Source organism: Amblyomma americanum, chromosome 10 (assembly GCF_052857255.1).
Source record: "Amblyomma americanum isolate KBUSLIRL-KWMA chromosome 10, ASM5285725v1, whole genome shotgun sequence".
In the NCBI taxonomy this organism is placed as follows: domain Eukaryota; kingdom Metazoa; phylum Arthropoda; class Arachnida; order Ixodida; family Ixodidae; genus Amblyomma; species Amblyomma americanum.
This window is the reverse complement of record NC_135506.1, coordinates 35,563,732-35,706,512: the sequence shown is the minus strand read 5'-3', so window position 1 is coordinate 35,706,512 and position 142,781 is coordinate 35,563,732. Positions and strand designations below refer to the sequence as shown.

The 142,781-nt window shown below is 46.3% G+C and overlaps 4 protein-coding genes and 1 pseudogene across 18 annotated transcripts; 4 read left to right on the top strand and 1 right to left on the bottom strand.

The window, feature by feature from the left end:
- Positions 1 to 29,754: 29,754 nt before the first annotated feature.
- On the bottom strand, positions 29,755 to 41,304 carry CSN5 (COP9 signalosome subunit 5). Its single transcript, XM_077639456.1, has 6 exons — positions 41,057 to 41,304; positions 40,597 to 40,705; positions 39,532 to 39,786; positions 38,698 to 38,763; positions 32,842 to 33,039; positions 29,755 to 30,208 (listed from the first exon to the last, which is right to left on the bottom strand). The coding sequence occupies exons 1-6, from the start codon at positions 41,299 to 41,301 to the stop codon at positions 29,957 to 29,959; spliced, it is 1,125 nt and encodes a 374-aa protein (XP_077495582.1). The 5' UTR covers positions 41,302 to 41,304; the 3' UTR covers positions 29,755 to 29,956.
- A 133-nt stretch (positions 41,305 to 41,437) lies between these two features.
- LOC144106610 (cytochrome c oxidase subunit 5B, mitochondrial-like) lies at positions 41,438 to 46,457 on the top strand. Its single transcript, XM_077639457.1, has 4 exons — positions 41,438 to 41,590; positions 42,321 to 42,394; positions 44,961 to 45,060; positions 46,194 to 46,457. Exons 1-4 carry the CDS (start codon positions 41,494 to 41,496, stop codon positions 46,298 to 46,300), a joined length of 378 nt encoding a protein of 125 aa, XP_077495583.1. The 5' UTR covers positions 41,438 to 41,493; the 3' UTR covers positions 46,301 to 46,457.
- Positions 46,458 to 46,609: 152 nt separating this feature from the next.
- On the top strand, positions 46,610 to 104,846 carry Sec71 (ADP ribosylation factor guanine nucleotide exchange factor Sec71). Its single transcript, XM_077639455.1, has 28 exons — positions 46,610 to 47,202; positions 52,413 to 52,449; positions 56,266 to 56,518; positions 61,697 to 62,115; positions 63,934 to 64,060; positions 66,252 to 66,532; positions 69,522 to 69,834; positions 70,019 to 70,369; positions 72,918 to 73,163; positions 74,660 to 74,694; positions 75,449 to 75,619; positions 76,610 to 76,694; positions 77,522 to 77,681; positions 77,967 to 78,118; positions 78,972 to 79,100; positions 79,534 to 79,846; positions 80,309 to 80,475; positions 81,570 to 81,923; positions 83,041 to 83,202; positions 85,395 to 85,615; positions 86,229 to 86,382; positions 89,682 to 89,817; positions 91,750 to 91,888; positions 94,845 to 94,927; positions 96,889 to 97,022; positions 98,495 to 98,770; positions 101,935 to 102,153; positions 103,578 to 104,846. The coding sequence occupies exons 1-28, from the start codon at positions 47,079 to 47,081 to the stop codon at positions 103,710 to 103,712; spliced, it is 5,376 nt and encodes a 1,791-aa protein (XP_077495581.1). The 5' UTR covers positions 46,610 to 47,078; the 3' UTR covers positions 103,713 to 104,846.
- On the top strand, positions 48,284 to 49,229 carry LOC144106609 (NEDD8-conjugating enzyme UBE2F pseudogene; annotated as a pseudogene). The gene has a single exon (XR_013309060.1). The product of XR_013309060.1 is annotated as an NEDD8-conjugating enzyme UBE2F pseudogene (transcript).
- A 1,763-nt stretch (positions 104,847 to 106,609) lies between the features above and the next one.
- On the top strand, positions 106,610 to 137,638 carry l(2)k01209 (uridine-cytidine kinase-like lethal (2) k01209). Of its 14 annotated transcripts, XM_077640567.1 has the most exons (12): positions 107,514 to 107,695; positions 108,211 to 108,237; positions 108,720 to 108,758; positions 108,862 to 109,180; positions 112,554 to 112,796; positions 115,629 to 115,818; positions 117,602 to 117,663; positions 118,904 to 118,984; positions 122,756 to 122,989; positions 125,970 to 126,164; positions 127,663 to 127,894; positions 131,903 to 134,094. In XM_077640567.1, the coding sequence occupies exons 1-12, from the start codon at positions 107,652 to 107,654 to the stop codon at positions 131,950 to 131,952; spliced, it is 1,716 nt and encodes a 571-aa protein (XP_077496693.1). In that variant the 5' UTR covers positions 107,514 to 107,651; the 3' UTR covers positions 131,953 to 134,094. The 14 variants fall into 14 exon arrangements, with proteins under 14 accessions (XP_077496691.1, XP_077496689.1, XP_077496688.1 ...); XM_077640562.1 differs by lacking the exons at positions 107,514 to 107,695; positions 108,211 to 108,237 and adding an exon at positions 106,618 to 106,972; XM_077640569.1 differs by lacking the exon at positions 108,211 to 108,237 and having other exon boundaries at positions 107,500 to 107,695.
- Positions 137,639 to 142,781: the final 5,143 nt, after the last annotated feature.

Below are 142,781 nucleotides of genomic sequence, written 5' to 3'. Positions count from 1 at the left end.
ACATACAGGACCGGCGGGGCTAATAGCGCGGTGACAGTAAAACTCAAAAACAAAACAGAAATCGCTGCTAGACAATAAAGAGGAGCTTTTCGTTTCCACAAGCACCGTATTATACAAGGTTCTGCAAGTTTAAACAGCCACAACATGCAGCCGAAAGCTCTGTCGACAACAACGACTGGTTTCAGGTATTTTTGAGAATGCCGTCGTTTGTTTGTTATTTTTCTACTTCGCTTTGCTGTTGTCTGCTCTTTTCGAGAGCAAAGCGATGTGACTCAACGTGCAAGATGTGCTGTTCACTGATGATGTGCGTCCATATGTTATTTACTACAAACTGATGCCGCTGACACTGGCGCTTGCCTACATAAGTGCGGTGTTGGACCACTGAGCCTAGAGGCGTGATTAAAAACAAACCTTAAGCGCAGTGCAGCGGAATGCCGCTACCGCATTCGAGAGGCTTCGAAGGAGAAAAAGAAGCCACCAGGAAACCGGGAAACCATGATGCTGCCGCAATGCATGTATAAATGAACATCCAACAAATACATGTTTCCCCTTCTTTACGCTGCGTCCGCAACGTCGAGAACCCTGGCACACTTCCTGAAAAAGCCGTAAATTAAAAACGGGAGAAACAAAAAAAAAAACGACCGAGAATGTGTAAACAGAAGAAAAAAAGGAGGGGGGGGGGTTGGAAAGCTCGTTCAGCGAGTCAGTACTTTGGGTTTGTTCGAGGCTAGTTTCGGATTTCGCTGCGTGCCAGTTTCGTAACTGTGAGGAATTCGCGCCATGGCGAAACTGCTCACAGGAGCCAAGCAGACACGTGGACACGCACATATACCAAGGGATAAAACGGCCCCGTGACAATATATTAGCGGGCAGGTGATGGGAACCGGGCTCACTGTAAATCGTGACAAAGGTGTCGCCGAGCCCCCAAAAGCGACTGAAAGGGAAAAAAAATAAAAGGAGACGATAAAGAAATCCAAGAGAGCGGAATACACTACGCAGCTACAAACAGGCGAAAGAATAAATTGAAGCAGCGTCGAGGCCTCGTGATAGAACGCCGTATATTTGTTCGTTTTGCCAGCCACGAGTCACCCTTGGGGAGTTGGGCAAAAACGAAGTAATAAAGGCAGCAAACAAGGGCGATTGTGCAACGAGATCGGGGATTATTTGTTACCGAGACCGGGGGGTTTAAAATCGCACCTCAGTCGCGCCTGAGGGCTGTGCACTCGTCTCACTTGTCCATCGTTTTTTTCCTCGTGGGTGTGAGGCCCACCCAGTTGCGTAAAACGAAGAAAACAGTTCGGTAACCGACCTCGGCGCGCTTCAATGTCGATGACGTTCGGTAACGGGTCAGCAGGGTTATGGCTCTTTCAACTCTCCATTTCGGTGGAGATTTGTTTTGTGTCATTTGCAAAAGCGGGTAGGCGTCGGTTGAAGCTGCCATTGTTGTCACCTAGATGAGGCGAGAAAGCTAGCTGTATGTTGACGTTGTTGTTCTGTGCCTCGTTGATCCAGTGAGTGAGTGTTGTGTAAATGAGTTAGTCAGTGAATGTGTGAGTTAGTGAGTGAGTGGAGTGCGAGTTAGTGAGTGAGCGGTGAGTGAATGACAGTGTGAGTTACTGAGTAGTGTGTGAGTGAATGAGTGTGGGAGTTAGTGAGTGAGTAAGTCAGTGAGTGAGTGGTGTGTGAGTTAGTTAATGTGTGAGAGAGTGAGTTATTGAATGCGTGAGTGAGTGAGTGTTGTGTAAATGAGTTAGTGTATGTGTGAGTTAGTGAGTGAGCGGTGAGTGAATGAGAGTGTGAGTTACTGAGTAGTGTGTGAGTGAATGAGTGTGGGAGTTAGTGAGTGAGTAAGTCAGTGAGTGAGTGGTGTGTGAGTTAGTTAATGTGTGAGAGAGTGAGTTATTGAATGCGTGAGTGAGTGAGTGTTGTGTAAATGAGTTAGTGTATGTGTGAGTTAGTGAGTGAGCGGTGAGTGAATGAGAGTGTGGGTTACTGAGTAGTATGTGAGTGAATGAATGTGGGAGTTAGTGAGTGAGTAAGTCAGTGAGTGAGTGGTGTGTGAGTTAGTTAATGTGTGAGAGAGTGAGTTATTGAATGTGTGAGTGAGTGAGTGGTGTGTGAGTGAATGAGAGTATGTGAGTTAGTGAATCTAATGACCTTATCCTGTAGGTATACGCTAAACAAGAAGCACTGACAGTTTAATTTTAGACCCGACGCTCCAAAACTTCATTTGAAGCAAGCGCATTTTACTGCCATCCCTTAATACTAAACCTGCACCTAGAGAAAAATTATTATTGCGCATTAAGTGCGACAGAAAATAGTACACCATACTGTGGTCATGACAGTGCCAAATAAGTTACGTAAATGTTCTACTTCTGGAGTCCTGGACGCAGGCTTGAGCTGCATATGGTGCCTGTTTGGTTAGTTTTGTTTGATTTTTTGTCTGATTTTCTTCTGCCAAATTTCTTTCCAACATGCTCGAGGCGGTTTAGAAATTTTTTTCTCTTCCACGGCTTTGAGGAAGAACATGAAATGCCCGTATTGAGCAAGAACCTTCACTAAGGTCAGCGTTTTCCTTTAAAAGAAACCAGATTCAGGCAAACCACTACAGCACTTAAAATAACCCTGTAGGAAACCGATCCATCCTATCACACAACAAGCAGAATCAAGTAGTCATTCATATGCGAGCTCGGTTGCACCACCGTCGCAGCAATCGCCTTTTTTTTTCTACTGACCCCGAAGCAGTTGAAACTCGACTCCCGTTTGCATGTAGTACACAAGTGGGATTGCAGCTTCTGAATTAGGGGGTGTAGCGGGACAGCACAGAAGGCTGTATAGAGACGAAGCTGGCAGCAAGAAAAGTCAAGCCCATCACGCGTGCATGGAGATTCCGTCACAGGCAATAAAGTAATGGAGAACCGGTCTAGGTGGCTGTCTAAATTAACCCAGTACCCTCCGTTACCATGCCGCCTCCTCTAATAGGTCTCGCAACCCAAATCCCTGCACTCCGCGCAGCTGCGCTTGTGCTCCGCCAGGGGGGAGAGAGCGGGGCAAATTTCGTGTCGTAACAGCCCGGTCGTGTGCTGTGCGAGGGCGGGTCCCCCCTTCTGCGCGTGCCCACCGTTCCGTAACGGGTCATGGCAAGAGGGCAATCATTTGTCCCGAATTACCGTCCTCGCGTCTCTACTGTGTAGCGAGCCGAGCAGTCATCCCTCACGAGCTCGCTTACGTGAATCTCCACCTCTTTTGTTGTTTGTTTTTTTATTAATGAGAAAGAGAGGACAGGGCGTCGCCATGAAAGGAAGCCTGCGTTGGGTCACGTGTGCGGCGCTATACGTGCCCCATTTCAACGCAGAAAAGAAAAAAAATTAACCTGGCTGAATGGTGTTGTGCCATTGAGTCGGGGCCGCATTTATTTTAATTGTGGCGGAGAGGGTGTCGACACCGGCTGGCTATGAAGCGGATAAAAACAAGCCAGACCAGCGACATGGTTGTGGAACACGTTGCAGTATGTAGGCGGACTGTGTAGTTGCGTTAACAGTCCTGCCGCGAAGCTTGGTGCGCCACTCGCGCGTTGTAGAGATGCGGTGCCGTGATGTTAAGTTGTGATCAAGGATCCTCATTTTCAGTTTTTTTTTTCAGGTTAGAAGCACTGAAAAGTAGGAGGATGAGGACAGAAGTAAAACACGTGGGAGTGTTAAGCTCTACACGAATACCTGTCCTGAGGTTTGAGCGACGACTGCGCCGGCTCCAATGAACGTGATTCCACCTTTCTTTTTGACCGGTACCTTGATTTTATACTGTTTGCCTTGATCGTACATTCTTGGGCAAGCCAACCTGAAATGACGGATCGACGACTTAGCGGAGCTGTCTAGCTACGATGACACTAACTGGTAACGAGATAAACACCAGCAAGGAAATGCTGATAAGCGCACCTTGATCAGCGTAATCTGTGTTAGAGGAAAGGGGAGGTGTGCTTTTGCTGCGTCTTGTGTGCTTTTGCTGCGTCTTGTTGAGCGATTTCTGCTATCCATACCAAAGTACTCGGTACAACTGAAAAAAAAATTAAATTTTTGCTTTGGTTGTTGAGATTTGCAGATGCGCCTTCGAAAACGTCATAACCGTAGGGTCACTACGCTCGAAACGAGATCAAGGCAGCACTCTGGTGTCGTTCATCTTGTCGCTGGTTTATGTTCTCGTACTTGCACAAAATCACCGGTCGTTTTTACTACACTCCAAAGAGAAAGGAGGACAAAGAGAGTAAGCCGTCTTCTACAGCATTCCCCTTTATATAAAGGTAGCGCGCTGGATGACATATTACTTCCTTTTTACTCTCATATAGGCGTATTCTTGTTTAGAGTGTAGTCGCTGCGCCATTTCAGGTTACCTTTTCCGTGACTATTCTTGGTAGGTTCTACACTGGACACTAGGGCTTTCTTTGGAAATCCACTGTCACTTTCGTTCTCCAAATTTAGTAGAATAGGATCATGGTGCCGTTGCCGCAAACGCAAAAGCTGCCAGTACTATAGGGCGTTAAACATTAATCTTTCTAGATTTTTGAAACACAAACGATGAACATCTTCCGACAAGCGTTTTTGCGTGTAAACTGTGTGATCAGGCAGGCGCAGCGCGATAGCAAAATTGGCGTCATAAATGCAATAATTACCTAAAACCCATACAACCTTTCAGTCACTCCGGTAGGCGTCCACGTTTACAATAAAAAAACTAAGAGGCGCCCACATTTTCAGATTTCTCTGCTTGGTAGAGTTCCCGTAGCGCTCCCGTTTTTAGAGAGATAGTCGATTCCGAATTTCAAATTTAACTCGCCTAATTACGCGTGCAAGACAGTAGCCATCGTCGCGGCACTAGTCTGTTTCATGACGAAGCTGTTGCGTTCGATTTTTCTTTGACTTCGCTAGTCGAAAGCAAAGACGGAGTAGTCATCAACTTCATATTTTGCTCTTAAACATTTCTCTGCCAAATGGACTTCTGTGATTCTTTCTCCGAAATGGACATGTGTCAAATGGAGTAGTTTAATAATAACACTGCTTCTGTTTCTCTAGCATAAAGATGCACGCTAACTGGTGTGACAAAAAGCGTAATATTTATTGCAGCTAATCAAGGGATTGACGACGACAACTATCCGTGCACTTCGCTTGTGCTTGGTTGAACACCCTGCAAAATCTTAGCGAAGACGGAGAAGTGAAGAACTGACGTCAAACTCCACGCTGTCTTAACGACATTGGGTCAGTCATACAGCTCCTTATCTATACGTTTATTTTAAAAAACCCGCCGCGATAACAGTTTCTACTACAAACAAAAACAAACAACGTTAAAAAACTACGTTACAAAAACAACATGCATAGTTAACTACCATTCCAGCATCAGTCAGATCAAAACTGATCTTTCAATGTAGTCTTTAGCCACACGCCGTGACATTGCTGTCCTAACAATATTCTACAATTATGTTCACCTCGATAGATCATATTCGCTTTACCTTGACGCTCCATCTCGCACGTCTAAAAGATTGCACAATCACCTCAGCTTCACAAGGATATACGGCGGCACATTACCTTATAATTCATCAGTACTTCCTCGAGCGATAAGAGCATGGAATGATTTACCAGATAATATCGCTTCTTTCTCTCATCCAGATACGTTCCATCACCAACTCACCGCACATTTTAGTCAAGCCATCCCTTAACATACGGTGAGTCACATCCGTTAGTATCGTATTTGCTTCGTTGCAGCCGTTATGCGTCATCTTGATAAAATTCTTGCGCTTACGTTTTTCTTTTATGCTTTGCATCTTTTTTCATATCTGTTTGCTGTATTTTGCTCAGCATATCATGTTTTGTACTTCACCACGACTTGTTTGATCACGCGTTGATAACATGAGCTACGAGCATTTCATGCTATTTTGTTGTTGTGCTTTAATCTTTATTGCGATGTTATCTGGTAAAAGTGTAGCGAGCATTGGAAAGGATCGTCCAAGAATTCCGCAACTTGTCCTCTCCCTCCGCATACTACTTTAAGGATTGGGAGCCATATGACTGGCGAGGCACAGACGGTTGTCGCAGACGGGCCTTGGCCATCCCTACCTGAGCTACACACACCCGCAGTGACCAAGCAGGTATTACGTACTCAGAGTCCCGAGCCAATTGCTAATCAAGCACAAGTCAAAACTCCGGTCCAAGACCGGGAACGGCAAGTGACTTGGCCATCGCTCCCGGAGCACCCAGCACCCACTCCAGCACCGCGCACCCATTTTGTTGAGCCTACTGCTGGTCGGGTAGTAGGTCCGAAACCGGACCACATCGCAGGCGAGCAAGTGATTGCAATGCTAAAGCCAATCGTGAATGCCATACGTGTGCTGCTTTCCAGCATGCACATACCAGCTGCACAGAATGCACTGCCGATGATGGATTTGTTGAATCCAGGGCTTGCAGCTGTCCAATAGCTGGCACAACGCATCCTCCAGCCTCATCCTTCCGAGAAGAAGTCCGATGCTTACGTTGTCGTCAACATTATCATCCTCAACGGCAAGCAGACTTTCTTGACACTGGAACGTCTGCGCTGCTTTGTGATGGAGGGCCCTCGATCTGTTCCACTCAGGTCGCAGCAGTCGGCAGCCCTCAAGGTGTGCAGGCTACAGCTGCGGTGGCCTGTGACTTACAGTGCTTGTGCAATTGCCGGTCGTGATTGCTAAGGACCGCATTTCTCTACTTCTTATTCTTTTACACCCCATCATCCCTGCCCCCAGTGCAGGGTAGCCAACCGGAACATTTTACTGGTTAACCTCCCTGCCTTTCCTCTACCACTTCTCTCTCTCTCTCTCTCTCTTGTTTTCTTATTTTCCGGTTGTTAGGCTAATTGTTCCGTTCTTTCATTTGTTCATGTAATTTTGCTATGTACTGCATTCTTCTTTCCAAATCATTCGGCCTATTCTGTTAGAGGGTGTTCACGATGTGACGCCCCCCTTGCACAATGCCCTACGGGCATGTAAGGTATTTCAAATAATAAACAAACAACGGTCACAACAAACAGCGGACATAGCGACGTCAACACCGACCTTCGAAGAGAGAACCACCCGCACAGACTGCGAAAAGACTCACAGGCACACCTCATTACATCACGTGTCGGCAAGGCGATACGATTAGAAGATGTTGATGCCTTTACTGGAAATGACGTCACTTCATTTCTGGTGATGACTCTTCCCTCCAGCCAATGTGCGAATTTTATGAGGGGCGACGCATTTGTCCCTATGGGGCTTCTAACGTTGTTGCATTAAAATAATAAAAAACGATAACAGAAGAGGCGCTGAAATATGTATTTCGTGTACACTGCGGTCACTTCGTTGATTTAATAATAACAATAATAATAATAATAATAATAATAATAATAATAATCGGTTTTTGGGGAAAGGAAATGGCGCAGTATCGGTCTCATATATCGTTGGACACCTGAACCACGCCGTAAGGGAAGGAATAAAGGAGAGAGTGAAAGAAGAAAGGAAGAGAAAGGTGCCGTAGTGGAGGGCTCCGGAATAATTTCGACCACCTGGGGATCTTTGACCTGCACTGACATCGCACAGCAAACGGGAGCCTTAGCGTTTTGCCTCCATAAAAACGCCGCCGCCGCGGTCGGGTTCGAACCCGGGAACTCCGGATCAGTAGCCGAGCGCCCTAACCACTGAGCCACCGCGGCGGGTTGTTGGTTTTGCGGAAGTTGTCATTCTGCGGCTGCGGTTAATAAGCCAAAGTTATCACTGCACGCGCTTTCAACAGCGCCGCGGACTGAAAGGAATGACAGTAAGCTCAAAATGGATGTTTAGCACGTGACGAAATTTTCGCTACACGTTCATGTCCCCTCGGTGATGAATGGCCGTCAAAAGGTCAGCGAACGAGAGACGAGGAGCAGAGAGGACTCGTTAAGGGAGTGAACGAAGAGAGAGAGAAAAAGTAAAGGTCAACTTTCACAAGCGTCAACAGAAAGCGCCCACGGAACGTGAAGTGGTTTCCCGTAAGTGACCCGTGACATTAAAAACGCCCCTCCTTTATGCAGTGCAGAAGGTCAACGCTACTCGGCTGTTCTCGGCCCAGAAGGAACAGCTCCCCCACAGTGAATGAATAGGGTAAATGAGCGAAAATAACTTCTTCTTTGTTAGCTTATCTTGAAATGCATTAGCTGAATAAGAGGCACAAGAATTCTTGCACTTTCAATCGACCTGCAACGCGAGGCGACGAAGTCTACGATTTTCTTTCGTTTCAGGCCTTGCTCCAATGGCCATTCAAATGACAAAAAACGAACAGCTTACGACAGCGCATGTGGGCGGGTTAAAGTTTCGCCGAGACCACACTAAAAGTCTTATAGACAGGTGTTCAGTTGGCGCTAAACGAAATCGCTTTGCTCCAATTGCAATTTCTGTCAGTATAGCTTTTCGTTAGTCCTAAAATGTGTTGTCTGTAATGCATACTATTACTAAGTAGAATCCTTGCATTGGTTGCAGGTACGGCAGTATCCAGGAACGGAACACGGCTCATTTCAAACCTGTTTTTTAGTACTGTTAGCTTCATTGCAATCGTGCAGTTCCGTTTCTTAAAGGAACACTGAGCACGAATAGAAGTTTTCCTGAAGCAGCCGCAGTGGCTCAGTGGTTACGGCACTCGGCTGCTGGCCCAAAAGACGCTGGTTCAATCCCGGCCGCGACGGTCGAATTTCGATGGAGGCGAAATTCTAGAAGCCCGTGTGCTGGGCATCTCAGTGTTGGTTAAAGAACTCCAGGTGGTCGAAATTATCCGGAGCCCTCCACTATGGCGTCTCTTATAGCCTGATTTGCTTTGAGACGTTAAACCCTCTATAACTAAACCTGAACCAAGTTTACCTGTGCAGATATTGTACCGCATTCTAATAAAAAAACAGGACACACGCACACACGCGCGCGCACACACTCACACGCACACACGCACGCACGCACCGAAAACAGATATTTTACAAGGTAGAAGAGAACAAAAAACCAAATACAGATGCCGCCGTCACCGGCCGAATTTGCATATGAAATGCATGCATCGACGGCGTTTTTTTCTTCTTTGACGTGGATACGAGAGGCTACGCTGCACCGGCATTTATTTCAAGACGATGGCAACTTGTACTTTAAACTAAGGACATCGCGAGTTGGAATCGATTGGTGGGAAGATTTTTGACGCACCTGTCTTGCCCATAAGCGCCGCCGCAGTGGCCGAGTGGTTATGGCGCTCGGCTGCTGGCCCGAAAGACGCGGGTTCGGTCCCGGCCGCGGCGGTCGAATTTCGATGGAGGCGAAATTCTAGAGGCCCATCCGTGTACTGTGCGATGTCAGTGCACGTTAACGATCCCCAGGTGGTCGAAATTTCCGGAGCTCTTCACTACGGCGTCTCTAATAGCCTGAGTCGCTTTGGGACGATAAACCCCATAAACCATGTCTTGCCAATAAATGCGTCTTTTTGCTGTCGAGTGAACGTCAACTGAGCCTGAAAGTGTGAGAATCAAATCACTGAGAACAGTGAATGGATAGAGGTGTCCCCAGTTTCCTTTTAAGGGTTGAACATTTCCTCCACGCACTGATGGAATCAACTGCATAAATTGCTAAACACTTGCGGAAAGTAGTTTAGAAAAGGGATATGATGTCACCCTTGCGCCCAAGCACCAGAAAATGCTGCGCTTCCGGATTATGGTTTGCCCCAGCGAAGGGAAGAGCAAGAATAGATGGCAAGTGTCCACTTCGACGCCTTGGAAAAGGCACACAGGGCATCCGCATCACGCAATAAAGCCTCAGAAGCAAGGCCAGTTACGAGTAATTCAGGTATTTAAGGCTAGTCTAACCCGAATTCTCCTAATTGCGACCTCCCCTGCACTCATAATGTCATGGAACAAGACTGCCGCGCATAAGTTCCCTTCGCTGGCCGAATATTCACCGAATATTTCAAGCTGTGCATGCTCTGGAAGATACACTAACGCTGTAGTGCCGCGGAACCCATGATGATCCACGTGTGTAGCCCCCTGATGGCTTCAAGACGATACCACGCTGAATTCTTCGAACCATTCTCGAATCTTTTCTCTTTAAATGTGCAGAGAACAAGGAAATGGTGACCGCCGGCTGGATGACAAACATCTGGTACGGTGAAGGCTTTAGATTGTTTGATCATTTCAAGACCCGCCGAGGTCAGTGCCACGCAGTTCGCATCTCCTAGTGCAGCGGTGAGTGTGCCGGCTTCAGGTTCCGCTCTTTCCTTAACGGCAGGATATGAATGGACAATGTGTCACATTCATTGCTTGCCACCATGTTTAGCTTTTTTTTTGACATCGATTCCGAATACAATTGACGACTCAACAGAAGTATCTTTTCATGAGTGCTTTCTTAAGCACGCAAGCGAAGACTTCAGCGACTAATCTCAGCGAAGACGAAGACAGAGATCAGCGAGGAGGATGAAGGTGAAGTACCTTGACCCTGTTTCAAAAGTGTCAGGCTAATAAGACCGTAGCCCGAGTGCTACTTCATTAATTTACTCGAGAAAACGCGCGACCAATGATAGAATTCCACCTTAACGTCTGTAATAGCAAAATTAGCGAACGACGAGAATAGTGTCCGAGGACTGTAGTTGTGCGGCTAAATTTTTTTATTGGATTCTTCTGGTTTATGGTTTATGAGGGTTGAACATTCCAAAGCGACTCAGGCTATGAGAGACGTCGTAGTGAAGGGCTCCGGAAATGTCAACCACTTGTGGTTCTTTAACGTGCACTGGCATCGCACAATACACGTGCCTCTAGAATTTCGCCTCCATGAAAATCTTCTGTACTCTCGTGTGACAATACGCTCAGCCCATTCAGAGGTTCGTTGGTGTAAAAAACTCCGGCAAAAGAATGTACGTTTGCTGCTTAAGAAAAGAGAAATGTATTTTATAATTTGAAATTTTACTGCACAAATCTGTCTACCACACCCAGTACACTCACTACATAGGCCGCCCGTCTGATTATACTGTTGGAAAAACAATCACAGTTGCACGCATATACGTTGCTTTGAATGTGAACTGTACTGACACCAAAGAATGAATATGCCATCATATCGCGATCGAAAAGCCCACCTTATTAGTCGCTTGAGTTGCCCTTCAAATGCGTTTTGATTTGCACTTTATTTTAATGAGCTGAGCAGAACTTGAAATGTAGACACGTCTTGGGTTTTCTTGGCACGATTTGAACTTCTTGTGCAACGCTGTTTGAACTTCTTAGGTTCTTAAAGTGAAAGAACCTCAACGCGACCTTTTTTAGCAAACACAGTGAATCTCTTCCTCGGTTATTATAATAAAGAAATAGTTTGTAAACGCGTGCCTCCTCATGGCGATGCAAATACGGGGAGACCTATACGTACTGTCAGCAGAACAACCCATTCATTTTTTTATATCTGCTTTACCTTTGGCGACTGCTGATGTGTCTAAGTTTCCGATCGCAGTCCCTGAAGGTTTTGCGAATTTATATGGCGTTGCAAAAGTTTTTAAGGCCACAAAAACGTTACCGTTACAAAGTAAAATTATTATCTGAGGACCTAAGTGGCTCCCACAGTTAAAAAATAAAACGTTTGAAAATATCGCGAAAAAATACCCGTTCTCCCTTTTACTTCGGCTGTATTGTCACCTCGCTTTTTTATTAACGCAGTAAAATTTTAAATAAGTGGGCGCTTAGTCACTAAAATGAAGCCAGCATGTTTTAAGGTGGAGCGTCTTTTTCGTTCTGCTGGCTACCACTTTAACTGCGCGTCGATACGAGCAGATTTTTTTATCAGTGGCCATCCGCTCGACTGCATGAAAAAGCAGGGCGGACAGGTGACGCCACCTGTCCACTCTAAGCATCACTGACTAAAAGTCCTACAGCGCCTCTTTTTGAATGCGTATAACGTGAACTGACAGAATGTGAAGTTAGGATAGCTATAAATTCGAAGTTTATTTATACTTATGTGTGCGTTTTTGCAGTCCATACGTCTGCCGTCTAGAAACCTCGCGGAAATCGCTAAAAGTATATATTAAAGTGGCATTCTAACTCATGCCGCTTAGGTGCTTAATAGGCGCCTCTTACTATGCTGGACTAGCGCTGCATTTTTTCTTTAATGCATGGTAAAAGCGCCCAAAAGATTTAAAAAAACCCGAGCACACTCGAGCCTCAAATTCATCAGCATCTTCAGCCTGACTACGCCCACTGTAGGAGAAAGGCCTCTCTCATGTCTTTCCAATTAATCCTGTCATTTGAATGCTGCGGCCACTGCATCTCCGCGAACTTCATCTCATCCGCCCACCTGACTTTCTGCAGCCCCCTGTTACCCTTGCCTTCCCTTGGAGTCCACTCCGTTACCATCAAAGACCAATGGCTGTATTGCTTGCATTACATGGCCTGCCGAAGCCCATGTCTTCCGCTTGATTTCGACTAGAATGTCATTAAACCGCATTCGCTCCCTCACCCACCCCGCCCGCTTCCGGGGTATATTTTTGCTTTCCGTAGCTCGCTGCGTTGTCCTAACTTAAGTTGAGCCCTTTCCGTTAGCCTCCACGTTTTTTCCCCTTAGGTGAGCACCGGCAAAATACAGCTTTTGTATACTTTTCTCCTGAGGGATATTGGTAAACTGTCATTCATGATCTGGGTTGCATAATACGAGCCTACCGTACCCCGGCACTCCACCACCATAATAAATATCGGAGTTCTGAGAGGCGCACACGTACAGTCATAAAAGTTTGCGGGATGAGGATTGGCGGGAAATAATTATTGCGGATAGGTTAGGCACAGTACGTCAATGTAAATCATAGAAGCGTGAGGAGACATTCGTGTTCCAACTGTTAGAAGAATGCCATCTGACCGGCTAGCGAGGCAAGGCAGAAATGATTTTTTTTTCGTTGATCTGCATCCCGCAAACTTCTGTTCGTGGCTGTACATGTAGGTAGGGTAGAGAACTAGGAGGTACCTCAACGCAACTATACGTTCGCATCAACGCGGTCTGCTCTCGAAACATATACTTCGATGATCGTGGTGATTCGGCATGTTGGTGCGTCGCACGGCTCTTGCGCAGTCTAAATGATCTATCGCCACTATTTCTGTTGTTTTCATTGCCGACTGGACAAATCAACACAACTTCATCAAATGTGAATTACCAGGCTAAGGAAAAGATAAAAAAAAGGAAAAACAAAGAGGCGTCTTCAATAGTAAAACTTGAGGCCAGTTTTCAAAATGTCTTGGAAAACTTTAAAAAACTGTCCTAGAAAAGGAAAAAATTGGGTAATTTGTAATTTTTGGTCTTGATCAATGATAAATCAGTATTAATGCGAACGTGCTGCTCGTCCCATTAGAAAAAAAGCTGGCGGTCGCGCGCGCTTGTGTGTGTGCGTGTGTGCGTGCGTGTGTGTGTGCGTGCGTGCGTGTGGGTGCATGCGTGTGTGTGCGTGTGTGCGTTTGTGAGTGTGCATGTGTGCGTGTGCGCGCGCGCTCGCTTGCGTCAACCGTAGACCTTTAATGCATGGGCAAAAATTACTCGTAAACAATACACCCGGAGACAGTAATGCTTTCGCATTCCCACACGTAAGTAGTCTTAAGTGTGTCTGCCTAATTTTATTTTGATCGCTCATTGGCTGAAGATGCTGTTATATAAACGCCGGCGGAGCGACTGCAAAAAAAAACTATATGATGTCCTACATTTCTTTGTTCGTTCATTCGTCCGTTGGCTTGATTTTCAGATTGCGAAATGGGAAATATGTGGTTTGTGGCACCGATCACCCTTTCGATCGCGCCATTTACGCAACCAAGCGCAACGCTGGGACCGCCCTAATTGAGAGATCTCGAGGAGAGCGAGGTAATGACGCGATTTAGTATAGCGCGATTTCGCGATAATGCCCGCTTTCGTACCCAAAACGCGATCGCGCCAGTCGCTCTTATGGCCTTCGTGGCCGGCGGTTGAAAGAAATTGCAAAGGGCATTGCCCCTTGTGTTCTTTTGTGTTTTATACACTTTGCGGCGTTTAAACGAACAAGCCCAATTTAAAAGTGCCGTGCTCGAAAAGATTACACAGTGAAATTGCGTAGCATTTCGAGCTATTAATTCCGTCCTGTCCGGCAGATATTTTTAATCCCAGTCGACCATCGCCGATGGGAGCTCTGCCGTTGGTTGGGACTTGTGTTGCAATGGCATGGCGTGCGCAGCATTTTTATGTCACTCTAATAAGCCAGATTAATGATGAGACATTCTGAACGTAGTTCATCCACATCGGCCTTATATTAGTTGAGGGACTGTATTCCTACCACGCTGACTCAGGACCGTAGAGCCGCTTTTGAGAACTGGCGGTGTATTTTGAAATCTTCCATGCCGACTTCATTTTCATTGGCCGTGGCTCATTTTCATTGGTCAGTGCTGACGAACGCAGCAGAAGGTGCGAAAGCAAACGACTCAATAGGATGGTGTAGAAGGTTGGGCAAGTTATTGTTGCATTTTTTTCAGCAGCGTAAGGGTCAAAGGAGGAGACAAGTGCACAGACATGGCGCTGAAGATCAGCGCCGCGTCCGTGCACTTTTCTCGTAATTTGTCCCTTGCGCTGCTGAGAAACGAAATCAATAGGATGGGAAAAGGTCTATCAGACTTTGTTCATTAAGGACGCCAAGGAGGTCAAAGGTCTTTCTTAGACCACTCACATATACGACCGGTTTGGTCGCTGCGGCGCCGCCTTAGTCCTGCAGAAACCACTCTGGCAGGGTCATAGAGACCGCGCTCCGCCATTTCGTCGCACAGCCAGCCAACAATTTCTTACAGAAGCCAAAGGCATCTTTATTTGACGTATTGGAAATTCGTGCGACGCCATTTTATTAACGATTAGTCGCTCTGGAAGGGCAACCTCGGTCGCACAAGGCCCGCCGCTGAGAGCACCTGCCATCGCAAGGCAAGTGGTGCATCTCCTAACCGCTGCACCACTGCGCCAGGTGGAGCATGGTGTCTCCCGGGGATCCATGAATGTAAAGTAGAAAATGACCTTCGCCATATATGAGAATTAACCCGTTACGATATCGCGCCATACTCTTAAAGCAGAGCTTAAGTGTACGCTCCAATATTTTTTTTTGAGCTTCAGTATTTCGAACCACATTGCCATGAAGCAGCTGCGCAAGGCCTACGCCGCAAAGGCTCTGTCAAAGGTTCAGGCTTGGTACATACGACGGGTTCTTCACTATACTAGTTATCTAGTGCTCTCGCATTAAAAGCAACGGCAACATCAAACTTCCACTCACCACACACCTACCCACCTTCATCCTCCAACCTACCTACACCCTCCGAGGATTTGCACCCACCACCATCCCATGCAGCAGCAGCAGCAGCAGGAAAAGCGACGGCGACGTCAAATTTAAAGATGCAATAGGAATGCGATCATCATAAAAGCAAAATTATAACAGTGAAACGAAAAACCAAAGCTGCTAAAGCAGAAAATCAAAGCTCCTAATGCAAAAACAAAGCTGCTACCGCAGATTGTTATGAATCCATTATTTCTGGAGAAGCTTTCGCGACAATAATTAACTCATAAATTCTTTCGCGAAGCTGTAGGAACTAAGACATTATTTACTCATAACCGACGGTCAAAAGCAAGCTCAAGAGAAAGAAAAAAAAAAACGACGTATAACGCCTCCTTGTGGCAAGCAACAAAAGAAGAAAAGAGGAGGAACCGGAGCAACGTTCAGCGACAAACGTGCTCGCGGGATGCCTTTTTGCAAAAAGACAAAGTATATATTAACATAAATATAATGAAAGCCGTCCTGAAATATTTTGGTGTGTCATACTTGGCTTCAGGGTTTCAACTTGCCCCGCACACTCAGTATAACTTTGGGTGAAACAGCTTAAATTTAACACGGGGCGGACACTAGCACTAGTCGCCCATCGTGCATGCGCGGGCCTCCTTCTCTTTGCAAAATTTGAGCAGTTGTCTGCCTTTCATGTGCCAACAGTTTTCTTTCTTACGCTATTAGCTGGCAACTACCTGCTCAGTCTGTATCTACCAGGGTTCGAGATGCCAAAGGATCAATTTTGCCTCAGTAAGCCTTAATATGTGATGCTCGCGCAGTGTTCTGGATCGCTCCGGATACAAGCATACGCAGACAAGGGCGTGACTGCACTCCCATACCGCGTACTTTTCACACTTCGGCTCCACTTGCCTGTAAACGGTGCACCGTTGCATTGCAAAAAATAGTGTGGTGAAGCAAGCAACTGCTTCATACAAAAAGTCGTGGGAGAGATTTTCATGTATTTATTTATTTTTGATACCTAAAGCGTCCGTTGAGGGCAGTTTTGTCGGGGGTGACGAACGGTGACGTCACACTCACTCACAGCGATCCTGGTGGCTTCCGCTAGAAGTGGGAAGTTTCCGTTCCCTCAAGTTGCACAAGGCCTCCGCCGCTGGTACTCCTGGGGTTTTTAAAGCACGAACAACGCGGCGGAGCCGCGGTAGCCTTAGCCTATGGCGACGCCGGCTTTTCCGCCTCACAGGCCTTTCAACGCTTTCGCATTAATGTGCATTATTAAGCATCCATTACTTTTCACACCCCTCGGCTGCTTTTGCCTGTAAAGAGTGCACCACTGCAATATATGACGTAGTGTGGTGAAGCAACTTCAACTTACAATGGGGTCGGCGTGGCGATGTTTATTTATTTATTTATTTAGTTACTTATTTGTTTTGGTACTTAAGGCGCCCGTTGAGGGTACTTTTTCATGGGGATACATAGATAAACTTACACTGTCAAACAAATGCCACAGTGAAAAATATAGCGAAACGAAACTCAATATAGTATAAAAATAAACGGTAACTAAAGGAGCAATTTTTCAAAAGCAAAATGCAGTGCTGTTCGGCCGGCAAAAGAGAATTTTTTTTACTCCCCTAAGCCAAGGATCTGAAGTAAGCAACAAAAACAAAGCGAAAGACTGCGTATAAAGCCGAACATTAAGGATAGATGGCATCGCGGGCCTGGCTACAAAGGCTGCGATGACGGTGTCACCTGGAAAACAACCACTTGTGGCCATTGGGACAAGGCAGGTTGATGTTGGGATTTTGCAACTAGCCAAGAGAGCAGCCAACTAGAGAATAAAATTCGAGAGACACTTAACCTCCGCCATAAGAGTATGACGCGATAGCTTTAATGGGCCCCTTCAGCGGCCTGTGGTACTCTTTTTATGCCACTTCGCAGGCACGTACAATGTCGGACAAGACGTGCGAGGCCTCCTTTTAACCAAGTCCAACTAACGTGCCCCGATCGCCTAAGGATATTGTGTCGGACTCGCGACTCAATTCAAGGTTTGGTTCCTATTTGACTAATAATAATAATAATAATAATAATAATAATAATAATAATAATAATAATAATAATAATAATAATAATAATAATAATAATAATAATAATAATAATAACAATAATAATAATAATAATAATAATAATAATAATAATAATAATAATAGGTTTTGGGGAAAGGAAATGGCGCAGTATCTGTCTCGTATATCGTTGAACACCTGAACCGCGCCGTAAGGGAAGGGATAAAGGAGCGAGTGAAAGAAGAAAGGAAGAAAGAGGTGCCGTAGTGGAGGGATCCGGAATAATTTCGACCACTTGGGGATCTTTAACGTGCACTGACATCGCACAGCACACGGGCGCCTTAGCGTTTTTCCTCCATAAAGACGCAGCCGCCGCGGTCGGGTTCGAACCCGGGAACTCCGGATCAGTAGTCGAGCACGCTAACCACTGAGCCACCGCGGCGGGCCTTATTTTATTACCCCTATTATATACGTAATCAGCACTCCACGTAGTTCCTCTATCAGATATTGTTTCAAACGTGATTATTACATGCAAGAACGTAAAATGAACAACTGCACTGAAAAGGAAATAGGGCTATTTGATTACCCCTATTTCCTTTTCAGTGCAGTTGTTTATTTTATGTTCTTACATGTAATAATCACGTTTGAGACAATGTATGATAGAGGAACCAAGTGGAGTTCTGATTACGCATTCCTTGCTCTTGTTCACCATTGTACGGGCGCGTTCATAAATATGCTGTCATTAGTCACGTGACAAAGGTAGGCCTCTTCTTGGGACCATTGTGAGGGCGGGTGGGATTTAGCGGTCTTTGCAGTTACACCCACCTCTCACCACTACCCACCTATCTCACCGAGTGAGTGAAGGCGGGAGGTGTGAGAGTTTTATATGTGATAAGCATATATGTTACTCTCGCGCTCCTCGAACAGCGCCTTATACCGACTTGGGAGGTTTATTCACGCAAAAAGTGGCCGTAATAGAGCTTCTAATGAAGCTATCAGAATATAAAATAAACGGGGTCTGTCAGCTAAGAAAGTCTGTAGCGGCAGCACCGGCCTCACGCCTCTGACGACAACGAGATGCAGCCGTGCTTATGTCGAGCACTGTGCCGGTGCCACGCACTAGACACTAGGCACTTGTGGCCAGCCCAGAACACGAGAACGCCTAGCGGCACAATGCTCAGTTAGACGTTTGCGCAGTGATGTTCTAAGACAGAACAAAGATGTTTTCTCAAATTAGGCCAAAATGTTCCTATTTTCGGTAATGTCTCTCCGCAGTATTTTACAAAATTTCTGCATTTTTTTTCCTGGGTTACTGGAAAGTGATTTTTCATATTTCTCTCAAAATTTGTCTGCAGTAACGAATATCGAAGTGCAAGAATGGGCTAAATGCTATTTGTAGAGCGTGTTTGTGCTTATTTTCGTGCTGCACCGCCAATTTGAAGCAGCACGAACCAGTGACAGAAGATGACAGCCATCCCTGCCTAAAATAAGAAAAAGTTAAGAATTAAGTTTCAACCTTTATTCTGTGGCTAAGTGAAGGAAAAAAGGTTGTTTCATCTTCTTCTAGTCCGACTGTGCCGAGCGCGCGGGTCCGCGCGTATCGCGAGCAGGAAAGAAGTTGAACGCGAACAGAAGAAGCCATGGCTGCGCCCGCATCGGGTCTTTCTCCGGAGCCTGGCAGCCCCTCGACGAAAACGTCAAAGCCAGGGAACCCCTCGCTGAAGAGCGGCGACTCCTCGAAGCACAGTGGGCCTGCGGAACCGCCCGGCGAATCGCCAAAACGCAATACGTCGCCGAAAAGAGCAGGCGGCCCCGCGAAATCGCCAGCAGCCGCAAAGGACGCGGCCTCGGCGAAACCACCGACTGTCGGTGCAGCGCAGAAGCCCAGAAGAGCGTCGCTGAAACGTGAGGCTGGTTCGACACGGCAAGCGCCAGCCGGAAACGCGCCGTCATCGAAACCGGTCGGAGCTTCGGCGACACGGGGCGGCTCTCCGAAACGCGACGCTGTCGGCACAGCTCCGAAACCTGGGGCTGCTCCGGAGCCAGCAGACTCGTCGAAACAGGGAGGCCCACCTGCAAAGGTGAAAGCTGTTGTGAGCCCGCAAATATGAAGGCGTTTACGGCGTGACTGACTTGCGGAGGAAGAATACTGGGGAGGATAGATTTCCGGAGGCAGCCGGCGACCTGTAAAGACTGTATGACAACGGTATGGGTTGGTGCTCCGGTGGGGTACTAATAGGCGCCACCTCCTCGCCAGACGGAGTTAGCTACAGCACGATCATCGAACCCCAGGTGGTCGAAATTTCCGGAGCCCTTCACTACGGCGTCCCTCATAGCCTGAGTCGCTTTGGGATGTTGAACCCCACTCACCCCCCCCCCCCCCTTCCAAATCACAGCTCACTTTTACAGTGGCCGGTAATCTTATGGCAGAGACCTGACGCGGTAGAGCAGACATCATTTGTAATAGTATATATATATATATATATATATATATATATATATATATGAAGGGAGCCAACAGTCACCGAAACCAAGGCGCATAGGGGAACGTTAATTTTTTTTTAATGTGTTATGCTTATCAGTGGGATAATAATACTTAGATTAATAAATCGCTTAAAGAAAATTACTTATAAAGCAGCAGAAAAAACAACCATGCCGCCGGTGGGATCCGAACCCACGACCTCCGAATATCGCGTCCGGTGCTCTTACCAACTGAGCTACGGCGACGGCTGTCCAATCTGCTGCTCTCGTGGGTATATATATATATATATATATATATATATATATATATATATATATATATATATATATATATATATATATATATATATATATATATATATATATATATATATATATATATATGCGTCTCATTGCTTTCGTTGATCCGAAGCTGGATTCAAATGCGCCTGTGTGAGTCTGAATTTTCCCTGGTTCCGTTTCAAAAACGGTGTGCGTTGATGCATTGAGCCACTGGAGCCTAGAAGCTTGCAGTCTTCTGGCTCTCTAGTTGCCAACATTTCCTGCACTATCCCCGCCAGATTTATCACTGTCTTTCCATCTGGGCAGGCCAGCTTTATAACAGTTAGAAGCGGATAGCGTAGAGAGTAGAAAAAAAGTCTGCCTTTGACTGAGTTCGCTTTGCCTTATCACTTAAGCCCATTGATTCTATCTCATGTCATTCACACTGACCTCCCCTCTGAAATTTCGGCGCTCTATATTTGCTCTTGTTCTGACCTGACTTTAGGTTTAAAGGGAGCAACGTGTCCTGTCCTGCTCTGCACGCCACCCATATCCTGTTGTTCAAGCTCGCCTCCCAAAATTAAATCGAAACGATGCATTTTAATGTCTTTCCTTCCCAGATCAAAGCGGCACGGGAGCCGACAGAGCGTCCTGCCTCGAACAAAGCACCCATCCCGGCCAAGGCTGCGATGGGGCCCTCATCGAAGCAGCAAGGCGTCGCCATCGTCCCGGAGGCCCTGTCCTCCGGCGTCGACTCCGGCGCGCCGGGCTCGGCATCGTTGAGCGGCAAGGACTCCGTGGGCCGAAGCGTGCGTAAGCTGACGAGCAAGATGTTGCTCCCTTTCGTCGGCTCTCGCGGGTGAGTGGACGAGGAAGTCGGTGTCACAACCTACGGTCGTCGGAACCCGACGAAAAGGACTCGATTGTCAGCCTCAATTAGCAGCACATTTTTCGAGTCTGCATATTTTTTTTTCCAACGTGAGGCAACGATTGCTGCTAGGTGTGAGCCCAAATGTTATACTTTGACTCTAGGGCAGAAATGTATTCAGGTTTTCAAGCCATATTTCGGCGGAAATACTTTTATGTCGGCTCTGCAGGTCTTTCGGTTCACGGCACAAAGCGCCCAGGTCGCTAAGTGTACACTGCATACGCGACGATCATGAAATCTTATCCTAGGATAGGTTTACGGTGTTATGCGGGTTGTTTTTTTGTGCCAAGAAAGAGAGGAGAGAGAGAGAGAATGGCAAGTCCGTGCCACGCACGGCCTACGGTGTAAGCGGCTTGGAGCAACTCACCTTGGCCCCCTGGTTTTGCAAGTCGCCACACGCCCGTACATTGCATAGTCCTTTTCCAGAAAGCATAGTGAGAGATGTTACTCTGTCAGGTCGTTACGAATGCACTCAAGGCGATAGGCGAGTAGGAAAAGCTAGTCTATTGTCGTTTAACTGCACCTCACTCAAGTGGGCTAATATTCATAAATTGGTCATGAAATGAAACGCGCAGTAACTGACTCTCTCACTTCAACCGATATCTCAACCCCGCAGGGAGGAAAAGGTAAAAGGATAAAGTGAAAGAAGGAAAAGAGAAAGAGACGCGGTAGTGCAAGGCTCAAAATTCATTTCGACCGCGTCCTCGGGCTAAGCAACTGACGAAAGCCATAACTATTCACTGAGCCACCACGACTGGTTCTGAAGTGAACAAGTGTCTGCGAGAGAGATAATTATCAGATGGCACGGTATGGGTGCTTTGTGTCGCAGATCTCCCGACACGGAACAGAAGTGTGGTCCTATCAGCAGCCCCGAAGCGAGGCCCAAGCTGACGCAGCCCTCCGAGGGCCGAAGCCTACAGGCGGAGGCACCGACGGCCCCGGACAGTCCTGCCAGAGGGACAGGGTTTCGGCGGTGGCTTAAGGAACGCATACGACGGGTTCGTATTACGTCACTGGAAACTATAACAACGCTCTAAATAGAAACGGAACATGGCATCACAGCAAAACCCTCTTTTGTCTGCGTATGTGTTTGCACCACTGCAGCAATCGGAATATATGCGTAAAGTATGGACTCACAAGTAAACAAAACTGCCCAAACTAGGCTGCGGCTTAAATTAGGCTGCGGCTTAAATTATAATATTCAGCCGGAGCTATCATGTCCCTGCATTCTTCTCCTTCCAAGAGATAAAAAAGAAAGAAGAGAAGAAGATAGAAGCCAAGCCAAAAGAGGGAAGAGGGAGAAGAAAAGGTGAAAAAGAAGGGAGAGAAGAAAGCAGAAAACGGAGAGTTAGATGGGTCATACTTCACGAGTGGCCTTTTGCCAAACACGAAACACTATGCACAACAGATACACCCACTGCCAAGAACAATGTAGAGCAGATATACGAAGTCTTATGCGGACTTTCCCATCTTAATCGCGAGGGAGACCCAAAATTCAGCACATACGGCATCACGACATGGCCACCCTAACGCTACAGATACGATCAAGCACCGAAGCACAATATGCCATCTCGGCATACGGTATGCCATCGCGCCGTACTTTCACACCCACCCGTTGCTGTCCAATCATTCCGGTTACTCTTAAGAGCACAACGCCCGAACGCTATTTAAAAGACTGAAGTGCACTGTCCAATAGAGGCGTCCGTGCACTCCAGGTTTTTGCGACAAAATGTCGGTTCACGACACACTGGCGACCCTTCGAGTCCTTTTTGCGCTATGTGTCGAAAGGTGACCGCGAAATTTTTTACCATCCGTTCCTGTTCACGTTTCCTGTTCCATCTGTTCCTGTTCGACTATTCGTGTTACGACAATCGCAGGCCCGCAGTGCTCAAGGGGCACCCTACGAGGACGAGTCCAAGAGCAGCGTGACGTTGGGCAGCACGCTGCTGAGAGCCGCGGCCATAGCGACAGTCACCATCATCCTGTGCGTCCTCATGATGGTCACCTGGCGCGTGCTGGCAAGCCCCATGGGCGGCCACGTCATGGAACCCGCCCTCCTGGGTAGCAGCGCCAACGACAGCGAGAGCCGCGCCAGCCGGCCCTGCAACGACACCGAAACGTGCGCTGACCCATACGAGGCGCTGTTCCGTGACTCCGTCGACACCGGTGCCAGTCCGTGCAGCAACTTCTATGAGTACGCCTGCGGGGCATGGATACGGAACCACAACGTGTCGTCAGCCGCTACGACGTGGAGGAAACTGGCGAGGATTGTGGCGCAACGCTTCCGCGAAGAGAAGGTCGCGGCAAGGCGCGGGCAACCGGTGGCTGAGGCGGCACGGTTCTTGGATACCTGCCTCAACGCCGGCGGCCGTCCAGCGAGCTCGGAGGGCGTCCCCGTTGACGACGTGAGGAGCATCCTTGCCGAAGCCGGTCTGACGTGGCCGGATTGGAGCGAGCGTTCGGACTTCGTGTCGTCGCTCTTCTTCATGGCGAGACGCGTGGCGCTGCCGGTGTTCTTCGGCATCGAGGTCGGTTACAGTGAGAACCGACTTCGCGCCATGCTGTTCCCCCTGGACGTCCCGTTTCATCGCATTCTGCGCCGTTTCGTGCAGCACATGAAGACGGACCGTGCTAAAGAAGTCATCCGTGCGGCGTACGAGACCTTCACTGCAGGCGCCTTCGACGGTCAGCGATGCGATGCTTTCCTGAGCACAATGCGCACGATGTCGAAAGTCCTGGACGCCTATGCCAACGCCGCTGACAAGAAACAGCAGTGTAACATCACGTCTCTAGGGGCTCACGCTCCGACTGTGACCGTAGAAAAGTGGGGCTCTTTGGTGCAGCGCTACCACAAAGTTTACTTCTCCGACCTCGAAGCCATCGTCGTATACGACGTGGCGTCCTTCGCTGGCATATTCGAAGCGCTCCAGAATCGAGGAGAGGAAATCATGAACGACGTTCTGGGGTTCCTCAGCGTCTTGGCGGCAGTGCATTACACAAACACCAGCCTCCGCGACACCTTCTTTGGCTCCGCCGACGAAGCGGTCGTCCAACAGGAACAGTACTGCTTCGCGCGTGCCTACAAATTTTACGGACATGCTCTGAACCATTTTCTTTTGGGCAATTCCCAACGGTCACTGGATGAGATCAGGTTCCTGGCTGACAAGATGAGCAGCGTGTTTTTCCATCTCATTGGTGCCAACGACACTGTCTCGGGTGGCGTCTCTCCGCTTAATCAAGGGTACAACTTGCGCAGCGTTTTCGAGGGCTTCGAGAAATACCGGCCCGAGTTCTTTGTGCCGCACTACGCGCGCTATCCGAACCTTACTGCCAGTGCACTGCAGAACTGGATGTCGCTGGTGGAATACAAGATGAAAACAGGAGCGTTATCTTTAAAGGAGTTTGCCGAGGAGGGCAGCGAACGGGACTGGGCTGGCCAGTGCGGAACTGCGTTCTACAAATGGCGCCTCACGCCTTGCCACCTCGGCTTTCCGTGGTACAGCGCCAACGGCCACCGCGGCGCCTTTCTCGCCGGCATCGGAACGCGAATCGCGGCCGCGCTCTTCCTGGACTACGTGGACAGGAACGCCACCTCGCGGTTGGAGGTCTACCAAAGAAACGACGCTTGTCTTCGCGCCAGTGCGCCACTCTCAGACACGTCCTTGGACCTCGGACTACAGGCGAGCGTGGCGGCCGTACGTGCTGCCTGGACGATGTCCGAAGACGAGGCGGCCACGAACGCCTCCCTCTTTCCTGAAGTGGGACCCGTGACGCCGCCACGCGTGTTCTTCCTCTTCGGCTGCCACCTGTTCTGTGGCGAAAGCGAAGGGGCGCGCATGTGCAACGTACCGTTACGTCATAGCGCGGCATTTGCGCGCGTGTTTGCGTGCCGCAGGGAATCGGCCATGAACCCCGCGAGGAAATGCACGATGCTCATTTAGAGAACAGGATATTGAATGCTTGTAGCTATTCATTCTCGTACACTACCACCTTACAGCGACCACGCTTTTGTGACATGCGTGACATTCTTCTATCTTGCTCGTTGTCTTGTATAGTGCATTGCACACTTTGTAAGTAGTAGTAGTAATAACCGTATTCATAGAAATATATGGGTGGGTCTCGGTGTAGACCCACTCTTCACATCTTTTGATGTGGTCTGCGGCTCTTGTGGCAGGGTTGGAGCCCCTAGTCCAGGGCCCCACTGAGTCTTGCCGCCATGTAGGCTATCCGGACCAGTCCTGCCTGGACCGCCCGATCCTCGCTGGAAAGCATCCTCTCCCACTGCTCGGCACTCGGGATTCTGTTTATTGCAGCCGCATTTGTTCTCTGTTCACACCACGTTGTGTGAATTAACGTGGCTTTGTCCTCGCACCATAGCCATTTGCTGCTATATAGCCCTGGGTGGATCTTGCTGTTTGCATGTTTAGATTCGGGAAAGTTCCCGTTTGTAGCTCTCTCCAATATACCGCTTCCTGCTGGTGGAGATTTTTGTGAGGTTGGGGATATCTAATCCTGACCCCCTTATAGTAATTCAGAATTTCTGAGTATCCTAAGGGCACTGGTTAGTGTGCACGTGTGGACGCTATATGCGCACGTATTTTTGTTCCCTGTGCAAAACTAGAGAGGACCTTTAGCGGGATTAGATATGTAAACAAATATAATGCCATATTTTGAAATGCATGAGATGCTGTCCACAGATACAGGTTGGATGGCGCTTTATAAGCATGAAATACAATCTTGCTATTGATCTTCCTCTGATTTCCTCGCTCTTGGTTCTTCCCGACATCGTTCATTTTTGTGCTGGAAAATATTCCATATGCTGTCTTGTAGCATATACTGGTACCCAAACTGTCTACATTAGTTCTGAGCCCTGTAATACGGCGACTGTACCTATTCAATGTGGCAAACTATCTCCCCCGCTCTCCAGCCTCTTCGCTGCATGCAGCCCTCTGCGAGCGCCCTCGGCCTCTCGTCTTCCCTACCACACTAAACGCTGTCTTTCCCACGATAGCCTGCTGGCGTGCGACAGTTGAAACCAAGATCGCGTACCGATGTAACGAAGCAGCGGATTTAACGAAGAAATCGAGGCGCCCCTTCGACTTCGCTATAACGAGGGTCAACAATAATGCATTTAGAAGCTCGCTATTAGTAATAGCCATGCTGTTTTAATGTTGCAGATCAGTCTCTATATTAAAAACAAATCGATTTTGGTAAACGTGTTTCGGCACAAGGAATCCTCGCTCTCCTGGCCCGGAAAATGTGGTCGTATGTGGCCCTTTCACACCAGTTATGGCAGTTTGGGTCATACTGGCTAGGGAACATGAGGCACTGCCGGATTCAGAAGGGATCGTGTTTGCAGTCGGCGCCAGGTAACTTCCTGCGCTTTTGTTAACGATTTGTGGGGAGCGGGTGGGGAGGGGGACGGCACCTCTTCCTCTCTTATTTCACACCCTCCTCTATCCCTTCACTTGTGGTGCGGTTTGGGTGTCCACCGAGATATGTGAAACATTGACTGCGCCATTTCCTTTCCTAAAAAAAAGCGGTTTAGAGCAGTTATTGAGCTCGAACACTTTAGAGCAGCGGATTCGGCATTTCTAGAGCAGCTGAGCTCCATTTCTAGACTTGGCTTGCCCATCAGGATGTCAATTTTGAAACGGGTAAATGCAGGCTGAAGAAATTGAATCCCGACTAACATATCTAACTCCCTAAAGGAAATCCCATTTGCTTTGGTAAATTTGGAAGAATCACATTCAAGGCATTTTGAGTACATTTCTACCGTGCGAGGCTTGCCAATTTATTTTCAGTGCATGTGTTCTCATTAAAACAATATTCTCAGCCAGCATTCCCACGTTCTAGGGAGAGCACAGCACGTGCCAGCACAGAGAGCAGGGAGTATTTTCAAGCTCCTGATCGTTGTGCATTAGAGTAGAAGCCCCAATACAGTACAACCTATAGCTCTCGTGTTATCAGGTGCTGCGTTTTCCTGGCTGCTACATACACTCTTTGGAGGCCAGTGTCGCTGCATCTTTATCCATAGATTTCCTTGCAACACAAACTCGGCTGTTACATCGCAGATGCAGCAGCGCTCCTCCACGATGCATTTCGAATACCACATCGCGCCTGCCTCTGTAACAAGTGCCAGAAGTCATTTTAAATTTTGACATGGCATGACTTCACAAGTACGCACCGCTGCAAGCACTACTGAGTCTTCACGTGCCTCAAGGCATGTTTAGCATGTGCGCGTGGCACAGCTGTACCACACCGGCTATAGTGGGACCGTGTAATGCCCATCAAAGCTTGACCGCGGTTCCCTGTGTTTGGAGGCCTCCAGCGCGCTCCGACTACGCCGGCGAATCAAACCGCTTACAGCCGGCGTTAATTTTGTTGCGATTCATGAAGTTTTACCGCCACACTAAGACAAGCGGACGCCGCCGAAAACTAAACTATGCCGCGAGCGACGGCACGCGTGCATTGCTGTACAATGTGTCGTGCGTGCTGTCTCCGGGGCTTATATTAGGTTACTGGCCTGCGCAGCGACATCGAAGCGAAGAAGAGCGAAAAGGCGGTGAGGGCAAGACATACTGAACTGCGTAGATAGTGGGACCTGCATGAGCCAACCTTTGTTGGCTGTTGAGGGCGCTCTGTTACCTTGTTCCGTCTCGAAATTGGAGCTTTTTGGCCACTGAGGGTGCTGGTTCCTCCGGAAACTGGAATGACTGGAAGACTAGTGGCTCAAAAGCAAGGTGGTGATGTAAAGATACTAGTTCAGGATTAAAATTTGGTCAGTTGAATGAAAAGCGGCAAGTTTATAGACTATATCATTAAATTTGACAGATTGGTTATATAAATAGAACAAAAAGTAAAAAAATACTGAGCACGGCGACACATGGCACCACTACATCTCAAAGGGGACGCTCCTAACATCCATTCGTCTGCCAAGATCATCATCATCGTGCACTATTATTGCGACAGCATTAGACTTCACGTCACATGATTTTATGACCTGCATCTGTCGCAAAAGTTGCTAATTGGTTGAGAGAGGTCAGGCGACCTTGTGACATCATCACGACCTGCCCACCGTGGCACTTCACATCATGCGATTTTACATCCTGCATAGGTCACAAAAGTCTCTGATTTGCCAAGAGGGCAATGACATCACAAGGTTACGTGACCCCGACTGGAAAATTCTGAACAGAAAAACAAGGGGGGGGGGGGGGGGTGCAACTAGGAAAGGGAGAGGCATGCAGGCTGGAGCAGGTTCTAGGCGGACTCACTCAGCGCATGATTATGTGCATGCAAATAAAGATAAGATCACAGTGACAACATTGAGTACGTTTTGAAAGAACATGTTTTGTTTTAATTTTGCCAGTGTACTTTCAGCTGCAGTATAAAACTAGCCCTATTCATACTTCTGGGTAAAGGGTCTACCAATGTGTGCGGTTGTAAAAGAATATATCTGCAAACTAGAAAAGTTTGGCATAAGCATGTTTCATTCTGGCCTGACTGTACCTATAGTTATTTGGAGCAGGGTGTGTACCTGTACAGCAAGTTCGCTGTGCTCCATGCGGTGCAGGCTGGGCAATATTTTTATTCCTTTTTATCTCCCACAGTAATTTATGTACCAGTATGGTAATCTTCTGTATGATCAAATAGGTGGAGACCGGTGCAGTGCGCCAGTCTTGACAGTTGGAGTGCATTGGCAAGCGGCGCCTGCATGCAGTGTGGCACGGTTTGGAACTTGAGGGGGGAAGGCCAGTTACTTTTGTCGCCGATAGTATGGTAACAGTGATCTATCACCGTTGTGATGCATGATTTGCTGATCTTTGCAATCAGACTGTTTGCTGCTGGAGTCATAAACCAGCTGCAGCATGCCTGGCATTCCATAGCTTCTGGAGTGCCAATAATAATAATAATTGGTTTTTGGGGAATGGAAATGGCGCAGTATCTGTCTCATATATAGAGGACACCTGAACCCCGCCATAAGGGAAGGGATAAAGGAGGGAGTGCAAGAAGAAAGGAAGAAAGAGCTCCGAAATAATTTCGACCACCTGGGGACCTTTAACGTGCACTGACATCGCACAGCACATGGGCGCCTTAGCGTTTTGCCTCCATAAAAACGCAGCCGCCGCGGTCCAGTTCGAACCCGGGAACTCTGGTTCAGTAGCCGAGCGCCCTAGCCACTGAGCCACCGCGACGCAGGCATCCTCCACATTATGTTCACATCTTCGGAGATTACCTGGTGTCCTACAAAAAGGACTGGATGGAACACTTAAGCTCTGCATTAAGGATATGACTCAATAGCGTAATGGGTTAATTAATGCCCATATATGCGGAATTGGTCACTCTCAACTTTACACTCATAGATCCTGGGAGTCATCATACCACTGCTGGCACAGTGGTGGAGTGGCTAAGCGATGTGCCATTGCCCTGTGATGGCAGGTGCTGCCGCCGGTGGGCCTTGTGCGGCCCAGCTTGCTCTTCCCGAGCGACCAATCATTAATTTAATTACCGCCTGCCACTGTGGTCAGTTTTCTCACAATCCCGTGGCAAGGTTGTGATGATGACAGAAGGCCGTGTGACTTAGGTGGCCCACCTGGTAGCTTCTCCAGGGATTTTCTGTTGACAACGCCGACGACGCCAGATCTTCTGCCGAAAGGGAGCCTTAGCGCTATCACGTTAAAAAAAAAAAGTCGTAGGCTGGCTGCCACTGCATGTGAATTCCAGCGACAAGCATTAGTGGTCGTTGTGGAAATGAAATTTATTGGAAATGAAACATCAAGGCAACATGACAGTCACCGTACACAGTGAGTACTCACGTCACTGTCCTCCGAAAGCACCACTGTGCAGAGCTGAGCACACAAAAAAGGACAAAACGCCTAAGGAGTTGGAAACAAACATCAGGAAAAAGTGTCCCTGAAAGGGCAAGCACAGACTAGGCATCACTGCTGCTCCTGGCTGCCACTGATGTTCACTTGGTTGAAGAGCCTGTCCTTGATCACTTGGGACATGAGGCCATGGATGACCTCAATGGTTGTCTTGCAGCTGTCTCGTGTAGCCTTGGCCAGCTTGTCCTCAGTTCGCTTCTCGTGCGGGTCCAAGCCCAAGACAAAGCCGCCCCGACCGAGCTGAGATTCGGATTGCTCCAGCTTGTCCGACAGGTCAAAAACCTGCCCCGTCGTGTAGTCGGCATTCTGCACAGTAAAAGAAAGGAAGACCATAGACTTGTAGAGGCACACAGAAGTACAAAGAGACAGACAATATGTCTGATGTATACCAGAATATCACCTCTGACTACGACATGCTGAATCGCTCGGGAAACACGGGTCTGTTGAAGCAGAAATTTTTGCTGGGCTATTTTAGTGCATGGTACAGAAAGAAGAAGTGCAGACACAAAAAAATTTAAGACAAAAGCTTGTCCACATCACTCTCTCCTTCTTTCAGCCCAGGTCTGTTGCACGACAAAGATGGGCAAATACAGTTGACCTTTCATAATTCAAACTCTGAGGGGACCAAAAATTTGAAGTATGTGAGGCTGGAATAAAGGGAACCTTGTTAATACAACTGCTGTTGATGATACTGAACGATTAATTCCCATAAACAATGTCTCAATTAATGACCGTTCACAGTACATTGTATTTTTTAATTTTCAAGAAAAAAAAAAACATCAGCTCATTCATTGTGTGAGTAGGTATGCCGAGACTGAAATGCTTTGAACCAACTATATGCGCCGTGAAAAGCTTAAGCGATAGCGCAAATACGCACATAATTTGTGCACTTTTTATTCAGAAATTAGGGCTCGAAGAAGGGGGTGCGCAAATTATGCAGGGATTTCGCGAGTGTGACTTAAAAAACTCCACAAAGGTCATAATGCGCACTATAGGTATAGTGTACGTTGCTGCGTATATGTCAGCACCCGGACCCCACGCTGGCCGCCCCCCGAAAAAAAGTTCACTCTAAATGAAAAGCCACGCATCCCCCCCCACCCCCCCCTTGCGGGATGGCATGAAGGTGCATGTATGAAGCTGAATAAGGCACTAAAACAGCGTCATCGCTTGTGGCCCAGCCAATTGTTCGGTATTTCCGGATTCCGTAAGTTTGCTTTCGCAATTTCGTCCGGGATAGCAAGCACGAATCAATAAATCAATTATCACACCACACAATTCTTTAACAGTACCGCGCGAGCATCGACCAAACTGCTTGTCGGCGCCTTATCATGGCGCGGAGCTGCGAAGCCAGCGAGAATCGTCACGTGCGCACAAGTTTGCCGACACAACGATCGTCGTCTATGGGCAAACTTGTGCGCACGCATATAGTTGTGATATCACCAAAAACAAGCAGTCAGAGCCACCAAGAAAAGCGTAGCCAGCAGTCGAGTCACATGCATCAGCCAAACAGCGGTGTTGGCCTCTTCTATGAGCTACCGATCCTCCCCAGAAGCGCTGCTCGCCGTTCCGAGTGGCGATGCAGCTGGTTCCGCCGCAGTTGTGACAGCGGCCTCTGACACCACCATGAACGCCCAGTGCACAAAAGATTCAAAAAGCCTTCTGAACAAACACGCGGAATAGCCGAATGCTACTGGATAGAGCCATAGGGTAGAGCCCGCGTGCATGATGGTGGTCTAGCACAGCGCGGTGTGTAAAATATGCGAGTAAAAAATATTTTTTTGTAAACCCGGGTGATAAGTTAAGGGTGCGTAAATTATGTGCGTAAATACGGTATATTAAAGAAAATATTTAAATTCACAGCTGTATTTCTACGCATCCTAGAATAAATATAGCGAACAGAATTGTAACTGTGCAAATTACAGGGTACACCAATAAATCCCAAGGAGAGTCTTAGCAAGGAAATAAATTCCTTTGACAAACTCATTTTTCATAAACTTTTTAACGGCAACTGAACATCTGACATTTTTTGTGCCGCACAAAGAAGCTTTGCAGTATCTAGGCTAACACAGTTAAAAGGTGCATGAGGAAAGTTACCTCTGGTACACTTTGCATTTTTGCTGTGTAGCTGCTAAGACTACTGAAGTAGCATTTCTCCATTGCTGAACCATAGGACATGTTCAGTTTCTGCTCTGCTAGCTACCAGTTCCACATATCAATCAACTCCTTTCTTCAGGCCTACTTTGACAGCATCTGGGACGGATAGGGAATTCCACCATGAAATGTCCCACAGTTTCCCTTATCGAGGGGTTTTCAAACAGTGTTCCGCAGAGCCGTCGGGTTCTTTGGAGAGCATTTTGGGCAAGTTGCAGTCTGTAAAATGGCAGTATAATTGCTCTCTCTGCATCTGCAGCCGGATACAGATGTTTTTAAAGGAGTCTAGCAGCATAACACTTCCTGAAGAAGTGCCAAGCCCTGCTTACTGCAAATTATTTCTCACCTTCTTTATTTCACAGTGTTGAGCCTAGTTGATTGGTTCATGTGTATCTGATGCAACTTGGCAATTGAACGTAAGCTTTCAAACAGAGATGAAGGCAAGGCATGGATACATGCCCTGCTCTCATATTTCCTTTTACGCATTTTATTTATGGACTAATCCTACTGGTAATGCTTATAACAGGCAGTCAATATTTAATTAATTTTGTCCTTTTTGATGGCCTGCACGTTTGCATGCACTTCTTTGCAAGCACGTTAGGGAAGAAAGGGATATAAGCGAAAACATGCAGTTTCTCAGTGCATCTTGAAAAACCTTGGGGTCCCGCCAAGGCTAAAAAAAATTTAAGAACCTTTGCCCAAAATGTACTCTAGTACACCGAGTGCTGCCACTGTGTGTCTCACGCCTCAAACCAGAAAGTGCAACTGAAAAGGTCAGGAGAACTTGCCGTGAGCAGGCTGGACGAACTGAGTGTGTTGACCCAGTACTTGTTCCACAGAGAGTCCAGGAGCCTGCGGTCAAGCGACGACTTGAAGTAAGAGACTTCGAGGGAGTAGTACTGCTTGCAATGCACCCCAAAGTCTTCAATCTTGTTTAGGGGGATGGTTTGGTACTCAGCGGGACCCTCGTCTGGAGGCTTGTAGCCCTGCAACAAAAGTATAAAGACAGTGTCCAGCGAGGCAAGCTGCAGGAGAGGGCAATAAAACCAGCACATCGAGTGTGATTTTGAATGCATTTAATTAAAGCAAGCTGCGATAAACGAGTAAATATAGCATTCTGCTGCTGAATTGTAGTTTGATGCGGCAGGAGTGACTACATTTGTGTGATAAAGATGAAGTGTGGCAAGTGCGCTGCACGCACTCGCGCGCATGGGAGGAGAGAAGAAGACGAAGTAGGAGAATACAGATCGGCTCGACCGTATGCTACGTGTACTGTTTCATTGCTAATTATCATTACTACGATACAACATATTTTGGTGACGAGGATGCTGTTTTGATTCGGGACCTTCACGTGGCCTGCTCACCATCCGTCATGAGCTTTTCTGGGCTTCAGCCACCACCACCCTTCCTGCCGACTCCTGGTCGTCCTGCCCTTCCATGGGAGCAATGGGAGCTGGCGTTCCGGAATTACATGCTGGCCTCTGGTGCCTCTACTCTGGGCGCGGACAGGCGGAAGGCCATCCTGCTGAATTGCCTCGGACTGGAAGGTCAGCGCATTTTTTATACATTGGCGCCACCGTCGTCCACTCCAGCGCTTACAGCTGCGGCTTCGCACTCCGGTGACGAGGCGCCCCGCCTTGACGAATTTGATGCGGCGATATCCATCCTGTCGGAGCATTACAAATCGTCCGTGAATGTAATCGCCGCACGTCATCGCTTTCGCCGTCGAGTTCAGGCTCCAGGAGAGACAACCGATGAGTATGTCGCTGTCCTTCGCAGCCTTGTCGGCGACTGCGGGTTTGGGACCATGGCGGACGATATGATCAGGGACCAGCTGGTGGAGAAGACCTCGAGTTGCCATCTGCGTGAGCGCCTACTCATGGAAGGCTCCTCCTTGACTCTGTCGCGCGCCATGCTCCTTGCTCGACAGTGTGAGCAAGCTTCCCGGGAAGCCAGGGAATTGGCTGAGGAGGACGCTCCAGTACATCGTGTGAGATGCGAGCGCGGATCGAGACAAACACCACCTCAGGCCCATTGCTGCAAGTGCCAAAGTCAACCATCACAACCTGCTGCTGCAATACCAGAGCGCATGTGCTACCGCTGCGGTTCTACAACTCACCTAGCGAACAACTCTGCATGCCGAGCCCGCAACCGCAAGTGTCGTCGGTGCGGCAAGGTGGGCCATTTCGACTCTCTCTGCAAGTCGTCCGACCGTCCTGTTCAAGTTCAGCAAGTTGCAGATACTGTTGACACATCGTCGATGCCGGATGGCTCCAGCAGTGCGTCTATTCTCAATGTTGAAAGTCAAAAAAACGGAATTTTCGCCTCAGTCCTGATTGAAGGCAAGTTCATCCGCTTCCTGATTGACACCGGCTCATCTGTGTCAATTATTTCTGAAGATCTCTACCACCGATTCTTCGCTAAATATTTCCCGCTTAAATCAACTGCAGTTCAACTATTGGACAATTCTAAGTCTCGGATTATAGTCCAAGTGTGTTTTGTTGCCACAGCAAAGTTCCACGACCGTACCGCATGCATCCTGTTGTACGTTGTCTCGGGAGGCACAACGTTGCTGGGCCTGGATTCCATTGCCGCTCTACAAATGAAGATCAAAGGTGCATCGTTGGAATGTCTTTCCATGACACCTGATATGCCTCTGTTACCTCCTGAGCTACGTCCACACTTCGAACATCTCTTCTCCAAGGAACTCGGAGTTGCTCGTGGCTACGTGCACAAAGTCAGAGTGCAGGATTCCGTTTCTCCTGTTGCTTGCAAGCTCCGACGGCTGCCGTTTGCCATTCGTCAGCAGGTGTCCGAGGAACTCCAGAAGCTTGAAGCTCAAGACATCATTGAACGGGTCGACGCTTCCAAGTGGATTTCACCCATAGTCGTGGCTCAGAAAAATGATGGCTCCATCCGAATGTGCGTCGATTTGCGTGAGCCGAACAAGGCTATTGTGGTCGACAGTTTTCCTTTGCCTCAAACGGAAGAACTTCTACATAGCTTGGCCGGGTCACAGCGTTTTTCGAAGTTGGACCTTGCCTCGGCTTACCATCAAGTACCACTTAGCCCTGAGAGTCGGGAATTGACCACATTCATTACCCATGATGGCCTCTTCCGCTTCAAACGAATGTGTTTCGGCCTTGCTTCGGCGCCTTCGGCTTTTCAGAAGATGATGCACTTAATTTTAAAAGGGTGCAAAGGTGTCCTCTTCTACATCGACGACATCATAGTCCATGGCACCTCCCGACAGGAGCACCTGACCAACCTTCGTGCTGTTCTCGAGTGCCTGTCCCAAGCCGGACTCAAGCTCAACCACAAATGTGTCTTCGATGTTCCGAAGCTCACTTTCTTGGGGCATGTTGTCAGCGGTGAAGGACTGTTTCCGCTTTCTTCTGCCATCGAGGCGATTACGAAGGCTCCGACTCCATCTAACATCAGCGAGCTTCGCTCCCTCCTTGGACTTGCGGGTTTCTACTCCAAGTTTATCCCGCATTACTCCGATGTCGTTGAGCCTATGCGCGCCCTACTTCGAGGCAGCGACTCCACCTTCACTTGGACTGCTGCTGCGGATTCAAGCTTCAAACTACTGAAGTCCATGTTGACGTCATGTGACGTGTTGCATTTTTTTGATCCTGCCCTTCCCGTGGACTGACGCTTCCGGATATGGCCTTGGGGCAGTGCTTCAGCAAGACAACGGCCATTCCCTGCAAACTGTTGCGTTTGACTCGCGTACCTTGACACCCCAAGAAAGAAAGTACTCTGTTGGTGAACGTGAGGCCCTAGCTTGCGTTTGGGCGTGCGAACGGTGGCACGTGTATTTGTGGGGCCGGCCTTTTGTTCTACGCACCGACCACAGTGCACTTGTCATTTTGCTGTCGACGAAAGGAACGGGCCATCGGCCGTTGCGAATTTCACGTTGGTCGGCTCGCCTGTTGTGCTACAACTACACTGTAGAGTATCGCAAAGGCAATGACAACTCTGTTGCGTATGCTCTGTCTCGCCTTCCCTTACTGACCACATCGTGCAGTGAGCCCAGTGAGTTCGACGCCAGTGACGACGACTTCGTCTGCCTGCTATCGCCAGCCGTGACTCTACAAGAGCTTCAAGAGGCAACCATCAGCGACGCGGCAGTTGCTCAAGCCATTCAGTTTACATCGGCGACATGGCCGGACAAGAAAAGCCTACCGGAGAACCTTAGGCCATACTATCTCCTGCGCTCGGAGCTGTCCGTCGTGCAAGGCGTCTTGTACCGAGGTGACAGGCTCGTCGTTCCCGAAAGTTTGCGACGACGCCTCATGGACATCGCGCACGAGTCACACCCCGGGATCAGCCGCACGAAAAGTCGACTGCGAGAGCTGTACTGGTGGCCACGAATGGACGAGCACGTCGAAGAAATGGTACGGACATGCGTCGTGTGCCAGTCCTGTGACAAATCGGCTCGTCCGGTGGCAGCTCCTCTGCAACCTGTCGCCTTCCCAAAGAAACCTTGGGATAAGGTTGCCATTGATATCGTGGGGCCTTTCGACCAAGCTCCCAGTGGCTGCCGCTTCGCGATTACTCTCATGGATTATTACAGTAAGTGGCCAGAAGTTGTCTTCGCTAATGCCATCACAACTCAAACCGTTCAAGAATTCCTGCTTGGCCTCTTCGCTCGTGAGGGTTACCCTCAAGAGATTGTCTCTGACCACGGACCTCAATTTTCATCGATGGCCATGCAAACTTTCCTCCGCGAACGGGGGATATGCCATTGCTACTCTTCAGTGTACCATCCCCAAGCTAATGGACTCGTTGAACGATTCAATCGAGTGCTTAAGTCCTACATTCAGCTAGCTCTGTGCGAGCGACGCGACCTACGTACAGCGATTGTGGACTACCTCGGTGTCTACCGCTGTACGCCCCATGCCACGACAGGAATTGCACCAGCTGTCCTACTTCATGGCCGGTTGCCCCGCACAAGACTTAACGTCGTAGGACTGCCGGATCAGTCCTTCTCAATGGATCCGACAAAAGCGCTTAAGCTTTTGCGGCAGAGGCTTGACGAGAAACAAGCGCAATACAAGCTTTATGTGGACCAGCGGAGTGGCGCCCAGTGTCGTGACTTTCAGATTGGCCAGTACGTGCGTGTCCGCAAACCAAATGTGCAAGGCAAACTGTCAGCTCGGTTTTCGGAGCCACGGAAGGTTCTGGAGCAGCGTGGACCTGCATCTTATCTGCTGGATGATGGGCGAGTGTGGCACTCGTCCAAGTTTTCTGCGGTTCGCCCAGAAGTAGTTCAGCAGCAACTGTCCTCCTCAGCTCCAGCGGCCCTTTTCACTGATATTTCGCCGCCTATCGACGGCAACCGAATGCCGCCGCCCAGTTCACAGTCCGGAACCGTGGTCCAGGGTCCTTCTTCGGACGCGCCTTCAATCCATAAGATGCCAGCCGTTCCGCCCGCTCCGGAATCGGCAGCCGCTCCTCAACCCTCGTGTAGTAAATCCACAGCGGCAACTGCGGCTTCACCTCCTGCGGCGCCGCGCCGAAGTACTCGCAAAAAGAAGCGGCCCGCATGGTTCAAAGACTATGACATTCGCTAGACATTTTGTTTTTTTTAAGTGCGGCGGAAATGTGATAAAGATGAAGTGTGGCAAGTGCGCTGCACGCACTCGCGCGCATGGGAGGAGAGAAGAAGACGAAGTAGGAGAATACAGATCGGCTCGACCGTATGCTACGTGTACTGTTTCATTGCTAATTATCATTACTACGATACAACAATTTGGATGGAGGCAGAATGCATGTCAAGACTGCAACCAACCTCATTAAAAGATCCAAGGCAGTCAAAACCAATCCAGTCTTTCACTTAGGAGTAATTAATGCATGTTGCTTTGCATGTTTTCATGGATTGACTGAATGAACAGCACACAAAAGGGGCATCAATTGCTAGGTACAAGTTCTTACGTATATGACACCTGAGAATATGTTTACATGCATATCTGCAAACAAGCTATTTTGACAGCAATTCATGTTATAGCATAAGCTTAAAATAAAATGCAGTTAAATATTAGCAATGTATTCGTGTCGTCTCTATTTGAAATCTTATGTTCTATTGCCAAGTTGCATCAGATACGCATGAACCAGCCAGCTTGGTTTAGGGCTATGTGAAATAAAGAAACTGCTAAATAATTTGTAATACGCACGGCTTGGCACCTTCCAAGACACGTTATGCTGCGAGACTTATTTAAAAAAACATCTGCATCCTACTCCTGAAGCAGAGAGAGCAATTCCGCTGCCTTTTTTGACTGCACCTGGCCTTCTACTGTAATTATCTGATCTTAACAGGCACCTTTTCCTTGAAAATTCAGCCGTGAATCTGTGTGCCTGTTACAACAAAACCCAAAACCACGGTATAAATAGGCCCAGTGTCACTGACATCACGATATGGCAGTTAAGCCTTTCTGCGTCTGCAGTTGGCACTTCGTTGGAGGTCTTTGGCCCAACGATTACTTTGCTGTGTGATTTGTGTTTCATATGTTTTTGCCCTTTTCTATTTTCGTGGAGATGTAAATTGGGTGCAGATTAGAAGTGGGACCTTAGAGTACGGCAATACACCCAACAACACGCCCACATACAAACATGCAAAAGCAAAAGAAGACTCTCAACACCTTTGGGTATGTCCTGAAGGCACCCAAGTTCACCTTTCCAGCTGAGATAGTCCTCACAGGGTCAATCTGCATAGGTTATTGATAAGGAATTCAAAGTTAGATGACAAGTTCCGTAAGATTTAAACATTAGCCACCAGCACTGATTTGAAAACAGGTGCCTATATATTTACAGGCCATGGTTACCATAAAACAGGCATCAAAAAGCAGCTATTTTATACAGTTGTGTAAATTAAAATAACATTTGAACGAACAGTTAAGAACCGTAAATAAAAAAAAATTTGTTGCCCAATAGCAACTGCGTAACCAAAATGCTCTCCATATGCAATGCTGACTTGAGCCAGCTCCAAAGTATTACAGCAAAAGGTTACTTAGCTGACATGTGAAAAAGTTTTATTGCAAGCATCTGAGCTTCAATTCACAGAAATGTCCATAGCGTTAGGTTTAACAAAAAAAGAAGTGAATAAGAGCATGACTATCATAGCGTTGCAGTCCAAATGATCAACTGCAACTTTACAAAGTCATATTTTAGGGCAGGGGAAGATTTAAATGTGAAGGGGTGCTGTCATGTCCATAAAATGCATTCCTTTGTTCAAAAAATAAATGCCACCGAGGCCTCCCGGCAAAAAATATTTGTGAGCAAGCGAGAAAGGATCACTGCTCTTAACCCCAATGCCCATTTGCCTGTGACTCGAGGCCCCTGACATGCCTGAACTTCAGTCAATAGCCAAACATTCCAACAGAACCTTGGACATAGGCACTCAACTATTCACATTCTATTCACCAAGAACCATGGAGTTAGTAACAAATAACACTGTACAAACACAAGCCACTCACCACAATGGCAACAAAGGGTTCTTGGAACTGCTGGTTGAGCATCTGGGTGCTGACGTCGATGCCGGACAGCCAGCAGCCATAGCCAGGGTGCGAGTGGTACCAGCCCACCACATTCTCCAGCCGGCCAACTGTCTTTGCATTCTCAGTGTAGTCCGCCATGTACTCGTATGCCTGAGCCTGGGCGTTCACCCGCGTCTCCGTTCCTTCCACGGGCAGTGCAAATGAGTCCATCACAATCATTGTGTTGGCATCCACCTGTTGGCAAACACAAATAACTCATTGAATGGCTCATTTAGCACCAAAGTTACTTCGTAAAGCACAAACAAATCGATTTCACAGGGGTCACTGTGCATGCCTGATGGAACTGTTTGAACCATATTCACAGAAGTTCTTCCTGTGCTATCAACCTGCATGAGCAAATTTGGGACATACGTTGAGACCAAATGTTCTGCAAGTATGGATATGCTTCCTCAGCCACATATCGTGCAAAGCTTTGGCAAATTGGTAGTTTTTGTTCCTTGCAACTATGAATTCAGGGATAAGGTACTGAGCTGCTAGCAGCCTAAGTAGTAGCAGTGGCAAGTTAAAACTTGTTGTGCAGTTGGTCAGTCTCACTGGCTGGGTACCTCTGGTAAGCTGGTACCCACGGTTTGCTACTTTCAGCACTGGTGATTGCACTGGGTGCAGGTTTAATCTGGTTTTTGCACATTCTAAAAAAAAAAATTGAGATTTCACTTGCTCTGTAGCTCCATAACGTTGCAGTTTGGGCATGTTGGTATGACATGAAAGTTTGAGTGCGCAACCAGACGAGGACGGTGAAGAAAGACAGGTGACACACGAGCACTCGTGGTCACCTGTCTCGTGTGGTTGTGCACTTAAACTTTCATTTCATGTTCTTCTGCAGCGCTTATTACTGAGTGAAAATCCTTCACACAAGATCACAGCTGAGATATCAGCAAGGTGCGTATACATGCACCTGTTGCCACTGCAAGACCACAGTGGTCTAAACACAATGGTCAAGCGAACAGGACTTCGCCAAGAGACTTGTCTCGCTTTACAACTCACTTTTCCAAGTAGGAGCCCCATGACTTCCAGCGTTCCTCCAGAACGCGCGTGCATCACCATCTTCAAAAGGGCCAGGGCGGACACTTTCATGTCTTTGAAGTAGTGCGGGCTGCAAAGGATGGACGAAGGTATCTATCAACGCTTAACCAGCCCGCAATGCACAAGGCCTTCGCCGAGCAAATGAGAATACTATGCTATCCTATAAAATACAATACCTCACCGTGAAACACTCAGCTGGAATGCTACTTCTTTAAAGGCGCCGATTAGTCTTCCAGACGCAATCAAGTGTGTGCTAAGAGCTTGTAGAGGACGCGTTGTTCCTTAAGTTGCAAATTAAAAGGAGCTCCGTTCACCAAGCCATATTTGCTTAACGCATTTCAGAACAGAGTTTTAGTTGTTGAAAGATAGAAAGCACAACGAGTGAGGCGTACCCAACATATCAAAATAATAAAAATCATACTCTTTCTCCCACGGCTTGGCTGTGAGGATGTCCTGTTGTTGCTTCTTGTTGTATTTGTACAGATCGTCGACACTCTGCACTGTCTCAACGTTGTTGCTCATCTCCCAAGTTTTCTGCGCCATGTGGTTGTCCATGATGCCGGTAATTTGAGGAATAAGAACAGGGTAGAATTGACTTTGACGCAGGAGCCGAGAGAGTCGAGAACTACAATCACCCACTGGTGGCCGCCATTGACAAGAACACATCGACACAGCTTCGCATAAAGTTTATAAAAACAATTTTAAAATAATAAATAACTAATAAAACCATATTATGTATAAAAATATAAAATATCATTTTTCATTTAAAACTATTAATATTTGCAACTACTTTTGCAGTTTCTGCGAACCTGTGTTCTCCTTCAAGCACCGCACACGGTGAACTTCACGGAGGCAAGGATGGCTGCTACCGTTGTGCTAGGAAGGTCACTGCTGCGAAGTGCACGACAGACAATTTGCGTCAATGCAGTGCGGTACAAATCCGAGGAAAAACCACGTAAGCCCGATCGCTGCTTCGCTGTTGCACTGCGCTTTCGTTACTTGCGCCTTGGCGTGGATCGGGCTCTCCGTGCCGTGTGTCGGACACCGGCTAAGCCTAGCCGCACGCATCGGAAACTACCGAATTTGACTGTTTACCTCAAAAGCCCATCTGTTCTACGCCTGATTGCCTAGTTGCATTCTAACCTGGAGTATTTAAGACCGTATGCGTGTGGTTAGAGCGCTGGGCCTGCGCAGGGGCGGGGTTTAGGCAGCTCCAAAACACTCCGCTGGTCTATTTCAGACGAAGTGTTGCCGGCTTTTATGGATGTTCGAAACAACTTTATTGATGCGAAAGTGTTTGCTGGCGCCACTGATTGCACCCTTTTGAGCGCGAAGTACTGAAGCTTGGAGTGGCAGGCCGATTGCGGGATATTTATCGTAAGCACTTGTTGCACTTCGCGTGGCGCTCCGTAGCATCCGATATTGAGGTAGTTTAGGCGGCAGTTAACTAGGTCCTGGCCGCAGTTAAAGTTGCTAGTAAGAGCACGGCTAGTAGTAACGGTCCGCTGCTGTTCGTAATGTGACGAGCACAGTCGTTAGTTTAGGGGGCGTCGAAAATCGATATCACAAATCTTCCTGTGTGAATGAATCGTTGGTGTTATCACCGATAAGTGAAACAGTAGACGTGCCAGCATGTTACTTTTCCGGAACTTCACACATATCCTGATTGTTTGGTTTTCTTCCAGGCCTATACCCTGGCATGGAGTACGCCACTGGACGCGAGAAGCAGGAACTCCTAGCCCATGCAGCTGGAAATGATGTGCGTTCATGTTTGTTGGAATGTTCTGGATGCTTCGATGCTGACACTGCTTTAGCAGTCCGGTGCTTAGGCCACTGCCGCCCCACTGTTATTCCCTACATGAAAAAGGCTGTGCTATGATTAGCGCATGACAGAGGAAAGAAGTTTGGCTGTAATTTGTAGTTTTAAGGTAAAACATCAACACTGCGTTTGTTCTTAGACAGAACAGCTGATTTTGACAAAGAAAAACTGCGCAGAGTCTGTACAAGCTTGCAAGTAGGAGCCCCTTTCACCCAAGCATGAATGGGTTATTTGAAAAAACGCCGCAAGTGACTCAATGGAAGTAGCACATACGTGAGGAGCTTGTCTGTAGCTCATGCGGTGGTTGGCCGAACAATAGGTGCGAATTTCTAAAGCGGGTAGCGGTTTTCACTAGTAATCCTTGCACTCAAGCATTGCAGCATAGCTACATGAACGTTTTAAAGCGCAGTGCCTGCAACAAAACAGCTGGGGTAAGATTTTATGTTACCTGACCCTCGGCTTGCTCCTCCAGCACTGAAGACAAGTAGACAAGCCTGTTCACCTCTGTACATGTCTCATTGCAGATTAAGGTTATGCCCCTTGCTCTTTTTTTTTTTTTGTGTGTGTGTGTGTGTGTGGGGGGGGGGGGGGGGGGTAAAATGTGGTCCATACAACTTTTGTCCTGAGCAGGTGTTCAGATGTTTGTAAGCCCAAAGTGTATACCTTGCTGGTTCGTTTAACTGGTCTATGTGTGGAGTGCCCCTCGGTTATTCAGGAATATTTGCGCTGGCTGTGTTGAGAGAGGTGGCTCGTCTTAATGACCTTTGACGATTCTTAATGATTCCTAGGAGCAAGAACCGTTGTGTGATAATGTGCATGTAACGTAGGATGTAAATCGCATGGGCTATTAAAACTGCGATGCCAGCAAGGATCACCTGTTCTACGCCATGCATAGTGTGTACAAACTTACTACATCAAATTATCTGCACCTGAGAGAGGCAACACTTTACACTTTGCAAAGGGCTTGCTTTTTAGCATTTAGGCCAGCTTGTGCCCCCCTCCTTCAAGCAAAAAATCTCGCATAGGAAAACCATGCTGAAGCCCATTTTTTTGACGAAAAAAAGCCCAAGAAATACATTGTTCAAATGGGACCACCTCAGCTATTTAACCCTTATCGTACTTCCGAGAATGTGGAACTTGAGCTCTAATGGGCAGTGTTCAACTATGCTGTTTTCTGCTGCCGGTATTGAACGTTTTCAAACTGAGCGGCAAATTGTGGATAATGTGGCAGTGATTGGAGAACAGAAAGTTGCTTGAAGTCAATAGCAGCCTATAGCTGGCGCTGTCATACCAAACAGTAGGCCACATTCGCTTGGCAAACAAAACAAAGCCTGGGAATTGAGATATTGGGAAGACAAATCTTTGTTCGAATATGGGAAGTATTTTCTTAGTTACTTGCATTGCCGTTGCAACATATTCACACTTCTGTGACTACAAGTGTAATTTGCCATTGAGGCTACTTTTGTTGGTGCTGTTTTCAAGCCTGCCAATTTAATGCATCATGCAACACAGCTGCTTATTTTGCATGACCAAATGCCACCTCAGCTAGTGCCATACAGATCTGATGGTTTGTTGAAAAAGAAAGGTGTAGTGCCTAACAACCACTTTCAGACATCATGAGTTGATGTTTGAGACGTGTTTGAATGTGTATATTTATCTGAGCTCTACACGTAAATATATCGGAACGCTAATTTCTGGGAATTTCAAACCATTGCATTTGTCCTTTTCGTGTTTGGCTAATCCATGCTAAAGTTAGTTTGGTTAAATGTTTACCAGCATTAAAAAAGTGCAGACACAAAGGTTTTGGTTGCTTGTTTCCTCTTTTGCAATAGTGCGCAATGCATCAGTACAGCTGGGTCACCACATGCGTTTCACCTATGCACAGTGGATAATTGGAATTTATTATCTCGTACGGTTTCAGTTTCAACAGCTGAGTGGCAGCTAGGGGTCAAACTGGGCTTCAGGTCACTTGAGACATTAAAGAACTGCTATATAGGAGCTGGTTCATTGTTTCAATTAACTCAAACACTTGTGTCATCGTGCCTCAGGGGCCAAAATGGTAATGAATGAACAAGCGATTGTAATATTGGTTTTTTTTACTCGTGGCCTGAAAGTCAAAATGAACGTTTGTCACCATTTGGCCGTAGCAACTGAAACAGCACGAGACGAAATGCGGTTATAATTCTTTTACTGCACTTTGGCAAATTCTGCGTGGTTATTGGTTTACTAATTTATTGTGAGTGATTACAGAGAATGAATGCACAACTGAAAATGTTATGCCTGTACCCTTTCAACGGTAGTCATTTACATCTTGGGCTAATTTTAATTTTTATTTTCAAAACATAACTGTCCATAAACAAAGCTTTAAATGGTTCCTGAAAGCCCCGCTTCTCCCTAAATACCAGTGGGAAAGTTAATTTTTGTATTCCTGTGAAGCCAAATAAACTAGCTGTATTAACGGTGTGCTGTGTGTTTACTGCCTGCTCTTTCGCATTGGCTTGTGCAGGATCCGTTTGACATGAAGGTCTTCAAGAGAGGCCCTGGCACCAAGGACAACCCAAACCTGATCCCATCCCACTTAGAGAAGCGAATGATTGGCTGCATTTGTAAGTAGCCCTGTTGTTTACCCCTGGGTCTGTAGTAAATGGGACCTTTGCAATGAATCGTCGCTGTTAATCTTGGCAAATTAGCAGTGAATAATTGACCTTTGACCTATCTTTCTTAACACAAAGAAATGATGTTCTGACACTTTTGCATGTCCTGCTTACGGGCGTGGAAAGAAGTGTGCTTGCACAGGTTTACGTGCCTGATGTTAACTTGGGGCCGCCGCGGTGGCTCAATGGTTATGGCGCTCGGCTGCTGACCCGAAAGACGCGGGCTCGATCCCGGTCACGGTGGTCGAATTTCGATGGAGGCGAAATTCTAGAGGCTCGTGTGCTGTGCGATGTCAGTGCACGTTAAAGAACCTCAGGTGGTCGAAATTTCTGGAGACCTTCACTACGGCGTTCCCATAGCCTCAGGCGCTTTGAGACGTTAAACTCCATAAACTAAACTGATCCTAATTTGGAAAGTAACTTCTGTGTGGTATGTATTATGTCTTTATTCAAGACTGGTGCTACAGCAAGACACATACATACTGCACATATCGCACTGAGGGTGCTAGCTTGGGTCACACTCATCCACACACCATTACAGCGCTGCCCCATGGTTGTATCTATGGCTGCCTACATAACAGGGACTATGTTCAACCCTGAACAGAATTGTGGCTGATCTCAGGGTGGTAACACTAAACTTAAGCACTTTCAATGTCTTCATTGATAATTATTATGCAGGCAGAAACCTTGTTTCAGGCTCATGGTTTCTTAGCCTTACGATTGTGAAATGCACAGTGCTGGTATAGATAAATGCTGCTTATAATGGTGCCTTTATGCTGTTAACGCGTGCTTTCCAAGTGACTGCAAAGCTTTTCTGGCTTGGTTTGAGCCCCCTGCGTTGTTTCAAACTCCTTGTTAGTTTTACGAAGTGAGAACTGGATAAAATGCTGTTGTACGCAAGTACTCTGCATGCTTCCTCTTGCATATTGATGTATTGGGAAATTGGGTACTGTGTCTACATTAAGGTCGGTTTCAGTAAGTTCCTACATTACAGTACAAGGTACAGTTTCTCTATAGGGCTTTTTATTTCTCATTTGTGTTGATATAGCTGAACTTTGGCATTTTCTATCTTTTTCTCCTTTCAGGCGAAGAGGATCAGACGCACATCAACTGGATGTGGTTGCACCGAGGGGACCCAAAGCGCTGCGAGTGTGGATACTGGTTCAAGATCGTGGATGCAAAACCATTGTAGCAAGCACTGCCTCAGGCCTAGTCCAGAGTAGACCACAGTTTTTTCTCAAGCCAGGAATGCAACGCAATCTAGGAGTACGGCAGTGCTGCTCGCAAGCACAGCACAATGTTCGTTTTGTTTCCCCGTGGCAAGAAATAAAAAAATGCCTGAAGTTTCACATGTCGTTGCCTTGTTGCTTTGTTCGTAATCTGAAGTTTCGTTTTGTGGAAACGCCATGTTTTAAATTGGGCGCGCTAACTAAGAACGGCAGTTAGGCTTCTCTGCCGAAGGGTATCATCATCAGTTAGCCGCCGCCTCTTTTTTTTTTTCAGCCGTTGAAGCACAGACGTTGGAATGCGTTTTAATACGACTGTAGGCGCTGCTCATGCACGCATGATAAATAAGTGCGTTTAATATGAAGCAATTATTAATCTGGCCGTGTTTACAGCAGCATCGCGTTAGTACTGTTATACTAGTAGCATTAGTTTGCGGTCCTCGGCGTCTGGTGCGATAAAAATTGTGTTTGCTGAAGTGGATACCCCTGCACTCAAGCGTAATCGGTTAATCTTGAATTACTTGCGTGTTTCAGTTTCGGTCGGTTTCGGACGACGTGGAGTGGCATTTACTAAACGGCGGTTTCGGCATCGCTGGCCGAAATTTGACGTCACCTTTCGGTTTCAGCATGGCGTCGTGCGGCTGGTGTTTGGGGTGACTGCTAGGCCAACTTTAGAATCTTGTTGCGGCGCGCCGATTCTAGCGTTGTCAGTGTGCGAACGATGTCAATCAGGTAACGGAGAGAATGCGCACAGGTTCGAACACAGGCGAAATGTTTATCACCCGTGCTCTGGAGAAGATTCTAAACGATCGGGAGATCAAGCGATCCTATCACTCGCAACTGAGGAAAGCCTGTGAGCTCGCTCTCGGTAAGTGCACTCCTAAATCTGCCCGTTTCGTCGCTGCATGGCTTGTTATTTTTACTTGGTTATGCTTTACGCCCCGTTGTTTACGCTGTTGTTGGAACCGCGTCCATCGTGTCGTGTCGTCCCGGCTTGATAATTTCCCTGTGTGTGGGTTTGCATTGCTTCAGTGGAGAACGGTACGTGATCCGAGAGCAGGTGTTTCGATCTCTCGTAGTTTTTCGTTTTTGAAGTTGCGTTCGGGGTGGGAACACTTACGTTAGCGCTTTTAATTACGCTAAACGATCGGGTCGAGTGTTCCTGTGTCAAGCGCTTTCGCCGGGCGCTGCAATTAACGCACGGAATCTGATTGAATTCGTGATATGCGCAGCTTTTCGGACCGTGCCCATTTTGTTTTCGTTATTCTTTGCTCGACGCGCCGGAACCATCTGGAGCTGTATTCAGTATTGATGTTTATATTTTCTCCACAAGGTCCCCGCGCCGTTGCGACGACTGATTGTTGCGCTGCTTGTCCCTCTGGAGTGTTCGTGTCACGTTACACGTAGTTGCTTCAGACTTCGTGACCGAAAGTTTCGTTCACGTGTGTATCAGCGTGTCGGGGCACGGTTTGCGCTACCTTGACAGTTCGTTTCGTGTGCCTGTGTTCACTGTAACGTTGCATTTTTCCTGTTGATATATCGAAAACGTTTTGTGAACCGCGAGCTCTGCCGATTTGTTTTGGCGGTTGTCAGTGCCATACGCTCGCCGCTAACCGTCAAGCCGCCCTCGAGACATTGAGTCGTTTTAATCTTTTTTTCTTTAGTTCGTTGCTCATTGCTTTTAAAAGGGTTGCCAACTTGCACTTGTTTTGTGTGGAATATGGTATCATGCTCTTTTATACGTTAATATCCACGATAGAGAAAGGTGACTCTGTTGTCATCTATGCGGTGATGACGTCTAGCTATCTTGAAGGCTTTTATTAACAACATATTTTCAGCAAGATAAGAAGTGGCTATGATATATGAAATGTAACATTATTATTGTCATAAATCAAAATATACATTGTCTCGCGGTTTGATTTCGGACCATCTGGTAACCCTGCACGCTGTGATGGCGTCTTGGGGGCACTTGGCGTTCTAGCTGCCACGGCACGAAGTTTTTTTTGCAACAGCTTTCGCGCGTGATGTCCTCACGAAAGCCGTGATTTCGTGACTCAGACGGATTGTGCGTGAGGAAGTCGGCAAGGCGCAATCAAGCATTATGATCAGTTTGTCGAAGAAGCTGAAGCAGAGCTCGCCGAACAACAACACAGACTCCGCGCAGAGCTTGGCGTCCGAGAGTGCCGGAGCTGTGACGCGAGCTTCAGTCCGAGACAGGCTGCTCGTGCGCGAAGTGCAAGAAATGGAGGCCATTCTTCCCAATACATGCACGCTCAAGTTTGGGGACCCAGACGTGCTGCATCGCTTCGAGCTTGTCATCGCGCCCGATGAAGGCTATTGGCAGGGCGGCCGCTTCGTGTTTCTAGTCGAGGTTCCCGAAGACTACAACATGGTGCCTCCTAAAGTGAAGTGCATGACTCGGCTCTGGCATCCGAACATCAACGAGGAAGGGCATGTGTGCCTGAGTCTTCTACGTGAAAGCTCCATCGACGGTGCGGGCTGGGCGCCGACGCGGACACTCAAGGAAATCGTCTGGGGCCTGAACGCGCTCTTCACGGACCTGCTCAACTTCGACGACCCTCTAGACAACGAGGCTGCCGAGCTTTACCAGAGAGACAAAGAACGCTTCGTAGCCAAAGTGCGCGAATACGTGCAGATGTATGCTCAGCGGTAAATAATACGCGCGGTGGCTGTAATCGCAAATCGCGTCTACTGGTCGCCACACGCCCGTAGTAATCTGTTGCCATTATATGTGCTGACATTGTGCTGTGTGTGTTTGGATCCTTCGCATGCATTCATTTTATGTGCTTCTATGCAAAGTACAAACCAAGTCTATAGTGGTGCGACCTCGTGAATAAAGTTATCTTCTTATTGCCTGCAGCCTCAAGTATATGTATTGCCAATATGGTCTCCCTCTTTGTATTATTAAATATTGACGGTTCACTCGCAAAAATTTGCGCTTGCGTTGGGGGGTGGCAGCAGCCGAAGTAGATTGGCTTGAAGAGGCAGCGTTAGCAGCTTAATTGTTAGCTTGAGCAAACTGGAAATCGGGCAGAGGTTTTCTTAGGTTTCGTTGCGAAGTGCAGAAGTGCAATCATATATGTAGCCATAACTATTAATTTGCCATGCTATAAAAAAAAAAGCCGCAAGCCGTTATGACTAGGTAGTTTGCTTTAACGCTGAGTAAATCCCTGCAGTTAACCGTGCAAGCTCGATCTCATGGTGTACAAGTGAAAGCACAACTGCTCCAGCCTGATGGCAGCCGGCTGACAATCCTGATCGCATTTTACTGTTCAGGCTTGTCAAGGCTTCGATTGTGATATGCCCAGAAAATCTTGCCGTGATGTTGGCTCCACACTGCAAGTCCGCAGCATGAATAGCTGTCCCCCCCCCCCCCTTTTTTTTTTATCAGTGGTCCTGTCCATAATACTGATATCACTAAATCAGCGTTTCTTACGTTCCTGTTGCATGAATTCTCCTGAAGGTCGGCTGTGGTGCACGTTTGTCGGTAAGGGGTGGAGCAGAAGTATGCAGCAGAAATATACTGGTCTGTTTCAGTGGCAAATAGAGCACATAGCGCGCGAAATACTCTGCGACTGTTGTCATACCAAAGGTGTAATTAAGCACACATAACGAGAAGCAAACCATCACCCCAACTTTCTGTGCCACCTCACTTCCCTTGGTTAAACTGGCTGATTATCAACAGCTGCAACATTTGCAGAGCTGCTGATCAGGTTCTGTCGTAGATGCGCATGCACACGTGCTTCCACGCAGGGAGAGTTGGGGCATTACAGCTTCAGAATGCGAGCGCTAGTCATGGCTTTCGCAACCTTTCGCGTGCGTAGTACGACCTGTTCAAACATTGCGTGATCACATAGTCCAGAGGGAACAGCGCATGATGAATGTGAGAAGGTAGAACTAGGTTGTGATGGCACACGTTGAATGCGGTGATGCCTAAACAACCCAAACGTGGATGCTCACAATCGTGCTCACAATCAAACATATTCACAACGCGCACAGTTGCTTGCAGCCCCTCTCTGAGTCCACACACATATAATCTTGCTTCATTTCCCTACTGCAAGGTGTCGCGACAGCCCCATCTACTGCCTTGGCATCCTCTTGGAGTGCTATCCCTACATGGGCCTACTGTAGTAGGCTCCTAGGGAAGATTCCTTAAAAGGCTTGGGCACTTGGGTATGGTGCTCTAAAATACAGCTTGGGTTAGCACTGTGCGAAAGATGGCCCCGGGTGAAAGTTTGAAAGATAAAGAGAAATGTCAAGCTACATCTTGGGGCACGAAACTGCGGCCGTACTGCTCGCTTCTGTCAATCCGAGCTTTATCCATAATACCTAGGGCGCTTGGAAACTGGGCAAGTTAGTTCTCCCCTTAGGCCGCTTTAGATTGAAATTGTAGCATACTTGTAACTGCGCAAAGCATGAGCTCCAAGCAAAAGCCCCGGGACAGGGGTGCAAGGAGGGTGGGAACCCCCCCCACTCCCCACCCCCCATCTCTAACTGCTTGCACTTGGATCAGATTTTTGACAATTGAAACACTTCAATTCTGGGACTCTTTCAATGAAAATCACAGTGAGGCTGAGCTACTTGGGTTCGTAGCCAGTTGTAAAGCATTTCATATATGAGTAGCCTAAACCAGTCATGCCACAACAGAAGTCGACTGTCTGACTTTTGTACATGATCATGATTAACAGAATTTAAGCAAACGATGCACAAACTTTTATACTGCAATTGATCACTCCTTGTGCGTAAAGCTTCCCATCTATAAACCTTCCCATTTCAATTCGTTTTATATTGCCGTGAATCTTTGCACTGTTTGTTCGTTCGCAATGCGTAATGCGAGACGCGACCAGGCTTATCTTCATTGATCGTGGCTGCGTGCAAATGCTTCCACATTTTTCCAGGTTGTTGTAGTTGCTTTTGGTTCTTTATCTCGAAGGTTCCTTGCCAGCTTTAAATTAAGCGCGGCCAAGAACTGCAGGCATTCAGTTCGATTACCGCCGAGCACGCTAGCGGCTAACGCCACCGCCAAGCCATTCAGTTCTTAGTGGGTGCGAGTCAGCCCCTTAGTTTCTTTTGGAAGCCTTTTCATTGTTCCCTACTGCTTTAGTGTCGTCACCACAACGTGGCAGTTTGCATAAACCTTTGAACATAGAGAAATAAAAATAATAATATAAAATTAGAATGTAAATGAGCATTAAATAAATAAATAACAAAAAAAAGCTCGGTCTTGCCCCCCCCCCCACCTACACACACACACACACACACTGTAAAAAAAGTTCCAGAGTCCCTGTATACATAAATCTTTGTCAACACTTGCTACTTGCTGCAATTACGTTGCTGAACCACTGAGGACAAGAGAGACATGATGCGAGTTGTCTACATACCTCTTGGCTGCCGGTATTCTAATCATAATTTTTGCTTCATCTACTATGGTATCAGTTTGGGGGACATTGGTGTTATTAAGCTCTTAGAAAAACGGACCTTGCAAACTAAATAGAATGGGAGGGAAAGTGTACTTATTTCATACCTAAAATTAATGTTTGCAAACTCTAGCAGGAAAAGAGAAAATGCATCAGAAACAAGGATAAGCCAAATATTTGAACTGCTTATGTTGATAGGCCACTTCCTAGCTGATTTGAAAAAACAGGAGCTTTCGTGAAGTTGACATGCAGTCATGTACATGTCAAAAACCTTCTGTATTTAACATCACTGCGATACTTTCCCAAGCAGCCTTTATTTGCTGTTAGCTCTCTCTCTCGTGACCATCATCAAACATAGCTGCAGCAGGCATGCAGTATGGGATGCCATTACAAAGTCTAGGAATGTCTTGTTATTTCATTGCTGTGGTATTTCATACTGTATCAGGCTGCTGCCGGCAGGAATTCATTACATCCAACCTGACAGATATAGCTTCCGAACGCTAGCGCATCCAGTTCAGTGCAGGTTTTTGAGGTATGCTTTGATTGATAGACATTGTATCCATTCTTTCTGTTGTTCAGGTCATTGTTGTCCTTGATTAGTGGCCTCACTGACTGAAATGTGTATTTTTTTTTCTTGTAGAAGAGATCAAGAATGAAATCAAGAACCAAGCACCTGGGTATGTGGTCCTGTGCTTTTTGCTCTGTTTTTTGCCGCTTTTACTTTGCTTGGTTCGGAGCTTGCATGCACACCTTACTCAAGTAACATTATGCCATGCAAGTTTGTGTGCATGTTTAAGGCATTGCATTTAGGTTGCGTGTGCCCTCAGTGAATGATCGAATAAATCAAAATTTATTGAAGAGAAGTACTGTGTTTAAAATTAATGTCTTTTTTTCCCCCCTTTATGTACTGTGCTTAACATTTAATCCACCATAGGATCATAATGTTGTTCTGGGGTACTCTGATGAGTCATTGGCTCATTTGTTACTGTCCCTCATTCCTATACCAAGTGGTAGAAAAGAGAAAAATACCAGTTTATTGGTATCAAGGTGTGCCTAATTGGCACCTGCAGATGTAGCATTTTATGGCTGTAAAATTGTTTGAAGTTCTCTCAAAGTCCTTTTTGGTAGGTATAGTGCTTGGTTATTCTGTCACAATAAGGGTTCTGCTTTGTGCTGGGCAGGCTCTAGGTGGTGCTAATAATAATAATAATAATAACATAATAATAATAATAAGAATAATTTGCTTTTGCAATTTTCTGAGAGAGATTTCTGAGACAGTGAAAGGAACTGCTCTAGTCATTCGCCACGGTGCCAGGGAACAAGCGCTGCACCACCACAGATGGCGTGCAAGTTGGTAGTCTTTGTTGCTGCTGTCGTTTGCATTGGGGAAAAAAAAAAAAAGTCTTGCAGAATTGTTTGCTGGCATGGGGCTGGAACTTTGTCATCCACTTAGGGCAGGAGGCTGATATATACGCAGTTAGCTGACAGGAATAGGCAAGGTGAGGAATTTGTTAGGACGTATAAACCTCGGTAATTCAGACTTACTTGATTTAAACTTTTGGTTTATTTGAACTGGTGACTTTGGTCTGGCCATCGAGTGTATTAAAAATGCATCCCTTAATTTGAACCGTGCAAAATTCAAACGAGATTTTGGTCCTATTCGAGTTAGAATTATCAAGAGTCGACTGTACTGCTGGCCGCAAAAGTTTGCGGGACCTGCGATGCGCGGCAGAGCAAAGCAAAACTGCATTGCTGCGCCATCCACCATCACAGAGCGTGGTGCCGAGGCTCATGGCCCACCTGTCGCGGCAGTGCCGTGAACCTCGACACCATCAGTGACTGACGTCAAATGGCACAGCAATGCAGTTTTGCTTCACTCCGCCATGCATCGCAGGTCCCGCAAACTTTTGTGGCCGACAGTACAGAAGAACCCAGCAGTCCTTGAAACCAAGGGAGCCATAGCACAATATTTCTGATTGAGTAATCATTTGGATAGAAGAATTTTAGGAAATTGAAGAAAAACCTTTGCCCGGAACTAAACCCACAACCTCCACATATTGCGCGCACTGCTCTATCAACTGAGCTATAGCAGTTGCTTTCCCCTCTTCTACTTTGGAGTGTTTCTTCATTATCGGGAGATTGGTATGGACGATCAAACTCCACAGTTAACGATATTTTTTATTCTGCATGCTGCAGTGGCTCACTCACATTTAAATTTTACTTCAAAGCAGGTTTATGACCTTGCCCCATACTGCATTTGCTACGATCTCTCCTTGGTTCATTCAGAACATAAGATTTACGCAGCCATAAGTAGCAGGGTTAGTAAAATGCCGTCTAACAGTCAGCACTGACAGCATCTTTTAGATGATGGTTGTCCGTCTGTTGCTTTCTGTTGTGCGTCACACATTTATGCATTCTGGCAGGTTGCACAAGGGTAGCCAGCAAACAAGCTAGCGTCTAAAAATCATATTGAGCATTGCCATCAACTATTAACTGTTGTCAAATGTGGTCCGAAAAAAGTCCCCTCTGAGTGATATTTGAGTGGAATCAAGTGAACAGTACTGGCAAAGCAAGTGTTCATAAATGTGTGTTAGAGGTGTAGCTGCAGGTTTGTTCCTGTAGAGTATGTGCTTTTGTCATTTGGTATGTGTTGGTGAAGCAGTGCCAAATAGGTTACAATACTGTGTTTTGGAACTTTGTTGCAGCATGTAGTGTTTAACCCTTTATGAGGCGTTAGCGGCGTTCATGTCTCACATGTGTACAGATGGTAAAATTGCACCCAAATGACTCTACTAGTTGAATGACATCGCTTTCAAGTCTTTTCTACTACTAATTTAGTAAGAAAAAGGGGTACAAAGTTGTACCAATCACCTTTATAAAGACCTAGAAAGTAGTTTATATCCTTACCTGGAGTCTTTTTGGACAGATCAGTGCTCGTATCACAATAGAAAATTGCTTTAAGAAGTATTATGAAGCAGTTGACAGATGGAAGATGCCGAAAAGCTTGAACAATTTTTCATTTTTTTTGTTTTCCTGCCAATATAATACTCACCGAACTGTACACCCGTGCTTGTAAAAACACACAGAACACCAAAGAGGCCTGTTAGGGAAAGATAAAAACACGCTGTATGGTTTGTTTGATAGTTTGTTAGTTTTCAGCATGCAAAGATATCGTACGTAGGTGCTCAGTTTTCCTTTTCTTTCCTGGCATTTTAAGCAAATGGGGCATATGTAGCGAGCACAGCCTTGCCGTGTGGGTAGAGCGTGGCTGAAAAAAGCAAAAATGCCATTTGCAATTTTTTTGAGGCCTTTGTTGTTTGAATACTCACTCAGAGTGGAAGTACGCAGAGTAAAGTTAAGAATGATCCCTGGAAGTTTCCTTTTGCCTGGATCAAAATGTTTTCTCCGGAAACAAGCGACAATTCTGGGACGGTCGAGCCGTTACTGAGTGTACCTATTGGGTCCATTTCCCCGCTACACATCTGAGCAAGTCCAAAGCAAGTGCTGCGTTCCATGCATTGTCAATGGATGTATTGCATTGGCTTCGAAAATTCAACCGCTGGTGTCATGTTGTCATGTTAATATTTATGGTGAAACGTTTCAAGACGGGCCGTCGAGGGCTCAAGAGTTTCATGTTGCAGTTTCAGACATGCATTGTTTTTATCTCCTAGTGCTTGCATTCTCCTTCAGATGGTTCGGAAAATATACTACGTTCCTCTCTTCCTATCCTTCAAACGTCTCGGAGAGGTTGGAGTTCTTTTTCAAGATTCGTATTAACCTTCATTTGGTTGGATTTTTAAAGTTAAGTCTTGCAACAGCTGTTTGTGTGCCCAAGCTGGCAAAAAGACTGGGTCAGGTTTGCAGAGACCTACTGATTGTTGTTTTCCAAGCCGGTTGTCCTGAAATTGACTAAGTGGGTGCTCTTTCATTGTATTTGGTAACATGTATAGGTAGCTGCTGTACGAAAGCAAGCAGTCAGTTCGTGTCAAAGAATTCTGTTATTTCTGCACTGAGGTTGAAAAAGTCGCATGAATATTACTTGTCTGCAGGAAAAGTACTTGGAGAAAAGGAATAGGTCTATTGTCACTCGTGCTCAAGAGGTTGTCACCCATATTTATGATGTTATCAATGGTTGAATTCTCGTTATGCGTTTCCTTTAATATTGCAGCTGCCTGTATTATCAACATGCTGGTGTAGAGAGCAGTTGCTTTGATTAGAGCCGAGTGCCACTGAGTGTAGCATACTTACATTGTCACAGTTTTTTTGCACTGAAAGCAGTGGCAGCGGTTGAATGCAGCTTAGGAAGTTTATTGTGCAGAGCAGGCATGTGCGATGTGGGAAAAGCATTTGGTTCTTTCCCTTCTTGAGGAGATGAACTCTAACTTTTTTTCATTCTACATCGCCACCCTTATGGTATTGTGAAAAATGATGAAAGGAAGAGTATGTGTAAATGCCCACATAGAGAAGGTGAAAATGTGAAAGTGCATTTGCAGTGACCAGCAGCTGCAGGAGACGTCGTCGGCGCTGCCGTTGCCCAAGGGCCAGGCAGGGCTGGAGGCTGAGCGGTACCTGCTGCCCTTCGAGCTGGCCTGCCAGTCCAAGTCACCGCGCATTGTCATGACGGCGCTGGACTGCATCCAGAAGCTCATTGCCTACGGCCATCTCACGGGCCACCTTCCGGACCCCATGGAGCCGGGCAAGCTGCTCATCGACCGCATCGTCGAGACCATCTGTGGCTGCTTCCAAGTGGGCTTCCGTTTTGTGTACAGTCAAATCTGGCAGTACTGAAAACCTAGTGCTGTGAAAAATTTAGATTCTTTGATATGCTTTTTTGTTGTTTGTTGGCCCCCTTCAGGTGCAAATTATTATCCAAAAGAGGAAAATGTTAAAATTTTCAGGTTTTACTCGGGAAGGGGCATGCCAGGACTGCATGTAAAAAATTTCCACCCTCCCAGATTGTTGGTTATGCAGCGTGAATTTAAATTGGCTCTAAGGTCACAATTGCCCTGCTTTTGCCTCATGTCTTTCATAAGCAATTATTATGTAAACAAATTAGCCCATTTTGTGCATTTTAAAGCTCTCACCTTTGCAAAACAAACAGAAGAAAATGTGCACTCATGGGAGTCTTGCCAGAGCTCCTTCTCAAGCATCCTTCTTATAATTGAATTTTCGTGTCTATTTTGCATAACCAACTTGAAATGTTTCTGTGGAGGATTTTGCACATTTTGGCACTTTATTTAGTGCCACATACCTAAATGCACATTGCGCCTTCTGTACGGGGATTTGACAGTACTCGTGATGCGTGAACAAATGTACCGTGAAAACCGGACAATAGGTCGGACCGGAATATACGTCGACCCCCCAACTAACCAGTTCTAAAAATGAAAACAATCTTTTTTAATGGGAAAAGTACCGAAAGTCACCCTTACATTGAAACAAATGTGACTAAACAGGTTGCACAATGGTGACAGTATTTATTCTCATTTAAGTGGTGCTCATATGTACACCCGGCCAATTTTTTAACAGTATCGCGCTATCATCGACCCGCGTGTTTGTCAGCACCTTATCGTCACGGCACGGAGCGGCGAAAACAAACGAGGTACGCGCATGTGTACACATGCGCTTACTCTCGCTTCTTTCGCCTCTCTGTGTCGTGATCTCTACCACTTTCATGCGGATGCATTCGGCAGTCACAGGCAGCGATCTTGCACGCAGCTCCCGGACGAACTCCGCAACCTTTCCTTGTAATTCTGGATATGCTGTGGTCCTGCCCATGGAATGATGTTTTCTTCTGGTTGCTGCAAGTTGTAATATGCAGCTTCTACCTCCGCCAGTACCGAATGTTCTTTTCAGGTGATCCAAATTTGCACTGTGCCGCCAGGTTGCCGTGAGCTTCCGCGTACCCAGTCGCGTTTTTCTTGAAGGCGACGGTGAATTGCCGTCGTGTTCCGCTCATTTTGAAACAAAATGTGAAAAGGCGGCCTTTAACCAAAATAGCTTTGCAAGAACGGAAACGCAAAATGGAGGTGCCACGTCACCATGCCGCGCTGCTGCTGATGGCGATGGTGATGGAGGTTGTTACTTCAGCCGCCCATTGTTGCAAGACTTCGGTAGTTTTTACCCCAATGACCGTTATATAAGACGGGGGTCTACTTTTCGCCATGGTTTCTTTGAAAAAAAGTTCGACCTATATTCCGGTTTTTACGGTATACACAGCCCCTGAAGGTGTTAATATGTTGTTAGGCACAGTGAGGACAAATTTAAGTTGGCCTGTATTGGTTGATTGTTGTGCTTTAATGACAATTTCATTTAAAACAAGGCTTTTATCATCTAGAGACTACCATAAAATTAAATACAGGCATTGCTGCCAGCGGCCACTTTCACGAGCAACCTTCATTTTAATTGTTGACAGACCTGCAGTTGTTGAAATCTTATATTATTTGCTTTCCTAAAAATTTCAAAAAAACGTGCTCCAGCTGGTCTTAAGGAGGAACCAGGCTCTTGTGTCCCTGACAAGAAACAAACAGCAGCTTTAGGAGCTACTGTTTCTAGGTTTTAAGAGCATATAAACAATTTGGGGCAGTTTACATTTTGCTATTGAGAGATGTGGCAATCCACAAAGCTGCACTTTTGTGCCCGTTCACTGTGCAGCTTGCATTTCTACAGTCTGTGCGAATGTGTCATCGATGTTCGCAGTCCTTCACAGATAGAGTGTGAAAGCGGTGCCTTCTGTGTTCTTTTTAATCGTCCTAAACTGAAGGTTAGGCACTTTATATCACAGGCTGATGTGGATATTACTTACGGTAGGCTACATGCATCTCAGTAAGTAGACTAACAAACAGTATTAGTTAAAAAGTAACTATTCAGTATTAGTTAATCTGCCTACTAGTTAGCTTGTCTTAGCTGTGTTCTGATCCGCTAAACCGCTGGCAATACTGTGCTGAAAAAAAGCGCTTTTCAAACTCCAAAAGCCTATCTCTAAAAATTGCAGAATGTCTTGGTTGAAACACCTGGTAGAGTGCATTGATGCCTGCTTCTACATAATTGCAGCCAGGGAAGACTACAACTCTGCAAGCTGATGACGGCAGGGGACAAGTTCAGATCTCTCTAGAGCACTGTTTAGTTGAGATGGTATGAAATGAATGAGTCATGCTTAGGTGAGGAAACAAAAAAAAATTTTTGAGATGGAGGCTTAATACTAAGGGCGATAACATGATGTGCAAAATGTGCCAACAGATGGAGAGAAACGAGAACATGTTTCATGCAAGATTGCTTGGCAGTATGATGCGCCTTAGCTGTGTAGCCCGGGCCTGAGTCATGCCGAAATTGCACATTGGGGGAATACAAAGCAGCCAGAACACATTTAGTCCAGTTAGCACTCTTATTCATCGCTACACATCTGAAACAAGCCTGCGGTACTCATGAAAAGCACTGCAACCATATTGAACTTCTGGTGCAGGTTGCCAAGCTAATTTTACTAATGGCTCGTTATTGACCTAGCCATTCATATTGGCTTTTGTTTGTCTAGGTAAGACACTTGTGGTCGACCCACTGGCAAAAAGCTACCAGTATCCAGTATGCATTGAAATATTGTCCTGAGACAATTGGTAAAGCACCCAATTCCCTGGGGCGGAAAATTTTAAGTTTCATGAAGTGAGAACAAAGAATCTTAAATATTTCATTGGAAGCCTCGTGCATGGTGACATATGCGGCATTTTGTGCAGAAGTGGTCACATGCATCTTATGGCCCAAGGTCGTTTAGAAGCTGGCTTTTCCGCATAGCTTATGAGCATGGTGGGTTAGCTCGTTGTGATAATATTCTAGAGCAGGAAAAAAAAAATCGTGCTGTATTCGTAGTTTGGCTCCAGATATGATGTGAGGTGTTTTTGGAAGCAGGTGACTGAAGAAAAAGAAAACTCATTATATTTGTGAAAATATGATAGTATTGCTTTCCACAGGCACTGGTATTGTGGCTTGTCCCATAGAAGCATGCGGGCACTTTGCTGTTAGAACCGCAGCGCTGATGCGTTGGGATAAGGAGCAGGCAGGCCAATGTTACGTCGTTTGCTACCAGATTCTACGTCTCGAGAAAAATGTAGACGATTGATTTAATCACATCCGCTACTGACGTCCACAAGAACAATATCATCAAAAGAAAGACTGAAAGAGAGTGTGCTGCTAACACAAAATTGTGCAAAAGATTTTAAAATGCACGCTTTTCATGGAATTGTGGAAAACTAAAGGCCTTAAAGGGCAGGTGAAGAGGTTTTAGAATTTAACGAGTTTAAAGGGGTAGAATGTGTGAAACATGGAGGTTATGCTTGCGGAGTATTTTTGTGCTAGGGTTTGAAATGGTCACGTAATCGCAGAATAAATCCGCATTGGTGGTCAGGTTTCTCTGCAGTGCTCAGTGATGGGCAGAGGCCGCAACGATGACGTCACATGGGGCAGTGCTGCGTTTTCAGCTAATAAACGATTGTTACAAGGAATTAAAGCAACGCCGCTGACGGTGAAGCCCACGAAACGTTGTTTGGCGGTGTTGGAAGGCTCACTGCAGCTCGTGCGCGAAGGTAGCGGACATCTGAAATTTCGGCAACAATGACGTCATCACGAGTTTCTCCGCACTTCTCTAACATAGTGAGGAGAAGCCTGACTATCGCTGCAGTTTTAATCAGCGATTACGTCACTATTTTAAATGCTGGCGAAAAAATACTTGGCATGCCTTACCTTGAAGCTTCATAGATTCGATTTCTGAAGAACCTCTAATTCTCAAAAAACCATTTCAGCTTCCCTTTAAAGGGATAGTGAACAAAAAATTTGGAGCTGAAATTTCTGGCCCAAGTGATAGCTTTGGCACTGAGATGACCAAAACAATACTCTTTTTGTACAGAAACGAGTGGAAAGTAATTATTTGAATAATTATTTCTTAAACCGCCGCACCTAGCAGAAATTTGTGAAATCTCTGACAGTACGGATGTGGTGTCATCCCTGCCCATCGTGAGCCATTACCTGCACAACGGATCGCATGAAAGGATGCATTTGACATGCTGTTGTACAGTCCATTTCATTTGGCCTCCTCATGTCCACTCATCAATATTCTCTGCTTGCATCTCGTGGTCCTATACATTGGGTGGTGTACTTTCCTAATTCAGTAAGAATTAGTAGAAAATCCCCATCGCCTGCAGTGACAACGAATCAAAAAAGCAGTATTTCGCAGAGACTGTACCAGTCTGATTCTGGGCTGGAGCGGGTTGTGCTTTGCCTGATCTCCAAGAATTGTGTTTTTATCTGGCTTCCACTTATGATGCCGCACCTAAAGCACTGTTTGACTTTTGGAGAGAGAGAGAGAGAGCAAACGTTTAATAAATATAGAGGATGACCTTTCAGAGCCAGTGTGTGCTCAGGCAAGGTTCAGCATAAGCACCATATTGGGGGTACTGGCACTATCGGCACTGTGAAGGGGTACTGTGATGGATCGCTGACACGCGCATGAATCATAAGCTTGTACTTTTATACGTGGCACTCGGTTAGGTAGTTGTTCATCGGAGTCAGTGTCCTCCGCTCGTGCCGACACTCTTACTTGTACTTTGTGTCCTGCAGTGCTTGAAAGCACAGCCTGAGGCAGGGAACCCTTAACCGAACACTGCCAGCCAGCTTGCCTATGGCTTTGCTGAGGGTAGGCTTGACATCGTGTTCTCTAGCTCATAGCCCGGAGCGCGCGCTGATTGCGGCCTGGCGGCTGCTCGCAAGACATCGAAATTACAGACATCCGCTCAAAAATAACCAGAGTGGTGACTGTATACTTGAGTAATCATATCTTAAGAATAACAAAATGTGGTGCTTTCTCAACACTTTGATATCTTCAATCAGTATCCCTTTAACGATGAGCATCTCCAATATGGCACAAACCCTCTTCTGCCGCAGGGTCCCACGACAGATGATGGTGTCCAGCTGCAGATCATCAAGGCCCTGCTAACGGTGGTCACTAGCCAGTGGTGCGAGGTGCACGAGGGTAGCGTGCTGCAGCCTGTGCGTACCTGCTATAACATCTACCTTGCCTCGCGAAACCTGGTCAACCAAACGACGGCCATCGCCACGCTCACCCAGATGCTCAACGTCATTTTTGCGCGCATGGAGGCCTGCTCGGCCTCCGCAAATGGCGCCAATGTCACCACCACCGCCACCACTACCATAGCCGGCAGCGGCAATGTGCAGATCACGTCGTTGCCCGCCACAACCATCACAGCTCAGAATGAGCTGGGCACGGCTGACACGGACTCTCGCCACTCGGACAAGATAGGGCTGCCGCAGGACATGAAGGACCAGTCAGCAGAGAACTCAAGGTGATGTGAAATTCCTGGCATAGCAGTGGATAATTGAGAATCACTTAGGATATCGTGAAGATATCCTAAGCGAGAGGACCAATACGAAATGGGCATGTGCAGGGAATGTAATGCGAAAAACTGGTGGTCACTTAGGGTAAAGGAGTGGACTTAAGGAACGGTAAATGTAGGAGGAGGTGGGTGTCAGGTGGATGGATGAGATCGGTAAGTTTGTGGGGATAGGGAGAGCTGCAGCTAGCACAGGTCTTGATTAATTGGAGGGATATGGGAGAGGTCTTTGCCATATGCAGTGGATGCAGTTGCTTTTATGATGATGAGTATTTCGCGGTGAACCCACAGAAGCTTTTGTAACTCAGAAGCCATGAAAAAGCCCCCTTTTCTTGCTGCCTAGAGGTGTGGCCTGACACTTAGGCTTGCAGTGTTCATGTTGTGTTGGGATGTGCAGAAGGCATCTTTCAGTTGCTTGCTTGCTTAAGACTGCCTTGTGCTTAGGCATTTTCATGGTTTCCTTGTTCTGAAATTTTCTTTAGGCAGCTTCGTGTGCTTAGGTGAGCCGAGAACCCGCAGAATGGTGATGTTGTTGAGTGCACAAAATTCATAATGATTTGTGTTTGTTTCCTCAGCACAACTGAGAATGCAATTGCTTGCTTGTGTTAGTTCTCTTGTAGGCAAGACATGGGATTTTGCTTCTGAAACTTGGGCTGAGTTTTAATTTTATGTCGCAACTTTTTGCTGGCAAAGCAAGCACAGTTTGAGAATGCTTGTTATGTATGCGTGTCGTGGCATAATTTCATTCTTTCAATGGTACAATACCCCAATGTCCTGTTTCATCTCCCAGCTTGGCTCATAGTTTTTCAAATGCCAATTTTCTGCAAAAGTGTTTCAAAATGCAATTTAAAAGGCAAAACACAGCCTGGGAAGATGGCAAATTGGTCACATGCTGTTAATTCTTGATATAAAAAAAAATAATTTTGAGCAAAGGAAATCAAACTGCTGTCTTACACAGAACACGGTGCTAATCCATTAGGAATGAGTGAGCCGAACCGATAGGAATGAGTGCTCCTAATTGTGCACTTATCCATTCTTGTGGAATTTTGGTCACCAGTTCTGAATGCTTAGAGGAGTATAGATTCCTAAATTTTGGGTGTATGTTTTCTTGTCTGTAATGATGCGTAAGGCTTTATTATAAATGGATGACTACCTGGTATTCTCCTAGGACCGCTAAATAATTTATAATCACATTTCTTTCTCGTGCTGTTTCGGTTTTGGTTTCAACAGCCGAATGAGCACTGTGACGTCAACGTGCACTTACCGAAAGCCAGGTTACTGTACTGTTGAAAGAACGGAACCATGCTGGTGTGCATTCAAGCAGTGTGTTAGTCGAGCATGGTTTGTGCTGTCGAGAGCATTTTGCATTCTTCAACATAATATATATATATATACCATATTCCTCAGTATAATATACTCTTCATCATCATCATCAGCCTGACTACGCTCATTGCAGGCCAGATGCCTCTCCTATATCTCTTTGGTTAACCCTGTATTATTTTCATGTGCCACTAAACCTCTGGTATTATTCGGTGTAGCCACAGCTGGCACAGAACTAGTTTAATTAGATATCATTGTTGCGTTTGGCATTAGCAGTTGTTGTGGGTCAGCTTACCTTGGCTGATGATGCTGATTGCCCTGCATGTGACAGTATTGCACAATTTGAAATTAGGTTTCCTGCATAGGATACTTTCTGGGTTGTTGCAAAGCCAGGAGTGCATCCTAGCCGAGCTTGATGTGAGACATAGCATTTTTTTGTACCTTGTGCAGCTCACCAACTCCGACATCAATCGCTGAGCCTTCACAGACCCCACCTCCCCCAGCATCAACAGCCGCTGAAGATAGTGCTGCTGAGGATGATGACACCAGCAGTGTGACTGACGACCGGAGTCATGGGGTGAGTCGTCGTGCTCAAATAGAGACTAAAAGTTCCCACCATGTGCTTTCCATTAACTGTCATGCAGATTCTCATCTTGTGTGAAATTCTTTAAACTTTCACTAGACTTCTCTTAAGATGAACTTGAAGGGACTATGAAAATTTGTTGTTATTAGCCGATGATCTTAACAGATCTTTAGAATAAGATATGTAAACATGCTAGGTGTGTCCAAATAATGTGTTACTTGAAAACATAGAATAAAATGGCCTTTCATCGAGAGGATGATTTCAAATAGACCATTTATTGCACTATGCATGAAGTGAGCTGAAGAGTAAGGGCACAAAACAAGCTCATAATATTGTTACAAGGTGGCAAGCCAAGGAACTGGACGACATGATGACAGATGAAAATATGATTTAATGGCTCCGAGCCTAGTGCAAGCACTCCATCCTGCGCCACTGCCTTCTTCTTCGCCTTCGTAACATGACCCGGGTCCTCTGAGCGATCGTCCCGATCGATAGCTTGAATTCTGAATCGTGAGGTGACGATAAGCATGGTCAGAAAGGAAAGAAGAAGATGAAAGGTTTGCCACCTAGATGAATGAGATGATCTGATGAACAGTTGCCCCCGGAGCTTCAGGTCCAGCGGTCGGTTGCCCACAGCCGAAGGTTAAGGAATCTCCGGACAGCTTGGGCGGGGGTGCAGTCTTGGCGACGGGGCAGGGGAAAGCGGCTGGTCGGTTCTGGTCTGGTAGAGCTGGGGTTGGGCCGGGCAGCGGATTTCAGGTCGCCTCGGCCGACGACGAAGGCAATTAGAAGGCGGCGATGCTCCAGGTACCAGGCTGATGATGTGTCACTCCGCACCTCCACCAAATGTTACGTGGTGGCAGGCCAAGGGACAGGAAGACATGATGATAGATGAAAATATGATCTAATGGCTCCGAGCCTAACGTGAGCGCTCCATCCCGCGCCACCGCCCTCTTACTTCGTCTTCGTAACAATATACTACAGTATACCCCCGCTATAGTAAACTTGTATATAGTAAAGTAAAACTGAGGTCCCATTTTGCCTTTCATAGACGACGGTACACTTTTTCTTTTATAGTAAAGATTTTTTTTTTACAAGACATGGCTATAGTAAAGAGATGAACGCCGTGAGATGTACTTCCTGCAGAATAATGACATCGCAGCACGCGCGAATTTTTGGATTGTGAGGCGAATGTTCGGAGGCAAATGTATATCAAAGACGATAAAACGGCGATTTTTGAGATAGCTTCACCACCAAGCTCAGGAGTGCGAGGAGAAGCCAACTTTTCGAAGGCCTTGGGACCGTGAGGCAAAGTGTGCGTCGTGCACGGAGGAAAAAAAAAAAGCAAACTTGGCTATGAACAAAGAAAGAAGGAATCTCAATAAGAACAGCAGTCAGAGGTCCCACATAAAGGTCTCGCACCCCACGAATATGTCAGCATCGCATGTGGGTCGACTCCCCCAATCACCGACGGAAATTTTTGCACAAAGTCCGCCAAGCTTAAATGAGTTTGGTAAAGCTTCAGTGCACTCTCCTTTCATGTAATGGCCTTGTGTGTAACAAGAATACATACTTTGAAAATTCAGCCTTATTTTTGTGTGCCAGTAGTATTTCAAATATTAGCTTTGAAAATTCGCTTTTAATCTGCTCTGGACCATAGAGCCAATATTCGCACACCCCTAGAACAAAGGCTACTGTTGTTTTCACCACCTTCATGGCAGCCGATTGACAAATGTCTGCAACAAGCATCCTGTGTTCCGATTCCGAGGTGCTGTGTACAGGTGTGAGAGGTGTGAACATCTGGCTATCAACCTTTAGCACTGTTATATCTTCCATGGCACTGTTGATGAAGGCATGAAAATGTCATGAGCTTGTTGCACCACCACCAGCCATTTATGTGGTGTGGTGATGCCTGGCAATGGAGCGGGCCCCACTTGGTGCTATGGAGTTGAATATTCCATCTTTTGGTGCACGAATTTTGTATATGAAGTAAAAATTGTACTTGCTTGCTGGAAAAAAAATGTTTCAGAGGTTCTATATAGCCAATAATTTGTTTTTGTGTCCATGTTTGTTTTATCGAAATTCGTCTGTAACATTACAATGAGTAGTAGGTGTTGTGAACGACGTGCAGGAGCTGGCTGGTGTCACTGAGGGCTGCTTTAAGACCTTTGCGTTTCCCCTACAGGAGTCCTCTGAAGAAGTTGTAGCTACGGTGCTGCAGGAGATCCTGAGCCGGGTGGTTGCTGGTTCTGGTGATGCGCCAGCGACAGGTGCAGCGCCGTCCTCCTCGTTGCTCCCCCGGGCAGGCTCCCAGGAGAGTGTGGCGGCCAGCGTTGAAGGTGTGGGCTGCACACCCGCAGTGCAGGCCCACTTTGCCCATGTGGTGCAAAAGGACGCCTTCCTGGTGTTCCGCTCGCTCTGCAAGCTCTCCATGAAGCCCCTTCCCGACGGGCAGCCCGATCCCCGGTGAGTTGTGAGGAATTTTAAGAATTCATATCATACCAAAACTAGTATCAACTGTTATGTCATCTAGATTCTACTTTATAGCTGTGATCCCCAATCCCTGTGCAATAAATGCATTTTTTGCTGCCAAAAAAAGTGCCAACAGGGCCGCAAAACAACCAAACTATGGAATTTTATCGAGAACAGCAATCAAATGGAGTGGTTTTCAGTGTCCCTTCAGTGGCCTCCTCTGGGGCGTTAGAAGTGCAGTGTTGGTGTGGGTTCTCGATAATTTCATTTGGCGATGTTGTCATTAAGGGCAAGGGAAGTATATGAAATGTACGAGCCACACATCAAGCACGCATTGCGTGCCAGCATGTTTTCTGCGAGCTTGCATGATAGAAAGGCTGCATTGTGTGTTCCATTCGATTAGTCACAAGTCTTTGTTCCGGTTCTTGTGCAACACATGAATGGTTTCTTGCACGTGCAGGGCAATTATGACTATACATTACTGTAGAACCCTGCTCTTTCATTCCTGGTTGTTTTTTTTCTGGCTGCTACGTTGCCATGAGCCAGTTGTGCTGTAGCTCCTATAGACCTCCTGCATGTTTGTAAACAAGCGAGGTGGCGCTGCAGTCGCTAGCGAGCTCGTGGTAGGCAAAAGGTCGGGGAGTGGCGTCGCGGATAGGTGTTGAGCGCGGGTTTTCAAGGCTTGTAGGCGAGTTTCCAGTTTCTGCGAATCATAGCAATGGTCGATGCTTCCAACTTGTAATTTGTTGAAGTACACGAGCTCGCGTTGGCCACGTGCGGCCTATAAAGAGAAATATTTTGCCACTGTATTGTACATATGGTTAGCAGTAAACATGTAGAAAGCGTTCCTGCCGTTTATTTATGCGCTAGGCATTGAATAAAACAAGTTTTGACACTCTGCACTAGTGTCACTGCACTAGTTTTGCACTCTGCACTAGGACAATAGTGAGGGGAAGCGCTGGCCTTGTTTCGTCGGAGCAGACATGCGCTTATCGTCTGCTGACATACGTACGTGTCGCGCTGTGCGAAAAGTGGGGACAGCGTCGTGTCCCTGATCTCCTGTCTCGCTTAGAGCTGTTTTTAGCCGCACGACCACGCACCAGCCAGGCCGACTTGTCCTCTTGTCAAGCTGGTCGATTTGGTGAAAATTTTTGATTTCTAGAATTATTTTCTTTCCTAGCCCCGAAGTCTAGTTTCGGGATGAAAAATTATAGCAAAATATTGAGTACAATATTATAAATTACGCTTTTTAGAAGTGTGGTCGTCAAAAATTGTGAGGTAATTTCTTTGATTTCAGTGCCGCATTTCTTTGACCAAAGCGAAAGCGAAGATGCCATAAACGAGGGAATGAACTTTAAGGTTCGTTTTTTGACCTCTCACATTTTCTGCGACTGGATCACTCACCTTCGTAATTCGCATGAAAATCAAATGATTCCATTTGTCGCAAACTATTCCTGAGACGTTGAGGAGCGTATAAATCTCTTGATTTTTTTCCCTACACGTGCAGTAAGTATACTGTGTTAGTTATTTCTTGTAAGAAACGTTTTCATGTAACTATGCATGCATAAGTACTGATAAGTACTGATATATACTGAAAAAACTGCGCACTATCTACTCAATTATTTGAGACCTTGGGGGGACTTGACGACGGTGTTAATTATAATTACCCAGAAATGCACCAGGTATAGCTATAAATATAAGGAATTACTGAAACTAGCGTAGGAATTTCATATTTGCACCAAGTTTAGTTACATATTGCAAGAATGAATAACGAAAACACTTTTCATTGCCGCGTCCCCTCTCAATCTCGCCACGTGTCTGTTAGTAGCACGCCTGCGGCTGCTTCTTTCCAAACAAACTTCGCGATCATGTACTACCTCATGAAACATGACACATGCATGATGCAATGAAAAAGCATATGGCGTTTAGCACACTAAGGTACGCTATTCTAAGCACACCAACGCGACCGCGCAAGATTGACACAACTTACCAGACTTCTTTCTACTCGAATGAAATACTTACGTCGTCATATCAAGAAACAGTTTCAAGTAAATAATAAATGTAATAAAACGCGCCATTAAAACATGGTGTGCTATTAACAAAAAAAACGCATTCCTTGGGGGCGAGGGAACCTGTCGGCGCCCCGTGCACTCCGGCTGAAGGTGATAAGTACGTGTGCAGCTGCATATGTCTTTTTTTTCCTTGAGCAATTATTAGCCTACTATCCTGAAGTTCAGGTGAATGAACGCAGTAACTTGCATGCTATTAAGTGCATTGAGTGGCAGTGCCTATCGACTCCAAGACTTCGCGCTTTACTACCGTGGCCCAATGGCTGTTAGCCAGTTTCCGAATGCGGCATTTATGCGCGAGAAACCTATCGAGGCTAGTTTAATATTTTTTATGCTACTACGCGGATCCAGCAGTGACGCAGCTGGTCAATACATGCTGCTTCTGCAGTGCACAGGCTTGAAGCAGCCGCCGGTAGCTGCGGCAGCTGCGGTAGGCACTGGCAAGCGGAACCTGTTTTGCCTACCATGCGAAAGTCGCTGCTAACATCAGCGCCACCGCATCTTCGTGACGTCGCGGGGTGAAGGAGGTCCATAGAAGCCCAAGGAATAAAAAACATGGTTATTATACATTGCAAACTGTGTCAGCGTTCCTGCGCGGTGCATCATGAATGTCACCCTGCAAAAGTGCTTTACTCCATGCCGTCATTTTGCCAGCCTATTTAACTGCAGGGTTCTGCTTTATTGTGAGTTACAAATTTCTACATTAGTGCAAACAAGCAAGAAACAGAACGGCTGATAGCAGATGCAATATGTGTCTCCCATTCTTTATCCTCACTTGAATCCGATGTGATGTGAACCAGCCAGAGCTCCTGCCATGCTGCCTTACTGTTGTCTCATGCCTGTCGCATTTGATGTGGCATTTTAATTTTTAGTGTTTGCCAATTCAGTTCACTTCCTTCTTGGCATCTGTGCAGGTCCCATGAGCTGCGCTCCAAGGTGCTCTCCCTGCAGCTGCTGCTGCTGATCTTGCAGAATGCGGGGCCCGTGTTCCGCACCAACGACATGTTTGTCAACGCCATCAAGCAGTACCTGTGCGTGGCGCTGTCCAAGAACGGCGTCTCATCTGTGCCCGAAGTGTTTGAGATCTCGGTCACCATATTCCTGGCTCTGCTGCAGAACTTCAAGACCCACCTGAAGATGCAGATCGAGGTCTTCTTCAAGGAGATCTTCCTCAACATCCTGGAGACGTCCAGCTCCTCCTTTGGCCACAAGTGGAAAGTCATTCAGGTTTGTAGTTGGTCTGGTTGCAGCTACCTTCTTTATGGACTTTTTACAGTGCCATCTGTGTTTTATTTCACAGTATATTTTTTAACTTTGTGAGCTTCGCTGCATTTGTCTGGTACTGTTCAGGGCGATTTATGGTGCTCGATGTTACATTGGTCTTCCTCCCTTGTCTTGCTTGCACGGACAGGTGCTGACGCGCATTTGTGCCGACGCCCAGAGCGTGGTGGACATCTACGTCAACTACGACTGCGACCTGAACGCAGCCAATATCTTTGAGCGACTGGTGAATGACTTGTCCAAGATTGCACAGGGGCGCCAGGCCCTGGAGCTGGGTGCCACCGTGCACCAGGAGAAGTCAATGCGGATCAAGGGCCTCGAGTGCCTTGTTTCCATCCTCAAGTGCATGCTCGAGTGGAGCAAGGATCTGTACACCAACCCCATCAACAACACCACCGCCACCTCGGGTGGCGCCTCTGCTACAACCACTAGCACCGCCATGGGGGCCGGCAGTGGTGGCCACAACCTGGATGCACCTGAGGTATTGGACCAAAGTCATAGCCCAGTGCTATCGCATTGAACCCCTGCCTACTTTGACCAGGCGTAAAAGCAGTTTTTGCGTGCTGTTATTTTTTTGCCTTGGCGTTGCCTTGGATACCTACCATATGGAGGCCACAGTCACTGAAGCAAAAAGAACGCAGGGAATGTTAATGTGGTTTAATCGTAGTGTCGATTAAAATGGGACACTAAAGTAGACTCCCTTCAGGACCAGCTTGAAGAAACGATGATAATTTATCTTATCAGAAGTTCATCTTAAACAGAAGCGCCCTGAAAAAAACATGAGGATGCTCGGTGTGCCCAAATACATGTTACGAGAAATAAATGCATAAAATGGCCTTGCAGTGAAAGGATGATTGCAAACAGAACATTGTATTTTACTGTGCATACAGTGAGCTGAAGACTGAGGCGTGAAAAAAAGCTCACATTATCGTACTTGATAATGTAATTGATCTAGTTTTATTTTTCACCATCTCTTTTCGTCTCTCTCTCCCGCAGATCTGTGCATTCTTTTTTCCCTGAGTTTTGCCTTCCTCCGGCACACAGCGCTTTGAAGGTGCCGAACTGGATAGCTGTGCATCCCTGTCTAATCTCACTCCTCCCGAAGCGTAGCTGTCACCAACTCTACGAGCAGATACGTTGTGCGCCTATCTGTCTGCCACAGGCAATGCACGCACTGTGTTCACATCTGGGCATCTCTATGCCACGATAATACATATTGCAACGTCTCGTCAGTTAAAAATTCAGCCCCAGAATGTTCAGGCGCCAAGTGAAAAAGCGGATGCACTCCGTGCCTACACACCTTTTATTCCACCGTCGGCAGTGGGCAGCACTTGATATGTGCGTGAGGCCGAGATCTGGCCATGTCAGATCTCTGCGCCGAGCACAGGTGTGGAGATGGCTTACCTTTTCCTCACTGGCAAGAGAGCCTCCCCTCAAGAAAGCATGCTCCCGCATCTCTTAAGGTTGTACTCGCACAAAAAAAGTGACGGCGTAGGAGTTGTACATTCAGGTTGCAATATTAATATGCATGTGAAAGTTTATTACTGAAACTTGATTGCAAAGATAGCATATAAACTAAAGCTAAACACGTGAAACCAAGAGCTGAGCTACATTAATACACACTTATTGTTATGCTTAGGCAAACACAACCATGTCTTACTAGTTGCCTTTTGTCAGAATCAATTCATCTAGTTGCTATAAATGCATGCGTACTTCTTGAGTAGGCACACCGTTTGTTGTATTACTCAGGGAAGGAACGATGACAGCAGCAAATGCTTCACAAGAACAAGATGTTGGAATGCAAAGAAAGAAAAGGTGACTGCAACTTAAGCGCACACACCATGTGATTACAGCGGTGATAGAACTGCCGCTTAAGTGTCGTGGAAGCCAGGAAGTTAATTTGTAGGGGTATGCGAATATTGAAATTTTTTTAATACGAATCGAATAAGGCTATGAATCACAAATGATTTCGAATATCAAATCGAATATCTGTTTGGTAAACAGCCAATTGCTGCTGCCTTTATTTTTTTCGAAATACTGTATGGTCTTTGCAATTGAAATAAATAAAACTAGACTGGCTTAGCATCATATAAAAAACGTGATGTGCATAGAAGCGTGTACTACTTGATTAGACAGCATAACATTGTGCAGCCTGTAACGTGGTCACGCGAAATGAACTCCATAAAATGACACATGTGCTTGCTACTAAAAATAACGTGGCTGTCAACAAAACCTCATTAACTGGGAGTTCAAGGTTCTGGAAGAAATGCCCGGATTATTCCAAGGTTGATTGAAAAATGCCTCGCGCCTTCCGAAGAGAGAAAAAAATGTTGAAAATGTGAAAATGTGGTGAAGCTTTATGAGGAGGCTCCATTGCACGAACACCGAAAAACCCATAATCAAGGTTTCGACAAAATTCGTCGGGTCAGGCATGAGATGAAGTGAATCATGATCACTGACCACTGTATACAAGGAATCACATACAGGGAACCCGTATACGGTTCCGAAACGTCTGTACTTCTTCAGACTTGGTCAGTGACCGTGATTCACTTCACCAAAAAACCCGTGACAAGCGTGCAGTTCTGGCACACTGTAAGAACAACACGGATGTGATGGGAACACACATCGATGTCAGAAGAATGAGACTGCTTCAAAAAGCAAATAGAAATGATCAGCGATGTGCCACTCAGCGTCCAAAAGAGGCGTGGAGCTGTGCTCTGCTGAGGTGCCACTGGGCTACTCTATGCTACTGGTTGAAGTAATCTATGTACTGATAAATATACTAAATTGTGTGCACACAGTTATTGTCATATTACGACTTGCTTTGAATGAAAAGTAAATATCATTGTTAACGCTAGTGACAACCTGCACCAGACACCATCTCCATGGGCTGGTTGAGTACCAACTAGCAAGAGGCTTTCGCTATAATGGTGTTTACATCTGCGTTCACTGATGCTAAGAGAGCAGGGACATGGCTGGGATGTGGAGCTTTTGCCCTCGGTGACAATGGATGTTCCGGACTGATGCAGGACGAAGACCGGACGCTGGTGAGCCACGGGGGTTCATGCAACTCTCTCAACTCCACTGCGAGCGGGTGCAACATCCCTGAGCAGCTGGAAGTGCTGAAGCAGCAGAAGGAGATCATGGAGCAGGGCATCGACCTCTTCAACCGGAAGCCCAAGCGAGGGCTACAGTTTCTCCAGGAGCACGGGCTCGTGGGGCCCCGCCCATGGGACATCGCCGAGTTCTTCCACTCGGACGAGCGCCTTGACAAGGTACGTGGAGGCAGTTTTGAGAGGGAGCAGTGTTATTTGGGCTAACTTCCTGTGTGCCCTGCTACTGAAGTGAAGTGTGTGGGAAAAACATGAGCATAAGAGAAAGTGCTTCCTCCTTCTCCTTGATGGTCAACATAGAGCTTCACCCCATTGTTAGACATGCTGGGTAATGATGCCATTTGGGAACTACTGCAAGTGGGAAGCTTACAATCTATGATGATGCCAATATCATGGCAATCCAGTGAGATGAGGACGAAGCACAGCCACGGAGTAAGGCCAATCAGCCAGCAGTGGTGGCTGCGGCACATGGGGGAAAACGAAAATTTGCTGTAGATAGCGTGAACTACGCAGAAACTGAGTCACGTGACAATATGCTATGGCTATGGGCGTATCCTTGCGTCTTGGACCGGGACCGCTCTGATTCCAGTGCTTGTGAACAAGGTGGAGTCGAGGCAGCGATCATGCGCTGGCACGCTCGGTCAACAGAGACGGGAGGGGGCAGTGCGTTCTGTAAGGTCGCAGGGGTGCTCACTCTCCGCTTATACAGTCAAGCCCGCTTATAACGAACATGAGCGTCACGTGGCATCCGTTCGTTATATCCCGAAGTTTGCAGTAAGTAGACCACAGCTTTAATGACAGTTGCTTGTCAAAACACGAAATTTTTTTCTTTGCGAAAAAGTCCGTGATGGACGTCTGTTCTTGCAGTGCAGATCCTATGAGAGAGGTTTCCAGTTTATTTAAAGCAGAAGCGTGCTCTTTGCCAAGGCCCTTGGCATAGACAAGGTGTCTGTAGTTCTCTATATAGCCCATTGCTACAGGCGCGCTTATGGGTGCTGGCTCCGAAGTTTCATCCTCATCTGATTCCTCCACGTCAGTCTTGTCCCGCACTTCAGAAACGATGCCCTCGTTCATTATAAGCAAAAGTTCGTCTTAAGTGCGGCCGTTATATGTGGGCTGGACTGTATGAGCAGCTCCGAGTGTGCTCACCATGGGCTGTGCCATATCAGCATCGACATATCACTGCAGTCTACGTGCTGGGGCTAGCGGTGAAGGTTCCTTGCGATGCATGGCATAGTTACTGAAATGCCTCTTAAGCCTCATACGCAATGAAAAGCACTTGCTTACCGAGTCGTTCGCAATAAGCCACTACGCAGCAAGCGGACGCCAAACGGAAGAGGTTTGATGACAGCAGAGTCGGGGATTTTTTGGGGCTATATCTTAAGCGGACCTACTGCTTAAGCGAGTGGGCCTTAATGAGGTTTTACTGTATTAACAAACAAACGTGCACAGTTTTTTTCTGCTCCCTAATGTTTCATTGCTCATTTGCAGGAAATGGGAATATAATGTAAATTTTTGGTCCGAAATAAAAAATGGTTAAGTGAGGGCAGGGGTTCTGAATGAGTGAATGCTGACAGTGACGTCTTGAAATGCAATGCAGTATTATTTCGTTGCTGTACGTTTCATATTTTTGTCCTTTTCCTTCCTCTTCTTTTCAGAAACAAATTGGAGACTTTCTGGGAGAAAACGAAAAGTGAGTCATCTCTGTGTTCTCTTCTTGTGCTCCAAGGCATAAAAAAACCAAATGTTTTTTTTTTGTTGCTTGCTACGTGCATTGCTTGGTTTGGGGTGATGATCTTTTTCGTGGCACTTGTCATGCGATAGTTACCTTTATGAGCCTGCTAGTCAGTTAACTTGTATAGGTCACATTCTTTTTCTCAGTTTTTCGTCACTGCGACTTATATGCAATAAGACATCGTTAATTTAGACTCCGAGAGAGCGCAAAAAATTTCAAAATTATCTGAAGGTCAAAATATCGAATGCCCCCCCCCCCCGCAGTCATCGATCATTTATTCAGACCTCATGAGGCCCGCAGAAAAATCCAAAAGAACAGATTCAGAATAAAAGTAAGAAATTACTTATTTTTATGTACTACAGTCGAACCCCGCTACAACGAAATTCACAAGGTGCGCGAAAAATTTCTTTGAAGGGGAAATTTCGTTGTGTGGCGAAATCAGCCCAAAAAACTAAGATCTGACTGCACTGTTCAAAAATATCATTTATTTCCAAAAAATTCGGTCATCTTGACTTGCGTCCTTTTAGTGGACATGAGCGTCGTGGTGCGAGTTTCACACTCGGCCAAATATGGTACCTAGAGTAGCCAACTGTTGAAGATAATAATGCTGGCATTCCGCTAGTGGTGTGCTCTTTACGTACCAGCTGGTGACTCGTACGACATCCTGTCGCGTTTGTGTCTTTTCTTCATCTCTGCAATTGCTTTTTTGCAGGTTGAACAAGGATGTCATGTGTGCCTACGTAGACCAGATGGACTTTGCTGGCAAAGACTTTGTATCTGCGCTACGATGCTTCCTTGAAGGCTTTTGGCTGCCCGGTGAAGCGCAGAAGATCGATCGGCTTATGGAGAAGTTCGCTGCTCGATACTGCGAGACCAACCCGAAGTGAGAGGCCTTTCTCAGTTTTGTGTTTCTGCGTGCTTTGAACATATGCTAGACGGAATGTCTTTTTTTTATTTATGAAACGCAAAAATAAAAGACATCTCACAACACTGGCGACCTGAGCTAGGGTTGCAGGAGCTACTAGTGCCATGATGTGTAATACCTTTTCTGCTTGGTTGATACCCTGTGATTCTTTTCCCTTTGCACTTGGCATCATTATGGCCCATTTTTTGCCACTGTATTTTCTGAGCAATTGTTACCATTTTTTTTTTAGCGTGTAATTTACCTCGAAGAGTCATTTTGTTGAAAAAGACTAATTGCGGCATCATTTTAAGTGACACGGTGATGTCACAACACTGACTGTTTGAAGAGCACAGGGAGCACTAACAGGCTTTTTAAGTTTTTATGAAAGCTTTTCTGGCACAAAAAAAGGCCTTGAAGTTTGTGAGAAATGCACTGGAAAATACCTTGAGAAGCTGAAGTTCAAGTTTTTGGTGGAAATGTATACAGTAATACCTCGTTGATACAGCCCTGGTTCACAGTCCTGGTTACTGTATCTTTGATGCTAGTATGCTGTGTGGTGAACCGGCGTAAAAATTGTGGCCCTTTTGTTGGCCTAGGCAGATCGTTGCTTCATGTTAGAAGCATTACCAGGAACTGCTGGCTTTCTTCATTTCGTTGTTTGTAATGTTATTTATATGTTTGCATAAATTTATGACCATTTGCGCATTTTTCTTCATTGCGAATTGAAAAGAGGACGGACTTCACGCCTAGGAGGGTTGTTTGGTGCTAAGGTAGTTCACGCTGTGACTTTGCAATCAAGGGAGTGAATAGGCATGTCTTGAAATATAGAATTCAGGGGACTTTCCTTCCCAGGTGGGAGCTGATGTTATGCTCATCTTTTCTGTGAATTTTAAAGACAGTACTGTTGCACGTGTTTTCTCGTGTTCTGTTCCTGAATCAGCATTGCCCTGCCCCTGTTGTGTGTTGCAGCAATCGACTGTTTGCGAGTGCAGACACGGCCTATGTGTTGGCATATTCAATCATCATGCTTACCACAGACCTGCACAGCCCCCAGGTAAGCACTACCACTGCTCAGCTTCGCAACTTATCGCTTGAACGTTATTGTGTTGGCCACAACCAGCTACCAGCATTAACCAGCATTAATGTTATGTGCTGCATCCGTCAACTCATTCTTGTGCTCCTGTGCTGTCGCATGGTCGATGAAAGGCTTTTACTTGATATGGAAGGAAATAATGATAGTGAATCAAGAGGTGGGGAAGTTTGTTGAAACAAACTACCGCCCAGGAGAGCAAGCTGCCGGGCTAGTTGGTGATGCATGTTGTAAACTAGGAAGCGCAAAATACCGGACGACGGACAGAGTAAGGGACACAAAAGCGCTCGTGAACCTGTTTTTTGTGTCCCTTACTCTGTCCCTCGTCCGGTATTTTGCGCTTCCTAGTTTTCAAAACTACCGCTGCTTAGCCATGGGGTGTGATGAGTGGCCAGCGCTAGCTGTTTAATTGCAAGATCGTTAACACAATGGTGGTGCCATGCATGACTGCCACTCACCAAACACAACTAGCCGCAGTAGCCTATGGGCGATTCAGCAGATTTGTGCGTGAGGGGAAGTGTTCCCTGCACCATGGTCTGGGTAAGGGCCTTTGCTGGAAGGTAGCGTCGAAGGTAGAGTGTTCATAGGGTGCCTGTGCCCGAGTCTGCAGCTTTGTGCATATGTACTACATAATAGTGGTCTATCTTTTAGTGCATTAGCGCTGGAGCTTCCACTCAGGCTCTTGGCTGTTGTCTCTACGGTCCCCTGTATGATTTGTTGGTGGAGGCATTTGTGAATTTCTAGACTCTGTGGTGTTTCATTACTTTTGCTGTGCACTCATTGCCTGGCAGGTGAAGACGAAAATGACGAAGGAGGATTACATCAAGATGAACCGTGGCATCAACGACAGCAAAGACATACCTGAGGAAGAGCTGTCAGCCATCTACGATGAGATTGCTGGCAACGAGATCAAAGTGAAGACCACTGCCAGCCGTGTGACGGGAAAGCAAAGTAGGGAACCTCGCATTTATTCTGTTCTCGATTGGTCATGACGTGAACTTCTAGGGCAGCGCTGTTTATCAAAATGTTGTGCTGAATGTAAAGAGGGTCAGAAGAGTTTCAGACTTACCACCCTCCCTCGATGCAAGAAATTTTTAGAACTGGCTACCTATACAGTGGCTAATAAAGTGGCTAAAAGACCTCGGAAGCACTAAAAGAAATAGCATTTTATGATTAGCCCAAACTAGGTGAGCACAGTTGTCATTGTTGCCCTTTGCTCCCCGTGTGTCGTCACAGATGTATCAAGTGAGAAGAAGCGCCGACTTCTGTACAACATGGAGATGGAGCAGATGGCACGCACCGCCAAGGCGCTCATGGAGAGCGTCAGCCACGTGCAGGCCTCCTTCACCTGCGCCAAGCACCTGGAGCACGTCCGACCTATGTTCAAGGCACGTGTGCATCCTCTGCCTGTGTCGTTTCATAGCTGAGGAGCTCTTGGAGCCTTACGAGCTAGTTTAGTGTTTCACGGGAAAAGAAACATTGTAGTGTGACCGAAAAACTATATAGTTAAACCTTGATTAAACAAAGTCGGTAAAACTTGCAGTTTTGCTTCATGACATTGAAATTTCGCTGCATTGAAATCAGTCTCCTAGCATGCTAATGTTCCGCCAAAAACACACTGCAAATCACTGCAGGAAAAACGTTTATTTGCAATGAAAGTGGAGATGCTGATGTCGCAAGCCACCCCAAGCACCTCGTGGATGATGGGGGTGACGCACCCATCTTGTCTTGCTCAGTTTCTTTTATCTATTCCCTGGTGTGACGATTTGAGCATGCTGTTGCTAATTGGCATGCAGACATTTTCATTGCTAAGTTCCTTGAGCTTTAGTGTAATTTGATGTGATGTTTTGTGTAATTTGAGAGAGATGTAAAGAATTGAACATGGAGTATGCTTTATTGCTGAGGTCTAGTGATCTTAGGGTATGTTTATTGTCTCCAGAAAAATAGCCATTTTTTGGTTTTGCAGTGGAACATAGAAAATTCCAGTAGTAGTAGCATACATCGCATTAAGAACAAGCGCTAAAAAACACACACAGAGGACGAGACGAGACACACAGAAGGCGAGACACACGGATCAGTGCCTTCCGTGTGTCTCGTCTTGTCCTCTGTATGTGTTTTTTAGCGCTTGTTCTTAATGCGATGGATCACAACCAACTCGCCCAATCCTCAGTTCTTCTACAGTAGTAGCATACGGTTAATTTTTTACGGAGTTATTCAATGTGACTTTTTTTCTTGTTCCAGCTGGCTTGGACTCCGTTTCTGGCTGCGTTCAGTGTTGGGCTGCAGGACTGTGACGATCCGGAGATCGCGGCGCTGTGCTTGGACGGGATTCGTTGCGCCATCCGCATTGCTTGCATCTTTCACATGACTGTGAGTGAGCTCTGGCGTGGTGTTCTTTTTGCAGGCTGTGTTTAGGACAAGCACGGCTCGTTAAGAGATGGACAAGGCTGCTGTTGATGCAAGGTCTCCCCCACTTAGAAAACAGAGATAGTTCCAGCCAAATTGAGCACCTCTTTTTTCATGTTTTCACTTCTCTAAAGGTGCAAAATCTCACACATTTAGTATGACACTGCTGTGCACGATTAGGGTGCTTGCCTTATTTTGGGAGCAAAACGTTTGACTGTATTGTAAGCAAACGCCATTTGTTCTTGAAACTGTACAGCTCAAGCAAGCTCGCAGTTTTTGAACTAAGCGCATTTTTATCTCCATTGGGGATGCTAGGGTGGGTGCTTGCTCGCGATACTTTAAGATCTTGATATGGTAATGGCGCCGTCCTCTTGTCCTTTTGCTTGTGCATGTGCAGCTGGAGCGCAACGCATACGTGCAAGCACTGGCGCGCTTCACGCTGCTGACAGCGAACTCGCCCATCACGGAGATGAAGAGCAAGAACATTGACACCATCAAGACGCTCATCACGGTGGCGCACATGGACGGCAACTACCTGGGCAAGTCGTGGTTGGACATCCTGCGCTGCATCTCCCAGCTAGAGCTGGCCCAGCTCATTGGCACAGGGGTCAAGCCACGCTACCTCGGTGGCTCCGGCTCCGGATTGGCTCAGGCTGCGGCTGGCGGCGCCCATGGGGCCCTCCAGGACAGCGTGCTCGACCCCATGGAGTGTGAGTCTCTGTTTTATGGAACAGTGTTGGGCACTATAAGTATGGAAAAGTAGAAAAGATAGGCTATTTGGTGGTCGACGCAGATGGTGGAGTTATACAGGACACCACGGGTAGGATCAATTTCTGCGCTGTTTCGTTGACTATTGACTGACGTCTGCAGCCCTCATGAACATGATGTCGTGTCTTAGTAAAAGCATGTGCATCAACGTTTTGGGAAAACTTGCTGCTCTGAGTAAGAAAAGAAGTGAAAAAAAAAAGCTTCTGGACTGTTCTGGTGCACCACTCTTCTCTGTCCAATCTTCCTCAATGTATGTCTATCTCCTTGTTCTGTGTGGATTTTTTTCTTTTTCTTTGTGTTCTAGTTCTAGTAACAACCACATTGGAGCTATTGAAAACAGGTAGCAGAGGCATCGGGGTTTGAAGGCTGATATCTAACGGGCTCATTTCTTCTGGTGGCCCTAGTGACGCGTCCCGGACTGCCCATGGACCAAAAGCAGATGGCGATGCTTCAGGAATCCATGGGGGAGACCAGCTCCCAGAGTGTTGTCGTGGCTGTGGACCGCATCTTCACGGGGTCCACTCGACTGGACGGCAACGCCATTGTGGACTTTGTTCGGGCCCTCTGCCAGGTAAGAGGGCTCGGCGTGTTTACCTGGCTGCATTAAATTCTGGGAGCATTTTCCAAAGGTCTCATGCCATGACTGAGTCAATTTCACTCGCCCTTGCCTCAAAAGAAAAAAAAAACAGGTCCCCTAATAAGAAACCTGCTTTTCTTTTTTTTCTTTGCCATAATAAAGAAGAATGGAAAAAAAAGAAATGGAATAACTCAATCAGGCTTACACTCCTTTTCATACATAGCAGGCAGCGTTCTGGAGGCTGCAGAAGTAGTGCTGCGCGAAATCACATTACTCAACCCGACCGCGGCGGCTGCGTTTTTATGGAGGAAAAACGCTAAGGCGCCCGTGTGCTGTGGGGATGTCAGTGCACGTTAAAGATCCCCAGGTGTTGGAAATTATTCCGGAGCCCTCCACTACGGCACCTCTTCCTTCCTTTCTTCTTTCACTCCCTCCCTTATCCCTTCCCTTACGGGGTTCAGGTGTCCAAAGATATATGAGACAGATACTGCGCCTTTTCCTTTCCCCAAAAAACCAATTATTATTCAACCACATATCATTCGCTCTTCTTGAAGTGTCGGTGAGTGGACCAAAGCTAGGAGCGGTATAAAATGAAGCCGTAGCACTGAAAATTACAGCCATGCTGTGAGGCACAGCCAAGCTGTGAGCCACTCATTGTTGGGGCCCTCTGTGTGTAATTTTTGACCGAGTTTGAACTACTTTTTAGGCACGGATGGATTAAGAGTGGTTCACCGTACCAACCACGTGTCATATCGCCACATGTAATTCTTGTCTTTCAAAGTCTAGATGAGTTGCACAACGATAATGTGGCAAGAGGCAAGGCAAAGTCCTGGAGACTGCCAGTCACAGCTGTAAAAATCTGTCGCAGCGAAGTATGTCTGCATTCACTTTGGTTGTGTGAAAAACTACTTTTTGGGCGGGGACTCGGCCTGCGTGAACAGGTATGCTAGCTTTGGCAGCAGTGACTGCTAAGTACGAAATAGGCTATAGAATGTTCAGAGAGAAGCTGTACATTAGGCGAATCAAACTCTGTGTGTCTTACTTCAGTGCCTTATTTTTTCTTTGCCACGCACCAAATGAAAACACAGGTCTCCCTGGAAGAGCTGGCCAACCCATCGCACCCACGCATGTTCAGCCTGCAGAAAATTGTGGAGATCTCGTACTACAACATGGGCCGCATCCGACTGCAGTGGTCGCGCATCTGGGAGGTGCTGGGTGAGCACTTCAACCGCGTCGGCTGCTCGCCCTCCGAGGATGTGGCCTTCTTTGCACTGGACTCTCTGCGCCAGCTCTCGATGAAGTTCATTGAGAAGGGCGAGTTCCCCAACTTCCGCTTCCAGAAAGACTTTCTGCGGCCCTTCGAGCACATCGTCAAGCGTAACCGGTCACCCACCATCCGCGACATGGTTGTGCGCTGCGTCGCCCAAATGGTCAACTCGCAGGCAAGTGGGCTTTGCCCCCCTCTGTCTCTTTGCATCGTGTCTGCAGTGCATGTGTTGACTGTTCCCTTCTAAGGTGCAGCACGCCCAAAAATTAAAGTTTGTAATATCTAACATGTCTTGAATCCCAGATACCGAAAACGGTGTTTGGTTACTGCACTTTATTTTCGTTTTCACATTTTTCTGTTCAAACTACCGTAAAAACCGGAATATAGGTCGAACTTTTTTCAAAAAGTCATGGTGAGGTGAAATGGTGAAAAGTCGACCCCCGTCTTATATACCGGTCATCGCCGGAAAAACTACAGGAAGTCTTGCAACAATGGGTGGCTGAAGTCAACAGCCTCCATCACGTCAGCAGCAGTGCAGCGTGGTGGCACCGCCATTTTGTGTTTCCGTCGTTGCAAAGCTATTTCATTAAAAGGCTGCTTTCTCACATTTTGTTCCAAAATGAGCGGAAGCCAACGGAAATTCACCGTCACCTTCAAGAAAAACATGATTGAGTACGCGGAAGCTCATAGCAACCTGGTGGCAAGGCGCGAATTTGGAGTATCCGAAAAGAGAGTTCAGTACCGACAGAGGCAGAAGCTGCGTATTACAACTTGCAGCAACCAGAAGAAAACATCATTTCGTGGGCGGACCGCAGCATATCCAGAATTGGAAGGAAAGGCCACTGCCTGTGACTGCCGAATGCATTCACGTGAATGCGGTATAGATCACACGTGCCTCTAGACTCACGAGGGCGCAATTCAAGGGCTCACCATCCTGGGTGCTGCGATTCATGAAGGGAAGGGCTTCGCTCTACGGCGCCGTACTTCTGTGTGCCAGAAACAAACACGCGAGTCGATGGGCACGAGATTCTGTTAAAAATCTGGCGGGTGTACATACGAGCAGCATTTAAATGAAAATAAATACTGTCACTATTGTGCAACCTGTTGAGTCGCATTTGTTTCAAGGTAAGGGTGTCTTTCGGTACTTTTTCCATTGGAAAAGGTTTTTTTTTCATTTTTAGTATTCGTTAGTTAGGGAGGTCGACCTATATTCCGGTCCGACCTATAGTCCGTTTTTTACGGTAGGTAGTTTAGTTCCTGCACTGAAGGTGAACTGTTTCTCCTCCTTGCAGGCGGCGAACATCAAGTCTGGCTGGAAGAACATTTTCAGCGTGTTCCACATAGCGGCGTCGGATCGGGATGAAGGCATCGTGGAACTTGCCTTCCAGACAACGGGCCGTATTGTCACACAGACATATGGGCAGCACTTTCTGGCCCTCGTAGACTCTTTTCAGGTTTGTTTCGATTTTAGCGCGTTTGTGACTGATGCAAAGTGCATGCTGAAGGAAAGGGTTTGCAACACCATCTCTGTGGAAGTTGCCTGAAGTGAAAGATGTTTTTGTCTTCCAGCTGAATAGAAGGACATGCCTTTCAACACGAGGCATAGTGTACAGCTGGTAACGTCCATTTGTCCATGCATCATAAAAGCTGCTATACTAGACTACTTAGCACAGTGGACTGAACTGGGTCCAGCATGTGACAGTCACTGATGTCACAGTGGGGCCACTATGCTTCCTAGCTATCATCTCCCTGAGGAATGGCGAATTGGTTGTTATGTAGGCTCCGGATCAAACTCTAGTCACCACAACTGGTGTGATGTTTCAACCACACGGTCTTGAGTGCTTAGCACTTATCCTCCAGCTTTGCCAACAGGCTAATGGCTGCTGACAAAAGTTAATCACTACTTTAGCAAGTGCATATTGTACTGAGTTTCTTCAAAAGAGGGACTCATTGGAGTTTCGAGAGTGGCGGTCGCAAAATTCGATGTACCAGTGAAAAAGGCAATGTACAAACTTATTGTGAGGTGACTGTGCACTTGAAGATGCAAATATCCCCGATTTAGGCCTGAGGATTTTAAACCTGCCTCCTGGCATGTGGGGTAGCCATATATTCATGGTTTTATGTGCTGGCCATTAGCGAATTTCGCCATTGGGCCTGAGTGCTTGTCATACTTTAGGAAGGGGGAGAAACTGGGCCACTGCTACTGGGAATGCGTTGGGTCTACTTAAATTGGTGATCGTCATTACCATGCGCATGGGTGCACTTCTTTCCCATGAACCACGTCCTCTAATGTAAGCCGTGTCATCTGCTAAATGTGCTTTCTTGATACAGGCAAAGGTATCTTGAATCTCTTATGCTGTAAAACCTCGTTGATGGGTTCCCGGTTCATACAATTTTTTGGTTCATGCACTCAAAATTGTGGGCAATAGAAATGTCCCATACAGTTATTCTATTTTTCTTCCAGTTAATACTTTCCTGGATAACACAATTTCTTGGCTACTGCTTTCAAAATTGCGACATATTCTGGTTGTATATTACGCTTAGCGACCTAGTCGCACATGTGGAAACGCGCGAGTGTGCCGAATCTGGGAGCACGCTTCATAGATCTGGAATGCAGCGGCAGTCACCAGCCATGGTGGCTTCTTTGAAGTGCATTGATGCCAAGAGGCGAAACATGAAAAAGAAGAAGAGAAAAAGTGCGCTACCTTGAGTGCATTGTTCCCACATGGGAGAGCTGAGAATTGCAGCCATGTGCTTACATACGAGCAGGCCGGACCTGGCCGCATTGCATTTGTACAAGGGGCGAAGCTTCAAGGCTGGTTCACATGCAGGTGACTGAGCAGTTGAGCAGCGCATCGCAGTGAAAATTTCCAAGTTGTTGGAGCCTCGGCACTTGCCACCGCGGCCACTCAGAACAGGTTTTTGCGCTGCGGCGGTGGGATTCCCTAGCATTTTCGTTTGCATGTGAAACAGGCTACAGAAACCAAGCAACAGACCCCGGCAGACCACCTGTTTTGCCAAGTTGCTTCCGCGCTAAGGTCATAAAAAATGCGGACTGAATTGTGCGAGCACTAGAAACGGAGCTGTTCAAATGTTGTGCCAAGAAATGCGAACTGACGCTTTCATAAAATGAAATTGTTGATAAGTGCTTTTGTACTTCATTATACTGATATGTTCTTCAAAATTAGGCAGTTTAATCATGTGTTTCCCGAGACGACATGTTTATTTTTCACATTTAATCTTATCAACGAGGTTTTGCTGTTTTACCATAATAGTGTCAAAAAACACACTCACTTGTTGATGGTAATGGTGACTGGCACTGTACCTTGAAATCGTGAACTGCTCTACATAATTTTCACTGTCAAATATCCCTGCAAAGAATTTATATGAGCTTTGCATTTTATGAGCATGCTTCTCTTGTAAGACGCTTTTTCGGGGAAAATTTGTTTTGTACTGGAGGTAAAGGGAATGCCGCTCAACTCAGATGCATGCCCAGCCAAAAGGTAAAGCTCTTGCATAATGCCAGGTTGTGGTTCTTGTTTTCCTTGCACAATCTATCCTTACAGTGGCTTGTACATCTCTAGGGGCACCAAGTCACAGTGACAGAAGTGTTCTTGAGAGGCTTTGCACTCTTCATGTCATGCAGGATGCGGTGAAGTGCCTGTCTGAGTTTGCATGCAATGCATGCTTCCCCGACACATCGATGGAGTCCATCCGGCTGATCAGGCACTGTGCCAAGTATGTGGCGGAGCAGCCACGGACCTTCCGCGACCACAACATGGAGGATCAGACAGTGCCGGAGGAGGACCGGGTCTGGGTGCGCGGCTGGTTCCCCATCCTTTTTGAGCTGTCCTGCATCGTCAACAGGTGAACCACACATCCACCGCATTGAAGTTGCGAATGCAAATCATTTGTTGAAGATGTTTTTTGTAGTTGTGTCATTCTGACCTCTGCTACCTGTCTGCTGTCTTTGTCAGGGGCTTCGATATCTTACAGAAAGTTGCAAGAACAGAGATTCAGCCAGCTGTCGTTGCAGTGTTTACAGTCACTACAAGTGTTCCTTGTTGCAATGAGTGGCCAAGCAAATCATAAGATCGGTATTTTTCAACCTTTTAATTTCTCATCTTTTGTAATCTGACTCTTTTCCCCATCTATCACCAGTCTGAGTATAGCAGTGCTGTTAAGACTGCTTGAATTAGCCCATCAGTTTAGAAGGTAGCATGAATGGAGTGGCATGAAATAAATATCCTACACTATACAGGCTTGCGTTAAATGTTTGGGCCAAACAGGACATCATGAAATCCTTCTGTTAAGGAGTCAGAAATCAGTTCTTATTTCCTGCGCGTTAATTAATGCGGTCAGAGCAAGAACTCCTCTCCTCTCGCCTTACTCATTTTAAATGTAGCCTAACACTACAGATTCCATGTGCTGATGCGTGTGGTGGGCGCTGAACTTCATGCTGCCCTGTGGAATTGTGCAGGTGTAAGCTGGACATCAGGACACGGGCACTGACCGTCATGTTTGAGGTGGTCAAGACATACGGCTCATCGTTCCGGCCCCACTGGTGGCAAGACCTGTTCCAGATCATCTTCCGCATCTTCGACAACATGAAGCTGCCTGAACGGCACAACGAGGTGAGAGGTGGCATCGCCACGTACTGGCCTGCGTTTCTCTCTGGAGCGTATCTTGGTTTAGGCCACTCAGGGGGAAATTGAATTTGGAGCATGTCTGTGTGATGTGGTGATAGGGCTTTTTACCTGCTGCTAGTGGAAGGTGCTTTCCACTCAATGCTAGATTGAACTTGATTTTTCTCATCTGGTTGACGGTTTAGGATCTCCCCCTTAAACGCTTCTTCACTCGAGCAGAGAGAACCTCTAGAGCTGCTTGGTCATCAATCAGTACAGCATTGTTCAAATTATTTATCAGCAGGGGGAAGCAAGCACTTTTTTTTTTAACTATAAAGCTGAATGAAGTCTCTCAAGCATTTTCAAGTAGCATAATGCAATGAAATTAGCGCTAAAATAGAGATAAAACACAAGGAATGAGACACGCATGACGATTAACAAGCTTGTTAATTGTCATGTTTGCCTCATTCCTTGTCCTTTATCTCTATTTTTATGCTAATTGCTTTTCATTATGCAACACCAACTAGCCTGACAGCAGGCCCTTTTGAACTGTATTTTCAAGTAGGGGTGTGTGAATATTCGAAACTTCGAATAATTTTCTCATATAATTTGCTATTCAATTCACACCGCTGTTTCACTTTTCGAATCTCCTAAACATTCAGAAATTACGAAATTCTTGTTAATTCAGACTCGCGGCTGAAATTCTACGACATTCCTGAATGGCAGTACCTTGCATTTGCCACATGAGTTTACTTGGTCTTTCCTCATAGAAACATCTGCTAACGCGCAGCAAAACCCCGCGTGTGGTAATGCTAGGCCTTGCAGAAAATCGGTGCGCTGACGGCCATTGAGTGCCGCCATGGCACGCTCGCGGCTCCGAAAACGAAATGTAGCACCACGTGTCACGTCAGCGCGTATACAGCCTGCAGGTGGCTGGGAACCTGACTGGCAGCAATGCTCTCGATTAGATCCGTGAGCGCACGGAAGCTGCTTGGCTTGTGGAAGATAACAAAAAGGGCGAAGTTGCAGCCCGTGCGCGCATGTATGGTTGTTTCGTGGTGACCGCTCGGACCGTTTATAATTTTTGTCAGTTCGAATCTAGAAACAGTGTTTCTTAGGCCACACAGGACAAAAAACAAAACGTAAGTCAGAAGCCAGCCCACACAGCTGCACTGCCTACAGTGCAGTGCACGTGCTGGGACACCTAAAGGCATAACTTTCTTTTCTCAGCTTGGTGGTTCATGTCAGTGTGTGGGTGATTGGGGCCCATCACAGGGCTTGCAGTCCAGTGAAATCAGTACATGAGGGCTAAGCGGACCACATGTTGTCGTGAATGCTGCGTTTCAGGCTGCACGCAACAATGGGTGCTTTGTCTCCAGGCATTGATGGAAGTGTGGAACGGGATTGTTCCGCTCAGGTTGTTGCTCTTCTGTTTGTTTTGTGAGCCGTCTTATGTTTTGCCAGCAACGGCTTGCTTTGCCCTTAATCAACCACTGATGTCACTCCTTCTGTAACAACGCACTATCTGGCCACCTTACAGTGCTTCATGACTGCATTCAGTAAACTCCCTTGTCATGTGAGCATTAAGCCAATTGTGATAGGTTTTTTTTTTTTTACTGACAGCACTGGTTATCCAAAGAACTCTAAATGAGGTATTAGTCTACAAAGTAAAATTTATTGCTATATTAGTACTCCATGATTCCCCCTTCCTGATAGGCCTTACAGGTAGTATAACAAATTACGCTTATGATAGGGAAAAACAAAGGTTGTTTGCTATATCTTTGGTTCTTTTCATAGCTGTGTTTTATGGAAAAGTGTTTTTCTATTCAGATTTATGTGATTTGATAATCAGAATTATTTTACTCGATTTGCGACCAATTTTTATTATTTGCATTCGTGTCACATTCAAAAATTTTATATTCGCGCGCCTCTAATAAATTTTTTTTTCTGGCCATGCTTCGCAGACCATTTCATCTGTAACTTAACTTTGCAGTATTTGAAAAATATTTGATTCGAGTTGCAATTTTTAATCGTCATGTTTACTTTGCACTTGAAATTTTGATATTTGCACAGTTCTATTTTTAAGCATTCCTCAACTTAAACTTGGACTGATTTTGATTTGAACATACGGTATGCTATGGGACTGTGTCAGGTGTTTGAGGTGCTTTGTTCGCACAACTGTGGATTGTGTTAAGGTGCCTTGAAAGCTGAAGTACCAGTGGAGGAAATTTATATACTATTTCTGGTTGCCGTTTTAATGACACTCAGGTAAATATAGTTTAGTTTAGCGAACAGGTTTGCTGAATGTTAAATTAAACCAGGGATTTGTTTCAGAAAAAATTTAGCTCCACTGTATGTTTAAGCATTAATTTGTTCAGTTTTGGCGGATTTTCCAATTTTTTTTATTCATGAAATTTTAATTAATTTTTCTAATAAGCAAACTTGGTGAATTGGCAGGTGTCCATTTTTGGGGTTCGCTAAAATGGGATTGCATTTTTTATGCTTGGATTTCGTCCTCTTTTTGATTATTGGAAATTTGGATGATACCCAGATTTTTCACAGCGGTGTGAGATTCACGTCACTTTGAAATTATACAGTATTCGAGTTCCTCAAGACAGTTTAAGAGTAACTTCGTATGCCACTAAACGCAGAACGCTGCGGCCTCATTTAATAAATACTATGGAAAGTAGCTGACCTTCTAATGAAAGCACCTTTATTGTGCATGCAGTGTTGTGAAATGCTCTTTTCGTCAGTCTTAAATTCAACAGTTCGCGTAGTTATACAAAATGTTGTGGCCAAGATGCATATATATTTTCGTTGCAGTCATTCTAAGCGTTTTCATCAGTCAAAGGTCACACCATTCTTTACGCTGTGACGGAACAGGTCTGAGAGCGTATTGAAAAGTCAGTGCTAAGTTACAGATCACTCTCAAAACAGGGCAAGTCATAGCGTTACCCAATATCACCAGTTATTACTGGTAAGTACGCTGGTTATAAAATTAGCGACAGCATATTTGGCTTAATGCAGGTGGCTTGATGCAGGTGGCGTTCACTTTGAAAGCACCACCGTGTCTTCATACCACCTGCATAAAGTGTTCAAGAGGCAAACTGTGCAGAATTGCTCTCGTAGGCTACCATTGCGTGCACAATAGCATCTTGCACAATAGCATCCTGCACGTGCGGGATTCGTTGTTCTGCCGAATGTGTAGTCTTGCAAAACCTGCTCTGCTAAAGCTTTTTGTTGATGTATCCTCTATGTTGTCGATAAATTGTCGATACGTTGTCAATATGTTGCCGATCCTCGCACAGAAGGCGGAGTGGATGACGACGACCTGCAACCACGCCTTGTATGCCATCGTGGACGTGTTCACCCAGTACTACGACGTCCTGGGCAACCTGCTACTGGACGACCTCTTTGTGCAGCTGCACTGGTGTGTGCAGCAAGGTGAGGGAAGTTTTATAACTGAGCAGGTGTAAGCAGAGAGGCGCAAGGCTGGGACAACAGCTGGTTTGAGCTCAGGCATGATGTTCTTTTTTTTTGTATTTGCGCACAATGCAGTGCTCCACATTTCTGGAAAAGGGACGAGGCCGTGTGCTTGCGGCTTTGCTTTGTGATATTGTTTTATGTGCGGGGGCATTGCTTGCAGCAACAGTTCTGGGAATTTTTCGCGTCATAATTTATTTGACCTTTCTCGGTGGTGTAGAGGGGCTGGAAAGAAAGGTGATAGAGCTGAAACTGGGCCAACTGCCCAAGCATGCTAGTGCATCCCTTGCACTGGTTAGATAAGAGGTGGCACCTTCTCTTGGCACCCAGCATATACTGGCTGATCAGTTTAGGCGGGGACACTTGTCTTAGACCTATTTTCCTTATTTGTTGTCCAATGCTAGTGAAACTGTTATCACCTTGCTCGATTTTCTTTGCTGATTTTAAATCTGCCTTTGCTTTTTCTGTATGTTAGTCAGATCCTAAGGTAATCATTTTAATTAGTAATTGATTAGTACCTCGGCAGAAAAAAAGTTGCTCAATAAAAAAAATCACATTTGATGCATGGCTACATCATTTAATGTGTAAAGACCGTAATAATCATTCCTCTTTTCTGATATTACCTTTATTAGTAACCTTACAGCACATGGATTCAAGGTGTGGATATCATGCATCGATAAACTTTGCAAAATCATCAGTTTTAAAGTGTGATTGAACAATTATGGCTTGACCATTGCAAACTCTGCACCTTTATCTTTCCTTCAAAAACTAAATGACTTCTCAGTCTGTCATAGATGCTGAGATATCTACCTACTTTTACAAATTCAGCCCGCACAGTGATTTAAATTTGTTACTATGGTAAAAAAATTTCCGGTAGGAAAAATTGGCACAGTTAGATAATAATAGCTGAAAATGTCATTTTTAGAAAATCGATTTTTTTGGGGCCATATTGTGATACTAAAGACCAGTGTCCCCCTTTAACATGCCAAACATTCAATGGTGGCATGCATCAACATCTCGTAGGCTCATAGGTTCTTGAGATTAAATTTTCGCACTTTGCCTATGTACAGTACTCACGGATTGAAATAGGACATTCTGAGCGCAAGCCTTGCAGTGCCACGCAGGCATGTGGTAAACCACAGTCCGGCTCGTTGGCTACTGGAAGGAACAATTCTGCTTTGTAGATGTTCTCCCCCTCGCGCCATACCACAATGCACCACCTTGGTTCTATGAGCATCTACTGGCGGCGCTCCATGAAGCGACGGCCACGCGCTCCGAATGTCCTATTTCAATCCGTGAGTACTGTACATACCTCTTTGCAACCAGAAAAAAAGTCTTGTCTATTTTGCTCTGATGTGTCAAACGCACCAGAAACGTTGGACTTTGTGTGCAGCGCCATGGGTGGCAAGATGTATTTCTGTGACTTTTTTCGTTGAAAAATGGAACACCAACATGATACCACCCACCCTGCCCCCTGTCATGTTGGTATACCACAGCATTAAAGCAGAGCAGTTTGGTGTTCATTACACAAAGGTGACCTCATAAGCTTGAAAATTTTTCCAAGGGTGCTTTGTTCTAAAACTGTGTGGGGTAGACTTCTTTGGGTTTGTGACTTTGACTCTGATGTTTGAATTTTGGACTGCCTTGTACCCGAGCAGCTGCAGGCTTGGAATGCCCATTTGTTTTTTTTTTGTTTGTGGCAGCTACGCACTCCATCACTTAGAGGGAAAAAAAAAAATTTTTATGAAAAGGATGTCATAATAGCATAACATTCCACTCACAGGAAGCTTAATTCCATAGGAGTACTGTTGGTGCTCCTCAGGAAAATACAGTTCACGATAAAAAAAGAGAGGGGTGCCTTTTACTAAGCCGCAGTCCGCTTCTTGTGTACAGACAACAAGCAGCTGGCACGGTCAGGCACCAATTGCCTGGAGAACCTGGTCATTTCAAACGGCACCAAGTTCAGCACAGAGACATGGGACAAGACATGCCAGTGCATGCTGGACATCTTTCGTACCACCCTGCCAGCAACGTGAGTGGTGCTCCACCCTGTCCCGGATACACCTATTTCTGGTGCATTTAATAAACGTCAGTCACAATGGTGGGATAACAGTAATATATTGTAGTGGTGTGCGAACATCAAAATGTTGGTTGCGAAGCGAGTACAAATGCAGTAAAAGCTCGTAATTCGAAAATACAGATTATCCGAACTGCCGGCTCAGTCCTGGCCAATGCCCATGTAAGTCTATGGCATTGAACGTTTGCCAATTCAGACACTGTGGGTGGTATAAACGCACAACTTATTTCTGTAATGCCTTCTTCAGTGAAGCATGCCAAGCAAGAGCCAGCTCACACCGACGCCCGTGGGTCACACTTGTAAAGTCCGAGCCATCGGCAGAACCATCATTACAGGCTGTCATGCCCAGGATCTCATTGTTGTGCATACATATCGCCTTCTTGATTCCAGTTTGGAACATCCTGGGTTCATGTGACGTCTGCCAATAAAGCGCTGTGCCAGCCTCTCTCATTGCGGATGCTTTCCGCCAGCGGTCGTACGAAGCTGGGCGTGCATAATTTTGTCTTATAATCAAGGCTTTTAATGCGTTATCCCTATGGGGGATTCTTTGGGTCCATGCCGTTTCATCGTAAAAGTTGGGTCATGGCATGCACGGAGCACGCATAATTGGGAATTTCACTGTATTTCTGAAAAAATGAGTTCTAGCTCACACTGTTCTCCGGCTAGAAAACAATCACTTTGGGCCCTATAGTTGGGCATGCCATTGGGTGAAACAGTCAGGCACACTGCCCAAATGTTGTGGAGACCTTATACAGTGCAGTCCACTTAAACGATATCGGAAAATCCGGAAAAAATGATCATTATAACCTATCATCGCTATATCTGGACTGCCATAAAAATGGCTGCCAAACATACCTTTTTGGCTCCTGACTCAAGTTTTGCACTTGCGCTGAAGAACAGTAATTGCAGAACGTACAATTTGAGAAATGACGCGTTTGTTTGTTTGTTTAACAGGCACCTCAGGCGTTAGGTGCGCTAAAGTAATTTGAGATGAGCTCTTGCTTGCGTGGCAGTTGCAGTTTCACTACTGCAGTGTGCATCGCATCCAGCTGCTGTGCGTACACTGGCAGCAGCCCTTTCGTGTGCATAAAGTCGATGAGTGATTCGATCTTACACAGCACACTTTGCATAGTCATCGGTGTTGAAGGTAGGCCAGTGTCAATTTCGTCGTCGCTGTCGCTGCTGCCGTCGCACAACACCTCACTCTGCCGTGACGACAGATTCTTGGCGATCGGCTCGTCGGTGACCTCCTCGCAGAACGTAGCAGCACTATCTGCGTTTAAGAACTCCTCCATGGACGTACCATTTCTTTCGTCGACATTTGTAGTGTGCTTCCAGAGCTCAGCAATGTCCGCAGCTTCCACTGTGTACGTTTCCACGTTAGGTGGGGGTTTCGTCCTGGCGCACGAAGCCTGCCTTCTTGAAGCAGTTTCTTATGGTGGAGGTCTTAACCTCATACTATGCACCATAAATGAAGCGCACAGCCTTCAGCAGGTTGATCTTCAAGTCCGCGGCCTGCCCTGACGTGCCGATTGCTAAAATTAGCCAATCCAGCATGTACCTTCCCTCCTTCCCATCATGCTCCTTCCGTAGCGCAAGTGAGGCGGCCGACGCGCGGAGCAACTGTTGCCGTCTTGCGGCGCTTACACCAACTCATGATGCTCGCTCTCTGTGGCTTTCGTAATCTGCACGCACGGGAAAGATGGTGGCAAGCACGGCAAACTCGCGTATCCGAAGTTTTCACCCCATCTTGACATTCAAGGGAACTTTGCACCGCGAATGTCACGCTCAGCATGGAAAACGATGTCCAGAAGGCAAAATTCTGATCGTTGTATCCGATATTCGGTCATGAACATGTCATTATATATATATGTTTTTTTTTTCCATAGCCTCAATGCTTAAGTTGATACTCACTTCAACTTATCGTTATAACCGGTATATTGTTATATGCGGTATCGTTATAAGTGGACTGCACTGTATATGAGATGGATAACACCGGTAAAGTTAATGCTCTTTTCAAAATGGTCCTCGATTCGGAACAAACTGGGCCCAATGAAGAAACTAACTGAGGTGCCACTATTAATGCTCTATGCTGGTTCCTCGGGTCTTCTTCACCATCTGCACTAAAGTCTGATGATGAAGCAGCATGCTCAGAGTCTCTGCTTCCTAGATTGTTGACAAATTCAACCATGCGTGCAGTGATATCAAGATTTGCAACGTTTTGGGGTGCGTGTTACGCTGCCAAAGGTGGCCATTCTTAACTTTCACAAGCGGTTAAAAAATCACTGTTACACGGGAAAAAGACTAAACTAAAGAGAAAATTAAACTGTAGTTTCTTAGTTTCAAGTCAAGAGGATCAGTACCTTCAGGAATGATGCTGAAATGTTTGAAATTGGCACTCGCGTTCATCGTCAGCGGGCTAACGATGGCCAGTGGGTGCTGTACGGAAAGAGTTAAAGCCAACATTACCATTTGAAAAGGCGTCAGACAAGCTGGGAGGCAAAATCAGAAGTTCGGATGCTGCACTGTTGAGATGGGAATTACACAAAATGGAGGGCTGCGGATTGATTCAAACAGGGTGAGGTATGTGAGTGCACAGCAAACGGGCATCTTTTACTTCCATTAATTTTTCCTCTGCCAGAGTGCGGCTGCCTCTGGCCCCTTCTGTGTTTCGTGTTTATGTAAGAATAGGTATATAATCTCAAAGCTTATATATATTTTCAGGTAGTCTATGTTTTTGGTTGTTTAGAGGGGCATTTCTGGCTCTTAGTTTTCATCCAAGTAGGAGTTCACCGTTTTTGTCATTCATTCATCATTGGGTTTCAGTTGTGCTCGAGTTATGGTATAGGCTGTGGCATGCCTTTGGCACATGGAGAGGGTCCTTGATTCCTTTTTTTCTTGCTTCACCCAGCTTGCTCACATGGAAGCCTAACAAAGACGGTGGTGTGCACCAGGAGCCTGTGAGCGGTCAAGATGATTCAGACACAAGATCCAGTGAGTTCGTAGTTTCTCTTTGTTGCTGAGTAGTACGTAATGCATGTGTTTACGAATGCAGTGTAATCTGAGTAAGTCAGGTTCGCTCTATTCGAATTGACAAATTATTCGAAATAATGTTTCATGTCCTTGAGAGCAACATGTCACTTGCTGCAACTATCAGTGTTGTTTCTTTGCATAAGGAGTCTGGAAGCATTGCAGCATAAGGAGTCTGGGAGCCCCTGTAGAGGGCCAGAATGCATAAGAAAGTTGCAGAAATGAGGTTGCTGAGAAGGTTGTGTGGAGTGACAAGAAAGGACAGAGTTTGGAACAACCACATACAAAGGATGGTCAAAGTTGCAGGTATTGACCCAAAAATTCAAGAAGGAATGCTGCAGTGATTTGATTATGTAATGAGGAAAGACGACGAATGTAATGAAAAAAAAAAGGTGATGAATCTGGAGAGGAGTAGAAGCTTAGAGGATGACCCAGGAAGAAGTGTGAAGATGATTTGGAAGATCTAAGAGCGAGGAAGCTCAGGAGGGGACGGCTTAATGACAGGGTTGATGTAGACAAGGATCGTTAAAAACAGTGGCCCCATATAAAAATAGGACAAGGCTGTGAAGAAGCAGCTGTCTGAGCTGTCACTATAAAACACTCGTACAGTTGGGCAAAAATTTTTTTATTTGATTTTGCTTCTTGTTCGCCCTCCTGTACCGACTTCCACACGTTTTATTTAGCCTCTATGAATGGGTACCTGCGTCGGAAGGCTGTCAGCACAGCTTTAGTGGGCCCCTTCATGCCTTCACTCACTTATGTGATTTATGTTCGAACTCATACAGTATTTAAGCCTTTGGAGGTTTTTGTGAGGTTATGAAAGTGCAAGTGAATATCTGTCTGCAAGAGACCATGAAGTCCTTCTAGTCTTAGTCACTGCAAGCATAAGCCTTAGCTAAGCCTCAGCTATCGACACATGAGCCCTTAAGGGGTGCCTGAGAAATGGTGTGCACGGAGGGTAAGAAAAGCAAAAGACTTATTGATTTTGACTCGCCCGTCGTCCTCCATAAAAATTTACAATCTACGTTATGTAGCACCAGTGATGTTGGCGATTTTCACAACCTATAGGAGGCGCCCTAGTTTATCCAATATAGTGGCACTACAGAGGACTGCTTCTGGGTACAGCTTATGTCAAATCGTGCTTGCTTTAGAATTTTACGATAAGCTCGCGCTTGTTTGTCAATAGCGACGACCTCATGTGAGCCACTATTTCGTTACTCAATGGTGTAAAAGGGCAAAGCAAGAAGTAAAGAAGAATTTTCTGCCTGGCGCGTGAAAACGGCTTGCATGAATGCGGAGCGGTGGACGTGCACTTTGGTTGGAGATAATTTAAAATCAATCACATCAGTGTTGGGAGACTTGTACAACGTGGGTGAGAGTGACGCGGCTCCGCCTCCAGCTAGGGACACCTTCGCCTCCTTCGTCCACAAATGTCCTTGCAGTTTTTGGCGAGCCAATCACAGCCCCCATATGATTGACACTGTGAAGGCAAACGTCGTCGCTGAGGCAGGTTTCACACGAAAGACCGGCGGTTGCAGTGAGGCGCGGGGATGGGAATTTTTGAAAATTTGTAAATCATCAGCTTAGGGCCTGTGCACAACGTGCATGCTCAATGGCATTTACTCAACATACTGCATGCATTAGGTGGCCACTTTCAAAACCCTTACATAGGCCCATTAGCTTGTAATGTGCACCAGAACTATCCTTCATTGAGAGAGAATGCAGAGATTAGGGCTACGTGAACAATCTGCATACATTGTGTTCAAGAGGAAAGTCTTGAAATATCTATCGAAGCCTTGAATAACCCTATAGCCATAAAAAACTTTTTGTTTAGGTTTCAGTGGCATGTTGCTGGTTGCATCAAAAAAAAAAAAAAATTGCGTAGGCCACTAACATCTCGGTGCTTTGTGGCGTGATACGTGCAGAGGATGAGGTGCTGTTCAACTCCCTGAAGATCAAGTGTGTGGTGCAGCTGGAGCTCATTCAGACAATCGACAACATTGTGTTTTTCCCCGCCACGAGTCGGAAAGAAGATGCAGAAAACCTCGCTGCTGCCCAGGTAATGTTTTTCTTAGCCGTCCTCTCCTTCTCGCCGGCAATAATTATGTGCGTTCCAAATAGTTATGTGTGTTCCGCAGGCTTCTGCGAAAGACCTAGCCAAACTGTTCTTTCTTTGTGACAAGCTTAACTGCATTGGGCATCTCACTGTGGTGTGCAGTTAGTTCATGTGCTGGGAAACTGTAGCGAGTGTGGTACTGCATGGAAATTTTACCTCTACTGTGATGTCTTTCACAGTCTCCAGATTTCTTCTTGAGAATGCACTTTGCAGTGATAAATAAAAGTAAATTGTTGTGGTTGGTAAGCAGTAATACAAGGTGTACAGAAAAGTTCGAGAGGTAATGCGTTCAGTACGGTCAAGAATTAGTAAACAAGCACATGCTTACATAAACGCTGCCTTTCTCATGGAAGTCTCTGCCACCTGGGAAGCTGTAAAATATAAAGCTTGTTTGCCATGTGCCAGTGACAAAATTGGTTCACACAGGAGCACCTGTGTGTATCGCCTCTCTTGTGATGTGCATGTGTTCTCACTAAGTGTTACAAGATATAGATGTACGAGCTCACCCATTTTTCTGCTGTAGTATCACTTAGATTTTAAAAACATAATTTGGCTGTGGGTACGTTAGCTATTAATCACACATTGGCTGCATGTTTTTCAGAGGAGTTCTTCTCGCACTAAAGTGCACTCTGCTAACTTTGAAGCTGTAATGCAGTGGGCTGCTGACGTGGAGCCATGTTTTTCGTACATGCTTGCCAGGCTGAGGAAATCGACTGAAGCTGTGTCTGCTACATTTTGATAGCTAGGAGTAACCAGCAGTGATGCTACCCTTGCGCCAAATGCACCAAACCGCGCCAAACGAAATAAGCTGCGCCATCCTGATAAAAATTGAGAAAAGTCTGCGTTTGAATGCAATTTCTTCAGCATATCGCAAGGTTGCACCATAACAATCAACATATCCACAGATCCCTCCTCGGGACGCTTGTAATAGTTTTCTGCAATTTAGTGTCAAAAATGCACCTTATTGGTTTTCTGTGGCAGTCTTAGCTACTTGGTGCGAGCGCAGGACAAACGATTAACTTTATAGCTAGCTAGAGGCCTTTGCCCTGTAGTGGGTGTAGTCAGGCTGATGCTGATGGTGGTGGTGTTGCTACACATTAAAAGGTGTTTGACCATTCCCATCAACATGTCCATAGTAGTATACTACAATATTGTGACGGTGGGTACCTTGCAACCTTTCTTTCTTCGCCATATCTATGGTTGAACGAGTTTGAGTGGTTGATCTGTGGACTGCAAGTTGCATGACAGTCTGGTAACCTTTATATTTCAACTCAATCAGATCGCCGGGTTTCGATGCATGGCCCAAGTGGGGATTTTTTGGAACTGGTATGGATAAGGAACTCTGCCCGTAGAAATATGTTTGACTTCATTGTGTTGACCTTAGCCTGTGGTCTGTCTGTGTGTCTTTCTCATAGGCGGAGGTGGCGCCCCCGGCGCAGCAGGCCGCGTCTGTGGCCGGTGGTGGCCAGCTGGAGCAGCGCTTTGCTCGCTCCCTGTCCCTGGACCAGCAGCAGCAGCAGGAGGAGCAGGGCATGTACAGCTTCCTGACGTCGGCCCAGCTGCTCCAGCTGGTCGACTGCCTGCTCGAGTCGCACCGCTTCGCCAAGTCCTTCAACTCGGACAGTGAGCAGCGCAATCTCCTGTGGCGCGCGGGCTTCCGCGGCAACGTCAAGCCCAACCTGCTCACTCAGGTGGGGGTCGTTCTGATGGTGGCTCTCTCAAAGTGCCTGCCTTGCTCCTTGCTGTTGCCAGTGACTCGGGTTGAAGAAGTCTGGGAGTGCTCTAATTGAAAAAAAAAATTTCTTTTTTTTTGAAGAAAGGAAATGATTTCGCAGTAACTGTCTTGCATATCTCAGTAAACATCTGAACCGTGCCATAAGGGATGGGGTAAAGGAGGGAGTGAAAGAAGAAAGGAAGAAGAGGTGCCGTAGTGGAGGGCTCGGGAATAATTTCGACCACCTGGGGATCTTTAACGTGCACTGACATTGCACACTCTCAGAGTTTGACATTGTGACATTCATGGGCAGGAGGCTACTGACCGTTGTAAAACTTTGTGGTCCACATTATTAGAAGCTTGGAGAATGTGTGCTTGTCTTCTGATAATGTGAAACCTGCATTTGTGCTCACAGTTTTAGCAGTCTGAGGCTGTCGTGGCAGTCATGGGCATTGAGGTTCACATACAGTCAGGCCCAGATATATCGAATGCACAGATTATCCCCTGGAATGTTCTGTATCAAAGTATTGGGAAACCTCTCAGTATGTTGTCAGTATGTTGAAGTTCAATTTCGCCGGCTGTTCGATATATGTAACAGTGCGACGGGTCCCTACAAGTGGCACTTTTCTTAATGGCGATATTCAATCACTCTTCGCGTGTGGAGACTGCTCAGCTGTGTGGCCTTGGACACCTGCTGGCAGTGGTAACGCTACGAAGCCGCCCGACACTGTGGACTTGCCATGTGCTTGAGAGCCACACTGGCAGTTTGAGTTATCTGGATTTCTGAATTAACAGGGGCCAAAATTAACACTTTTATTGTACTAATTGTGTATGGAAAAAACTTTGAGAATGTTCAGTCGACCAGCTAGTGTATATATTAAATTTACGGCCTGGGAGCTGCATTCTGTCGGGCACCGCTTCTGCTAATGCTGGATATAAAAGCAATTTTATCATGTACTATGAGTGATAGGTTGCTCAGATCACATGCTAGCCATTGTCTTGGTCATAGAGGTCCATCTGGGGGTTTTCTTGGCATGCGATTTTCACAAATATAGCAGAAAAAAAAGACAGTGGCTGATAGAGGGTGACTTGTCCCTTTGTGGGTTTCTTCAGGTTTTTAGCCTGTGGTCTTCTGTTGCGCTATGCTTGTTAAAGCAGGTCTGGGGGATGTCATAGATCGACAGGACATTTCGTCAGCTGCAGTGTCAGCTTTCTGTAGTGTTTCTGATGTGGCACTGCACTTATTCTTTGCTTACGTTGTCATCATGTTCTGGCACTTTAGAGAACTTGAGAGGTCTGGATAAGGTTTCTGTCGCACATGCAGCTTAGAGAAGCATATATATATATATATATATATGACCTGAACTTATCTAGGGTCCTCCTGCACACTATTGCTTGTCAGAGCTGAGAGCCCTTCTTGACAATGTCGCCCATCTTCTCTCTTATCTTTGTTATTGTTGTATCTCAAGTGGACTCATGTCTGCTTCGCACGATCTGTTCAATTGCTGTGCCTTCACTGTTGGTGACATCAGTGTTGTGCAATTGCTGTGCATGCAGTGCTGATAAGAGCAGTGAAACCAGTCACTGGCGTTAAGATATTGTGGTGGCCTTTTTGCTGCAGGCTGTTGCATTTTTGCCCCATAATTGTGATATGAAAGAACATAAAAAAAAGGAAAAAAAAGGGATTTAAAAGCTGTTTGTAAACTGGCTTAACTTAGAGGGGTCCACAGATATTCCAATCGCCAGCAGTAAAGGGTAAGGTTAGCAAGTTACAGCCTTCCCATGTAATGCGGCAAACTCTGTGCATAACTGGCGTGATTCATCAAACTGTAGTGCAGCCAAGAAACAAAATAAAATTAGCAGGGTCACGAGGTTGTGCCATGCACCATTTACTATTACACCTTTCAGGGGTTTGTTGTTGTTAGCTGTCGATGCCTTTTTTTTTTTTTGGACGAATGCTGGACCGAAGTCGATCAGCGAGAGGGAGTGCTTGTTACTTCCTTGTGTCTGTAAGAAAGGAGCCTTCATTGTCATCTGTGCGCTGTCTTTTCTTACCACAGACCACGTTTGGGAGAATCTCTGTTTACTAATACACCGAAACCAGTCTTCTTACCTCCAAAGTGCTGTGCACGTCACACTTTAAATGAAAACTGCTACAGAGCTCAGAGATTTCTGTGATGAGATTGATTTTCCAGCACCAGTTTAGCTCTAAAATCCTGTTTACAGGTTTCAGGTTGCAGATGCACGGGAGGACTGCAGCTTGTTCCTTTAAAGTCTGTTTTTGGCATGAAATGAGAATGTTAGTCGTAGTATAGAACATTAGTCGCTCTGTGGTCTTGAAATGAAAAGGTTTGACTAATGGCTGACTAAAGTGCTTTGGGAATTTGTGATAAGCTGGGCTATAAGTGACCAGTGCATTCCAACATTTTTTGCTGTCTGGGTGCTGTATACCTGCTTACTGCCAGTTATGTAATGCACGACTATAGGGAACCTGCGTTGCCCATGTCGCACTGCAATTGTTCCATTCGGTGACTAAATATGCCGTCAGCCGTTTGGGACGCTTCAAATGCGAGAGCACATTCTGAACGATTAGAGGCCCGCATTTGGCGGATAGCCTTTGTTGCCTAGCCTCTCTCGCCTTAGCCCAGATAGCTGATGCACAACACTTGGCTTCAACAGAGCGTCGAAGCCCATGCCCATAAGCTCGTGAAGGTGGTGTACAAAACCACTATGAGTGCACCAAAAAGTGCTTGCTCTTTTTGCTAAGCTGTGTGTTGCAGTGCTGCATTCAACACAGCAAACTTCAACGCAGGTTCCCTGTAGAATTGGAGCGAAGGCATCCGTTTGTAGAAGGAGGAATTGCTTTTGAACTCCTCCTAATCTTTAAGAAACATATTTTTCTGCAAATTTAACAGAAATTCTGATTTCTCATTTGCTTTACTAATCACTAGTAATCAGTGATCACTATTTCCATCCTGACAGCGCTGTGAGGCATTTTGAATGGCAGGAGTACAAGAACGCCATTGCAGCCCGAGCTTAATGTGTTCCGTTAATGCACGAAGTGGCTTAGAAAACTTGCAGGGAGCACTGTGCGTGAACGGACCATAGTCCTCACCAGTCAGTCTGTGCGGCGGTGTGCAGGAAGCGCAGAGTCTGGCGTGTGTGCTCCGGATCCTGTTCCGCATGTACCGGGACGACGGTCGCCAGGAGGCCTGGCACACGGTGCAGGACCGGCTCATTGGCGTGTGTCGTGAGGCGCTTGAGTACTACCTGGCCCTGGCCACCGAGAGCCACCGGGAGTCCTGGGACTCCCTCCTGCTGCTCTTCCTCACACGCGTCCAGCGGCTCGACGACGAGCGGGTGAGGCCCATTCGCCCAACTCTTCGTTTAAAGCTTGCTTCGCTTGAGTAGCCAAAGACGCGGTTGTGTTGTAGAGGTGCATGCCATATCACCTTTGGTTGGAGGAGGAGAGACACCACAATTTAGTTGTATGTTCTGTCTTTGGAAGGATGCATAGCTCATTAGAAAATATGGACAACCACGTTAACTGCGCGAACAAGGGGTAAATAACAGACCTCTCAAAGGTTATGTCACCAGTGCATGTGTTTCTGGTCTGGTGAGCAAAACCTGCGACTCCTGGCCACGTGCTCCCGCAGGTGCTGTGTGTACCTAGCCATCTCTAATTGGGAGAAGACAGACGGTGGGGGAGCACTCGACACATGCAGAACCGGTTCAGGAGTGAAAGTGGACGATTTTGTCCACCAGGCCATGTCCCTTTGGTGTTGTATTGTTCACACCAGGGAGAGGTCTACTTATAATTGGAATTTTTTTCTCTCATGCTGTCTTGGTTTCGGTTCCAATGGCTGAATGATGTCTGTGGCATCACAGATCATTTCAGATCACTTGAGGCACATGAAAACTGGAGTATGGTCACTGCTTTGTTCGTTTGAATTAACGGAAATTCTCAAACAAGCCTGCCCAAGAGCTGGAGTCTCAAAAAAAAAAAAAAAATTCAGGCAGTGATTATATCGCAGTTTTTCATAACTCACGTGATCTCAAGATGTCTATGATGTCACAGCCAATTTTCGGCTGTTGAAATTGAAATACGAAATGGCACGAGAAAAAATTCAGTAATAAATTATTTAGCTGGCGCAGGTGAATTCCACGTCATTACTCGTGTACACTGTTGTCTTGCTAATCACTCCAAGGAAAAAAACATGCGTAAAAAAATTTGGTGACTCTTCTTTAATTTAAAGCTGCTGCACTTTGGTTTAGACTTGAGCTCGAACTGATTCTGCAGCCACAGCCAGAGTGGTAGGTTCTAATGAAACTTGAATTGGATAAGGATAGCATTGTTTTTTGAGCACTGAAGTGCTTTTAGGAGATGTTGCATGAAGTAGAATGTGACAAACTGCAGCCAAAGCTACTGCAGAACAAAGCATCAACAGAACAGTTGGGACGAGACAAAGAATGGGCACCACATCTGTCATGTTCTGTTCTCTCTGTTCCTGTCATTTTGCTCCACCGGACCGTATCATTAGCTTCCAAAACCCCGTAATAGCAAGTATGGAAAGAGTGAGGGTTTGCATACCTGCTTTCAATTTGGTAGATCCTTAGATATTCTTGTTCCATGAAGACATGTTCCGTGGCATGTTTTCGACAAGGACTGGTGTGGTGGGGCACACGAGCATTTCGTGCATAAATGCACAATTCATTGTGAAATTAAGGTGATCGCACCTCTCTGCTCACTTCTCTTCATCCCGCTTCTCTCATTGCTGTTGCAGTTTCGAGCCCATGCGTCGGTGTACTACCCGTACCTGTGCGAGCTGACTTGCATGGAGGTGAAGCCTGCGATACGGGCGGTGCTGCGCAAGTTCTTCCTCCGCGTCGGAACTGCCTTCAACGTCTCGCACCACTAGTCGCCATTGTGTTGGCTTACACAGACAGCCCTTCTTTTTGTTTCTTTTTTTTTGCGCAGTTGTTTTTCTTTTATCCTATGCATTTTTTTTTGCACAAGCTCGCGCAAGGAAAAGAATCTGGTCCTCCGCTCCTGTATTTTGCCAGGGTAGATTTGAAGTGCTGGCAAGGACATTTCAAACACGTTGGAGATGCGTGTAGTGCCTCTAGGGCAGTTGTATTTCAACGGCACCTTGATTCTTGCGGGAATGCGTTGCAGCCCACAGTGCGTGCGTGTTGCTCAAAACGTGACCGGTTAGAAAGGCTTTCGAAGAAAGCGTGCAGAGTGCAATAGGTGGGGAACCAAGTGTTGGTGAAGGAGCGAAAATAAAAGAGGGCGGGTGTGGCGCTTTCTTCAGTGCACGTTCCTCCGGTGACCTTCCGCCAACCGTGATGTCGTAATGGCATTGTGTGGTGCGCGAGCAACTATAGAACAGTGAGATCTTTCTTAGACACACTCCCAACCTAGCCAGTAATTCTTTTCATTTTAGGCATATGTTTGAAGGCTTTGTTATAGTGATTTAACTCCACGTTGCTTTTATGTATTAGTGTGTTTGAGTGCACCAGTTGATTGAGTCGGCAAAGGAATTGAGCAGCGTGGCAATGTGGCGTGAGAACAGAAAAAAAAAAGAGCGGTATTTGGAAACGTCATTGTCGTTGACCTTGAGGAAGAACTGATGTTCTCTATGCAACCAATGCAAGGAACGCGCTTGTAAGACAACATTGTTGTTGCATCACTGCTGTTATGACTGTTTCTTTTTTTGTCTCTTTTGCCTTTTTTTTTCTGTGAATCAATGCCGTCCTGAAGCAAGCAATGTTTTGGCATGGGACAGGACATCGAAAGAACCACGTGCGGCTGCGTCATTTCGAGCTGTGCCGATGTCGTACCATAGTGTATTTTTCTCGGAGTCATTAATTTATTTTTGCCCGGAAAATGCAGACATTCCAGTGTGTGTGTGTGTGAGTGGTTGTGTGTGTGTGCATGCATGTGTGATGCTGAGGAAAAAAAAAATGTTGTTGCTTCTTTTGTCTGCACAAAGCTTGTATAAAAGCAGGCTGTGGCCATAGAGGAAAATAAATAGATTCAGGCTTTACGATGTCTCTGTGTTTGTGTGAATCTTCACAGCATAATGAACATATTGAATGCACCCTTCATAATATACTATGTTCTGCCTTCTCAACCCAACGAGTTCTTCTAAATGCACGTTTAGGTGGTGTTGTGTTCGTATAGAAGTTTGGAGGTTCCTCTTTCTCTGGAGTGCGCCACTTTATGATACGCTTCCCAGCAGTTGTGATAAGCTTCTGCAAAGGTGAGAGCAGTGTGTGCATGCTGTCATACAAGAGTGAGATTGTTTTTCTACCCCACCTTATAGCCCGTACATTGTGCCTTCAAACTTTCGGTTCTTTCACAGATGAAGGGGCACCTGAAGGATGTGCACATTGTTGGATGTGCACATTGCATCCAAAAAAAAGTCACCAGGGCGGTGCGTGGTTGTCGTCAACAGTTGCCGTCATTCTTCTGCGAAAGCATGCCGAGTCTAATGCACTGTGTGCCGAAGTGCATCCCAGCTGCTAGGGGCTATCGGAAAGTGATGTGCTGCTAGGAAAGAGGGCATTTAACACTTTCTCCTGAATATGGCATTCTTCAGTTAAGAAATAAAACATTTAAAGCCAATGAGGAAAAGCTTATTGACCAACCCTTGTATTTACTTATGCTGGATGGAAAATCAATTTTAAATTGTGGCATGAGGTCATGAATTTTTAAATAGGTTCATTGTTTAGCTTTGAGGGGTTCATCAGCTGATTTTTTTTTCTGCATGTTATTTCTTAACCTCCCTTTATTCAGAAGGCAGAGAAGGTAATTTTTTTTTTTTACATTGTCAAAGCAAAAGCTAGGCAAAATATTGCTTCATAAAATTTAGCAAGAAAAGTTCGAATGGAGGAAGTTGCAGCTTTCTTGGTAAAAAAAAAAAAATATTGCGTTTTCGGGAATTTTCTCGATAGACTGCGCTAGAAAATTATTATAGAAGGTGAAAGTTTGTTTATATGTGCACATTTTCAATTATGTCCGGGCCACGCCTGCGGCTTATCTAACGTCCCTTGGACCCTATGATGTCGCCCCATTCTCGGTGCATCGCAAGAAAAGAATTTGGGGCCAAAGCAAGAGAGAAACATTTTAAGAACGGGCCAAAATGTTGAATCGCGTAGAATTGCGCATTCATAAATTACGAGTGCAGGAAAATATTGCCCTCTAAAAACTAAGGAGGCGCTCCGCTGCAATTCAGCTCTTCCTAGTTGAGCGAGTTCAGCTTTCACTTGCACGATGAAAAGCATTTCCCGCCGGATAAAGCAACGTAGGGCGCCTCGTTATGATACCAAATGATATTAGCAAATCGCACCGACCAAAAGTAACGATGGAATGACGTTTCGGCTCCCACACGGGAGCCTTGTTCACAATCATGCGAAACGTGGCGATGCCTCTTATATGGCATCTCGCGTAGATAGATGGCAAATTCCCGCCATTGCGGTTGATAGTATTTGAATTAGAAAAAACTAGCGCCAAACCATGCGAACCACAAGACAAGTACGAAGACGAGAGACAAGCGCTTGTGTGCATGCTTGTGGTTTGCATGGTTTGGCGCTAGTTTTTCTCTAATTCAAGTATGCACCAACTAGCCCAAAAAGAGGTGTTAATGAAGGTTGATAGTATGCGCTGTGGTTTGAATAATCAGCGACTCAAGATAGAGCCGTGATTTCTTGTCTTTTTCTTTGGCGACCACATGATGCGAAAGATTCGAAATATCGCGGTACAAGGTGATTGGCCGTCTCGACGGCGTTGCCGGCGTGGCGGTCAGTTTTGTTTATGTTTTCGAGCACGCGCGGCGTCTGGCGCGCTGCCATCGGCGGTGCATGACGGCAGCAACCGCAGCGACGTTAGCAGTGAGCCGGTACTGAGCACGTGGGATTTCCAGTTTTTGCGGCAGTGCACATTCGGGACGCTCCGTAGATGCTGGGGAGATCAGTGTGGTGACTGGCATAGCGACACAGCCAGTCGCCGCGAGGCAATGGCCCCCATAGAGCGCGAAAACAAAGCCGAAGAGGAGCAGCGGCTGCAAGACGGCGATCACAACAAAACGCCGCGAGGCGCATCGGGGAAAATCGTGCCGACAGAATCAACGGAATCTCCCCAGTCGAGTGGAAAATCTTCAGGCACGAAAGAAAAGTAAGGCTTTTTTTGTGTGTGTTTGGGAGCGGTGTTGCTACCCGTCGTGACACGCTTGACGCCCAACATGTGGTTGTATTGCCGCGGCTGTTATAAATTACGGCTTGGTGTGTAACAATTAAATCGACTTTGAAATTGGGTTCTTGCGAGTGGTCATACGTTTTGATGTGTCGGTGACGTATGAATGGCCAGTGATTTGGTTTTGGTGTCTGAACGCGCGTCGCGGTGACCGCCGGCATTTTGTGCCTGTCGCTCACTGCATGCAAGTCGTGCTCGTGGCAGCAGTTATCGATTTTTACTGCTGCTGTTGTGATGTGGTGGTCGGTGATCTGTCGACTCGCTGGCATTGAGCAAACATCCGGGGAGCTCTTGCCGCCGGCAGTGCTAAACAGTTTCAACGTTCATCGTAGCCTTTTTTTTTCTGCACTGTTGCACGTGCGTCTCTCGAGAAGAACGGGCGGCGCGGCGAGCGAAGTATTTTTAGCTGCCTCAGCATTCGCGAAACGTGAAGATTACAACAGCCAGCCAGTCGCATGCGGAGCCGGTGGTAGCTCCACCGCTTTCTACAGTAGCCGTGAAGAAAGGACAGCTCACGCCGCAGGAGCTGCCGAAGGTCTGCCACGGGCTCTCGTGTGTGCGTTATTGCCGCCCAATGTCGTGCTGGCCGTGAGATCCTGCCATGACAAGCGAACACAACCCTCCGAGTTCGGCCAGTTCCGACAGGTGAGTCCTCGCGCGGCGTCGTAAAATGCGCTCGTCAGGCGCGCATCATTGTCGTGCGTGTGCTGTTTCGGTCAGTAAAAAGAGAGGTGCTGTTCCATGTTACGTCATTGGATGAGGAAGTCGCGCTGTAAACGAGGTTGTGTATCGCGATCTGTTTTCCGGAACGCGGTGGCAGTGGATCCAAAGCGAAGCGATCAGCCGTGCCCTGTTCATGTCCACGTGCATTGGCGCAACCGGAGCAGCCTTCGGGGTCAGCTAAGCGTGTCGAGATGCATTGCGTGCAGTGACACGTATGATACTGTGTGTAGTACTGCTGTCGTTGCTGCCCGAGGCGCACTTTCCTTCGCTTACTGCCTTTATATGACGGGCTAGTCCGATAACGGGATGTGCGGAATAGCGTGCAACCGTCTAGGCAAGCGTGTCGATTGTGGGCGCTTAGAGCTGTAGATTCCCATGGAAAACGATTGCCGCAGTGACGATGTTTGTCTTGGCTCGAATCGTTTCTGCTCGCACAGGGTCGAGCCGGCCGTCGATGTCGAGAGGTGAGCGTGCGCTTTTTTTTTTAATCGGACTTCGTTGCCGATATCGATATCTTGGCTCCGGTGGTTGCCTCTCGACATTTATCTCTTTTAATTGCAGCTTCTTGCAGTAAGTACGGAAACTTTTTTTTCTCCTAAGTTGGTGGTAAGTGATGGCAGCTCATTTGTTCTTGTAAGCGAGCTCCGTGGCGAGAGAAGAAAAAAAAATTGTGCCGAAAACGTCATTATTCAGTTCTCATGCGCAGACTGTCATTGGAGCTCAAAGAACTACTGCATTCAACATGTTGCTGTACTACTCTAGAGGTCCTTTATGCGAAAGCAACAGTTTTTCACTGTGTTTCTGTCTGTCCTCTTAATGGGTGTTTTTTATCGCTTACACTATCTCCGTAATGACTTTCTCCATGTCTGCTGATGTACCTACTATAAAGCGAAAATAACGTTGACAAACATAAATGTGGGCTAATTCATCTGACAACTTTCTGCAGGACGAGAGTTGAATCGCGCAACTCCTGGAGTGAGCCCAGGTAACTGGGTCATTGTGCAGCGGGGCTTTTGTTGGTGCAACCTGTCAGCAGAGTTGCATTGCTCTGACACTTTCTCTTGTGTGCATGTCTGTCTTCCTTGCAGTGGCAGCTGTGACGATGTGGGGAGTGCCAGTGACTTCCAGTCAGAATCGCAGACGCCATGCATGTCCCCACGTCGCATACGTCGAGAGAGGCTGTGGTCAGGGTCTGCTAAGGATGACACGCTACTACTTACGCGACAACGTACAATCTACACTGCGGGCCGACCTCCCTGGTACAATGCCCAGGGTCAGCTTGTGGAGCCGTTCGTCATTGGCATCTGCGGTGGCAGTGCCTCAGGCAAGACGACAGTGGCCAAGAAAATCATTGAGGCCCTGAATGTGCCCTGGGTCACGTTACTCAGCATGGACTCTTTCTACAAGGTAACATGGAATCCTGATTGTTCTGGCTTGCACATGAAGTGACAAGCGCTGTGATGGCATACGGCATGGTATTTCGACTGTGCAGACCAGTGCAGGTGGCGTTAAGCCAATTAGACATGCACGTGGTCTTTTGCTGTATTCCATGTATGCCATCATGCCAGCCATTGTTGTTACAGTGTTGTTACTGTAACTGTAAGTGTTGTTACTGTAACATGCCAGCCACTGTTGTTACAGCCTATTACAGCAGGATTTAGCAGTCTACCTGCTGGTTTTGTGTAATACCAGTAGTAAACTGTTCTACTAACTACAAGGAGATTCGGGCCCCTAAATAAAACAATATGGTTATGCACCTTGTTTCTACGTTAATCCAAGCCATAAACGTTACCAGACCGCAGTGTTAGAGAACAACTCTTTAGTTTTCTGGATATTCATGTCTTGTGATGAAAACTTTTACTGTGGGTTTTACTCCTTGTCGTGATCATTTCCACCATGTTTAGCAGCCATGTGGTAATTTGTTCCTGCGCAATTCAGTTTTAAAGTGTGCCGTTTCCTTGGCCTAAGTTTATTCATATCTTTGTTTATTCATGTCTTTGTTTATTCATTTTATTTCATTACCTTTGGGGCCCCGAGGACATTACAAAGGGGAGTGGGTTTACGTTACAAAAGGAAAAACAAAACAGCAAAAAAATGCAAAGCACGTACAACAGCAAATGATGCAAATAAAGAGCACTAAATAGAAAAATCAAAAGGGTCAAACCGGCTAAGTGTAACAAGTAACAAAGTATAAGTTTAAATTTTCAACCTGCTGAAAATCAAAAAAGTCCTATGAGAGGAAAGAACTGATGCACAAAACAAGCAGCAAAGTATCACTTGCTACAGTAGAAAGAAAGAGTATCAGGGAAAATGAGCTATATATATATATAAAAAGAAAACCAGTACACTGCACAGATATCAAAATTTTGTATGACGGCAGAAGGTTTATTAAGGCAGATTTAAAAGCAGAATGATCTCATATTTCAAGAACATACCGAGGAAGACGATTGAAACTTGCCAATGTTCTGGAGTTGAATGAATTGTAAAAATGTATCGTTAGACATGAAGGAATGCAAACTTTATGACGATGGTTGATACAAACTGAAATGTAGCATGGTGGCATTAATATCCTTTTTTTTAAAGGGGCCCTTATAATAAACTGCACATCTCCAACCAAAAATGTTAACTAACCCAACGTTTCGAAGCAGACTCCACTTCGAAACCACCCCGAACAATATCAACCGCACAAAAGGAAACCTGCCCCCAGTATATGCCCAGGGACTTCGCTCTTCAACACAATGAAAAAAAGTCTCCATTCAGCACCTCCCTGCAGTGGGCCAGCGTGACTAACAGCCTAAAACCCCTCCCCCGCACCTTGCGCGACACAGCTGTCGTTCTTGGAGATGTGCAGTTTATTATAAGTCTTCAAACCCAACCGGACAGGTAAATCTGTCAAAATGTTTAGTTTTCAAAGGGGCCCTGTGACATTAATAAAACATGAGGTCTTTATTCTTTGCATGCAGAATATGATGCATTGTGATGCCTGAATGCCCAAAGAGATCACTGAAATCGTTAACATTTAATATTTTAATCTCAGAAATGCTCACTGAGCCAATGGTGTCAAAACCGGAGCGCTGCACGGGCTCAGGCCGGGCCAGAAAATGTGCTGTTTCACCAGGGCCGGGCCCAGGCCTGTGGTCGTGGGCTTGGGCCCATAGATAGAAAGGCTGCATGCTGCTGTTGATTCATTATTGCAGGGACACCGATGAAATAGGGCCATGGAGTTTGTCGAGAATAAAAAAATTATTCAGCGGTTATTTACTTATTTTTGGCATCTGCTGTAGTTGCGTGCGCCTTACGTGAGAAAAATTACAAGTAATGCTGTTTTTTTTTTTTTTCGACTGTTGCCTGAAACATCTCAAATATTAAAGAATCCTGGAGCTAAAATCATTTGTGTGGTTTACTAATTAAACCACTGCTATTACTTATTAGCTGAAGTGGATCGAGAGAAAACTCGCTTCCAGATTGACTTTAATCAGCGTTGCTCACTGTGCTATGTGCAAGAAGTAATTTCGGATAGGCACACCTCGGCGTGTTGAAGGATACAAGAAGTAAAAAATAACATACACAAAATCGAGCAGGGGGCTGCAATACAGCGGCATTATTAATGGAGCTTTGTAACACTTGACTCACGGCTCATTTGCAGGAGTGCGTTTGCCTACTGTGTACATGGCTTACATGGCTGCTTCAGCTATCAGCAGTACACGCTGTCAGATCTGCCAGAAGGTGCTTTGCATCTGCTTGATTTAGTGTTACTGCTAACGACTGGACATTTGAACTCTCTTAAGAACCTCTGGAGAAGGGCCTTCATTCAATTGCTTGATGGCCAGCAGTCTGTTCCAAGATACTGATTGTCTGCCTTCACCCCCCAGAAACGCATTTCTCGCTGCAAGAAGCAGATCCGTGTGAATGCAGTTCCTGTGCTTAGTCACATATTTCTTGTTTGTTGTAGATAAGAATAGTATCTGTCTTGAGCCCAGGAATTTTGTACTGTCCAGATTCTACTGTAACTCTAATGCTATGCTAAACTGAGTACCATTACCATTATTTAATGGTCACAATGACTTGTTTGCCTTCCCTTTCATCTTTTTCTGTCTGCACTATTGCTTGAGGGAAAAGGTTCTCGTCATTTTTGGAGAATTTATCAATTCTCAAGTTGCATTTTAGCAAACATTATATTTACTGGTGAGATGGGTATATGCACATATGTTTCTTCATACTTCCTTTTGGTGCAAATTTGGTAAATTCATCAGATCTCATGCTGTATCACCATCAAAAGTAAGGGCATCGAACACCAGAGATAATCTGATACTAATTCAAGGTTAAAATGACCATCATGCTACATTTAAATTCTTATCAGATGTGCTTAATGAGAATTCTTTAAAATGTACGTAAAAGTGTGATGGGGTAACTATGGCCCACTGTTTTAATGCAGATTTGTACAACTTATAATATATACCTCCTCTCAATGTCTTTCTTTTTTGTTCTGATTTAGTGGACATCCTAACGAGGGGTTGTTTGATTAGGTTGTGTTCTGTCCGTTCTTACAGCATGGTTTCACAGAGACTGGTGGTGTGCTTAAAATTGTAAAAATCAAAACTGGTTCTGTTGGCCAGTTATTTGCAGCTATTTATTTCATTTGCAGCTAACGTTACACATGTTGATCTGATGGAAGCACTTTTGCATTCACCTTATAAATACTAAAACTGGTGCTGGCCACACGCTGCAGCTTCCCGACACGTTGAGTACAAGACTTGACGTACGCCTGCATTGTGCACAGGTATTGGGTGAAGAACAGCACAAGCTGGCCGATGACAACCAGTTCAACTTTGACCATCCAGATGCATTTGACTTTGATCTGCTCATCGAGACCCTCAAGAAGCTCAAGGAAGGCAAACGCGTCGAGGTGCCCATCTACAACTTCGTGACGCACTCGCGTGAGAAGCGCTTCAAGTTCATGTATGGTGCCAATGTCATCATCTTCGAGGGCATTCTCTGCTTCACCAACAAGGAGCTCCTTAATGTGAGGGCGCCGCTCTACGGTTGTCACTTCCATGCGTTTTCTTTTTTTTCATGTGTTTTGGTTTTTTTTATCTTTTGCATGTTCAAGGCTGGTCAGTGTTCTGTAGTTTCTGCTTATGTGCTGAGATGCTTTCTTTGTGTAGTGCAGCTTCTGTTAGTATGGCATTATGGTAAATCTTCTGAAGAGGCAAAAGGCCAGAGGGAGAGTCCATGAACTGGGATGTTGGGCTAGTTGGCATACTGCATAATGAGCAAAACAGCACAATGAAGAGGAACAGATACCTGCTATGTGATGTACATCCCAGAAACTGCACATGTAGCTTTCACCAGCCTAAAGAACTACTATATTTCTTTAGCTAAACTGTGAGTGAATGTGTTAAATTGGCATGTTAGAGGAGTTAAACTGTGTGGAGGCCATAACAATTAATGTAGCTGGCATGGCTCAGAAGCAGTTGTGGGGATATGCTTAAAAACGCAACCTTGTTGAATTGATTTGCCTGGGTAGATAAGGCAACTTATGGAGTTGTGTGGGATTGATTTAAAAGGTTACTGATATAGCCATGGAGGCCAAGTGGTGTGTTTGCTTTACACTGGATCACCTTTTTTTTTTTCAAGTGGAGTGTTTTTGTTGTGCTACACAAAGCTTCTACAATCTGTACGTATTCCAGAGTGCATCACTCAGGAGACAGTGCGAAGCTTAATTATGAGTAAGGGGTGAACTTCAAGGCTTTTATTTTTGACAATTGAGCAGAATTCACATCATTTACTTCAGAACTAAGTTTTCATTTTTTTATGTATATTATTTCTTTGGAGGAATTTCCTGTTGCTTTTTTTTTTTTTTTTTGGTCAGTGATATAATGTGGCCGCCTTGTGAACTCAAGGTCACCTAAAGTTTATCTTGGCCTTTTTTTTTTTTGTTACCACAAGCAGCTGTTTTTTTAGTAGTTAATTAAAAAACAGTTGTAAAATTTAGGGCTGCAGTTGTAGAAGGAAATCCTGTTGCCATTAAAAAGTAACACTGTAGAATCTGAATGATGGAATCGCCAGACAAAAATGTACTAAGTTGAAATAATTATAACGACTGGACTGTCGTGCTACTGCTTGAAAAAGAGGGTAAGGCATTACATGGACTGTGTTGATGACAGTGATGGAACCGCAGATGAACAGTTTCACTAGCCAGAGCATGACACTTCTTTGCAACGCTTATCTATTTATGGTTTCATGTAAGTGTCCGTACATCTAGTGGAGAGACATGCTCAACCAGGTTGCTCCAATTATTATTGATTATTAAGTTATTAATGTATTCGCTCTTGCCCTGCCATATGCTAGCCGTCCTGGTTAGCTCAGTTGGTAGAGCGACTGCACGGTGATGCGGTGGTCCCAAGTTCGAACCCCGGACCAGGACGAATTTTTCTTTAACTACGAAGTTTGTGTGGAAGCTGTTAGCTTTCCTTTGTGGTCTTATGGCTGTGCTTGGGTGGGTGGCAGTGAACGAGCTGTGCTATGCTTCACGACAGATTTTCTGGCAGTGGAGCGGTAGCTGCGGAACCAAAACACCCGCCTTCTCTTTCTACGATTCGGGATACAGTCCCCACTTGCAGTTACCTTGTTTTTCTCATAAAACAGTATATTGTTCATATTCAGTACTTACTGCATATTTCTAACACAGCTGCCAACTTTCAACATTAGAAAGCCAAGGAAACAACTAGCACTTCTAGTTAAAGGAAGCTTCCATAAAGTGCACCAACTCTACCTGCAACGTACAGTGACAGAGTGAAGGTACTGCACAGAGAGCAATGCCCCAGGCAGGGTCAGGCACAGCTGTTTGGCGGGGTGACACAGTTACGGACACTCTGCCCCTGTAGCCTTCCCGTTGTTGCCAGGATATGCTGTCGCTGACTGTAGCAGACTATAGCAGACTATATAGACTATAGCTGACTATAGTGTCGGGCGAGGAGGTGGAGCCTGCCCATTCTGCAGAGGCGTGTGTCTAAGTTAGTGGAGCACTCAAAATGCACAATTCCACTACTTAATGCAATGGCGCCAACTGTCCTGCCATGCTCTGTGGCTTCTCTCCTCAAGATATTTTTTTCTGCGACTAAAAGAGATCCTGAAATGATTTTGATGGTCATACGTATTCTTTGCAACATATCTGTAGAGGTGAGGTGTTCTTTGTGTGTATTCAAGTCAAAGTTAAAAGCTCTGTGTGGACCCCATTAGTTTACAAACAATTTTTAACAATTGCTGCTTGCAGTAGGCATAATTGAATAAGGCACGGCTCACCGTGCATCCTTTACCCCGATGATGTCAGCAGGTAGTCTGCATGAGCCTTCTCATTGCGTGTGCCCAGGTGGCGTGGGCGGGACGGGGCGTGGAGGGGTGCAGTCCCAGTCTTTTTATTTATGTATTTTCTGGTGCATTGGTGTGTATAAGTGGGGGGGCAGGAGCATCATTTTTAATCGCCAATATATGCTGTGTTGATGAAACTAGCTTAAAAACTTTTCCTGTGTGGTGACGAGTGATGGAGTAACGATCACTCGTGGGCTTTCCTAACCTCAGTATATACCGCTTAATGGTCCTTTTAAGTGTCTTATGTGACTAAATAGTCTTTAAATGCCTACTTTCAATATCAGGGTGCCCAAATTCATGACATAGCGTTGGCTAAAGTGCGGCTGTCTAACCATATATTTATTGTCACGATTTGTGAAGAACGTAGCCTACAGCACACCATGAGAGGTTAAAGTGCTGACAGTGGTCACACATGCTTAGAGCTGTAAAGGCAAGGCAACTGTGGCAGTCTCTGACACTGTCTCTGGCTTCTTTCTTGTGCCAGATGATGGATATGAAGATATTCATCGACACGGACAGTGATATCAGGCTTGCCAGGCGGCTAAAGCGCGACATCACTGAGCGCGGCCGCGACCTCGAGGGCTGCCTGGGCCAGTATGAGCGTTTTGTGAAGCCTGCCTTCGACCACTACATTGCTCCTTCCATGGTGCATGCCGATCTCATTGTTCCCAGAGGTTAGTATTATCATTTTCCTGCATGGGTTAGGTGCTTGCCATTTAGGGCAACCGTATTCAGTGCAGCTGTTTTCATGCCGAGGATGAACACACACAAACTGGTTTGATCAAGTTTGATTAAAGTTTATAGGTCTTCATTCTCTGACTGCATCAGATTGCCAATATAACATGTATCATTGAATATAACATAGACTAGCAGCCTCGAATGTGAAGGGGATGTGAGGGGGTGGTGTTTCTTGAGTACCAGTTAATAAGAGGAAAAGGGCATGGGAAAACTGGAACAGCAGTTTTATGATGATACCAGATAGGTATTGTAGCTAACTGTGCTCACCAATAGATGGATAGGCAGCTTATTTATGCGTTTTGCTGCAAGATGCCATTTTTATTTTGGGGCGTACCCGGAGGCAGTACCCAGTGGCAGAGATTGTAATGCTGCGCCGATTGCGCCAGCCTGCATCGTTGTATTAAACCTGCTACGTGTTGCTACAGATTAGTGGTTTTTGATTAAATTGCGCCAAGGCTGCACCAGAATTCTGTTCCAGCAGTCAAGAGCCGTGGCCAATGCGAAGAGGCTCAGGCTACCACCCAATGTGCGCAACTGCCACCACCTAATCTGCGGAGACATGACTCTTGTTCCTTCTCCCGATATGGGGCGAGAAAGATGACCTACGGAATGCGGCCCTGTCCTGTTTCCCAGCAAATGCACTTTCAAAGAAGAAGTTGGTTTTAAGAGGCTCAAATAGCACCAAATGTGGGTTCTGCTAGATTTATACAGCTTTTACGCAGCACAGTCATGGGTCCCATAGGGTCGATGCAAGGCCACAAGTAAAGTTTCGGATGCGCTACAACTGATATAGGTAGATTCCACGCACCTCATTCTTGCTGGCTACCTGTAATGCCCATGCCACGTGGGAAAATTTAATGCCATTAAGTGCTTACTGCTTTAAAATGGCATTCGCGCGGTACCACGTGCATAAATTTAATGGCATTAGCCTTAGTGGCATTCGTAAGATAGTAAATTAGCCTTTGTGGCATTTGTAACCTACTAAGTTTTCCGCACCTCATTTGCCAGGGCAGTGCATACCGTCATCCCCATTCCACACGCAGAAAAGCACGCAACTTTGTTAGCAGGAGCTTCCTAACCAGTAGCAAGTGGTTTCATAACTTGCAGTCAGATGAGGCATATCTACTGCATTTTTCAATGCGAAGGGCACCATTTTTACCGGCACTTCTGACGGATACTCTCTGCTTTTGTGCTAAGACACGAGACTATGGCTACTTTTTTTTACTTGTCAAGCAAGAGCAGTGGTATTTTCTGCAAAATAAATTTTATATTACATTTAAACAACATTCCCGAGATACTGTGCTGATTAGCACTCTCTATATACAAGTAATATTCCTGACTGCCTTGCCAGCGTTATCATCGTTACATTCGTATAATTACATTAATGTGGACGTGTAGCACCAGCTCCGAAAATAATGGAATTACAGACATAAGGCCTTAAGCATTCACTGCCATTTCTTGTGCATGTGTGACAGTGCTGCCAACAGCAGAGCTTTCAATTTGTTTTTACAGCAGACCACATTAATTCGGAACTTCAGCATAGAGTGTTGGTTCCGACTAGAATGTATCTCAAGACATTTGCCTTCCTTCTTACGGCTCCTACTTATTTGGTCATTGTGCACTGGCTGCCTTTTTACGGGAGGCCATTTCAGATGCATGGAAACTATTGTGTCTCCGTCTCTTTGTACAACTGTTCTGTTGTGTTCATTTGCCTTGTAGGTGGCGAGAACCACATTGCCATCAACCTGATTGTTCAGCATGTCCACACACAACTAGTCTCGGTGAGGCTGTTATCAGATTGATAGAGATCGTATCGAAAGATAATCTGATTTATCGCTTTTGCTATAACCCTGCTGTGATTGTTCGTTCTCCTTTGATTTCATCTTATCGTGTTGCAGCCAGTGCTGTACCGCTGTTAATTTTGACTCTGCTGTGCCAGTGACTGCATGCTGAGTGGTGATAAGTTTGGTGAGGGAGTGGGTGAGGTTTTTCTATTGGTGCGGTTTCTTTCCAAAAGCTTCATTTGGGTAACTATGTTGCATGATTGTTTCATTTCACTTGCATTTTGTGTGCATTTTGGCTGTTTAAAATATCTAACTGTACTGTTTCTTGAATGTAATGGCTGTATGTGTTTCGGTTAGTATTGCTCCGTCGAATATTAAAAAATGAACATAATGACGGTCACTTACAAAGGTACAAGTGAATGATCTCAAGTGTGCGTATATTGTCGTGGGCTTGCTTCTTCTTGAAAGAGGTGCTCTGTGCTTGACCGCCCGGTGAGTTGCCGAATGACAAATGAATTGTTTATAGCAGTTTTGTTCTTAAAAGAAATGATTCTCTTCACCTCCACCTGTAATGGTCTTGCATGAAAATTTTGACTAATGCTCACAATTGGAAATCTTTGGCGAACATCTGTTTTTGTGTGCTGGTCCCAATTATACCATTTAATTTCATGTAATATGTTATGTAAGTTATTTGTTAAGAGCTTTTAAGAAATTTTGCTGCAGGGAACCTACTGAATGATTTCGAAATTGCTGCTTCAGAAAAAATAAAAATTTTTATTCCCATTCTTGAGGTGGAAACTTGCACAAAATTCTTTAATATGCAGGATGATTGTTTTGTACTTATTATTATTTTTGATGTCAAGAAAAACTAATTGCGTGCATATGTTCTCTGCAATAAAATTCCTAAAAGGTATTGACAAAAATTGCATAATAGACCGTTCACGTGAAATTAAATGGCATAATTGGAATTAACGCCCAAAATAATGCATTTTAAGAAAGTTTCATAACTGCCAATTTTTGGTCTAGGACACCTAATCTCAAAGCACATCTTATCAAAATTGCAGAATATGTAGGGTATAAAGGGTTGCCATTTGTGAAAGCGCTTGTGTCGAGAATTTTTCAAAAGCAGTTTGTATGAGCAGAATTATCGTATTTACTCGCATAATTTGCACACCCCCAACTTGCCCAGATTTTAAACAAAAATTTTACTCGTATTCTGCGCTCTCTGCTGCGCCAGACCGCCAGCATGTATGCGGGTGCTCGCAAGGCAGGCTTGGGAAGATTGGCGTGGCCCTGTTGCTGTGCGCGGTTGCGAAAGGTGCGAGTGGCGAGAGCGTGAGTTGTGTGCCGTTTACCCGGCTTGCTCGCGCTGGCAGTTGCTTTCCCGGGCAAACAGTTGCGCGCGTGTCCGAATTTGAAACTACCGAACTTTGTGCTGTTCCGTTTGCTGCTAGTCAGCCGGGCCACATGCGAGGGCGCCATTTTATCGCCCGTTATCTCTTTGCCTCCCACTGCTGGCTTAAGGTTGTTGTATCGTTACGCGCTTATTTGCTTTAGTTGCGCATGCGCCGTCATGCCATCCCGCGGGGTACTACATAACATGGGGCGGGGCTAGAGGGGGTATGCATCTTACATTTCGAGTCAACCTTTTTTTTTTTTTAGTGTGTAAACTCGGGCAGTAACTCTGTAAACTCGGGTAGTAACTCTGGTAGGTTTGCGTATGTTCGGAGGAGCGTCGCGCCAGCTGCGCGAGAGGTTGCTCGATAAGAGTAGCATGGGTCACACAGTCTCTACCGGTGGCTGTGATAGAAACAGCCACCTGACAGCGCAGTGGACCATCGCTGAATTAGCTGCCATCTATGAATGTTAAGTAGAGAACGAGCAGCTCTACATAGATGGGCATTAACTAAATGGGGTGGCCAGCGAGGGGTGCGAGTTGGGTGGATCTATGTATAGGCAGCAGTGTGGAATATACAGTAGCCGATGGGTGATTCGGACTCCAATAATTCGGACTTGTAGGATATTTTGGACCTCGATGAGGCACCGTCAGTCACCCCATAGAAGCGCATACATATTCGCGACGGATATTTCGGACTTCAAAAGTCCGAAAGTTCGATTTTTCTGACTAATTTCTGTCGCCTGTGGGACAAAATCGGCCATCTTATTGGCATTTCGCAGGCGCAAAAGGTGCCTTCTTGGATTGAGGTGGATTTACGCTGCATTTGGATCGGCTTGACATACTTTCGGTACCTCATTGTTGCCAGTAGAGGTCCCTGCGATCTCTGACACTTCGAGGTGGCAGCCGGATTGTCATTGCCGTCAACTTGCTTTTGCCGGTGACTTTGTCGCGGGCAGTTATCGCGTGTCCCATAGGTTAAAAATTGGTTTTTGGGGGAAGGAAATTGTGCAGGAGCTATCTCACATCTCGGTGGGAAGGGATAAAGGAGGGACTGAGAGAAGAAAGGAAGAAAGGTGCTGTAATGGAGGGCTCCGGAATAATTCAGCCACCTGGGGATCTTTAACGTGCACTGACATCGCATAGCACACGGGCGCCTTTGCGTTTAGCAGCCATCGAAACACGGCCATTGCGGTCCGGTTCCCACCCGGGTACTCCGGATCAGTAGCCGAGAGCCCTAACCACTAGCCACCGCGGCGGGTCTCATATGTTCGCCATTCGCCGTTTTGTCACTTGGGTTTCTCTGACCGCGTCGACCGAGTGGCGCTCAGTCTTTACGAAGTTACATCCGTACGCCGTTTTGTGATTACATCCGCGGTTCCGCCGCTTTGAACGAAAAGTGCCTTATTTTTGTGTGTGTTTGGACAACATAACCCCGCTGGGTCCATCAAAGAAGCGTGAGAAGTATTCCAACTAAATGCGGTGACCTTGCTGTCTAGCGTGTACACTGAAAGCACAACCTTGGAGCAAATACAGGCGCAAATCGTCGCCAGCAAGAGAAATTTTCCGCAAGGTAAAAGCAGTGACATTTTTAAGCCGATTTCATCTCAATAAAGTGATTTTATTGTACTTCGTGGATTTTTCGGACTGTTCGATTATTCGAACCATTTTTCGGGTCCCTTCGAGTCCGAAAAATCGGTCGGTGACTGTAAACACACCCGCTACATTTGCTATCAAAGCGCTTTTTTTTTTTCTGCACGCATTGAAAAGGTGCCGCTGCTTTCGACACGTGAAAATCTGTACTTGAGACCATGGCGCCGCGAGGCATGTCACCTTGGACTAGGTGCGCCTGCAGTCTTATTAGTACTGCACGTTGAATAGGAGTCGTATGCACCTCGAAATCGACGCTTTAGACGGCCCGAAATGTGGTTGCTCCGTTTCTTCGAAGATGTTTTGCGATGCACTGTACAAACATGCCGGCGGAATGTCGTTCTGTTGAGAATTCGCCTAGAACCATTGTCACCCTGTCATTTTTACTGCATTGCCTGTACTAGGTCAGTTCCCAGGAATGAAGAAAAAAAAAACTATATCACGATGCTTGCCTGTGCCACAAAAGCAAGAGCAGGGTGCACTCTGGCTACTATCAGGCTTCTTGCAGTGACACGCCGCCCACCGGCACATTGGATACCAACGGATCGTTGCGCTTTAGAACTAGCCACCGATTGTCATTGGTCTAACATTTTCACCGGTTTTCGTCGACTGAACAGCTTCACACAGAAATGAACGCAGAACTGAGTATGTTATACGTTCATCAATAAAGCAAGCGAAACAGCCGAAAGCCACTTTACACCAATGGCCGCTGTTTGCAAGCGCAGAATCCAAGCCATCGGCAAAACTCTCGCAGGCAGTCGTGTGCTGCATCACATCTTTTTGCACTCGTGTCTACACATTAACTTTGATTCTGCAGAGTGTGTCAGCTGCGCTTTTGAAAGTACAAACTGACTTTAGCAGCCACTGTTAGTGAAACCTGACAACATATGGGATACATATGTGGATGTGAAAAAAAAATCGTCTGCTTACTCTGAAAGAATTGTGAAAGTGGATTATCGCTCTGGAAATTGTGTATTGTGAATGAAAATAATTGCATTGCCTTGCGTGGTTTGCGGACAGCGAATCGGAAATACTTCGTTTCGATGGAAATTTCGCTGTAGTGGCATTTGTTGTAGCGTGGTTTGACTGTGAGCACATTTTTGATATGTTAATACTTTTTTGTATGTGTGAACTTCTGCATGTTTGAGTTCTTCGGTGGCACGGTTGTATGCTTGGCTAATTTTCATACTTCTTGGCAGGCATGCTCATGTCTCGGGCTGTGCACGTGTAGCACACTTAAATAGGCCCAAGTGCTTTTTCTGCACGTGCTGCGCATCTGCCGAAATTGTGTGTTACAGATGTGTGTTCTGTGGTGTCAGATTTTCAGACCACTGAAGTTTGACCACTGAATTTGTTTTGTCCCTCATTGGACCGTCGCAGCAAGTTGTTGTGACATTTTGAATCTTAGTGATGCAAGCAACTTTAGTTAAAAATTCTTAGTTTGGCCTGCTGCCTAAATCGGTTTTGGGCCAAATGGAGCTCATGACGTGTTCTAATTTTCTCTCCATTTTGACTGATGTTTGTGTCAACAGCTGAGTTCGTTGTGGCTATGACGCCTAGCACTCCCGCATTTCTTTGGCACTAAAACGAGGCATTGTTATGCAGTGTACTATGCATTTGGCATGACAAGGTCAGCTTTCAGCAAGAAGGAGAAAGTTGTCAGTGCTGCAACTCTCGATTTGTACTTGGGAAAACGGTACTGCAGGCTTGTTCTTTTCTCGCTTCTCTCCTGTGCCCACATCTTTAGTGCAATGTGAAATGAAAGGCAGTGGTCTGCTTTGGTATAGCACGCACTGATTTTTATTAACATTGTTGAAATTGGCCTTGACATGTGAGTGGCAGTTTGCTGGTAAAGTCATGGCAACCACTGGGATTTTTGTGGTGGCACTTCGCCATATCCTCATTGAGTTGACTCAGGTTGTGTTCTGACTGTGTGGTCGTACTTTGCTGTGCTTTCCTGTAGCTTATCAGCTTATCCTAACAAATGGTTAATTAGTCAATTTATTGGCCTTATTTTAATTGCTGGATTTGCCACCACCACAGCGGGGCCTGAAGCTGCGCTCCAAGATGGCCGAGTCGCACAGCGGCCAGCCACTGCCTGCTTCGCTGCACCTGCTGCCCCAGACTCCGCAGCTGCGTGGCATCCATACGTTCATCCGCAACCGTGCAACGCAGCGCGACGAGTTCATCTTCTACTCGAAGCGGCTGATGCGCCTCCTAATGGAATACACTGTCGCTCAGCTGCCCTTCAAGGATGTCGCTGTGGAGACTCCACAGGTAGGTTGTTCTGGCTAACTGGGAACTGGGGGCGGGAAGTGCAAGTGCTGCCCATTATTTATTTCCATATCCTTCCTTCTCTTTTTAATCCTGATGTCGGAAAAATCGTTTGTCTGAAGCGCCAGTTGGTAGGTTGCAAAGTAGAGAGGGAAGGCGAACAGAGGGTGGTGGGTGGGGGAGTCTTTTCAACTTGCGAAACCAAATCAGTGCATTTCTTGGAGGGGGATTTTGACATGATGTCTCAGCAATAGTGCTAATTCTGAGCTTTTGAGCGCATTCATCAGTTAGGCAAAGATTTTCAAGTAGTTTCCTGGTGTGTATTTCCATAATTTTGATACAGTCGAACCCGCTTATAACGATGCCAGTTTTAACAATATATCGGCTACAACAATGAAAAGCAGCTGCACCGTCCACTTTTGTGTGTTTTTGTTTCGTAAAATAACCTGCTTACTACAATGTCCCCATGCCGCATTATCGGTTATAACAATGAAGTCTGGCTCCTGAGTGTTTGTGCCAAAAGGTAGTGGAATGCGAAATTCTTGAAAAGAAAAAAACAAAGAAATTCCAGCCACTGCACCCTCCCCGCCCCGCGCTTATACAATAGAACCTGTTTTCTGGCCTTCTCTGCATCGCCAGCCTCGCGTGCCTCACTCCCGCTGCCCTTCCACCCCTCTGAATGCAAATGGGCTGCGCCCATAGCTCTATGCCGCGCCACCCTCCGAAATACGAATAGGCCTCGCCAACGTACCGACAATGCCATGACAGCGCTGATCTGCTCGCTCGCCTCTCATTCTGCGCAGTTCTGCAAATGGATTTGGTTGTTTGTGTTAGTTCATTGTGTCGAAGTCGTTCCTGGCAACGTGGTTTCTCCGTCTCGTCTGAATCGCCGCCGAAACGGAAGATGGCTGATCCGCCTACTGGTTATCGGACGACGTTGCCGGTGAAAAGAAAGCGCACGGCTATCGATTTGGAGACGAAGTGCAGTATTGTGAAGGACTACAAAGACGGTAAGAAAGTGTGTGACTTAGCTAAAAAGTACGCACTATCGCAACCGGCAGTGTCAACGATCATCCGCTCTGCTGAGAAGTTCGACAAAGAAAAGTGCTCGCTTGACAGTGGGCACAAACACGTTTGACAAGGTGCCTATAAGGAGGTGGAGGAGGCTCTCTACGAGTGGTTTCTTGGTGCCCGTTCTCGGAACTTGCCTATCACTGGGCCGATTCTGGCCACAAAGGCGAAGCAGTTTGCCCTGCTGAGCAAGAATGTGGACTTCCAGCCAGGTGGCAGCTGGATACAGCGCTTCAAAGAGAGGCCATGGAGAAGGATGTCTGCAAGCTTCGCATGGGGCAAGCAAGGCTGACAGACATAGGGTTTTTTCGTGCAAGCCGGTGAGAAGTACGTTGTGAGATGCTTGTGGTGATATCACCCCAGCGTTTCTTCGGGATTTTTCATGCTGAGAGGCAGCCGCGGCAACCTTCTCGTATTTTTTACAAGGCCCCTTTCAGGGCGACCAAAACGATGCCTCGGCGGAGCTCGCATGTCACTTGCCGTCCGTCACCCCTCTTTGCAGTTATGCTTTTTTTCGTGCAACCCGTTTATAACAATTATCGGTTATAACAATGGAATTTTCGTGGCACTTGAATGTTGCTATAAGTGGACTCGGCTGTATTATGACAACTAAATTTGGGTGCCAGTAAATGGGCGCAAAAATGACTGCAGTCTCAAGGCCTTAAATACTAATGTATTTACTCGCGCAATGATCGCACTTTTTTCTAAAAAAATGCAAATTTAGTGGTGCGATCATTACGGGGATTGTTACAAAAAATTTTTGAGCATTGAAAATGCAAACAAGTTGCAAGTCAGACTTCTTGCAATAGCTATCACAATCATAACTAAAAATAGAAGTTGTGTAAGGCTTACCTTTGTAATAAACACACACATTGCACAGGCATCACATGAACTGCACATTGCCCTTTTATTTTTTCTTATTCAAAAATTTATTCCGAGTCCGAATCCTCTTTTGTCGTTGCTGCACGATTTGTTGTCGGAAATGGCAGTGTCATCGCTAGTGGCATCTTTGTGGTCCCAAAGAAAGTCGTCTTCCGTTCCATCCAGTGTGTTGGATATGCCAGTTTTCTTAGAACTCTTGGCCACTACCTGGTCGGGTATACCTCTCCACGCTTCGACGATCCACGAGCAAAGCACCTCCACGGACGGTCTTCTGATTTTGCCGCTCGGCGTCAAATCATGTTCGCCGCCTCTTCAGCGTGAGGAAACTTGCCCGTTTTGGGTCCATGGAAAGCCCGGCGAGTTTTGTTCGTAGCCATCACTTATTCGAAATTTGTCGACGCCGAAATATCTGGCAGCAGCACGATTGGAATGCTTCTGCGCGTAATCAATAGCCTTGAGCTTGAATGCGGCCGTGAAACTGGCATACCGTCCCATGGTGAAATGGCACCGACACACACACACACACGATCACAAAGCACTCTGCAGACTTTCAAAATGGCGTACACAAGCTGTCATAGAGCATGGAGGAATGAAACTCCATTTCTATGCGAGTTTGTATATTATTTTTGTCAAGAATTATGGGAACGCGTTTGCTGCGGGATGACTCCAGGTCAACCAACAGGCGGCTGCCGCTGTAGCAGTGCGGCACATCAAAACAAAAATGGCGGCTGACAGAGCAAGCCGAACGTAGCGCGGCAAGTTCAAGGTGCGATCATTACGCGTGGAGTAAAAAGAACAGAATTTTGAGGACAAAATTCAGGGTAGTGATCATTACGCGAGCGCGATCATTGTGCGAATAAATACGGTGCCTGTCACCATGTTGCCATTTTTTTGCACTTGTGTCACACATGGTGTGCGAAAAGTGTTTTCCTATGAGTCAGTTGGTTTAATAATTAAGTAGGTCAGCCCGCAGGGGTGCTCATTGCCGTTGTGCTTGTGTCATCCTCCCAAATTGCTGTTACTGTTGCAGGGGATCAGCTACAATGGCAAGCGCAGTGCAGCTGGCAAAATCTGTGGTGTGTCGATCCTGCGGGCGGGTGAGACCATGGAGCAAGCCCTGTGCGATGTCCTCAAGGATGTCCGGCTGGGCAAGATCCTCATCCAGACAAACCAGAACACGGGGGAGCCTGAGTTGTACTACCTACGCCTGCCTAAGGACATCAAGGTTAGTCACCCTTGCATCCTTTTTCCAGTGTTGCCACCTTGTTTGTTTTCCAAAATGACGTCAAATTTCATGAGACCGAAAAAAAAAATATTTTGACAGTGTGTTAATGATGTCCCTGTGTGTTTCTGGAGCCCTAGCACAGTAAAACTTTGTTAATGCGACCCCCTTTTTTTCCTGTCTCGATGGCCCCAATATGCATCTCCCTTGCGTCCGTCTGCGTGGTTCTTCCAGTGTACCGAAACTGCACTCGTCACGTGCTGTTCGATGTTTATTTCATGAAGCCCCCTCACATGCAACACTGCTGCTTATGATCGAGCTCCGCCACTACTGCACTGCACCAGGAAGGAGGCCATGGAAGCCGCAATGGATCATTCTGGGACAGTTTTGCTTCGACACTCCCAAAAATGTGCACATGGGAAAGCATTTCAAGGGACTGAGAAAGGTTGTCATTGCTGCATGGTTTGCTGGTTTTTGCCTAAAAAAAACGACTCATGCCCACTTTTTCACGCAGTAAATGTACAATGATGTGGCTGGTTGTGGCAGTTTTTGATAATTCGATCTTTGGTTAATTTGTACATCTTTTCCTGTCCCTTGAAGCCCTAATCAATGAGCTGTAACTATAGTAGGCTATGTCAATGCTTTGATGCAGACGAGCAGTGGACTGAGAGCATTAATTTCTGGTTCTGATAAGCAGTATCCCAGCTTTATTCCTGTATTGCAGTGCAGGTTAATGTGAGGGGGCTTTATGAAATAAACATCGAACAGCATGTGACGAGTGCAGTTTCGGTACACTGGAAGAACCACGCAGACGGATGCGAGGGAGATACATATTGGGGCCATCGAGACAGAAAAAAAAAAGGGGGTCGCGTTAACAAAGTTTTACTGTGGTAGGACTCCAGATACGCACAGGGGCGTCACCGACACACTGTCAAAATATTTTTTTTTCGGTCTCATGATACCCGCCGCGGTGGCTCAGTGGTTAGGGCGCTCAGCTACAGATCTGGAGTTCCCAGGTTCGAATCCGACCGCGGCGGCTGCATTTTTATGGAGGCGTTAAGGCGCCCGTGCGCTGTGCGATGCGAGTTTACGTTAAAGGTCCCCAGGTGTTCGAAATTATTCCGTAGCCCTCCACTACGGCACCTCTTTCATCCTTTCTTCTTTCACTCCCTCCTTCCGGACATCCAGAGATGTCACCACATTGTGCTTGAGTGACAGAAAGGTAGCTGCATGGACTAAAGACTGAGTGCAGGTTAATCATATTCTAGCTGAAATTAAGATGGAAGTGGATGTGCTCAGAACAGGTTGGCGGATGGCCTGTTTGCGTGGTAGAGTGAATAATTCACGAAAGAGAGGGAGAAGCCATCCAGGGCGGCGGAGATTGTGGTGCAGCATTGAGGTTAGGAAGTTAGGTGAAATGGGGTGGCTGCAGCTGGCTCATGTCAACAGTCCATGCATGGACCGTTGAGGGATTGGGCCTTTGATTGACTCCTTCCTGCAGGACTACACGATCCTTTTGATGGATGCGACGGTGGCAACCGGTGCGGCGTCCATCATGGCGGTGCGTGTGCTGCTTGATCACGACGTGCCTGAGGAGAACATCATGCTGGTGTCTCTCCTGATGGCCGAGTCTGGCGTCCACTCGGTGGCGTATGCCTTTCCCAAGGTGCGCATCATCACCACGGCAGTTGACCCCGTGGTCACCGAGAAGTTCTACATTGAGCCAGGCATTGGTAAGAGCATTGCCCAGATTTGTGCATTGGTATCAAAGGCTGTGCCGATTGATCAGACATATGCTGAGGGATCAGTTTGTCAAGTGCAACTGTTTTAAATCTTCGGTGCATGTTTCTTAATCTACAAATTAGATAGTTATACAGCATACACGCTTATAACTCATACTGCGGGAGTTGGGAAAATCCGCATTATAAACGGTACTGCACTGTAATCAAGATGCAGCTTTTCGATGCATTTGCGTTTCCAGAACAGCCAGCCTACCTTTAAAAGTGCACCTGACAACGCATGAGACGCACAACACTGCAGTCACAGGCGACAAAGAAGTTTATTTGATCTTTTAGTCGAAGCGAAGCGTTGTAATGAATGAAAGAACGACACTATTTCAGCCTGGCAATGCAACTGAACTGTGTTGGTAATGGCTTCATCTTCAAAAATAGTGAGGCACTTGAGCGCTTGCTCGCTGAGGTTTCTCTGCGTGTAGTAGAGCCGCAGTTTGTTGCAACCATCGAGCACTTTTTTGCACAAAACTTTTGCTGCACTTTCACTCATCTCGTCAGGCTCATCCTTAGATAGAGGCTCATCACGATTGCTCACTGCTGCCACGATGTCTTCACCTGTGGCGGCTACTTCACACACAACACCGTCGGGGTTGGCGACGACGACAAGCTTATCTTGTGCCGGTCCTTGACACACTGAATAGTACAACCGTTCAATGGGTTGAAACTTGAAACCATCATGCCCCAAAATGTTTGCAAGGCACCTTGCCTTGGCTTGCGATATCGAGCCACTCACAGGAATGCTCTGGACCCGGACCTCGCAAAACCATGCAAACAAAGCTGCGACATCTTCGTACTTCGACGCACAAATCCGCTTCCTTGCAAGCAAAGCGGAGTCTTCCTGCAGCTGTGGTCGCAACTTGTCGCTGTTCTTCTAAATAACGGACACAGTAGCGTCTGGCACAGTACTTTTTTTTGCCACCCTACCTTTTTTCAAACCACTCTTGACGTGCCTCACAATCCTCTTCTTGGTTTCGAGAGCTTGTTGTTTCCTGGGTTTCGGAGGCCTAGACACCATCGGAACTGAGGACAGCTGAGGCTGGTAGACTTGCTCACGTTGTCAGCTGACTTGCCTACGTTGTCAGCTTTTCGCTACACGCGGCGACACATATCACGCTCATGGGCTCAGGCGTGACAAGACACTGCCGCATGCACGCGTGGTATGAGCAGCACTTGCAGCGTCATACCATGCGGCTGCGGCCGCCGCTCCAGCATGCTTGTCTGGCCGTGCCATCACGTGCTTCCCAGTTTTATCCAATCAGTGTGCCCAGCGGAGGTGCATCGGACACTGAGAGGAAGAACGCCTACTTTGGGACTTTTTTTTTCAATCCTCTCCTGCGTTTAACCACGCTGACAGTGCCCCCCGCCCCGCCTGTGGCCCTCTTGAACAACCTGGGAAGCACACTCCTCGCGGCCGCCGGTACTCACGGGCCACCAGGCTTTCAAGAAACCGCACTAAACGCGGTCCTTGGTTATGTGCTGCCGCGTATTAAGCGGTACACCTGTACATTGAACTCTATGGGGAGCGAAGCGGTTGTCGCAAAAAGCCGCATACGATGCGGCTCGCATTATAAGCGGTTACGTTATAAATGGTCTGAGCTGCAGCATAGTGCGATCTGCTACCGTAATTTACTCCCGCGGGGCACCACTGCACAGATCGCGAGGTGCCGTTAAGCTCCACGCATGCCTGCTGCATCAGGACCAATCTGCGCATACGCAGTGGCGGTGCACGATAGCAGATCATGGTAGAGGATCGCACTATGCCATCAATCTCTTTTGTCACGCATGTTGTGCATGCATTTACTCTATTTATTTACATAATGAGTTTTTTCCTCACTTCACTTCTAGAACACATTGCGTGTTACTTTCATAACCAGGGTACGAGCGTAATATATTTTTTTTTTTTTGTGCTGCTTCTCGAGACAGCTACAGCGACTTTCACCCTTAGACTTGTAAGCCTTTAGGAGAAGCCGAGTTTCCAGTGACCTTGCGGGCTGCGCTGCATGCCAGCAGGCGCACATGGGCAGAGAGGGTGGGTAGGAACATGAAAAGTAAGTTGCATAGGCCGCTGAGAAAGGGAAGGCACTGAAGGAGTTGAATGGGGCAGGGAAAAGAGGAAGGAAGGGCGAACAAGCACAGGGAGTGGGCAGCATGAAACTTGCAGCGGCGTTTTATTTTTCCTAGGCTTCGGCTGTAGTTGGCTTGAACAAACTTTGATTGCGTTTTGGTATTAACATCTTTATTTACATTTTCTTGAGGTCTCCAACTCCCCCATCTCGTTATATACATGTAAATACAATACTTTGCACATGCACATGGAGCGTGAATCTGCAGGCTCATTAAGAACGCATTCATTTTGCCTCGCTTGTCTCATATGGGATGGCTGAGGACAAAAATATTTGTCAGTGAGCCATCGGCATTTCTTTGTATAGTTCACATGGGCGACTGGCATAGGTAGGACATTGGCAAAGCCAAATGGCTGGCTATACCATTTGAAGCAGCCTTGGCTCACCTGATCCATCCGTGTTGGCACAGAGGAGAAGTGTGGTGTACAATACTTGTTGGTCTGCCTCACTGCCTTGGCTGCTGCTGTTTTGCAAGTAGAGGCCCTAAAAAGGGGGCCTCATTTTTTGGCATTAGCAGTGCTCCAAGTATTCTGTCAAGGTGCTTCTGCATCCACTGCTAAAATGTCCTAATCCGTAGGTGGCTGCCTGCAGGCGAAGATTTTTAAAGGGGGACGTAGCTTTCAACACCGACTTTCTTATTTTTTGATGAATTTTGATGAAAATTACTTGTGCATGTTAGTAATGCTTTTAAACTAAAGTGTGCACAATTTCAGCACTGTTTTGGAAGTTTCTTTTCTACCAATTTTTTTCCCTTCTACACTGTGTGGAAAGCCTGCAGGCTCGACGAAGTGTGGTAGAAGACTGGTTCAACATTGACTATGTTTCTGAATGTAATGCTTTTAAACTAAAGTGTGCACAATTTCAGCACTGTTTTGGAAGTTTCTTTTCTACCAATTTTTTTCCCTTCTACACTGTGTGGAAAGCCTGCAGGCTCGACGAAGTGTGGTAGAAGACTGGTTCAACATTGACTATGTTTCTGAATGCTTTTGCTATGCTTGCCGACAGTATTAGATTTGTTCTTTATTTTCACAATGCAAATTTTTTGTTTTCATATTTTACATCGCATTTGGCATTGACATGTCTCAACTAAGATGTCGCACCAGAAATCTGCAGTTTATCAAAATGAAAACCAAGAGATTCTTCATATAGATTGGAAATGTGGGAATGCAACAAAACAAACGACGCCAAAATAGGCAAAACAGTCGTGAAGAAATCGCTGATTATTTGAGCGATTCCCCAATATGCAGTGCCATCGCAGTTCACAGAGCAATTTTTTCCGCATACTTCCTGGTGGCTTTCACCAGTGAAACTTGGGGCAGCATACAAAACAAGGCGTACGAGCTGATGCAATGCTATTTTGTAACAAAAAAAAAACTGATTTTTTGGTCATCTTTTATGATTTTAAAGTTGCGTCGCCCCTCAAGGATGCCAAGTGGCCTGACCTAATCTGGAGCCTTACAATATGGCATCCCTCATAGCCCATGTGTTGCTTCAGCATGTTAAACCCTACAATTTACAATTTAACAAAGGGACATTTGCTGTAGGTGCGCTAATGTCCACATTATACAAGTTTTAACTAAGGTTGAAATACTGACTTTTTACTGCCATTGGGAACTGATCCTTGCCTACAGCCGAGAATAATTTTTATTCTTGAGCTGTGGTTACCACTTTCGTCACTGTCTAGTTTCTGTTTCACATAAGTAACAAGAGTCTTTCTCCTGTTCTTTTTCACTCCCCTTGTTTCTTGCCATTTAATACCAGCGTGAGGCAGATATTGTTTTATTTCCTAGTAAAACATTTAACTGCTCTGCATTTTTCTTTCCAGGAAACTTTGGGGACCGATACTTTGGCACTGAAGCCCTCGAATATTTGTGACAGGCGAAGTGCAGTGACCGAGCGGCAGGCTCTCTGCAGCACCGCAGAGCAAACTGCCGTGTGCTGCCACTTGCGACATCCGCCACGTGAGACGGTGCTGCTGCCTAGAAATGTCCGATGAGTGACGGACAGTCTGTGATGCTGGCGTCGAATCTCATCTTCTCTGCGACAAATCATTATTGACAGGAACTCCCAGCCTTTTGGTTGAGGGTCAAAAGCGAATAGTTGAAGCATTGCTGTTACACACTGTGAAAGTGGCCTTCTGCAGACGATCCTGGGGCTTTGTTGCCTTTCAGAGTATGTTGTTGTGTTGGGCTTGTGGAGAGTCTTCTACGAAGAATGCTTGCCAAGTTGTCTTTGTGGAAGTGCTCCTAGAGAGGCAGTACGCTTTGCGCATTGACTTTTCAGTCACTGTGCAGCGGCGACCAGCCAGTGTTGCATTCATTCCTTTGTGCAATGAGACGGCACTGCGGTGGCATTACATTCTAGAATGTCCACTTAACGTGGACGCTGTTTATGCTTCAGCTGCATGAGCCTTCGGTAGCCGATGTATTTTCGTCGTATTCTGTGTCGTGGCTGTCCCGAACAGTCTGCCCAACAAATAAGAATTTGCTTTTGATGTGCTTGTTTGGGGTGGTCATCGCATTTTTCCGTACCAGTAGCATTGTTTTCTGCGTGAATCTGATGGGTGGTTTTTATTGGGTGGTTCCCCAAGTTGCAACCACAGCTGGGGGGCGGCGTGCTTCCTGGCGACACCTGTTTTGTTTCAGCCGGTTTCTCAACTAGAGCAACCGTAGGTGTGATGTAAATTTTGTATTGTGGTGCTAACTAGACTGTAGTAGTGCAGTTCTTGATTTGATTATTATGTGAAATTATGGGCCAAGAAAGCCTTTCTCTCATGATTGTATGTGCAGACTGGACCAGTATTTGCTAGCTGCTGAACTGCACTGCCATACTATGCGAGCTTACTGTTTTGCATATGAAGCAGGTTAAGGTATGAAGTCGCTGATGTATTGTTTATTGTAACAGTGTCTTTTCTTTGTTATGTGCACGGACAATGGATTTTCTCAGGAGGCGTTGCCTTTATACAAGACGTACAATCTACTGCCGCATTGGATAAGGGCACACATGTAATGTTATGTGGTTGCAGTGATTATCATGATAATTGTTTTTATTTGGAGTGCGAGGTTCATAATTTGCATGCTTGTTGGAATGCACAAGATGCCAGAAATACTGTACCATTGTGCTTTTTACAGAACGAGGGGTTGTGGCTTTTTGTCGCCTCTTTATGGGCAGTTGCGTAGTTAATCAGTCACCGATTGTGGGCTTCACGATTCGGTCCTGCATGTATGTTTTGCATTTCGTATTACGCTTTTGCTACACTGCACAAAATGTGAGTGATGAAATATTGCACATTTTGACATACACTGTGAAATAATTGTGGCATTTTTCATTGTGCAGATGCAAATGGACACATAAACCTCCCCAGTATGGTTGGTATGGGTTTTTGTAATGTGTAACTGTTAGGTGGGAATTATTTGTTTTCATTTGCAATGTTTTTGTTCTGTTGGCATGTTCAACATGCTTTTCTCCTTTTAATGGCAGAAATCTTTGTGTGATTGTCTTTGAGCCTGTCGCGAAAGCTTTTGCTTTTGTCATGGCATTGTGGTCCTAGGCCAGCCATGGTCAAGTTGACTAGTGCATGTTTCGAGGTTGCTTCTTGGACTTCGGACTAGTCCGTTTGTTTCTTGTGATGTGTGTATTGAGGGTAGACGTTTCTTGGACATAGTCACAATCGCATTGTGTCTCCTAAGGTTATTTTTCATCACTATTGCAGGCCATTGTAGATGTTTCTCACATCCTTTATTCTGTTCAGAATGGCAAAACTGAGTCTTATGTAGGGCCCCCTGCATTTTTTCCATATTCAATGCATTCAGAACTTGTGATATGTTCCTTCAAGATTTGGGTATTTTCTCTATTTTTTTTTGTTTGCCTTTGGGTGCCAGGACACCTTGGCATCTGTACAGTCATGGCAAGAGTAACTTTTTTTGAAAAACTTATGAGTCAAGGCCATCTCTTTAAGCAATTTTGGGTGTTTCTCAAGACAATAAACAAAAAAGAGTGATATCTTTGGTACTGTGACTGGGAGTATTACTGGTGCAATTCATAACTGACACTCTCTACAAACTGTGTGTGATGAGTTGCTCTAATTGCTGCTCACAGTGCAAAAAGTTTTAAGGGGCATTAAAAATAAAAATCGGGGAAAACAAGAAGCTATACTATACATATAGACTACCCTTCAGCCTTAAAGACGCAGGTTCGATCCCGGCTATGGCGGTCGAATTTCGATGGAGGCGAAATTCTAGAGGCCCGTGTACTGTGCGATGTCAGTGCACGTTAAAGAACCCCAGGTGGTCGAAATTATTCCGCAGCCCTTCACTGCGGCGTCTCTCATAGCCTGAGTCACTTTGAGACATTAGACCCCCATAAACCAAACCAGCTTACCATTCAGGAACACTACCCTCTTTTTTTTTTCTACAAGGAATAGTCACTGCATTGCTGAGAAAATTTTTAATGAAGTCATTGATATTCTCCACTTATGCCCGCATATAATGCGTGTGTAACATCACTTTGATGACTTCATCACTGCAACAGATGGTGAAGAAAAAAAATTGTTGGCAGTTTAACCCTGTATGTAAATGCTTTATATGTGCGATACCAGTTTTCTGCTCCTGTGACGCCCTCTCCTGCTATAAAGAACTCTGCTCAGAACCACGGCATAAGCATGTCCTTTGAAATCAAGTTCAATTTTTTCTTAAAGTTTAGCTGAATGAAATGGTTGTTCTCAATTTTACGCGGCAGAACCTTCAGCGTGAGTTCTGTCTCTACCGAAACATAACTATCGGCCCCTTGATCCTGCACTGACCAGTTATACAAGAGTCAGTGAACCTGCATGGACGGGATTCAAAGGGAGATCAGCTGTTCTGCAGTCAAAACAATGAGTAGGTTTGGAAGGATGTACTCACGCTGTACTCAGAGTACAAAGGAACCTTTTGCTGTCTCAAGGATATTTTATAGGTCGATCGTGCACACAGCAAAACCACTCGCACAACTGACCTCTGAACAGACTGTCTCTAACAGACCAAACATATTCGCAGTCACTGGGGCTAGGTACCACTTGTGCCAGAGTCGGTCGCACGTAGAACACACATGACCAAATGGATTGTCCAGGAAATCTCGCTTGAAGATGTTTGTCGCGGCAACGTGCTGCTGTTCCTCCACTTTCTGCTTCCGCTCGAAGGGCTCTCTGCTCTGCAGTTTCCGAAGCTTGTCGATCCCGCATTTCGGCAGCGTGCTCCACAGGAGTCTTCGACATTTGTTTCCGCTTGTGGTTACAGGATCCGCATGTACTCGCTGCGCTCGTTTTTCGGCTATTTCAACTTGTCGGGCACGCATATAACGATGCCACTTCGCTTCTGCTTGTCGCTTCACAATGACTGCAGGGTCTGTAGACTCATGCTCTTGTCGTATCTGATGTTGGTGTTCAGCTTGTCTTGATAGGTGCAAGGCATCTGAATCGACATTAGAAGACCTGGCATGAAGCGAACGTGAAGGATGTTGGAAACAAGCGCGGGAGCAATCCGCTTAGGGGACTTGCGCATGCTGTAGAAGCCACACGTGGCATGCAGCAGGCTAGGCTGGAAAGGAGAGATGGCCGTTTCTATCTCGAAAGCATTGGTACCGAAGTGCAAGTGTTATTCCGTGGTAGAATATAGTCTTGAAGTTGATGGGGACGAGGCCAACAAGTTCACAGAAAAGAATCGACCCCTCTCTCGAGTTTAACGATTGAACACCCTGGCAGTCATCCCTTCCAATTGTAGGATTTGGTGGCTCGAAAGGAAGAGGTGGACAAGGAACAGACACACAACAATAGAACAACCCCGCGAGCTGCCTTCTCTTCAGTTTCCGGAGGCAGGGCGAACAACTCCTCGTTTACTGACCAGGATATTGGTGCAGTAACACAGCAAGATGACAGGGGTTTTTTTTTCCCCTATCTTTGGCTTTTAGCCTAACGGGGGCCTCTAATTATTCATAATGTCGTCTCGCATTCGCTGTAGTACAAGTGGCTCACAGTAGCCATTTTTATTTAGTCACCGACTAGGACAATTGCAGCGCACCGGGGCAGTGCAGTTCCCTGCCTCGAGCGAGTCACGTGACCTCTAGGCCTCTGCCAAACCGCGCACACGTGCCACTGCTCGCGCTTCGCATCTGTTGCTCCTGCGGCTTCACACCGACACAGGACGCCTCTTCCGCCAGCGACCCATTTAGTGCTATCGAACTAAACAGTCCTCGTTTCGCTTTTTTTTGGTTCTTGCTTGCTGTGCTTGAAATTTGAGAGCCGCAACCCCGCGAGTTTTGTGCATCATTGTGGTTGGCGGGCCTCTAATTATTCGTAATGTCGTCTCACATTTGCTGTAGTACAAGTAGCTCACAGTAGCCATTTTTATTTAGTCACCAACTAGGACAGTTGCAGCGCACCGGGGCAGTGCAGTTCCCTGCCTCACCGAGCGAGTCACGTGACCTCTAGGCCTCCGCCAAACAGCGCGCACGCGCCACTGCTCGCGATTCGCATCTGTTGCTCCTCCGGCTTGACACCGACACAGGACGCCTCTTCCGCCAGCGACCCATTTAGTGCTATCGAACTAAACAGTCCTCGTTTCGCTTTTTTTTGGTTTTCACTTGCTGTGCTTGAAATTTGAGAGCCGCATCCCCACGAGTTTTGTGCATCATTGTGCTCGAAATTCGAGACCCGTGAGTTTCTTGCATTGTGGTTGGTTCACCTTGACTGCGCCATGAAATGCCCAGTACCGGAGTGCGAGAAAGGCATGGAAGAACGCTGTCCGTGGCTTTCGTTCCAAGCGCGAGTACGGCGCGCATCCCTCAGAAAATTCTGCGTCGCTATAAGCTTAGCTGCTTCGCGCATTATTCGCCGAGAGCTGTTAAGCTGTGCATGGTGCTGCCCAAGTCGACCGAATGGGTAATCGAATGCTCCAGGTGCGGCCAAGACCTCTACCGCTTGCGCCGGTTGCGTTCATCGCAGCCTTAACGGCCGGCGATGCTTGGTCTGTCCCTGGCGTCGGTCGACTTCCCGTTCGGCATCGCGCACCGTCACGGCAGATTCTTGTTTGCGGCGAGGGCGGCGGCAGGCGAGCGCTTTTAAGTCGAAAGCCTTAAATGGCTCATCATCAGTGAAACCCGGCATTGTTGCCCGTAATTAAAAGCCACGACTGATTTAAAAGTTGAAAATTGTTTTTTGGGGAAAGGAAATGGCGCTGTATCTGGACACATGTTTGGTCGCAGAATGGAAATCCACAGAATGTCCTAGGGAGGCCTAATAAGATCACAAGAGGATATCCTGTCAACATCTTCAGAACATATCTTAAGTTTCCTTGATATGTCTTACTGACATCTCCTTTCAGTCTTCTGGATGTCCAGAAAAAGTTCTTCCCATTGAGTATTAAATATGCGTGCACCCTGAATTTAGGCAGTTGCTTCATGCACATACAAAAAACTTGGACAAGGTAAAATCTTATTGAAACTTTTTATTTAACACTTGTTTGCTTGGTCCATTTGGCTTTAATCAGCATTTCCAGTGAGCTGTGATAATAAACTGATGACAAACAAATCATGGAGCAATTTTCAAGTAATGACTGATTCCAGGAAAGTTAGCCATAACTAAACATGACCAACAAGGAGACCTACATTTGAATCCTTTGAAGTATGTTACATTGAATAGATGACTGATGAGCACAGAGCTAAGGTGAGTGTCAATTCTCTAAGCATCTCATCAGTACCCAAAAGGCACCAAGCATCCTCACTTTCGCCAGAGGCATGTCGTGCTTCGCAACTACGAACTACATGAAACCTCACCTGTGGCAATAATACTGCCTAGAAGGTGGCCAACAGGTGCATGTTAAAGAATGAGTAACAAAAAAAATTACCCCTGCCTTCTTGGCAGTCTGTTGCTTCAGCCAATCTGCTGCGTGCTGCAACCATCGCTTTATGATGGTCTCCACTTTATCGACGGTGCTGAAACATTTGCTCTACCGCAGAGCCTCTGCAAAGATACTTATTACTGAGAAAGATCAACAGAAAGCCCAGCGATTGAGTTTACGAAGAGGTTTATTGTACTGTTAGCAATATAACGTTTCCCAAAACCATGTTTCCCAAGAATGCTTTAAAAACAGCAAAAGCTCTAAGGGTGTGTGAATAATACTTCAAACTGAATGAAACGCGAGTAGTTAAAGCCAAATAGAATATGAATATGATGCTTTTAGATATCTGCTATCTAAGCAAAAGCCATATTATCGAGGCACCAATTCAACATACCTTTAAAATAATTGATTACTTTTTACTCATTTAGCATTATATGCTACAATTGAGATACTTTGAACAATGAGAAATGGCCTAAAAGGCAGGTTTTACATATACCAATTTTAAACCAATCTGCAATGTCTAAAGTTACATATGATGAGTGGCGTAAGATTTAGGTTGTAGAACCTTCCCTTTCCTTTGTTGCCTAACCAACTGTGATGTCGAGCCACATTGTTGGCCATCACGTACTTCAAAAGCTTCCTTGTGGCAACCATTATATTTCCGCCGCCAAGACTTCAACTTTGAAAGCTGAAAAAAAAAACTACTTAGCTTCGGTCATGGCTAACATTAAGTTAAGGATTTCTGGAAACCCAAGCCACCAGTTCACTTTAATGTGAGGTGATTTCTGTGAAAAACCAGTACAAATATTAAGTAGCCGAGCGCCCTAACCACTGAGCCATTGCGGCGGGGGGCAGATGGGAGTGCCGAACCCTTTTGGTGGCTTCAATTGCGCTTCCCTCCGTGTCACGCAGAACGTGAAGCTCGAGGTAGTTCACCGAAAGGCGTCGCGGTTATTACTGGGCATTGCCACTTGGAGCGCAAATGACTTGGTGAAGCTAGAGCCACAACGTTGCGCCTACCTCCCACGCAGCGCCTGTAGTACAGCCTGTTCTGCGACTCGTCGAAACAGCAGCTGGAAGGCACCTCCTGCGCCGTTTGCACATGCGTGAGGAATCTCACTTTGTGGCCTTATTCAACACTATGTTGTACCTTGGAGGAGGCCGCAGCACATGGCTTTACCCCATAGCCTCCGGCTAGCATCAATGGAGAAGACAGAACTCAACTTAGTGAACAAAATTATACTGATGAGGTCTGAACACCCCATGACAACTGCAATGAGGTGCGCTGTGCGGAATTAGGGCATGCATACCACGACTACCTGCAGTTATACACACGACCGAGTTAGAAGAGAAGCACGCAATTCGATGCCAGCATTTTTTATACCCGAACAGGACAAGAGTGGTTTGCACATTTTATTGACCTAGTGTCATCCACGCATGAGGAAATGACACTTATTCGTCCGGCTCTAAACGCGATCAATATTAAAGGCAAGCAAGCAAAGGTGATAATCACCGACTCCGAGCAAGCAGTCCAGCTACTTCCAAAGCCTCCGGAAAACGCCACGCTTTTCTCTCTTGGACCACATCATCTTTCAGAAGCTAGCATAAACGCTGATGTTGAATAGGTCCGGTCACACATCGCAGAATGAGAGAGCTGACGGTCTCGCCAGTTTGGCCCGTATGTATAAGGCACCTCTGGCACTGGAGCACTGCGTTCCTGTTCGCGGCCATTTTGTGTCCTCCTCCCCCAAGCTTCTCGCACCTCTCAGAAGTCAAGCCGCGGACTTCGCTGTTCCGGCTACGCACCGAAGCTCATGGATGACAACCTGGTTAAGCAAAGTAGGCCTCCTCGCATCCCCAATTTGCACTGCGCCAAGTTCAAGCAGACAAAGGATGCATCTTGTAAAAGTGCGCCAAGTGAAAGAACGCACGAAATAAAAGGAACCTACTGTCTTTGCCAAAGTAGCCAGTCTGCATGGTTTCCCTCATGTATTCGAGTCCTTGCGGCTTACCTAAACATCAAAAGGTCTTGAAAAGTGAGGAAAAGGGTTCGTCTTTGATTACCAAGATTTATAGCTTGAGAGGAGGCATAAGTGCTCCATTACACTATATGACTGATAAGCAGACAATGTAGCCTGGTCGCTTTAAGAAAAGACGTCAGATCTGCATTGCCTAGGCTGGCCTTTACGAGATGCTCGAGAGGTCGGTTTCGCTCACGGGAACTGCGAGGAACTTGCAGTAGTACAGAGGATTTTCCTCGCTTCCTGGGTTCATTCTGAATACTGGGTGTTTTGTAGCACTGTCAGTGTGGCCTCATGTGGACTAATTTCAATATGGACTCCACGAAGTAGCTTTTTAAAAAATTTTTCGCATCATTGTGTGCAGAATTTTTCTCCGGTATGCTCGAATGCACAATAGTAAGCTAACCATGGCTTTATTCTTGAAACGAAATAATAAATAAGATACCTAAGGCGCATTGGTTGGTAATTGATCATATTTGAAAAATTACAGCGCGGAAAACGGGGACTTCAAGGGTAGAAAACACAGGACGCCCCGTGTTTTCTACCCTTGAAGTCCCCATTTTCCGCGCTGTAATTTTTCAAATATGTATCACCAACTCGCCCGTCTTGCTATGGTAATTGATCGTTTTCCAGACCTACTGTAGCCGCGTGCAATATTTTAAACTAAAAACGATTAAACTTCTTTCAGAAGAGTGTGGACTACGTCCAAAAATAAAACCGACCCCATTAATTCGGCGTTCGTACCCCTTGAAGCCTACCAACTAGATACGCTGTTTCCTACACAGCAGGCAGTTGCCGAGTCGGGAGACGCAAATTGATTTCATTGGAATAGAAGGAATTCTCGTTAGCTTGCAACTGCAGAGTTGTAGACCATGACGATAAACGAGCAACAGTGGCGTTTTTTTTGTTTTCGTCATTTGATGATTATCGTTCTTCGAAGACGACGACGATTGACCAATCTGCGAGGAGAGACGACGAAGAAGCTGTGACGTCGATGCCGCGTGGCGCGTGCCAGCCAAGGAGGTTACATAACAGCACATCATTGGAACGCTTCAGACGAACGGCAGTGGGCCTACGTGTAGGACGCAAGCAGCCATGGCTCTCGTGGAACGTAAGTGCTCCGGTGATGTTCGAGGTTGCGAGTCCTGGTTGCTCGGACCAGACATGGCCCACCAGTTCCTCTGCAGGAGGTCGCAGGGGACTCGGCCCCTACCCGTGCAGCGACCCTTTGGTGTCTCGATGCCTGCGCTTCTGCTGGCATTGAGGCAACGCATATAAGCGGCCCAAGCGACCCGCGCCACGTCATCACCTACCTGGCTGCACCGAACACTGATGGCAGCGTCCCTCGCTGAATTTTGAGGTGAGCAGAAACTTTTGTTGCTGTATCTGGCGCAGGTTTTTATTTTCTGTGCATAGCTGAGAGGGATTTCGTGTGGTCCTTCGAATATTCGAAATGCGTCTCGCGCCTCATAGACTGCTTTCTTGTAAACCATTTCTTTTTCGGTGCTTCCTTACCGCGCATTCCGGTGGGCAATAATAATTGGTTTTTTTGGGGAAAGGAAATGGCGCAGTATGTCTCATATATCGTTGGACACCTGAACCGCGCCGTAAGGGAAGGGATAAGGGAGGGAGTGAAAGAAGAAAGGAAGAAGGAGGTGCCGTAGTGAAGGGCTCCGGAATAATTTCGAACACCTGGGGATCTTTAACGTGCACTGCCGTCGCACAGCACACGGGCGCCTTAGCGTTTTTCCTCCATAAAAACGCAGCCCCCGCGGTCGATCATGCCAAAATTGTCGATTTACCGCACGTTCGAAGGTCGTAACGGCTGGCTAATTGGCTGCGCGTGTTTGAGAGTCCGCCCTAATTAGTCTAATATCTCTAGAATGTATCCTACGTGTAGGAAGGCGGCGTAGCGGTTTTAACGTCTCCGAGCGTCACATGAGCAGTGAGGGACGCCGTAGCGGTGGCCCTCGGATTAATTTAGACCATCGATGGTCCTTCAACGTTGAGCCACACGGGTGCCCGTGTGTGCCTTAGGAAGAACCACCGTAGCCCCTTGGAACAGTGGGGACAAGAAAAAGGGAGGGCACTGCCGAGCCAGGTATCGAGCGCGTGCTGCCGAGCCAGGTATCGAGCGCGTGCTCTCGAGCCAGGTAGCGAGCGCGTGCTCTCGAGCCAGGTATCGAACGCGTGCTCTCGAGCCAGGTATCGAACGCGTGCTCTCGAGCCAGGTAGAGAGCGAGTGCTCTCGAACCAGGTATCGAACGCGTGCTCTCGAGCCAGGTATCGAGCGCGTGCTGCCGAGCCAGGTATCGAACGCGTGCTCTCGAGCCACGTATCGAACGCGTGCTCTCGAGCCAGGTAGCGAGCGCGTGCTGCCGAGCCAGGTAGCGAGCGCGTGCTCTCGAGCCAGGTAGCGAGCGCGTGCTCTCGAGCCAGGTAGCGAGCGCGTGCTGCCCAGCCAGACGCCGTTCGAATTCTGGGGCTGAGCAGCCGAGGCGTACCGACTGTGCGAGGCTGCCTTTGTCCGTGGTCGCTTCCCCAGGAGCCACCCGGGCCGAGCCAACTGTTCGAGGTGTTCGAATCCGAGGACGCGGCTTTGGGATCCAGCTAGCTTTTTCGTGCTGGTGGCGCTGAGCTGACCTTCCAGAAGCGAGCCGGGACGACCCGACATTGGGCCTCTGGACTTAGCCCTATTCGAACAAAGCACCGGCGTCGTGACCCGAACGACCACCGTGGGACTTCCTGCGAAGGTGAGCCACACCTTAGTAGAGTTCATTTTTTGTCCCTTTCAGTGAATATTTTCTGTGTC

Excerpts from the sequence above, each read along its gene's own strand:
- Sec71 (XM_077639455.1), top strand. The coding sequence starts at position 47,079 with ATGCGCACAGGTTCGAACACAGGCGAAATGTTTATCACCCGTGCTCTG. Across the intron at positions 56,519-61,696 it reads CCATCTGTGGCTGCTTCCAA|GGTCCCACGACAGATGATGG; the intron begins GTGGGCTTCCGT and ends CTTCTGCCGCAG. Across the intron at positions 91,889-94,844 it reads CGTACCACCCTGCCAGCAAC|CTTGCTCACATGGAAGCCTA; the intron begins GTGAGTGGTGCT and ends TGCTTCACCCAG.
- CSN5 (XM_077639456.1), bottom strand. The coding sequence starts at position 41,301 with ATGTGTTCTTGTCAATGGCGGCCACCAGTGGGTGATTGTAGTTCTCGA. Across the intron at positions 40,706-41,056 it reads GCCAAGCCGTGGGAGAAAGA|CCCGCACTACTTCAAAGACA; the intron begins GTATGATTTTTA and ends CATCCTTTGCAG. Across the intron at positions 38,764-39,531 it reads AACCCTTTGTTGCCATTGTG|ATTGACCCTGTGAGGACTAT; the intron begins GTGAGTGGCTTG and ends TAACCTATGCAG.
- LOC144106610 (XM_077639457.1), top strand. The coding sequence starts at position 41,494 with ATGGCTGCTACCGTTGTGCTAGGAAGGTCACTGCTGCGAAGTGCACGA. Across the intron at positions 41,591-42,320 it reads CAAATCCGAGGAAAAACCAC|GCCTATACCCTGGCATGGAG; the intron begins GTAAGCCCGATC and ends GTTTTCTTCCAG. Across the intron at positions 42,395-44,960 it reads CCCATGCAGCTGGAAATGAT|GATCCGTTTGACATGAAGGT; the intron begins GTGCGTTCATGT and ends TGGCTTGTGCAG.